Genomic DNA, 144,179 nt, shown 5'->3' with positions numbered 1-144,179 from the left:
CATCCCAAAGATCAAGAAGAGGCCGTAACTCCTCCACACCAAGACGCCTTCCTCTCAATAAGGATTAGAGGACTCCTTCTATAAGACACCATAGAATGTCCATCACATAAGTATTAGTGCACTTCGCACAGATTTCTTCTTTCATTAAGTGATTTTTCTCAGGACTTTCTGTTTTTGTCCCTAAAATATACTCATAAGTGTATTATTATTCTCCCCACCTGTTCCTGTACCTATCAGGATCCAATTTATTGATCCCAATGAGGGTGACACATCACGTCACAATATGTTGTGTTCTCCCCCTCTTCCACCATACCATTTGAGCATTTCTGCTCGAACTCTTAAAGTTAATGATATCAATCATTGTAATGTTTCTTATTTATGTTGTTTGTTCTCTGTTCTGATGACAGGTAATCCCCAGTATATTAGAGGCATTCCATGGAGGGAGGGTGTCTTCTCTGGAACCCAGATGCTCCACCTAGGGAGGCTAAGTACTTACAGTTTCTCTCTGCACAGGTTCTATCAAAGCATTCAGAAGACTGACTTTCATATGGTAGATGGCTGACCTATGTGTAGCTTCCTTTAACGTTAAGGGATTTCATGCCCCAGCTAAGCGTAGCCAGATCTTTTCCCATATGAAAAATGAAAAATGCTCAGTCCTGCTGCTTCAAGAAACTCACTTTAAATTTAATAAATACCCTAATCTCTCCCGATCCCTATTTCCGCAGTGGTTTCACTGTGGTTCGGACTCAGCAGCATCTAGAGGTGTTAGCATCGGGTTTCGGAGGGGACTCCCTATTACATATGTGTCGCACATTCAAGACGCAGATGGTAGATATATCCTACTGAAGGGAACTATTGCTAACCAACTGTACACCTTTGCTAATGTATACGCCCCCAATGCTAATCAGGTTTCATGGCTAGTAGAGATGCTCTCCCTTTTGGAGTCATATATGGAAGGTGTGGTACTGCTGGGAGGTGATCTAAACATAACGTTGGATCCTTTATTAGACTCAACTTCCAAGAAATCTGCAATTTCTTTTAGAGCCCTAAAACACCTTAGAAAAAAATTGCAACATAATGCACTGATTGACGCTTGGCGTCTCTTCAATCCTTCCAGACAGGACTACACCTTCTTCTCTCCACCCCACCAGTCCTATCACAGACTGGATTATATATTTGTATCCAAAGAGCATCTCGGCCTATGTACTCAGACCCACATTGGCAACATGATTCTTTCAGATCATGCGCCGATTTTTCTGACCATACTTGCTCCCTCAATGGAACCTAGGGCATTTAGGTGGAGATTAAATGAACAACTTATATCCACGGAGGAAAATATACAGATCACAAAATCTTCACTAGAAGAATTTTTCTCCTTTAATGCACTCCCTGGAACTTCTCCACATATTTTGTGGGACACCCATAAGGCCTATATAAGAGGCCAAATCATCTGCAGAGGAGCTAAAATTAAAAAAGAGAGAAAAAAACAAATAGATGAACTTCTGGCCAATATTCAGCGCCTAGAATCTCTGCATAAAAAATCCCTACAGCAGTCCCACCTTGATGAACTTTCTGAGGTGAAGGCAAAGTTGAAAAACACCCTCAACACGACCTCAGCAAAGTACTACCTACATACACAGTACAAATACTATGCTCATGGGGATAAGGCATCTAAATTTATGATGCAACGCATAAAACAAAGGAGATCCCATGATTATATCCATAAGATTAGAACCCCAGACAAAAGAGAAGTATTTACTACCCCGGAAATAGCTAGACAGTTCCAAAAATTTTACTACTCCTTATACAACATAAAGGAAACTAAGGAAGGTACTGTTAATTCCCCTCGGCCTCCCCCAGAAAAATCAGTTGAGGCATACCTTTCCTCATTATCGTTACCAAAACTTTCGGACATTCAATCCCAGACCCTTCAAGCACCATTTACATTAGATGAAATCATGACAGCTATTAAACAACTACCAAAAGGGAAAAGTCCAGGCCCAGATGGTTACCCTGCTCTATATTATCGGACATTTAGAAGTATACTAGGCCCCTATTTACTATCTGTTTATAATAGCTCCCTGTCTGGTGTCTCCCCTCTCTTCAGATATGACCAGGGCAAATATCACGATTATTCCAAAGGAAGGGAAAGATAGTTCTCTTTGTTCTAACTATCGCCCCATATCCCTATTAAATTTAGACTTGAAAATACTAGCAAAAATTCTGGCTACACGCCTTTCTAGGTTTCTCCCATCCTTAATTAAGAACGATCAAGTTGGCTTCGTCTGTGGTAGGGAGGGCAGAGATAACACCGCCAAGGTCTTGAATGCAATATATTATGCTAAAAAAAGAGGCCGCCCTCTGGTCCTCCTTAGCACGGACGCAGAAAAAGCCTTCGATAGGGTTAGCTGGGACTACATGATTGAAGTACTTCGGGCCTTTAATATTCCTGATCCGTATATTAAAGCTATATTGTCATTATATACCAATGCGTCAGCTTCTATTATCATAAATGATACGCTGTCCCCACCCTTCACTATCCGCAATGGCACCAGACAGGGATGCCCACTCTCACCACTGATCTTTGTGTTGGTCATGGAAACACTACTACAGTCGCTCAGAAATGAGAAAGGGATAGAAGGCATCAGAATGGACCATCAAGAACATAAAGTGGCTGCGTTCGCAGATGACCTCCTGATACTGAATACCAACCCAACCAAAGCCCTCCCTCTAATATATAATATCCTGGAACAGTTTAGTCTTCATTCCGATTTTAAAATCAATATGAACAAATCACATATTCTAAGTATTCACCTCCCCCTTCTCTTAGGAAAGTCCTAAAAGATAATTCTCCTTTTAATTGGGACACCCCCTACATTACCTACCTGGGAGTTAAGATAGGTCCAGACCCTACCGCTTTATTCCATTTGAACTATTCCTCTCTCATGAAATCGATAAGCGACCAACTGCTGGTATTAAAGAATCCCCCGCTTTCATGGTTTGGTAGGAAAAATATAGTCACTTCACTAGTATTACCTAGACTGACCTACCTACAACAGGTCTTGCCTATTCTAGTTCCCAAAACATACTATATTAGACTTAAAAGGGAAATTAGTAAGTTTGTATGGGATAGGAAGAGGGCCCGGCTAGCTTGCTCTGTTCTCTGTAGACCTAAGGATAAAGGAGGGATTGGACTCCCAGACCCCGAGCTTTATGGGAAGGCTGTATCATTATCACGGGTAGTAGACTGGCTAACAGGCCCTATAGAAAAATCCTGGGTCTCCATGGAACAGTGTGACTTTGGCGCGAGTATCTCTGGCCTTTTGGTGGGAATGGATAAATTCCCTGCCCAAAATAAATCACTTAATCCAATTGTAAGGTCGACATTGTCAACATGGAATTGGCTCCAAAACACACAGCACATGATACCCCTCCCGTCACCTTTACTTCAGATTAAAGATATCATAGCTCATGCTTCGTCTGACTTAAGAAGCTGTCTACCTATTTCAATTAGGAACTCCACTATCAAAGCTCTGTCCTTATTTGGGGATGAGGGCAAGGTATTGAGCAACAAAGAGATCTTACACATCTTTCCAGAATGTGAACCCTTCCCACAACTGCTATCCTTTCTCAGGTCATTCATTACTAAAAATGTACCGATGGAATCTCTTCTACGACCACTAATGTGGTTTGAAAGCTTACTAGTAGACCATTCTAGACATAGTAAACTAATATCTCAACTTTATAAAAAGCTTAGCTCACCCATAAATATGGCTAAGTCTGCTTTTATAGGGCAATGGGAAAAAGACTTAGGTGTTGGTTTCTCTCAAGCTGAGATCTTTCAACTGTTATTAATACCACACAGGTCGTCCAGATGTGTCCGTACCCAAGAAAACAGCTATAAAGTCCTAACTCGTTGGTACAGGACTCCCGATATTACTTGTAGATATAGTTTGTGTGGGTCGGATACATGTTGGCGATGTGTAAAACATAGAGGGTCATTCTACCATATCTGGTGGTCTTGCCCACTTATACAGAATTGGTGGACTGAAATCTTTAATTTGGCCAACAAAATTTGTAACTCAATGGTCCCAATGTCCCCCCAATTGGCACTTCTAGGCTCTTGTCCTTCCTCCCATAGAGGGAAACCCTCTAAACTCTTTTATTGTTTGTTAAGTGCAGCACGCTTAATTATTCCAAAGTTCTGGTTGGCAACTGAGGTCCCTTCCATATCTCAATGGAAAGAAAAAGTAGATCAAATCTACAGATTTGAAGAGCTATCAGATTGGGAAGACCGAAGGTTTTCACCCTTTAAAGCTAGCTGGAGCGTCTGGACCAAATACAGGAACTTCTCCTAGAAAATCAGTGAGGACAGTCCTCTTCCTGACAACCCTTTTGTAACAGATAACCATTTCATCTGCCACTCAGGGTAAATGCTTCTGATTCTGGCTGTCCTAGGTATAGACTGAACCTTTTGTGAACTGATATTTGTCAGTAAGGAAGTAGTTAATGTAGGGTTTAATGCCACCTATTTTCACCCACTGCTCACAAAGCTATTTAAACTGTCATCTAACCTGTCATCACTATAACTTGTTATAACTTGTTATCATGATAGCATGTACTTCATTTGTATGTCCTTATTTTCTCAATAAAAAATAAATAAAAAAACCAGGCCGCAACACAATAATTTTATTAACTTTATAATAACTTTTGAACAGAACATATAAACTTTAAATTTTTGAACTGAAAAAAAAAAAAAAAAAAAATAATTGTGTCAATGTCCCAATATTTATGGACCTGGCTGTATTTTAGCACAAGGCTGCAACATAACTGGTCAATAGGTCAACTGGAGAAGATCCAGTTGACCTGAGATTTTCAATCTTTATTAGTGTTAAGGGCAACATTTCATTTTTAGACGAAAGATAGCCATACACATAAGATAAATGGCAGCTGTACTCATTCCATTCTTCTGTGTTTGGGGTCCTTCTTACTGCCTCCATATGACAACTATCAGGGAAAAGGTCTCAACATCCTGGATCCTATGCTCCTGCTGCCAGGAAGCAACTTATTCGTCTCTCCTCATTGCAAACTCCCACTTACTCCCATTATCAGAAGGTACATCAATAAAGATATTTGCGAGGGGTCTTTCAGATCTCCTTAATTATAGCAAGCATTGTCTGTGTCTTTGTTATTGGCCGACTCATTTATTTAATGAATTACTCTCTGCCTGACAATTGAACTGCTCTAACATTTGGATTAGATAATTTTTTATTTTTTTTAAAGGGAACTACTATATTGATGGCTTAACCACCATTGCTCAGCCTTGTTTAACCTTTGCATAGGCCATCAGTATTATGGTCCCAGAAAGCCCATTTAATCAGTTATGCAAAAGAAATGGTTAGCTTCTAAATTAATATGCTCACCCCCTGCAACCTGTGGCATCCCCATCTCTATGGGTAATAATACCCTATAGATCCCCCAATCAAAGAATCCTGTACTTATTAAAGAAGTTACCAGTATTAGCCTATGGCACACACCATAACAAAAACCTACAAATAATTGCAAGACCGCTTATAAACAAATATTGCTTTATTGCATGATTACATATGACTTACAAACATGATTAAAAGACATAGATGCAGGAAAAAGAAGGCGGCATCAACTGCGGGACAAACACATCGGATGACACGTTCACAAACCGCCCACCAATATGACAATGGTTCCATTAAAGTGCAAGTGCAAAGCCAAATTCATTAACAATCAAAAGAACATAGAACGTTTACCCATGATGTGTCTCCTCCAGGATGGCGCCAACCCCGACGCGCGTTTTGGCGAACCTTTGTCTGAGGGTGGCGTCATCACTGAGGGACACAGATTAAATATACCGATTGACCAATCACGATTCATGACTTGATTTTCTTAATCTGTGACATCTGTGTGGCAATAGAAGTGAGTAGCAGTTACGTCGGGCTATGCTCAAAGATCATATGATCTACGTGATACCATGTGACCGCAAACCGTGGTGACATGACGATGATGTCAGCACAGGATCGCGTCGCATAGTATTACGAGTCCATGCTTCTACCATCATTTTGAACCACTGCGCATGTCAGTCCTGATAGTCGTCGAAAGCGCTACACATTCTATGTAACTGCAATTAGGATCATGGGACAAAGTGGGGGCTAAATATTAAAAACATGCTAATGAAAATTAATTCTTAATAATGAACAACAAAAGAAAAGAAAAATGAAAGAGGGAAAGAAGGACGGCCACCCAAAAGAAAGACATAATTAATAATCAGTGATTAGTGAATACATATATACATATAAAATATAAGGATTAGTTATGATTATGAAATGTGATAATAACGAAAGATGAAAAATTAAAAAGTAAAGGTTAATAATAAAAAAAAGATAGAAATATATAAATTACAGGGTAGGAAAATAAATAATAAATAGTAAATAATAAAAAAAAATAATGCATGGTAAATAATACATTTTAAAAATCATTATGAATAAAAAAAATACAAAAATTACAAAAATACCACAAATTGAAAAAATTGTGCATATGTGACAAATCATATGTGAAATTAATACACACTTAATACAATTAATAAAAAACACATTATTCAGCACAAATATAATAACACATAACACTTCCCTGTCTCCTAGGCGCAGTATGGGCTTTGTCCAGTAGAAGTCACTGTTTCTTCCCGTCTCGCACTATACATGCCTTTCTGCCCGCAGCCCGCTCTCTCTTCTGTTTGTGAGGAGTCGAAGATACTTCCGCAGCCAGCAGTCCGTACCCCATAGAGATGGGGATGCCACAGGTTGCAGAGGGTGAGCGGCGGGCACCATGGCAGGGGAGAGCATCAGAGCGCTGATGTCAGGGTTCGTGTTTGGCTCCCTCGCCTTTCAGCGATCCTTGCACCAGCCCTGCCTAAGCAATTGAAAGCAGGCATATAGACAACACAGATTGGGATCCCATTTCATTCATGGGTTAATTTACTGAAATATTAATCTTCCACTTTTAACGGCTATCTTTTTAAGAAAATTAAAAATGCAAACAATATAAATAGTATAGTATTAGTCTTGAAATATGTATATATTTAACCCCTTCATAACTGGTTTGGGCCTTACTGACCAAGTGTTTTTTTTTTTTTGTTGTTGCCTTCCAAGAGCTATAACTTTTTTATTTTTCCATCTATGTAGCAGTTTGAGGGCTTGTTTTTTTGCTGGAAAAACTAGTTTTAATGGTGCCATTTTGGGGTACAAATGACTTACTTATTAACATTTATTAACTCTTTCTGAGAGGGAAATGGGAAAAAACATCAATACAGCCACTGAGCTTTTATGTTATAAATTTTGCTACATTCATTTTTTGGCATAAATAACAGGATACATACATTCTCTTGTTCAGTGTCATTATAGCAATACCAAATACATACTGTTTCTTTTACATTTTACTACTTTTGCTGAATAAAAGACATTTAAAGAAATATATAAAAATCTTTTTGCATGGGTGCATCCCAAGACCCATAACATTTTTCTTTTTCTTTCTGCGGAGTGGTGTGAGGTTTGATTTTTGTGGAATAACATAGTTTTCATTTGTATACTTTTGGAGTACAAAACATTTTTCCCACAAGGGAATTAGAACAGGTGATTTTGATCGCTTCTAAAATACAATACACTGTATCAAACTTGTGTAACAACTAATCAGATTCAACCTTTTATTTTCCAAAGGAGCTGTGAAAAATGAAAGATGGAATCTGATTGGTTGCTTTGATAAATCTCCCCCACTATTGTGCATTGTATTTTTAATGTCAGTGCTATACTGACATTGACCAGCAAGCTGGTAAAAACTCTAGAGGCAGGCCAGAGACGTATACCAGGTCTTGGCCTGCCTTCACTGGTATCAGCACCCAGTGATCTCATTTGCGGGGTGCCAAAGGGATACAGAAGGAGACCGTTCCTTCTGTAACTGCTTACATACAGGGGGCTCCATTGCCTGTGCCATGTAAGGGATTAAACAGCCCTGATCGGCAAGAGTGCTGATCCGGGCTGTTTAACCCCTTACAGTTAGAGCAGGAGTGCGCCTCTCATATGAAAGCTGACTAAGCCTCCGCTCTCCACTGCACAGGATACCCATGCTGAGACGCCATTAAAAGGCAGCAGCCCAGCCTAAGGCCCCTTAGTGCTTAAAAAGGCATATGGGTGGTCACTAAGGAGTTAATATTGGGTGCACGATTTAGTTCCTAACATTTCACATCTTTCTTTGATGTAAACTAGAGATAAACAAATATTGTGTTTGAGTCACAATTTGATGATTCTGAAAATAGTTCACAATTTGAATTTTCTTTAGTGGACTGTCTCAACAGGACAACTATCTGTCCATATGTGTTATTAAAACTAGCGAAGTTATGAAAAATTAGATTCAACTGCTTTGCTGAATTTCACAAAGAAATGTTATTTGTTAAGCAGCATCTGAAGTTAAAATGGAGGCCTTTCAGAGGTTAATCAGGGTTAAAAAAATACATACGCAACTTATCCATTTGTTCGCAGAGAGGCTGTATCAGCCATCTTAATTGAACAAACCGCTCAAAATCTCACATGGCAACATGATGATGTCATCACTCTGGCCAGCCATGGTGATGTGGTGACCTCACATGTCATCCGTCGCAAGATTTTGCGTGGTTTCTTCAATAAAGATGTAATGGCCTCTCTGCGAGCAAATGAATGAGGTGAGTATTTATTTATTTTTTCTTTGCCGGTAAAATTGATTTGTTAACGCGAAGCTCAAGGAGATTCCTGAAATGCAGTTTTTTCATATGGCTTTGATTCGCTCAACACTAATTAGGACGTATGGGCATCTTAAAGGTGGAATCCTACTTGGGACCGGCCTGTATAAGCCAAAACACAGCATGTAGGCCTGTGGCTTCCCCCAGCAAAAATTACTATTTTCAAGTGGTGCTGGAAAGGGTGTTGCCATTGATGAAACAATCCCTTTAAAATAGCCAAAAAAGGATTTCAAACATGGCAGCTTGATTTACCAAATACATTCTAATGGCCAGCAAATTATGAATTGTACAAAAAAGTATTAGGCAAAAAGTGGTTTCCTTGGTACACAGTAAAAAAAAAAAAAAAAAATCATTTTCATGTTGTCATTTTCTGAGAACCAAAACTTATTTATTTTTCCGCCAAAGGAGCAGTTTGTGGGACAATTTTTCTGGAATCAGTTGAGTCAAGACAAACCAAAAATTGTGACTCTGGTATTTTTTAGCAGTGTTCATCATACAGATTTCCTTATAATAAATACAATTATAAATAACAGTTTGTGAGTAGAAAATGTGTTTTTTGTTTTAAGTTTTAAGTTTTTTTGTCATAATTTTCTTCACAATGTTCTTTTAGTGACTGGGTGGACTTGGCCATAAAATAACTAAAATGTTTGCAATACATACTTCTGTCTTGCAATATATCATACTTTTCAGGTTTACAGACACAAGGAACCTAGTAGGCCATGCCTCTGGCAGGGCTTAATAGTTTTCCAGACCTGATGGCAGACCTTAAAGCCATTGTTAATTGCCATGACATCCAATCAGCACCCTGTAATAACAGTGAGGATAGACTTATATTAGTTGGGCTTCTGCCACTGATCTCACATACAAGGCAGTGCCTTTGAAATTAGTAGGATTTATTATAGATATCCATGATAGCACTAGCCTTCACTCATAAGAGATATACAGTATAGAGGGGTAGGGGTTTAACATTGCATAATGCAACATTTGCTGCAAATACTGTATTACATCTGCCCTGTTCAACTGTAAGTGCTGTTAACTTAAAGTGAAAGCACATTGTAGCAGCAGTTAGTCATCCAGGGAGGCAGGGCTGGACACTGACAGCTTAAAGGAAGTGTGGAAATGTTCTGCCATTTAAAACCAGATAGCAACGCATATTATTCTGTTCTAATTCTTCTAATCTCCTCTTATTTTCTGATTACAGTTTTTTTTTTAAATTCCATTTCCCGAACACAATTGTGAGGGTAGCCATCTTACCTGAGCTGTTCATAACAGCATTTAGAAAGCATTAAGAAAATTGCTTTACTGCAGTCACATGGACCATACAGGGAGTGCAGAATTATTAGGCAAGTTGTATTTTTGAGGATTAATTTTATTATTGAACAACAACCATGTTCTCAATGAACCCAAAAAACTCATTAATATCAAAGCTGAATATTTTTGGAAGTAGTTTTTAGTTTGTTTTTAGTTTTAGCTATTTTAGGGGGATATCTGTGTGTGCAGGTGACTATTACTGTACATAATTATTAGGCAACTTAACAAAAAACAAATATATACCCATTTCAATTATTTATTTTTACCAGTGAAACCAATATAACATCTCAACATTCACAAATATACATTTCTGACATTCAAAACAAACAAAAACAAATCAGTGACCAATATAGCCACCTTTCTTTGCAAGGACACTCAAAAGCCTGCCATCCATGGATTCTGTCAGTGTATTGATCTGTTCACCATCAACATTGCGTGCAGCAGCAACCACAGCCTCCCAGACACTGTTCAGAGAGGTGTACTGTTTTCCCTCCTTGTAAATCTCACATTTGATGATGGACCACAGGTTCTCAATGGGGTTCAGATCAGGTGAACAAGGAGGCCATGTCATTAGATTTTCTTCTTTTATACCCTTTCTTGCCAGCCACGTTGTGGAGTACTTGGACGCGTGTGATGGAGCATTGTCCTGCATGAAAATCATGTTTTTCTTACCTTGCAGACTTCTTCCTGTACCACTGCTTGAAGAAGGTGTCTTCCAGAAACTGGCAGTAGGACTGGGAGTTGAGCTTGACTCCATCCTCAACCCAAAAAGGCCCCACAAGCTCATCTTTGATGATACCAGCCCAAACCAGTACTCCACCTCCACCTTGCTGGCGTCTGAGTCGGACTGGAGCTCTCTGCCCTTTACCAATCCAGCCATCTGGCCCATCAAGACTCACTCTCATTTCATCAGTCCATAAAACCTTAGAAAAATCAGTCTTGAGATATTTCTTGGCCCAGTCTTGACGTTTCAGCTTGTGTGTCTTGTTCAGTGGTGGTCGTCTTTCAGCCTTTCTTACCTTGGTCATGTCCCTGAGTATTGCACACCTTGTGCTTTTGGGCACTCCAGTGATGTTGCAGCTCTGAAATATGGCCAAACTGGTGGCAAGTGGCATCTTGGCAGCTGCATGCTTGACTTTTCTCAGTTCATGGGCAGTTATTTTGCGCCTTGGTTTTTCCACACGCTTCTTGCGACCCTGTTGACTATTTTGAATGAAACGCTTGATTGTTCGATGATCACGCTTCAGAAGCTTTGCAATTTTAAGAGTGCTGCATCCCTCTGCAAGATATCTTACTATTTTTGACTTTTCTGAGCCTGTCAAGTCCTTCTTTTGACCCATTTTGCCAAAGGAAAGGAAGTTGCCTAATAATTATGCACACCTGATATAGGGTGTTGATGTCATTAGACCACACCCCTTCTCATTACAGAGATGCACATCACCTAATATGCTTAATTGGTAGTAGGCTTTCGAGCCTATACAGCTTGGAGTAAAACAACATGCATAAAGAGGATGATGTGGTCAAAATACTCATTTGCCTAATAATTCTGCACGTAGTGTAGACACAATGGTCAGGAGGGGACCCTATTGACTTAAATGGTAGAGTTTTCTGGCATGCTCTGTGACCTGTGAGGAAGTCATTGGACAAAATAAGAATAGATAAGCTTTGACAATGACCTATTGTGAATGCTGGATCCTATCTTATCTATACACAGAGGTGATATCATTACAGGCAGGATTAGAATGGCAGATAAACAGGTAACTGCAGTAAAGTGATCTGTACAGACAAAAAAATTGCACCTATTATTGTTTAATGGGGAAACTGCAGTATTTTATGGTTTTTGTTTAAATATATTGCCATGGGAAAAAAAAAAAAAACTACCAACAATTCTTTAAAAATATGTTAAACACAAAAACATGATTTAAATAATGGGTAATTTTCTGATTACACTATTTAATCCAGTGTGTCTGGGTCCATTGTCTTCAAAGTCAGTGAAGGTATACATAAGTCACATTGGAATATATTGGACAGAAAACAATCATCTGTGCCAGATGTGTCACTCATGCATAAGACAAAGGCCATTGTTACGGATCCACTGATTATGGATCAAGATGGATCAGTAGTAATGTGGAACCACCGTGCCAAGTAACTGGTTTGACGGTGGGCCAAAACAAAATGGCATTATTGTGTCACCTTGCCGGTATTCACCCTTTAACCTATATACAGGGATTTGGCTGCGGGTTAGCGACCAGAGTGCTACATCCTGGGATGATCCAGGTGTACTTGGCAGCTGACCTTAGGACTCAGTAACATAGCTCAGGAACAGGAAACACACAAAACCACAGGCACAGTCTGAAAAGGGACTAAGACTAAAACACAGGTCTCTGGAACACTACAACAAGGAGACTAGAGCAAAAGCAAGAACACCAAACATGAACAGAACTAAACGGAGAACAAACAAGCAGAGTAACAGACAGGCCATGGCAGGAAATCATGCAGGGTAAAGTCAGACATGACAATGGGCACAGATCAGACATACTGACTGGCAAGGACTGCACAGGCAAACAGAACACAAGACTCAGATACAGGAACTATTGCTGTTGCTCAGTCAATGGGTGGAATACACAGACAAAACATATAGCCTCGCTCATTAGCCACAAAACACACATAGGAGCACATGAACAGAAAGAGGCATTAACCTGTAAAGGGAACACAGAACACATAGCAAGAAAGAGGGATTAACCCCTGCCTTTTTGAACAGAACAGAGAGGAGAGACATACACGATGGTCATGTTCACACCACAAAGTATCCCCGGCCACTACATATGCAGGCAAATGTGCACTGCCTTGGACCAAGTGTATGACCTTGCATTTATCCACATTGAATTTTGTCTCCATCATTACCAAATCTCTTCGCAATATTATATTATCCTCCTCTGTGTTGATTACTTTGCAGAGCTTGGTATCATCTACAATTATTGACATTATACTCTGTAAACCTTTTACAAGGTGATTAATAAAAATGTAAAAAGGGGACCCAATAGAGGCACCAGTAATTACCACTGTTACTAGTGATAGACGAACATCTGCTGGGACGGCTCGCGAACGTGATCAGGCAAACGCGATCAAATGTTTGCGAACCGCAAGTTTGCAGCCGGTCCCATTCATTTTAATGGCAGGCGAACCTAAAAAACCTTCAGCTCATATTTGCAGCCAAGAAATAATTACTAGAAGTGCACAAATAGTCAGAAAAAGACATAATGCTGGGCTCTTGCTCCGGCACTGCTCTAATAATCCATTAGTCTTCTCCAAAATAGGGGAAAAGTTATTTCAGCTTTCTGGTATAGGTTCCAAGGGGTCCCTTTGCTTCAGTCATCCATAGCCCCATAGCTATTTTTAAATTGTAAAGCTACTTATTATGATGAAGATTTTTATGGGGTTTTCATCCAAATTCAAATGGGAGAAAAGTTCATGTGTGGATGAAATTTTGAGAATATAGTTCACATGCATTGGGGTATTCTAATATTTGTGAGAACCAAGCTCAAATAAAAAAAATGGGATTCCTACTCATATGTAGATACAGCTTTAGTACTTTACTATTTGTCTATTTTTTATTTTAATTTTTTATTTTTATTTTTACTGTATATCATTTAACCCCTTTTTGCAGAATCCCCGATGTATTTGGAATTTCTCACAATAAAATTAAGAAGCCACAGATTCACAAGTAATTTCCTTTTGCCCACCTTTGATATTCTACTTCAAGAAGTCTTTTAGGCTGCACACTGTCTTTATGCATTTCTCAGTGCATTAAATTATAGTAGTTTTTTTACTTTACACATCAAATTTAGTAATGTCTGTTACGATTAAGCCTCCTCAAGAGAACATATTCTCACAAAAGGTGGATTAATCAGGCACTCAGTCATGTATCCAGGAGCACCTGTGATTTGTCAGGAATTTAATGACAAATTTCATTGTTAAAGTAGGGGGTCTGATGGCTAAAGTTAGAAAACACGGTCATAAGATTTAGCGAGGATATAAAGTTAATGTGGTTTTACTCAATGCTCTGTTTCTACTGCATAATAAACTACTGAATTGTCTGCATTTTGTTTAAATGCCTTTTATTGCCTACCCCCTTTTACCTTCAGTAACCAGAAACTATTATTTTACAACAAACAAGTGTACATTTTTTTTCAGAGTGATATAGAAAATTTTAATGAACCCCTATTTGAACTGCCCCTTCTAATTAGTATACTAATTAACCATCACACTGTTTATGCTATATGGAATCATTTGTATTCCAATGCTGTATTATAATCTGTTCTTACAAGATAAACCACATATTCTTCTAGATAAAGTTAAAATTCATGGAAATAAATTTCATGTTATTTTGTAAGGTAAATCAGCACACAGTTTATACCAAAATCCATTTACAACTTGAAAATCCAAGTATTAGTCAATTAAACACCCCCAAGTCATCCTCTCAGAGGTCAAGAAAGGGTAGTTTTTTGTCACATTGTACCTGTATAGTATTTTATTACTAGTACCAAAGCACAGAGGCAGAGACCCTTAGTCCTTTAGACCTATAAATGATAATACTAATGTGCATCACCAGCTAGACAGATGACTATTGTGTTACTTGATAATATGCTGGGCTTTATACAACTAGGCTGTATATATATATTGGCTTGGTATTTAAGAGGAATGTGTCATCAGTATATCACCTATTATTTAAATCATGTTTTATGTTTAACATATTTGTAAAGAATTGTTGATGATATTTCTTTTCAGATTTCATATTTTATTAGTTTTTTGAAAAAGTCATACATACATTGTTAAACATAAAAAGAGGACAAACGGCTGCACAATCAGCTCTATACACGGTCACGTTGACAACAGTAGCTTAGCCGATATACATAGCACAGTAGAATACAAACAGACCAAACTAGACTAAACAGACAAAAAGCATTAAAAAAAAAAAAATAAAAAAAAAACAGCATAGAGACATACAGTGCAGTTACTAGGCAGTTTTTACGCAGGTATAATTTTATATAGGTATACCTTTATATATCGCAGGGGATCAACCACATATTAAATATACCTAAATATATCAGTCAGGGAATGATAAAGCAAGCGGAGAAACTCTCCATACCCCCCATTCCCTCTCAAACCTCAAGGCCGCTTCTCCAGCTCCCGCCAGCGCACGCTCATATATATAAGTAGAATTTAGCCTACGGATGATCTCTGTTAGACACGGAACATCCCGTGATTTCCAATTTTTAACTATGGCCAGTTTGGTTGAAAGGAAAAGGTGTCCCAGTACGACCCTCCCCTCACATGGTATCCGAACCAAATCAATACATAAAAGAGCCAATGCGGGAGATGGCGGGAGCTGGAAGTTGATGATATTTCTAATTTTCTATGTCAAGATCTATATTTACAAAAAAATATAAAATCCTGCAGTTTTCACACTGCCCACTAAGCCTAATAATAGGCGCCACTTCTTGGTTTGTACAGATGACTTTACTGCAGTTATATATTATTTTAAACCTGCCTGTAATGATGAGGAGATATCACCTCTGTCTACAGATAAGACAGGATCCACCATTCACAATAGGTGATTGTCAGATATTATCTATTCTTTCCTTGTACAATGACCACTGCACAGGTCACAGAGTATGCCTAGAAAACTCTCTCATAGAAATCAATGAGGTCCCCTCCTGACCATTGTGTCTATGGGCCATGGGACTGCCATAAAGCACTTTTTTTTCTAAATGCTGTTAAGATCAGCTAAGACAAGATGACCCCACCATAATCATGTTCATGAAATAAAATTAAAAACGATTAGATAAAAAGAATATGTGTCACTATCAGGTTTTAACTGGAAGTTCACATTTTGGTGACACATTTCCTTTAAGAGGTTAATGATACATTTTAGTCACTATTTAGTCTCAATCAGTTTTACTTTGCTTATTTCTAGCAGATTTAATTTTAGAGTTTTAATTAGGTATCATTAATTTTCCTTTTCAACAAGGTAATTTTCCATAATTAATTTTTATTTTTAAATTTGAAAAAAAAAAAAAAATATGCTCAAATATAAGCCGAGAAATAGATGTGAAGCCCTGACAAATCCATTATGTATTTTTAAGTATAGTGCTCACCCCATGCATATAGCCTTATTTTGCATAACGATAGTTATAGTTTTGTACATTTTATTGAATTTAAAATTAGCTTATAATGCCATAACAAACAATGAGATTGTAAATCTGAGTTCCAAAACATATTATTGGAAAACAAGCAAACCTATGTAAAGAGAGGAAAAAAGTTATATGTAAGTGAAAAGGTGTTTAAACTCCTTCTTTACTTTCAAAGTTGAAAAAACATAATCTATCACCCAACTCTGAAGTATTCAATTACAAGAAATGTTAATTGCATTCATTCATTAACAATTCATTTAGGATCTTCATTAAAACCAGCAGGGCTTTAACTAGCCAGGTGATTTGAGAGGCAGGAATCCATGTTCAAAAGCTGCTTTGATTTTGTTTCTGGGCCATTGGAGTGTGATCATCCTGGAGGTGACACTTCCAATCTCTGCAGGAAAGATACAGTCTAAATATCACTTTTAACTCAAGTGCAAAAACCTTGGTGTCAATTTATAAATTTGCTCATATTTCTTTTTTGCCTCTGTTGGATATATTTGCCTATGAGCTATTGGATTGAGTATTTACTATGTTACTCATTTTTTTCTTGCATTACTTGTAAGCAATGCATCTAGAGAATTCCATGAGGTGAAAAGAATTACTTTTACACTGCTTAATGATATGTTCCTGTTATCAAAGTAAGGGCTGAAATGAATGAAACCAGTGCTATGTCACAACATTAAATGAGAGACCTTATTTAGGTTGTGCATTAAATTATTATTAAAATACCAATTCATCAAAATATTGGGAAAATAATGCAAAAAACATGAATGAACTTTAAGATTAGATTTAGACAAGAGTTTAAATTAGAAATGAGCAACTTGATTCTAATGAATTAATCTATGTCATCAGAAAAAATTCTTCACCTTCACCTGGCCCTGAGAGTCTTTTGCCTACACCATTGCTCTAAGTAGCCGTGCAAGTTCTGAGGCTCTGTTTGTGCTACTGGAGCAGAGACTGTACCCTGGTGTGAGAGTGTAAGGGCTAGGTGACAGTAAAGCACTGTCAATCAAGGTTCATGTGGGTGCTTCTTCAAAATGACAGCTACTCACAGGTAAATAACTTTTGCTGATAAGATGAATCAATTCAGTGGAATCAATCCACTCGTCTCTAGATTATATTAATATAACTTGTATATAGACGTACACAGAAAAAATATTGTTAGGTCAGCACTACTCACTGGGGTCCCAGTATTCCAATTTGTGGTGGTGCCTGCAGCGTTGGATCCCGGTCTGAGGGTTCCCGTAGTAAATAGCAACAGGTGAAGAAGCCGCGGCACTCAAAAGGATAAATTCCAATGTCTTTTATTTCACCTCTTGTGGCAACGTTTCGACCAAACGGTCCTTATCAAGCACATTGTGCTTGATAAAGACCGTTTGGTCGAAACGTTGCCACAAGAGGTGAAATTAAAGAAATTGGAATTTATCCTTTTGAGTGCCGTGTCTTCTTCACCTGTTGTTGTATATAGACATAAACGTCCTTCACCTTAGGAGAAATTTTGTCCTGACACCAAATTAGGCAATTAGAATAATACCCCTTTTAAACTCTTCCAATAAATTATTCACAATAGTTTTTTTCTTGCAGAGATTCATAGTCTCACTGCTCTTACAGTAAAGAATCCAATTCTATGCTGGTGTACAAACATCACTCTTTCTAGAGGCTGTAGATGCCTCCTTGTTATAGTTACATTCTTAATTGTTCTTAAGATCACCATAAATAAATAGTCAAACTAATATCTCTTATTTTTTTCTTTCAAAAATATGATTTGTGATTGTATTACAATTTTTGAATTTTGGTATACATTTTTAAATATGCAGAAATATTTTTTTTCTAATTTTTAAGAATATAACTAGAGATGAGTGAATCAAAGCTGACGAAGTGAAATTCAATCTGAATTTCAGGAAAAATTAGATTTGCAAATTTCCTTGCTCTTCGTGGTAATGAATCGCAATTTTCCTAAAATGGCGGCTACATATCTGAGGACATGGGGCAAGGAACTCTAGAAAGGTGGGATAACCCAGATTGACATGCATGCATGCAGCCAATCAGCAGCCAGCCAGCCCTGTGATGTCACAGCCCTATAAATATGGTAGCCATTTTAGATTCTGCCATTTTCCAGCATTCAGATTGCAGGGACAGACGTGTGAAGGCGCTAGAGACAGCAATTGGAAAAACAATTGAGGAAAAAAAAGACATAAAAAAGGATTTATTAGTGCAGGGAATGATTATTTGGGGATCCAAATAGTCATTAGACAGCTCTGTCATTCCAGCTTTTTGTTATTGGGCTGCAAGTGTTATGTTGAAAAGCCTTTAGTGTATCTTAGTATATTTTTCAATACGACAAGAAAAATACATACGCATTTCACTTCTGCAGTTATTTCTGTTGAAAGCGTATCGGGGCGTATTTCAGTACAACAAGAAAAATATTTACACACTTCACTGTTGCAGTTATTTTAAGTGAAAGCATATAGGGGTGTATTTCAGTATTTCTGGTGGAGCGCATAGGGGCGTATTTCTGAACTACAAGAAAAATATATCCGCATTTCACTCTTTGAATGTTTTCTAGTCAAAGCGTATAGTGGCATATTTCAGTCTAACAAGAAAAATATATACGCACTGCACTGTTGTAGTTATTTCTTTAGAAAGTGTATAGGGACATATTTCAGAACTATAAGAAAAATATATATGCAATTCACTCTTTGTTTTCTGGTCAAAGCGCATAGTGGCCTATTTCAGTCCAACAAGAAAAAATATATATACGCACTGCACTGTTACAGTTATTTCTGTTTAAAGAGTATAGGGGCGTATGTCTTTAAAAAATGAAAAATATATATTGTGACACAGTGAGAGGTATTTTCCTTCCAGCATGTGCTGCTGGGCTAATTTACAGCCAGGTGAGGTCAAATACCGGACCGGATTTAAAATGCTGGTGCGGGTTTTGGCAGCACCGGGCTGTCCTTGAATAGGCAGGTGGGCTCAGAAGCCATGTCTATGTGTTGGGATCTGGGAGCTTTGTGTCTGGATGAAGGCTTGCTACCTGTTTGGCTTGAAAACAGGTTGGTGCTGTTATGAGCAAGGACTCTTTGAGGCAGAATTGCTGCATGGTGTGATTTACCACCAACACCACAAGGTGACTTTTTGTTTGAATATGACTGCTTGTTTTGTCACTTGCCTACTGTTTGTTCCAAAGAACTTCTTGTTGCCTCTATACTGCATCCGCTAATCCTGTCTACCAGAGAGAGTCCCCACAATATGCACTGCGCTTTTGCAGTTATTTTTGGTGAAAGTGTATAGGGGCGTATTTCAGAACAACAAGAAAAAAATATACGCACTTCACTCTTTGATTGTTTTACGGTCAAAGCGTATAGTGGCCTATTTCAGTCCAACAAGAAAACATATCAGCCTATGTTGGGGAACGCCAGTCTGCTGCTGCAGCTCAAAGAGTGTGTGCTTTGCGGTGTACGAGTAGTTGAAGTGCATGCAAAATTTCCTGGCCATTTTTAGGATGTCTTGCAGATTGGTTGAAGACTTCAGGAACTGCTTGACAACCAGATTGAACACATGTGCCATGCAGGACGCATGGCTCAGCCCTCCTTGATGCAGCGCCAACACCATGATCTTCCCATTGTTAGTCACCATGGTTCCGATTTAGAGTTGTCACAGAGAAAGCCAGGATTTGATTTCTTGATGAAGGACATAGAGCAGTTCCTCCCCTGTGTGACTCCATTTGTAAAGGCAAATAAGGTGCAGAACAGCATGATACCGCCATGCCCTGCACATGTGGTATGCTGGAGGGCAACTGTGAATTGTTCCTGCAGTGAAGGCTGAGGACACGGTGGAGGATGAGGAGGCAGAGGCGGACATTGTCTCGGGACCAACGGCGTGGGAACATGGAAGCAGAAGCGGTGTCACCTGGCCAAGTTGCTGGTGTGGCTGTGCAGGAACCATATTTACCCAGTGGTCCATAAAAGACATGTATTTTCCATGACCGTAGCTACAGCTCCACAGACAGGCTCAAGGATTGGCACACCTTTTGTTCATACGTTTGCAGAGCTGGTACTGCCTTTTTGGCAAAGAAATGATGGCTTGGGACTCTCCACGTCGGCTCGGCACAAGCCATCCTTTTCTTGAACAGTGCAGAGTCCACCACTTGGAAAAGGATAGACTGCAGCACTATCATCTTGGCCAGGAGCATGTTCAGTTTCTACGCCATTGGATGAGTGCATGCATACTGTTGTGTCTTAGCAATTTCTTCCATGATCAATTGCTGACAGAATGACTGACGAGGAGTAGGAGGACGAGGAGCAGGAGCATCAGGTCCAGAATATGATGGAAAAGTCAGACAGCTCCCTTCGGCTGAGGCGGTGGAGCATTGACTGTCTGAAATCGGGTGCATGCCACTTGGTGATGAAGTGGTTGCTGCGGCAGGCTGGACCACCACATCAGAGCCACAGTTCTCCCAGGCCACTTTATGGTGATGCTGCATATGTTGACGCAGGGCAGTGGTGCCTCTCACTGCGACTCCTTCCTAGAAAAGGAAATTAAAACACTCCAAAAAAGTCTGTTATTTTCTCACTTCATCACAGAACAGCTAATAAGCCCTTTTTTCCCCACTAATACATGCTAAAGAACCAACCATTACATTTTTTTCCTTGCTACGTCATAACTAATTTTGCTACTGTTATGAATTGTAATGTAAATATCTGATATGCAGGATGTATTTTTATAAACCAAATAAATAACTAATAAACAACAAATACCCCCAAAAAATAAATCAGTGGTGTGCACAGTACCCCTCAAATAAATAAATCAGTGGTGCTTCAAGTCCCCCCCAAATAAATAAATCAGAAGTGCTCAGGGTCCCCCAAATAAATAAATCAGTGGGGCTTCAGGTCTCCCCCAAATAAATAAATCAGTGGTGCTCAGGGTACCCCCAAATAAATAAATCAGTGGTGCATCAGGTTTCCCCCAAATAAATAAATCAATGGTGCTCAGGGTCCCCCAAATAAATAAATCAATGGTGCTCAGGGTCCCCCAAATAAATAAATCAGCGGTGCTTCAGGTCCCCCCCCCCCCCAAATAAATAAATCAATGGTGCTCAGGGTCCCCAAAATAAATAAATAAATCAGAAGTGCTCAGGGTCCCCCAAATAAATAAATCAGCGGGGCTTCAGGTCTCCCCAAATAAATTAATCAGCGGTGCTCAGGGTACCCCCAAATAAATAAATCAGTGGTGCATCAGGTTTCCCCCAAATAAATAAATCAATGGTGCTCAGGGTCCCCCAAATAAATAAATCAGAAGTGCTCAGGGTCCCCCAAATAAATAAAACTGCACTTGCAAATAAGACAGAAAAATCTCTATGTAATAAACCCTGTTAATGGCTGTATCAAACAGCATTTGCACCCCAATAACAAGAACAGTTTGCTGAAATTACAGAGCTGTATAATGGCAATTTGGATCCCCAGTCAGTGTAGCAAAGTGTAATAGGATTGTTCTTATTACCATGGCGGTAAACTAACATACTGAACCATGTTCTGCTTCAATACTGTGGAATGATTCCTCCCTATCCTTTCCCTGAACTTCTATACAAAAAAATGAAAGTTTTGAGGTATTTTCTACTATGTTGTGCATTTTCATAGGTAAATGCATTGATATCCAATTATTTTAGTCAAGATGAATGTGCATTGCCTTTAAGAGCCATGCTCGACTATAGTTACAATTTTGTATTTCTTGAGTAGTCCACAGTAAGGTCGCACAAAGGTTTCTACTCTTCAGTGTTATTCTTCTCATGAATGTACCAGTCTGAGAAGAGGCCTCCTTGTCTACTTTTAAATTTATGACGGGAGATAAAGATAAGCTCTATACAGCTGGTGATAATTGCCTATACAATTAGGTATTTATTAATGAAGTAAAAAATATAATATGTATGTATTCATTTAATGAGCCTTAGTCCTTAGCATAAGACAATCAGTAGAACATGTAATATATATTATATTATACTGTTATATGTTATGAAGACAACATGTATCCAGTATATTATATATATTTCACATTAGGATAATCTTTGTCTCTAAAAGAGTGTCTGTGAAGATGTATGTTTTGTAACAATTATTCACCTCTTTGGTATGACAGGAGGTACTGATATCTCTGTGAGAAAACATGGCCATTCAAGTTATTTATGATAGATAAATAAACAGTGTGAGAAACATTCATAGAGACACCTAGAGGTCTGTCTCTAATTGCTGCAAGTGTCAGAATTAATCCCTATAGCTTTGAATTAAAGCTTCTAAGGTCAAACTGTATAGAATATGTTTTATTCAGACTTACATAAGTTAACCCTTTATACTATGATGCAAATAGCTTACACAGCAGTGCCACCTAGGTATCAGTAGGTGACATTTCAACAGTAGAAAAAGTGCATTCTGGGTAAGGTTATGATGTCATACTTTTTATCAATAGTCACACCCATCCGACAATGATTGGAAAGTTCCAAACTAGGAAGGTGTGTCTAACTGATAAGTTTGTGATAATAAACCATACACAGGGGGGAGACACACACACACACAAGAGAGGGAGGAGAAGGAGACAAGTTGAGCTCTCTAGAGGTGTCTATCAGGATGAAAGCCATGGTTACATGCGCTATGATGGACCACCCAGCTGTCCTAGGAGCAGAAGTGAGATTTCTACTAGGACTTGGTAAGAGACACAGAAAATGATATTTCATTTTATTAAGACCAATTTGATAGTGTGGGTGAAATTATACCATATCCATCATAAATAAATGAATTAATTAATTGATCATCTCCATATTGAGATGTAGTCTTAGGATATTGTGAGACTTCATTTACCTGCAGAAGAATCAAGACTCATAATCTAGCAAAGCATAAAATGATTTGCTTATATATATATATATATATATATATATATATATATTGATAGAACATTCTTCGCCAAGCTAAATGATGGATTCTCACAGGAAAGACTTGTTTCAAGTCCTTCCCATTTAAGATATGGTCTAGGAAAGATCCTAGATCCCTGTTATTTGTCTTAATGGTCTTACCAAAGTTATATGTGTGAAAATAGTCCAGGATGGGGCGGAAGGATACAGTTATCTCTTCTAAGTTATATCCTTGAATGGATTTTCCCATCTTGAAGTCATGTGATGTATAGTTGGTTAGAAGGGGGCAGAATGCATTTAGCATTCCATATTGATGTCTAGGATTAGACATGCCTGTCCTGATATCATGAGGTTTTCTTTAAACAGAAGTAATGTATATAACTTATGTTCCTATTTTGATATCCTAACCTAAAAATGGCTTGGTTATAATGTGACAAGTTATTTCCACTCACATGTATTGTTAAGCTTGTAATGCTTCATATTAACGCTATATATATTCATTTGCATGTATCATTGTATTTATTTACTTATATATGTTTATAACCTTGTAACCAATAAATCTGCATATTTTTATAATACCTGTGTATTATTGTATAATGTAGGGCTACAGTTTTATCATTAACGTCATCTCACGTCAAAAAGAACTTATTTATCTGAGGAAATAGTGGGACTCAGATGTGAATTGTATCAATTAAGTTGTCTACAATTCACCAGGTCATGATTTTAAGAATTTATGACAAATTTTAGAAATTTTATTTTTTTATGGTTAATTATTTTAATTCTTAATTGAATTATTACCCCCCGACAACTACTGTCCTTATCTCTCCCTACACTAAGTACACTGGAAAATGGCTGAATCCAAGATAGATTAGGGTATTCATAGGGCTGTGACATCACAGGGCTGGCTGCCTGCTAATTGGCTGCATGCATGTCAGTATGGGTGATCTCTCATTCCCAGAGTTCCTTGCTCCATGTCCTAAATTGTGCAAAAGCTATTTTAGGAAAAAAAATTGATTTGTTACCACAGATTCAGTGGAATTCAATTTTTTCCCTAAATTCGGATCGAATTCCACTTCAGCTTCAATTTGCACATCCCTAGCTATATAATATGCTTTTGAAGATAATTTCTTTAAACCTTGAAAGCATATCTGAGATACATACGTTCAAATGTGTTAGAAAGAAGAGGTGAAGAGGTGAGATGGGATGAGATTTGTATTTAACAGATTTTCTTCTTTTTTGGTTTGGTTTGGTTGAAGGATGAGGAGTGAATTCGATAAAAGAAGTAAGAAAAGAAAGAGATGTAAGCAGGAGTGAACGTTTATCTAATCCAATGACATGGAAATCTCCCCCGTGGATTATAGAACATTTAAGGCATTAATGAAAATATCTAGACTATGCAAAAACTAAGTATATTTTGATTTGGCGGTTGGTGGCAAGTTATATAAGCAATAATAAAACATAAATAATTACATTAAACAAATAATTTTACCAGGAATCCTTGAGTTTCTAGTGTATGGTTCTAACCTTTTGTGTGAATATTAAACAGAAATTTTCCATCATATAGTACATGCTTGGTAATAAAAATAAACAAAAAGATGTCCTACTGTCTGGCCCACAAAAAGATGGTAGAGAAAAAAAATATATACCGTATACAAAGCTAACAGTTTTAAGCGTATTCAAATATTCATATTAAAATGTGACTGGTCTTGATCAGCTAGCAACAGTTTTGCTATTGTAGATTATAGTTGAGAAGAAAGTGTCTCAGACATACCATTTTAAAAATGAAATGTAGCACAATACAGTCAATGGTACAGGCTTGTAGGTAAATTTGCCAACGATTTTGATCAGAACTTTATAGGCACAGTGAATAATCAGTCAAAAAATATAACTTTTATTTTATATGCACTAAAAGTAAGGAAGCAATTTATAAGCAATTATGTATCATTAGGTTTATTATATCCAGGCAGGCAGTTGACAGCTAAGGTTCCAACCAGTGATATGTTGAAAATCAGCTTTCTTTCTGGGGTCATTCTCACAGATATATTCAGGACACCAAGTTTAAGATCCAAACGCTGTGCTTTACTGCGGCACATCCGCATAAACATAAACAGAACCCTGACTCACCTAAGTCCCTGTTCACACCCTGTGAACACATGCAGCTTTCTGCGCCAATGTCCCACAGCCTCCTGGCTGTACAGAGCACAGTATGCAGACTGTCTCCAGTGCAGTGTCTCTTGGGGAATCGTGGTCTCTCAGCCCTCCTGGCTTAGACCACACTGACAGAGCCTCCAGGCCTCTGTCCACAAGTAACACACTCCCCTCTTTCTGACACCCTGGGAGGTGCTTTATGCCACCCTGATTACTTCCAGCTGGTCTCGCCTGTGGTGGAATAGGGGTGTGGACCGAACTATCCACCTCTTCCTTGCCTCTACCCTGCGTGAGACATGTCACTGTCTCACATACCACCCCCCTTTGTTCAAGCCCGTGAGGGTGAACACCTGCATAACCACGGGAGGCTGGTGAGAGGGCATCCACCTGGCCTGGACATGGGGAACAGACACCCACCCTGCACTTTGGCTGCTCCCAATAAGAACCACCCTTGATTGGCTTTACAGCTACACTAAGTAACACAGTGTCAGTGAGCACTAGCTGCCGCTCACACAAAAAATTACCAATTCTTATTTCGCTGAGGCCAGGAACCTCGGTGACACGTAATTTCCTTTGTTCTGCCAGACCCACGCCAGCAGAGCTTGGTTTGTCACCAAAACAAACATCTTGGCTATCTAAACTGCCTAAAGGCCTCATGTGCCCATCTCATGGCCAGGTACTCTTTTTCTACTCTTTCGCGGGTGATAATGATGCGCTCTCTCACTCTTTGATCTCTCTCTCTTTTTTGATCCTCTGGCTCCCGCACATGCGCCTCATGTCCTTTCATGGACTGCTGCAGCTCTTGACTGAACTGCTTCCAGTCATGGTCCTGTCCCGACACTTTCTCCTTTGCTTTGCAGGGCTCCTTCAGCAGAGCATGCCTGCCCCAGCTCGCTTCTTTTACGTGCATCTGGGTCACTTCTTCCTTCTTTCCAGCAGTAGTTACCCCAGCTATGGTGGCAGTTTCAGAGACCTCTGCTTTTTTTTAATTTTTATTTCTTTATTGAGAAATCTGTAAATCAGGACAATTAGAGGGTGCAACCTCCAGTCTGAGATAACAGGTAGCAGTAACAACGACGTCACAGTGTATACATTTACATGCATGAGCAAAGGTATCATTAAATAATGGCATATCCTAATATATATGGCCGAGTAGCCAAAACAAGATGGTATGATATAAAGAGATGGTTTGGTATGGGTGCAATAGGCGAACAGCTAACGAGGTGTGGAGGTATAGAACCTAGACAGATGAAGGAGACCCATTATAGGGGTGAAAGTTTGGGCCTCAAATCTAAAGATGATCTTTATGGCAAAACATTTAAATTCCTGAACGTTTTCCAGTCTTTCCACGTTCTTATGAAATTTTGGAAATTTCTCAATTCCCCGAGGAAATTTCCTCGAATCTATGGATTTGGTCAATTTTTGAAAGCCATTGTTCAATAGAGGGGGTTTCTATAGAAAGCCAAAGTCTTGGGATGAGAAATCTGGCTGCGGCTATCAAGTGTTTAAAAAGGCGCAGGTTGGAGATTCTATGTTCAGAAGGGAAAACGTTCAGAAGTGCTATCTCCGGAGAGGGAATAAAGTCCGCTCCACAGATATGGTTGGTTATTTGAAATATTTTCTCCCACCACGATAGGAGATTAGGACATTCCCACCATATATGTAGGAAGGAGCCTCTGTCTGATAAGCATCTCCAACATCTGTCACATCCAGATGACGAGTATCTAGAGACAATATCCAGTGTCTTGTACCACCTAGTAATAATCTTGTACCCGTTCTCTTGGATACGTACGCATCTGGACGATTTATGTGGAGACTGTAGAATAGTGTCAATTTCTTTGGCTGTAAAAGTATGTTTTAAGTCTTTCTCCCATAGGCCAATGAAAGAGGGTGAAACAGAGGAAGTATGAGATCTGATTCTACTATAAAGCTGTGATATCACCTTTTTGGGACCTTGTGGGCTATCTATCAAGCTCTCAAACCAGTTTAGAGGTCACCAAGAGAGATGTGTTGAGATAAGTAGGTTTTGATGAAGTATACTGGATTATTAAGTGTAAGAGAAGGGGGAATTGCAAGGCTTTCCCTCAATCTACTTAAAGATAGAGGTGTATTATCATAAACTAAATCCCTCAAGCTAATACCGGATTCTCTAAGGTTCGTGGGTAAACTATCTTGTAGCACTTTGGGGGCGATTTGTAAGATATCGCGAACTTGGAGGAGTGGTGAAGGGAATAGGACTTGGAGGTGAGTGGATTGGAACCATTTCCAGGCATTGTAAGTGGCTTTAATCAGGGGAGTTACATCCGGGAGAATAGGAGGAAAGCATTTGTGGCCTAACAGAAGGGCTTTAAAAGATGAATTAGTTAATGACTGTTCTATCTGGACCCAGGATTTATGAGGAGGAGCCCTCAATCAGTCCACAAGTCTGGAGAGGAGGACAGCTTTCCCATACAGTTCCGGGTCTGGAAGGGCAATTCCTCCTAGAGCCTTAGGTCTGTTTAGGGTTTTATATGAGAGTCAGGCTTTTTTCTTATTCCAAATGAAGGAACCAAATAGTGATCTAAGAGAAGCGTAGTATGAAGAAGGAATGGGGATAGGAAGGACCTGGAGTAGATAAGTCAATTTAGCTCAAACTAAGGACATAAGTAAGTTTTTTCTACCGAACCAGGATAGTATTGGCAGGTCAAGGTTTTTTAGGGTGGTAGAGATGTGGTTCAAGAGGGGTGTATAATTTAAAGCAAAAAGCTGGGAGGGGTCATTGCTAATCTTAATGCCTAAGTATGTTAGGTATGGGTTCGACCAATTAAAGGGGGATTTTTGTTCTAGACGTTTTTTCAAGGAAGTAGAAAGGCCAGTGTGTATAATTAGAGATTTACTATGATTAACCTTAAAGTTAGAGAATTTGCCAAATGTTTCTAAGTGGTGGTAGATCTTGGGGAGAGCAACGCTTGGGTTACTAATTATTATCAGCAGATCATCAGCAAAAGCCGCCGTCTTGTGTTCCGGATCCCCAAGATCTACTCCCTTAATGTCCCTATCAGATCTAATGGTTTGCAAGAGGGGTTCCATGGTTAAAACAAAAAGAAGAGGGGAAAGGGGGCAACCTTGCCGAGTACTGTTGCTTATCAGAAAGGGGGAAGAGATGGTGTTATTGACCGATATTGAGGCGGAGGCCTTAGAGTACATGGCGTCTATAGCTGATAGGAAAGGAACTGGAAATTTTGGTGAGGAAAGGACAGATTTCATAAAGGACCATTTAACTCTGTCAAAAGCCTTCTCAGCATCTGTGCTGAGAAGGACTAATGGCATAGCCTTTTTTTTTGTATGGTAAAGGATATTGAGGACTCTGACGGTATTATCTTTGCCCTCTCTCCCCCTAACAAAGCCAGTTTGATCTCTGTGGATCAGAGAAGGTAGAATAGATGCTAAGCGATTCACCAGCATTTTGGCTAGTAGTTTAAGGTCAATGTTAAGGAGAGAGATAGGCCTGTAGCTGGGGCAGAGTGTAGGGTCCTTGCCTTCTTTAGGAATTAAAACAATATGAGCTTTGGTCATATCATTAGACAAGGGGGTGTTGGACAAGGTTAGGTTATAAAGCGGAAGTAGGTGAGGAATGAGGATATCATGGAATGTGGAGTAGTAGGAGATGGGTAGGCCTGGGCCTGGGCTTTTCTCTTTGGGGGAGTTACGAATAACCTCCAGAAGTTCTGTTGGTGTGAAAGGGGAAGCCAGCAGTATTTTATTCTCCTCAGATAGAGAGGGGAGGTGTAAATTCTCCAGATAAGCGGAGAGGGGTGACGAGAGCTCAGGGGAGGAAAGAGAAGGGGTGGGAGCCAAAAATGTGTAAACCTGACGCATTTGTGAGTTTGTGAACAAAATTATTTGACTTCCTCATTTTGACCCTCGTCATAACGAATCTGGATGCTTTGTTACCATGAGCAAAGATCTTGTGTTGTGAATTAAGATAGTATTTCGCTGATAGGGTGTTTAGTAGGTCTTTAAGGGAGCGCCTATAGCTATTTAACTCGTCTAAGTGGGCCATGAGTAAGGAAACTTTATGGGATTGTTCCAATCGGGTGATTTTCTCATGTAATTCGTTGGTTCCTAGTTTTTTTGAGATGGGCACCAATACTAATGCATTGTCCTCTAATGACAGCCTTATGGGCATCCCATAAGGTCTGAGGAGATATTTCTGAGGAAGCAATTAGATGAAAGTAATCATTTAAAACCGTTCTTATTTTTGTTCTAGACTCTGCATTCCTTAATAGTTGCTCATTCAACCTCCAAGATATAAAGGTTTTGTTCTTTCTTGGTATAGTGAGGGACAAGTATATAGGGGAGTGGTCGGAAAGGAGGATGTTTCCTATGCCTGTTTCTTGGAAGAATCCAATAGGGGATTTAGAACCAAATTAAAGTCTCCTCCCAGCACTAAGGTACCTTCCTTAAAGTTGCTAATTTTGTCCAGAATATTCTTCAACCAGGGACTTTGTTTCCTATTAGGAACATACACGTCTCTTAGGGCTGTCTAGTGTTAATTACCCTGTCACCCACTCACGTGAAGGGGGCATACACACCTATCTCCTTCCAGTGTGGCTATCAAGTACCACGGGTCCGTCTCCATCGCTAACCATCTTCGAGAGAACGCCTGGTCTACAATTGGGTGAGAACGTTCCTGACTCCTTATACCATCCTTGCCACACTATGTATATATGTACAGTCTATGCCCATAGGGCTGTCTTTCACTTAGTTTTTTTGTAGCGGCTCATCCTCTAGTGTCTGTCTATCTTAGAATATATTGTTATTAAATGCTAAGTTTTACCTTTCTGTCCCTTAGGGATCAGTAAATATGCTCATTAACTTTGGGAGTAAATAGGCCTGATCGTCAAATCCGGCCTCCTTGTTTCTTTACTGGGTGAAAAGTGCGCCAAACATCAATAAGTTAGGCCTTCCAAAGTTTAGAAGTCAGGGAGCGAATAGCTGACTGAGAGTGTGCAGATTTCCCAGAGGAAGAATCCAATAGGGGATTTAGAACCAAATTAAAGTCTCCTCCCAGCACTAAGGTACCTTCCTTAAAGTTGCTAATTTTGTCCAGAATATTCTTCAACCAGGGACTTTGTTTCCTATTAGGAACATACACGTGTCACGGCCATGGCCACGACCGTGACTCCTGAACCACATGCGGTTGTCAGCGGTTTGGTTTGGTTGTCAATCACAGGTGAGGGCAGTGGTATTTGACTCACCTGTGGTTGCCGCTGGCAACAGTATGTATGTGGCAGCTTGCTATGCTGTGCATGCGGTTGCACCTAGCAACCTTTCTGTTAGGTCTGTGTGTGTATGTGTGCACTAGGTTTTATGTTGCATGTAGTTCAGGTGGTTCTGCACCGCTTGTAGGCTATTTGAAGCAGCCGAATGAAAATCGAGCGTAGCGTTGTGAGCGGTTTCTAGATCTTCCACCCTCCCTCAAATGTGCTTAATGTCCTGACGCATGGAGGAAACTTCGCTTACTAGCAGCTCCAAGGCTTTGGTAAGGACAGATTTCAGGTATTTTCTGGAAATAGGAAGGTTTTGGCGGCCTCCGGTGTCTTCCGAGTCGCTGTCTTTTCCCTCGGAGTGTTGGTATTCATCCTCAGGAGCAGCCGCCAGCGCCATTTTGGATTCTTTAGCGACGTCTATGGCCGCCGCTTTTTTAATTAATTTTTTCCATATCTCCAGTAGTAACGGATGGCTTCTGGTGATGCAGAGGTTCCCCTTGTCTCGGGTTGCCAATTTTCACCATGTTCTAGTCGGTATAGCAAACATAGGCTGCGGTAAAGCAATGCTTGTCAGACGGAGCTCAGACACACAACACCATCTTCGTCTGGTGCTAGCTCCGCCCCCCCGAGACCTCTGCTTTTTTAATTGCTTTTTCCACTTCGGCTGCAGCTCCCTTTGTCTTAACTTTGGTCTCTGCAGCACCTGATGACTTTATGTCAACCAACACATCGGCCTTAACTTCTTCAGCCTTTGCCTTCTCGGAGGCTCCAGTCTCTTTGAGAGCCTTCTCAGACATGGCACCATACATTGCCCTCTTAACCCCTCCCCCTCTTTCTCATCAAGGCAGGAGGCACCGGGGTCTTCAGCATACTCCTCGTCTTTTGGAGTTTTCTCCAGAGGCTCACCCAGGACACTGGTTTCCTTTTGGGGAAGAGTCAGGAGAGACAGCCCATCGTAATAGCCGGGATCCAAAAACTGATCGTTCACCTCCTCGTACTTCTTCCCCAGGCTGCTGGCTATTTGGAAGGCCTTGTAGGCAGAGGGGACGTCTTCCCGGCCTGGGCTACACTCTACCACGAGTCTGTGGTCTTTGGCATTCACATGAGCCCCATCAACTGGTTCAGCAGAAGCATCTTCCATTTTCTCTGCCACAGCCAGCACAGCAGTGCCACCATCTCCAGACCCATTCTTAATAGGCTCTAACTTAGACTTCTCCAACTCATAGACGTTCTTCCCGACGTCATCCTTTGAGATCACAAGATCATCTATCTCAGCTCTGAGTTGCTTGTTCAGCCTCTCAAATTCAGCATGCTCCTCAAGCGCTTCTTGAAGGGCTCTAGCCAAGGAGAGGGCCTTGGTCTCCTTTTCCCCTAGCATATCGAGCCGAGATGCATTTCTCTTCAGCCAGGAGCCAGTCAAACTTCTTCTGTTTCTTCGTTAGGTTAGACATAATTTGCTTCTGGTGGTCCAGGTCAACCATTAGATCATCCAATTCTTGCTGAAGTTTGGTCTTTGTTTTCTCCAACTTTTCATATGTCACACCCTTTTTCTCCAGGCGCTGAACCATCAACTCCATGTTTTTCAACAGTTTATTTTCAGCTTTTTGCACAAGCTTGTGGGAAGTGCCTCGCTTTTGGGCCTCCGGTTCCAGCTGCTCCTCGCTCGGCTATGCTACAGCAGATGTAGGAGTATCACCATTCTCTTTCTGGCTCTCCTCCTTTGCCCTTTCTGAAGCCTTCTTCAGTTGCTCTTTGAAGACAACTAGTCCCTTCTCTAACGTTTCTAGGGAGCGTGAGAAGAGAGAGAGATCTTCTTCCTGTTTGCAGCTGTACTGTAGTGTCAGGTCATCTACAACTGCCTGGACCTGGGCCTCAGACACTAGGCTGACGTCACCCGACTTAATTCTCATCTCGTCAGATATACCTGTCTGGTCGCTACTAGTAACCACCTTTGTTTTGCAGGACCTAGCCTTACTCTCTGAGTTGCTATCGGTCACAGCACATACAGTGGGATGCGAAAGTTTGGGCAACCTTGTTAATCGTCATGATTTTCCTGTCATTATAAAATGTCAGTTAAATATATCATATAGGAGACACACACAGTGATATTTGAGAAGTGAAATGAAGTTTATTGGATTTACAGAAAGTGTGCTATAATTGTTTAAACAAAATTAGGCGGGTGCATAAATTTGGGCACTGTTGTCATTTTATTGATTCCAAAACCTTTAGAACTAATTATTGGAACTCAGATTGGCTTGGTAAGCTTGGTGACCCCTGACCTACATACACAGGTGAATCCAATTATGAGAAAGAATATTTAAGGGGGTCAATTGTAAGTTTACCTCATCTTTTAATTTTCTCTGAAGAGTAGCAACATGGGGGTCTCAAAACAACTCTCAAATGACCTGAAGACAAAGATTGTTCACCATCATGGTTTAGGGGAAGGATACAGAAAGCTGTCTCAGAGATTTCAGCTGTCTGTTTCCACAGTTAGGAACATACTGAGGAAATGGAAGACCACAGGCTCAGTTCAAGTTAAGGCTCGAAGTGGCAGACCAAGAAAAATCTCAGATAGACAGAAGCGACGAATGGTGAGAACAGTCAGAGTCAACCCACAGACCAGCACCAAAGACCTACAACATCATCTTGCTGCAGATGGAGTCACTGTGCATCGTTTAACCATTCGGCGCACTTTACACAAGGAGATGCTGTATGCGAGAGTGATGCAGAGGAAGCCTTTTCTCCACCCACAGCACAAAAAGTGCCGCTTGAGGTGGGCTAAAGCACTTTTGGACAAGCCAGCTTCATTTTGGAATAAGGTGCTGTGGACTGATGAAACTAAAATTGAGTTATTTGGCCATAACAAGGGGCGTTATGCATGGAGGAAAAAGAACACAGCATTCCAAGAAAAACACCTGCTACCTTCAGTAAAATATGGTGGTGGTTCCATCATGCTGTGGGGCTGTGTGGCCAGTGCAGGGACTGGGAATCTTGTGAAAGTTGAGGGACGCATGGATTCCACTCAGTATCAGCAGATTCTGGAGACCAATGTCCAGGAATCAGTGACAAAGCTGAAGCTGCGTCGGGGCTGGATCCTTCAACAAGACAATGACCCTACACACTGCTCGAAATCCACTAAGGCATTTATGCAGAGGAACAAGTACAACGTTCTGGAATGGCCATCTCAGTCCCCAGACCTGAATATAATTGAAAATCTGTGGTGTGACTTAAAGACAGCTGTCCATGCTCGGAAGCCATCAAACCTGAATGAAATAAAGATGGTTTGTAAAGAGGAATGGTCCAAAATACCTTCAACCAGAATCCAGACTCTCATTGGAACCTACAGGAAGCGTTTAGAGGCTGTAATTTCTGCAAAAGGAGGATCTACTAAATATTGATTTCATTTCTTTTTTGTGGTGCCCAAATTTATGCACCTGCCTAATTTTGTTTAAACAATTATAGCCCACTTTCTGTAAATCCAATAAACTTCATTTCACTTCTCAAATATCACTGTGTGTGTCTCCTATATAATATATTTAACTGACATTTTTTATTGTAACAACCAACGATTTATACAGGAAAATCATGACGATTAACAATGTTGCCCAAACTTTCGCATCCCACTGTATGTCACCTACACTGCTCGTGTCATTATTAACTCTGGCTTCTAGGGGCACCGATGAGCTAATCCCCACCTGGGACACTTCCTTAGTAACCAAATATTGTGGAGACTGCATATCCACTTCTGGTACGTGTGGTACACACTGTAGCCCCGCCATATTCTCTACAATGGGGTCTCCTAGCGGTGTTTCTTCAACATTTATCAACACTTTTATATCAGACACATGTTTACCAACAGGGGAAGCCTTTTCCCCAATCACAGCCTGCAAAGGAAAAGCATGTCATTATTATCACATGTTTCAAATGACATCAGATTTCCATTATGCATTTCGGCAAACATGGTGCCATCACTTTGCACCTTATCTGCACCCTTGTTTTCAATGTGCAGCTCCTTCACATTATCATTTAAAGGGACAGGTACAGGTTCTGCAGGAGTTTTGTCACTCTCTGCAGAAGTGTCTCCATTACTTAAAACCTCCAAGCATAAGGGGAAATTACGGCCCACCATTCACTCATGTATGAGCGTATTTGTAACATCAGGTTCACAAGTCTCAGTTCTCACCGGAGACTCTCCCTCAGCGAGAACCACCTGATAGTCCGTGTTATTCACATAATTGTCCCGAACATGTAACACTCTATCAGTCTCTGGGGCGGCCATCATGCTAACTCTTACCTGGGTTGGCATGGGATCTCTGACTTTCACCCAGTGGCGTGCCCAGGGGGGGCGGTGCACCCCAGATGCCGGCTCTGACAGGGGTGCCAGCAGGCCCAGAAGCAATGAGCGCTTCCATCAATACAGATGGAAGCGCTCATTGCTGAAACGCTGACACCCGTGACCCAGTCCCACATATTGCGGCAGGGCAGGGAGCGGAGCGCATAGTTCCCTGCCCCGCCGTCGACCACCGCAATAGGCTTCAGGCCTAGTAGGCCTGAAGCCTATGCGGTAGTGAAATCCGGGCGCGCATGATGAAAACATTGCGCACCCCTGTGCCGGGACTCAGCAGCACAATGCCGGGACTTTGCAAGCAAGTGCAGGTAAGTATTTAGCTTTTAGAGTTTCTTTCTTTTTTTCTTTTATGTGGCAACTTTGGGGGATATGAGGGGGCTGGGGTGGACAGAGGATGTGTGGGGGCAAACTTTTATTTTATTTTATATTATAATGTGGCAACTTTGGGGGACATGAGGGGGCCGGAGTGGACAGAGGACGTGTGGGGGCAAACTTATTTTATATTATAATGTGGCGACTTTGGGGGACATGAGGGGGCCAGGGTGAACACAGAACAGAGGACGTGTGGAGGCAAACTTTTATTTTATAAAATGGCATTTTTGGGGGACATGAAGGGGGTGCACACAGGAGGACGTGGGGGGAATATGGTGAGATACTGTGTGACACAGTGGGGGGGGGGCAATTTATTATGGGAGGGATGGCAATGTGGGGGACACTACTGTGTGGGGGGCAGTGTGGGGGACACTACTGTGTGAGGCGGCAGTGTGGGGGACACTACTGTGTGGGGGGCAGCGTGGGGGACACTACTGTGTGGGGGAAATTACTGTGTGGGGGACACTACTGTGTGGGGGGCATCGTGGGGGACACTACTGTGTGGGGGGCAGTGTGGGGGGACTACTGTGTGGGGGGCAGTGTGGGGGAAATTACTGTGTGGGGGCAGCGTGGGGGACACTACTGTGTGGGGGGACTACTGTGTGGGGGGCAGTGTGGGGGAAATTACTGTGTGGGGGACACTACTGTGGGGGGCAGAGTGGGGGACACTACTGTGTGGGGGGCAGCGTGGGGGACACTACTGTGTGGAGGGCAGCATGGGGGACACTACTGTGTGGGGGGCAGCGTGGGGGACACTACTGTGGGGGGGCAGTGTGGGGAAAATTACAGTGTGGTGGACACTACTGTGTGGAGGGGCAGTATGGTGGAAATTACTGTGTGGGGGGCAGCATGGGGGCCTTGCTATCAAGGAGGCACTGTAGGGGCCATTCTATTATTTCTGGGGACACTATACAGGGATTATTACCTGGAGCACAATATAAGGTGTTATTATTACTGGGGGCACTCTAGGGGACATTATAGCTGCTGTAGACACTACAGGGACATTTGGGGTAATTTATCAAACTGGTGTAAAGTAGAACTGGATTAAAGGAACAAATGTAAACCAGTGACTCAACCTATAGACCGAATAAATAAGGGTGCTCACCTCTCGGTCCACCCAGACCATACGAATAGACCAGAAAAATAGTAGATAAATGAGGGGCACTCCGTATAAGGGAATACAAACAGCAAATGAATAATGGCTAGATTTTATAAATCCTATAAAAAAGACAATGCATCAAACAATCACAATGTTAAAAACATCCATAAAATGTAATAAAATGCATAAAATAAAATGAATACCCAATGGAAAAGGGCCCTGAGAAAAATTTGTCAAACAATCATGAAAGTCCACAAATTCGTATTCGCGAATAATCAGCAGTCCCCACAATAAGAATAATCGCACCGGGTCTTCATACACTTGGAGAGTTCGTTCTTAACTCAGGCCTGTATCAGGCTCCAAATGAATCGCATACACGATCTGACTATGTCAGAAAAATTGTATTCTGTACTGTCCGATTTAAATCCTCCAGTAAATTCGAATAGTCAGATATATCAATAAACGTGAAGGGATCTCTTTCCCTGTTCCGTCACTGGCTCGATATAATGGATCGCAAATGGATGTTTTTAACATTGTGATTGTTTGATGCATTGGCTTTTTTATAGGATTAATAAAATCTAGCCATTATTCATTTTCTGTTTGCATTCCCTTATACGGAGTGCCCCTCATTTATCTACTATTTTTCTAGAACTGGATTAGTTGCCCATAGCAACCAATCAGATTCCACCTTTCATATTTGACAGCTCTTTTGGAAATCCAGTTCTACTTTACACCAGTTTGATAAAGGACTCCAATTATGTCTATTAGGGTCACAATTTTTTCAGCAGTATAGTACCTGGGGCATTGGGGGGCACAACAGGCACAGTATTGGGGGTGACAGCAGGATGACACTGTGGGGACACCAGGATGGGGAGGTTGATTGAAAAATTGAGAAATCTAACGTGTCTGTGTTACAAACTCTGTAGAGACGAGATGCGGCCAAAAGAATTTCTCATGGCAGTCTAACGGAGGAGAAGAAGAAAGAGAAGGTCTACATGACAGGAGATATCCCTGGATGTAAGAGGTATGTGGTCAAGTATTGGGGGGGGTGCCATAGAAATGACCCGCCCCGGGTGCCAAACACCCTGGGCACGCCACTGCTTTCACCACCCCAAATCTAGCTTTGATCACAGGCTCTTTGGGCGACCCAGAAACCTTCTCCCCTGCAGGTTCCTGTGAGGGAGTATCTGCAACAGGCTTACCCTGTCCACTGCAGCTGGCTCACGGTCACTGGATCTGCCACCCAACTATTAACAGGAACAGTCTTACCGCCTGACGTCATGGATTCGGGAGACAACGATATTCCCAGGACATCTCTACCAAGATCACCAGCCTTCTCTCGGTTCCTGGTATTCTGAACACCAGCACACTCCTTACTGCAAACGTTGTCACCAGAAACAGCATGGCCTGAAGTCCCGACTTTTCCTAGACGGTCACTCCAGCCGCACATGTGCAGGAAACATAGGATCTTCTGAGAGCTGCACCGCTCTCCACCTCCTTTTTTTCCCTGACGGTTGCCCTTGGCAACGGCACACATCTTTTCCTCTGGAACTCCAGCCGCACAACTCAAAGCCTTTTTGTCCGCGCCATAGCTGCCAGAAGAACGGAAAGTCTTTGCCAAGCACAAACTCCACTTCCAGGGTCTCAGATTTTAAGAGCTCCCATTGCACAGGGCCATTGTCCATGATAAAGGTCAGAGACACGATGACATCTGTCTCTGGCCCCTTCTTTAGAAAGTCCAGTACTTCAGGCTTAACCCGGGACACGCGTTGGTGGGCATCTAAAGTGACCCACATTGGAATTCCCCCAATCACCAACTTGCAGGATCTTTTTGTATCAGATCTTCTGACCTCACAATCACCCATTGTGTAGTCCTGCTGCAGGTGGGTCTGCACAGACCTCATAGTGACAACAACAAAAAAATATTAATCTCTTCTCTGGGCTTCTGGACCTTTAAATCTCTGCACCACAGGAAAATTGTCCACAATAGCATGAGCAGCACCTGCTCCACCGAACAAACAGGCTTCCGGCCCTTTAACTCCAGCACAGCAGGATTCAGCAGCACCTGCTTTTTCTTGTCGTTGCCCCTAGCAACCGACCGTTGCCCTTCTCTCATGGACAACTTGCCCGCATTCTCCACCAATTGTAGGGGAATCAGCTCTCTTTCGGGGGTCATTATCACAGATATCTTCAGGAACCAAGTTTAAGATCCAAACACGGTGCATTATTGCGGCACATCTGCATAAACATAAACAATAATACAAAATAATAAACACTCGCCCGGCAGGGCTCTAACTAAACAAACAGATCCCTGACTCACCTAAGTCCCTGTTCACACCCTGTGAACACATGCAGCTTTCTGCGCCAATGTCCCACAGCCTCCTGGTTGTACAGAGCACAGTACGCCCACTGTCTCCAGTCCAGTGTCTCTTGGGGAATCGTGGTCTCTCAGCCTCCAGGCCTCTGTCCACAGGTAACACACTCCCCTTTTTCTGACACCCTGGGAGGTGCTTTATGCCAGCCTGATTACTTCCAGCTGGTCTCGCCTGTGGTGGAATAGGGGTGTGGACCAAACTAGCCACCCCTTCCTTGCCTCTAACCTGCGTGAGACCTGTCACTGTCCCACAACAGTAACAGGACAAGTTTCAACTAAGTATATATTTATGGCTGAAATTCAGGGAAAGGTATATGGGCTTTCCTTTTCTCATCTTTCTCTTTCCTTTTCTCATCTTTCTCTTTCCTTTACTTCTCTCTGGGACACCTGAGAAAGGAAGTCATTGGGGGGATGAGTGTTGGGAGTGTTGGTGGTAGTGGTGGTTATAGGGATATGAAGATCATATAATATATAAAAGTGCTAATTTTTGCTAAATAAATGAAAAACATTTCTACATTTACTCATGAGAAAACAAGTAAAAGGTCTTACTGGATTTATGGCATGATCATGGTTTTTTGAGGGCTGATTTTTATAAACCGGTTTATTTACACCGTGTCCTGTTTCAACCCCCCTGATGCACCCCTGGAGTAGAAAATCCCTAACAGTGACCTCATCTAAGAAACTAAACCCCTCAAGGTATTCAAAACTGATTTTACAAACGTTGTTAACCCTTCAGGTGTTGCACAAGAGGTATTGGCAAATGGGGATGAAATTAGAAAATTTCATTTTTTTGCCAAATTTTGCATTTTAACCCATTTTTCCACTAACAAAACAAGGGTTAACAGCCAAACAAGACTGTATCTTTATTGCCCTGACTCTGCCATTCACAGCAACACCCCATATGTGGCCGTACACTACTGTACGGCCACACAGCGGGGCATAGCGTGAAAGGAGCGCCGTTTGGTTTTTGGTGGGCTGATTTTTATGGACCGGTTTATTTACACCGTGTCCTGTTTGAACCCCCCTGATGCACCCCTGGAGTAGAAACTCCCTAAAAGTGACCCGATCTAAGAAACTACACCCCTCAAGGTATTTAAAACTGATTTTACAAACATTGTTAACCCTTTAGGTGTTGCACAAGAGTTATTGGCAAATGGGGATTAAATTAGAAAATTTCATTTTTTTGCCAAATTTTCCTTTTTAACCTATTTTTTCCACTAACAAAGCAAGGGTTAACAGCCAAACAAGACTGTATCTTTATTGCCCTGACTCTGCCATTTACAGAAACACCCGATATGTGGCCGTACACTACTGTACGGCCACACAGCGTAGAGGGAAAGGAGCGTTGTTTGATTTTTGGATGGCTGATTTTTATGGACCGGTTTATTTACACCGTGTCCTGTTTCAACCCCCCTGATGCACCCCTGGAGTAGAAACTCCCTAAAAGTGACCCCATTTTTGAAAACACTGGATAAGGTGGTGGTTTTGTTTTTTGTTTTTTTAGGGTACATATAATTTTTGGTTGCTCTATATTACATTTTTGTGAGGTAAGGTTCCAAAAATTTAAATTCTGAAATTTCATCTCCATTAACTGTTGAAGAACACCTAAAGGCTAGGTCTACACGACGACATTTTGTTGCACTAATGTCGTGCAACAATTTTTATAATGGCAGTCTATGGTGTCGCACTGCAACATGCAACATGCTGCGACTGCGACGCAACAGTCGCAGAAAATCCATTATTGTCGCGCAGACCTAGCTAAAGGGTTAGTAAAGTTTGTAAAATAAGTTTTGAATACCTTGAGGGGTGTAGTTTTTTAGATGGGGGTCACTTTTAGGGAGATTTTACTCTAGGGGGGCATCAGGGGGGCTTCAAAAGGGACATGGTGTCAATAAAAAAGGTCATCAAAATCGACCTTCCAGAAACCATGTCGGTCCTTTCCTTTTGCGCCCTGCCTTTTAGTGATACAGCAGTTTACGACCACAAATGTGGCGTTTCTGTAAACTGCAGTATCAGGGCAATAAATATTAAGTTTTGTTTGGTTGCTAATAGGGATGAGCGAACTCGAACTGTATAGTTCGGGTTCGTACCGAATTTTGGGGTGTCCGTGACACGGACCCGAACCCGGACATTTTCGTAAAAGTCCGGGTTCGGGTTCGGTGTTCGTCGCTTTCTTGGCGCTTTTGTGACGCTTTCTTGGCGCTTTTTGAAAGGCTGCAAAGCAGCCAATCAACAAGCGTCATACTACTTGCCCCAAGAGGCCGTCACAGCCATGCCTACTATTGGCATGGCTGTGATTGGCCAGAGCACCATGTGACCCAGCCTCTATTTAAGCTGGAGTCACATAGCGCCGCCCGTCACTCTGCTCTGATTAGCGTAGGGAGAGGTTGCGGATGCGACAGTAGGGCGAGATTAGGCAGATTAACTCCTCCAAAGGACTTCACTTGATTAATCGATCGATCTGCAGCTGTGCATCATTGAGCTGCTGAAATTCAAATGCTCACTCACTGTTTTTAGGCTGCCCAGACCGTTTGTCAGTCACTTTTTTCTGGGGTGATCGGCGGCCATTTTGTGTCTTGTGCGGTGCTGCGACCAAGTGCATCCAAGCTGCGACCAAGTGCATTTAACCCTCAATGGTGTGGTTGTTTTTTGGCTAAAGCCTACATCAGGGTGAAGCTGTCACACCAAGTGCATTTAACCAGCAATAGTCTGTTCATTTTTTTGGCCATATACTAAATCAGGGGCAAGCTGCGCCTGTCACCAAGTGCATTTAACCCTCAATGGTGTGGTTGTTTTTTGGCTAAAGCCTACATCAGGGTGAAGCTGTCACACCAAGTGCATTTAACCAGCAATAGTCTGTTCATTTTTTGGCCATATACTACATCAGGGGCAGGCTGCGCCCGTCACCAAGTGCATTTAACCCTCAGTAGTGTGGTGCGTCAAGCTGTGACACCAAGTGCATTTAACCAGCAATAGTCTGTTCATTTTTTGGCCATATACTAAATCAGGGGCAAGCTGCGCCCGTCACCAAGTGCATTTAACCAGCAATAGTGTGGTTATTTTTTGGCCATATCCCAGTCTAATTCTGTCACTAAATCCATACCGGTCACCCAGCGCCTAAATACTAGGCCTCAAATTTATATCCCGCTAAATCTCTCGTTACCGCTGTCCTGTTGTGGCTGGGAAAGTTATTTAGTGTCCGTCAAAGCACATTTTTTGTTCTGGGTTGAAGTACAATTCCCAATTTAGCAATTTCATAATTTAGTGGTTCCTGCTATATCAGAGCTATTTGAAATCTATCCCTAAAAGGGTATATAATATTCAAGGTGCACATTGGGTCATTCAGAATAACTTCACACACACCCGCTACTGTGTATTTCCAAGTCTAATTCTGTCACTAAACCCATACCTGTCACCCAGCGCCTAAATACTAGGCCTCAAATTTATATCCTGCTAAATCTCTCGTTACCGCTGTCCTGTTGTGGCTGGGAAAGTTATTTAGTGTCCGTCAAAGCACATTTTTTGTTCTGGGTTGAAATACAATTCCCAATTTAGCAAATTCATAATTTAGTGGTTCCTGCTATATCAGAGCTATTTGAAATCTATCCCTAAAAGGGTATATAATATTCAAGGTGCACATTGGGTCATTTAGAATAACTTCACACACACCCGCTACTGTGTATTTCCAAGTCTAATTCTGTCACTAAACCCATACCTGTCACCCAGCGCCTAAATACTAGGCCTCAAATTTATATCCTGCTAAATCTCTCGTTACCGCTGTCCTGTTGTGGCTGGGAAAGTTATTTAGTGTCCGTCAAAGCACATTTTTTGTTCTGGGTTGAAATACAATTCCCAATTTAGCAATTTCATAATTTAGTGGTTTCTGCTATATCAGAGCTATTTGAAATCTATACCTAAAAGGGTATATAATATTCAAGGTGCACATTGGGTCATTCAGAATAACTTCACACACACCCGCTACTGTGTATTTCTAAGTCTAATTCTGTCACTAAACCCATACCTGTCACCCAGCGCCTAAATACTAGGCCTCAAATTTATATCCTGCTAAATCTCTCGTTAACGCTGTCCTGTTGTGGCTGGGAAAGTTATTTAGTGTCCGTCAAAGCACATTTTTTGTTCTGGGTTTAAATACAATTCCCAATTTAACAATTTCATAATTTAGTGGTTTCTGCTATATCAGAGCTATTTGAAATCTATCCCTAAAAGGGTATATAATATTCAAGGTGCACATTGGGTCATTCAGAATAACTTCACACACACCCGCTACTGTGTATTTCCAAGTCTAATTCTGTCACTAAACCCATACCTGTCACCCAGCGCCTAAATACTAGGCCTCAAATTTATATCCTGCTAAATCTCTCGTTAACGCTGTCCTGTTGTGGCTGGGAAAGTTATTTAGTGTCCGTCAAAGCACATTTTTTGTTCTGGGTTGAAATACAATTCCCAATTTAGCAATTTCATAATTTAGTGGTTTCTGCTATATCAGAGCTATTTGAAATCTATCCCTAAAAGGGTATATAATATTCAAGGTGCACATTGGGTCATTCAGAATAACTTCACACACACCCGCTACTGTGTATTTCTAAGTCTAATTCTGTCACTAAACCCATACCTGTCACCCAGCGCCTAAATACTAGGCCTCAAATTTATATCCTGCTAAATCTCTCGTTAACGCTGTCCTGTTGTGGCTGGGAAAGTTATTTAGTGTCCGTCAAAGCACATTTTTTGTTCTGGGTTTAAATACAATTCCCAATTTAACAATTTCATAATTTAGTGGTTTCTGCTATATCAGAGCTATTTGAAATCTATCCCTAAAAGGGTATATAATATTCAAGGTGCACATTGGGTCATTCAGAATAACTTCACACACACCCGCTACTGTGTATTTCTAAGTCTAATTCTGTCACTAAACCCATACCTGTCACCCAGCGCCTAAATACTAGGCCTCAAATTTATATCCTGCTAAATCTCTCGTTAACGCTGTCCTGTTGTGGCTGGGAAAGTTATTTAGTGTCCGTCAAAGCACATTTTTTGTTCTGGGTTTAAATACAATTCCCAATTTAACAATTTCATAATTTAGTGGTTTCTGCTATATCAGAGCTATTTGAAATCTATCCCTAAAAGGGTATATAATATTCAAGGTGCACATTGGGTCATTCAGAATAACTTCACACACACCCGCTACTGTGTATTTCCAAGTCTAATTCTGTCACTAAACCCATACCTGTCACCCAGCGCCTAAATACTAGGCCTCAAATTTATATCCTGCTAAATCTCTCGTTAACGCTGTCCTGTTGTGGCTGGGAAAGTTATTTAGTGTCCGTCAAAGCACATTTTTTGTTCTGGGTTTAAATACAATTCCCAATTTAACAATTTCATAATTTAGTGGTTTCTGCTATATCAGAGCTATTTGAAATCTATCCCTAAAAGGGTATATAATATTCAAGGTGCACATTGGGTCATTCAGAATAACTTCACACACACACGCTTCTGTGCATTTCCAAGTCTAATTCTGTCACTAAATCCATACCGGTCACCCAGCGCCTAAATACTAGGCCTCAAATTTATATCCCGCTGAATTTGAATACAATACATTGGGCCAAATAATATATTTGTTGTTGTGGTGAACCATAACAATGAGAAAAACATCTAGTAAGGGACGCGGACGTGGACATGGTCGTGGTGGTGTTAGTGGACCCTCTGGTGCTGGGAGAGGACGTGGCCGTTCTGCCACATCCACACGTCCTAGTGTACCAACTACCTCAGGTCCCAGTAGCCGCCAGAATTTACAGCGATATATGGTGGGGCCCAATGCCGTTCTAAGGATGGTAAGGCCTGAGCAGGTACAGGCATTAGTCAATTGGGTGGCCGACAGTGGATCCAGCACGTTCACATTATCTCCCACCCAGTCTTCTGCAGAAAGCGCACAGATGGCGCCTGAAAACCAACCCCATCAGTCTGTCACATCACCCCCATGCATACCAGGGAAACTGTCTCAGCCTCAAGTTATGCAGCAGTCTCTTATGCTGTTTGAAGACTCCGCTGGCAGGGTTTCCCAAGGGCATCCACCTAGCCCTTCCCCAGCGGTGAAAGACATAGAATGCACTGACGCACAACCACTTATGTTTCCTGATGATGAGGACATGGGAATACCACCTCAGCATGTCTCTGATGATGACGAAACACAGGTGCCAACTGCTGCGTCTTTCTGCAGTGTGCAGACTGAACAGGAGGTCAGGGATCAAGACTGGGTGGAAGACGATGCAGGGGACGATGAGGTCCTAGACCCCACATGGAATGAAGGTCGTGCCACTGACTTTCACAGTTCGGAGGAAGAGGCAGTGGTGAGACCGAGCCAACAGCGTAGCAAAAGAGGGAGCAGTGGGCAAAAGCAGAACACCCGCCGCCAAGAGACTCCGCCTGCTACTGACCGCCGCCATCTGGGACCGAGCACCCCAAAGGCAGCTTCAAGGAGTTCCCTGGCATGGCACTTCTTCAAACAATGTGCTGACGACAAGACCCGAGTGGTTTGCACGCTGTGCCATCAGAGCCTGAAGCGAGGCATTAACGTTCTGAACCTGAGCACAACCTGCATGACCAGGCACCTGCATGCAAAGCATGAACTGCAGTGGAGTAAACACCTTAAAACCAAGGAAGTCACTCAGGCTCCCCCTGCTACCTCTTCTGCTGCTGCCGCCTCGGCCTATTCTGCTGCTGCCGCCTCGGCCTCTTCCTCCGCCTCTGGAGGAACGTTGGCACCTGCCGCCCAGCAAACAGGGGATGTACCACCAACACCACCACCACCACCTCCGTCACCAAGCGTCTCAACCATGTCACACGCCAGCGTTCAGCTCTCCATCTCACAAACATTTGATAGAAAGCGTAAATTCCCACCTAGCCACCCTCGATCCCTGGCCCTGAATGCCAGCATTTCTAAACTACTGGCCTATGAAATGCTGTCATTTAGGCTGGTGGACACAGACAGCTTCAAACAGCTCATGTCGCTTGCTGTCCCACAGTATGTTGTTCCCAGCCGGCACTACTTCTCCAAGAGAGCCGTGCCTTCCCTGCACAACCAAGTATCCGATAAAATCAAGTGTGCACTGCGCAACGCCATCTGTAGCAAGGTCCACCTAACCACAGATACGTGGACCAGTAAGCACGGCCAGGGACGCTATATCTCCCTAACTGCACACTGGGTAAATGTAGTGGCAGCTGGGCCCCAGGCGGAGAGCTGTTTGGCGCACGTCCTTCCGCCGCCAAGGATCGCAGGGCAACATTCTTTGCCTCCTGTTGCCACCTCCTCCTTCTCGGCTTCCTCCTCCTCTTCTTCCACCTGCTCATCCAGTCAGCCACACACCTTCACCACCAACTTCAGCACAGCCCGGGGTAAACGTCAGCAGGCCATTCTGAAACTCATATGTTTGGGGGACAGGCCCCACACCGCACAGGAGTTGTGGCGGGGTATTGAACAACAGACCGACTAGTGGTTGCTGCCGGTGAGCCTCAAGCCCGGCCTGGTGGTGTGTGATAATGGGCGAAATCTCGTTGCAGCTCTGGGACTAGCCAATTTGACGCACATCCCTTGCTTGGCGCATGTGCTGAATTTGGTGGTGCAGAAGTTCATTCACAACTACCCCGACATGTCAGAGCTGCTGCATAAAGTGCGGGCCGTCTGTTCGCGCTTCCGGCGTTCACATCCTGCTGCTGCTCGCCTGTCTGCGCTACAGCGTAACTTCGGCCTTCCCGCTCACCGCCTCATATGCGACGTGCCCACCAGGTGGAACTCCACCTTGCACATGCTGGACAGACTGTGCGAGCAGCAGCAGGCCATAGTGGAGTTTCAGCTGCAGCACGCACGGGTCAGTCGCACTACAGAACAGCACCACTTCACCACCAATGACTGGGCCTCCATGCGAGACCTGTGTGCCCTGTTGCGCTGTTTCGAGTACTCCACCAACATGGCCAGTGGCGATGACACCGTTATCAGCGTTACAATACCACTTCTATGTCTCCTTGAGAAAACACTTAGGGCGATGATGGAAGAGGAGGTGGCCCAGGAGGAGGAGGAGGAGGAGGAGGAAGAGGGGTCATTTTTAGCACTTTCAGGCCAGTCTCTTCGAAGTGACTCAGAGGGAGGTTTTTGGCAACAGCAGAGGCCAGGTACAAATGTGGCCAGCCAGGGCCCACTACTGGAGGACGAGGAGGACGAGGATGAGGAGGAGGTGGAGGAGGATGAGGATGAAGCATGGTCACAGCGGGGTGGCACCCAACGCAGCTCGGGTCCATCACTGGTGCGTGGCTGGGGGGAAAGGCAGGACAATGACGATACGCCTCCCACAGAGGACAGCTTGTCCTTACCCCTGGGCAGCCTGGCACACATGAGCGACTACATGCTGCAGTGCCTGCGCAACGACAGCAGAGTTGCCCACATTTTAACCTGTGCGGACTACTGGGTTGCCACCCTGCTGGATCCACGCTACAAAGACAATGTGCCCACCTTACTTCCTGCACTGGAGCGTGATAGGAAGATGCGCGAGTACAAGCGCACGTTGGTAGACGCGCTACTGAGAGCATTCCCAAATGTCACAGGGGAACAAGTGGAAGCCCAAGGCCAAGGCAGAGGAGGAGCAAGAGGTCGCCAAGGCAGCTGTGTCACGGCCAGCTCCTCTGAGGGCAGGGTTAGCATGGCAGAGATGTGGAAAACTTTTGTCAACACGCCACAGCTAACTGCACCACCACCTGATACGCAACGTGTTAGCAGGAGGCAACATTTCACTAACATGGTGGAACAGTACGTGTGCACACCCCTCCACGTACTGACTGATGGTTTGGCCCCATTCAACTTCTGGGTCTCTAAATTGTCCACGTGGCCAGAGCTAGCCTTTTATGCCTTGGAGGTGCTGGCCTGCCCGGCAGCCAGCGTTTTGTCTGAACGTGTATTCAGCACGGCAGGGGGCGTCATTACAGACAAACGCAGCCGCCTGTCTACAGCCAATGTGGACAAGCTGACGTTCATAAAAATGAACCAGGCATGGATCCCACAGGACCTGTCCGTCCCTTGTCCAGATTAGACATTAACTACCTCCCCATAACCATATATTATTGGACTCCAGGGCACTTCCTCATTCAATCCTATTTTTATTTTCATTTTACCATTATATTGCGAGGCTACCCAAAGTTGAATGAACCTCTCCTCTGCCTGTGTGCTAGGCCTAAATATATGCCAATGGACTGTTGCAGTGGTGGCTGACATGAAGCCTGATTCTCTGCTATGACATGCAGACTAATTCTCTGCTGACATGAAGCCAGATTGTCTGTTACGGGACCTCTCTCCTCTGCCTGGGTGCTGGGCCTAAATTTATGACAATGGACTGTTGCAGTGGTGGCTGACGTGAAGCCTGATTCTCTGCTATGACATGCAGACTGATTCTCTGCTGACATGAAGCCAGATTGTCTGTTACGGGACCTCTCTGCTCTGCCTGTGTGCTAGGCCTAAATATATGCCAATGGACTGTTGCAGTGGTGGGTGACGTGAAGCCTCATTCTCTGCTATGACATGCAGACTGATTCTCTGCTGACATGAAGCCAGATCGTCTGTTACGGGACCTCTCTGCTCTGCCTGTGTGCTAGGCCTAAATATATGCCAATGGACTGTTGCAGTGGTGGGTGACGTGAAGCCTCATTCTCTGCTATGACATGCAGACTGATTCTCTGCTGACATGAAGCCAGATTGTCTGTTACGGGACCTCTCTGCTCTGCCTGTGTGCTAGGCCTAAATATATGCCAATGGACTGTTGCAGTGGTGGGTGACGTGAAGCCTCATTCTCTGCTATGACATGCAGACTGATTCTCTGCTGACATGAAGCCAGATCGTCTGTTACGGGACCTCTCTGCTCTGCCTGTGTGCTAGGCCTAAATATATGCCAATGGACTGTTGCAGTGGTGGGTGACGTGAAGCCTCATTCTCTGCTATGACATGCAGACTGATTCTCTGCTGACATGAAGCCAGATCGTCTGTTACGGGACCTCTCTGCTCTGCCTGTGTGCTAGGCCTAAATATATGCCAATGGACTGTTGCAGTGGTGGGTGACGTGAAGCCTCATTCTCTGCTATGACATGCAGACTGATTCTCTGCTGACATGAAGCCAGATTGTCTGTTACGGGACCTCTCTGCTCTGCCTGTGTGCTAGGCCTAAATATATGCCAATGGACTGTTGCAGTGGTGGGTGACGTGAAGCCTCATTCTCTGCTATGACATGCAGACTGATTCTCTGCTGACATGAAGCCAGATCGTCTGTTACGGGACCTCTCTGCTCTGCCTGTGTGCTAGGCCTAAATATATGCCAATGGACTGTTGCAGTGGTGGGTGACGTGAAGCCTCATTCTCTGCTATGACATGCAGACTGATTCTCTGCTGACATGAAGCCAGATTGTCTGTTACGGGACCTCTCTGCTCTGCCTGTGTGCTAGGCCTAAATATATGCCAATGGACTGTTGCAGTGGTGGGTGACGTGAAGCCTCATTCTCTGCTATGACATGCAGACTGATTCTCTGCTGTCATGAAGCCAGATTGTCTGTTACGGGACCTCTCTGCTCTGCCTGTGTGCTAGGCCTAAATATATGCCAATGGACTGTTGCAGTGGTGGGTGACGTGAAGCCTCATTCTCTGCTATGACATGCAGACTGATTCTCTGCTGACATGAAGCCAGATTGTCTGTTACGGGACCTCTCTGCTCTGCCTGTGTGCTAGGCCTAAATATATGCCAATGGACTGTTGCAGTGGTGGGTGACGTGAAGCCTCATTCTCTGCTATGACATGCAGACTGATTCTCTGCTGTCATGAAGCCAGATTGTATGTTACGGGACCTCTCTGCTCTGCCTGTGTGCTAGGCCTAAATATATGCCAATGGACTGTTGCAGTGGTGGGTGACGTGAAGCCTCATTCTCTGCTATGACATGCAGACTGATTCTCTGCTGACATGAAGCCAGATTGTCTGTTACGGGACCTCTCTCCTCTGCCTGTGTGCTAGGCCTAAATATATGCCAATGGACTGTTGCAGTGGTGGCTGACGTGAAGCCTCATTCTCTGCTATGACATGCAGACTAATTCTCTGCTGACATGAAGCCAGATCCTCTGTTACGGGACCTCTCTCCTCTGCCTGGGTGCTGGGCCTAAATTTATGACAATGGACTGTTGCAGTGGTGGCTGACGTGAAGCCTGATTCTCTGCTATGACATGCAGACTGATTCTCTGCTGACATGAAGCCAGATCCTCTGTTACGGGACCTCTCTCCTCTGCCTGGGTGCTGGGCCTAAATTTATGAAAATGGACTCTTACAGTGGTGGGTGACGTGAAGCCTGATTCTCTGCTATGACATGAAGACTGATTCTCTGCTGACATGAAGCCAGATTGTCTGTTACGGGACCTCTCTCCTCTGCCTGGGTGCCGGGGCCTAAATATCTGAGAATGGACTGTTCCAGTGGTGGGTGACGGGAAGCCAGATTCTCTGCTATGGAACCTCTCTCCAATTGATTTTGGTTAATTTTTATTTATTTAATTTTTATTTTAATTAATTTCCCTATCCACATTTGTTTGCAGGGGATTTACCTACATGTTGCTGCCTTTTGCAGCCCTCTAGCCCTTTCCTGGGCTGTTTTACAGCCGTTTTAGTGCCGAAAAGTTCGGGTCCCCATTGACTTCAATGGGGTTCGGGTTCGGGACGAAGTTCGGATCGGGTTCGGATCCCGAACCCGAACATTTCCGGGATGTTCGGCCGAACTTCTCGAACCCGAACATCCAGGTGTTCGCTCAACTCTAGTTGCTAACCCTTGCTTTGTTACCGGAAAAAACGGATTGAAATGGAAAAGTGCCAAAAATAGCTGGATGGTTTTATTGCACTATTTGGGGGGCTATATGACTTTTTGATTGCTTGCTATTAACATTTTTGTTATGTGAGGTGACCAAAAAGGTTTTTTTTTGGACCGTGTTATTCTGGGGGGTTAGGTCATGGGGTATTTTTATGGAGGAGATTCTTACGGACGCGGCAATACCTAATAAGTCTACTTTTTTACAATTATTTAGGTTTTAGACTATATTATCCTTTTTGATACCAAACAATTTTTTTGTATCTCTAAAGTCTAAGGCAGGCATCCTCAAACTGCGGCCCTCCAGCTGTTGCAAAACTACAACTCCCAGCATGCCCGAACAGTCTACAGGTATCAGCCTACAGCAGGGCATTGTGGGAGTTGAAGTTTTACAACAGCTGGAAGGCCGCAGTTTGAGGATGCCTGGTCTAAGGCCTCTTTCACACGGGTGTCATATTTTTGGCCCGGATAAGAGGCAGGTGCGTTGCGGGAACACGCGCAATTTTTCCGCGCGAGTGCAAAACATTGTAATGCGTTTCGCACGCGCGTGAGAAAAATCGTGCAAGTTTGGTACTCAAACCTGAACTTCTTCACAGAAGTTCAGGCTTGGGATCGATGTTCTGTAGATTGTATTATTTTCCCTTATAACATGGTTATAAGGGAAAATAATAGCATTCTGAATACAGAATGCTTAGTAGGTGATCAATTGAGGGTTAAAAAAATAAAAATATAAATTAACTCACCTTCTCCTCTTGATTGCGTAGTTCCCGGTCTCTCCTTTACTTCTTTAATGATGAGCTGTGGGCTAAAGGACCTGGTGATGGACCATGTGATTGGAGCATGTGATCTGACGTCACCACAGGTCCTTTAGCCCACAGCTCATCATTCAAGAAGTAAATGAGAGACCGGGAACTACGCAATCAAGAGGAGAAGGTGAGTTAATTTATATTTTTATTTTTTTAACCCTCAATTGATCACCTACTAAGCATTCTGTATTCAGAATGCTATTATTTTCCCTTATAACCATGTTATAAGGGAAAATAATACAGTGAATAAACTGTCACCAAGCAACCATGCGTGAAAATCGCACCGCATCTGCACTTGCTTGCGGATGCTTGCGATTTTCACGGAACCCCATTCATTTCTATGGGGCCTGCGTTACGTGAAAAACGCTGAATATAGAACATGCTGTGATTTTCACACAACGCATAAGTGATGCGTGAAAGTCACCGCTCATGTGAACAGCCCCATAGAAATGAATGGGTCCGGATTCAGTGCGGGTGCAATGCGTTCAACTCACGCATCGCACTTGCGCGGAATACTTACCCGTGTGAAAGGGGCCTAAGAGTTTTTTTTTTTTGCCGATTATCTAATGTTGGGGCTCATTTTTTGCGGGATGAGAGGACGGTTTTATTGGCACTAATTTGGGGGCTATATGACGTTTTGATCGCTTGCTATTAAAATTTTTGTTATGTAAGGTGACAAAAAAGTTCTTTTTTTGCACCGTTTATTTATTTATTTTTGGAACGTGTTAATCTGGGGGGTTAGGTCATGGGGTATTTTTATAGAGGAGATTATTACCGACGCAGCGATACCTAATTTGTATAAAATTATTTTAGTTTTTAAAAAATTTTGGGGTGTCTAAAGTCTTAGAAGCATTTTTTTTATCCGATAGTCAGTGCTAAATTGGGATATAAATGTAATACTCCATGGAAGTGTGATACTCCCTGAAGCAACCGTCAATGCAGAGGCACGGATGATCGGGGCACGTGTCGCACTGAGTAGTGGTGTCCTTCCGTATCCCCCTCCTGTGACACACTTTTTGGGGGTTCGTCCCTTCTTACCATTATGGGGACCACACCTGGAAAGTGTTGGCCAGGGACGATCCGGGTGCCTCCGTTTCCCGAGGTACTCCGGCCTGCTCTTTCCCGGTCCGAAAAGATCAGGGCCTTGACGACTGCCTCATAGAACTGTAGGAATGTCCCTGTGTTGCCACCGCTCCGGGACAGCACAAAAGAGTTGTACATGGCAACCTGCACCAAGTAGACTGCAACTTTTTTGTACCATGCCCGGGTTTTGCGCATGGCATTATATGGCTTGAGGACTTGATCAGAAAGATCAACTCCTCCCATATACCGATTGTAGTCGACGATACAATCGGGCTTGAGGACCGTTGCCGCGGTACCTCGCACAGGGACAGGGGTGATGCTGTTACCATGAATTGTGGACAGTACAAGGACATCCCTCTTGTCCTTATATCTGACCAGCAACAGGTTTTCACTGGTAAGGGCACGGGTCGCACCCCTGGGGATAGGTACCTGGAGGGGGTGGGCAGGGAGGCCGCGTTGATTTTTCCGCACGGTCCCACAAGCGGACGAGGATCTGGCGGCGAGGGACTGGAACAATGGGATACTAGTATAAAAGTTATCCACGTAAAGGTGGTAACCCTTATCTAGCAGTGGGTACATAAGGTCCCACACAAGTTTCCCGCTAACACCCAGAGTGGGGGGACATTCTGGGGGTTGAATACGGGAATCTCGCCCCTCATACACACGAAACTTGTAAGTGTACCCTGAGGTACTCTCACAAAGTTTGTACAGCTTCACACCATACCTCGCCCGCTTTGAGGGAACATACTGGTGGAAAATGAGTCTCCCCTTGAACGCAATGAGAGACTCATCAACCGCGACCTCCCTTCCAGGTACATAGGCCTGTACAAATTTGGCCCCAAAATGATTGATGACCGGCCTTATCTTATACAGACGGTCATAAGCAGGATCACCTTGGGGGGAGGGGGGCATGCTGCATTATCTGAATAATGCAGACATTTCCAGATGGCCTCAAACCGAGAGCGTGTCATGGCCAAACTGTAAAGTGGGGTCTGGTAGAAGACGTCCCCACTCCAGTAATGCCTGACACTGGGTTTCTTGACCCAGGCCCATATGCAGCACGAGGCCCCAAAATGTCCTCATCTCAGCTGCACTGACCGGCGTCCAGCCACCGGGCCTAGCCAAAAAGGAGCCCGGGTGTTGAGCAACGAACTGTTGGGCGTACAGGTTCGTCTGCTCCACCATTAGATTTACCAGTTGGTCACTGAAAAAATGACTAAAAAAGTCATATTCAGTATAGCCCACTGTGGAAATCTGGATTCCTGATTGGCCTACAAAATCAGGAATCACTGGCTCATATCGCTCTGGGGTACACCAGACAAGTTCACCGACAGGGTGCTCCGGTGGATTTAACTGGTGGGTCGGAAAACCCCAGAGATGCTCATACTAGGGTGGGCCACAGGGTCCCTAGCATGGCGGTCCCCTTGCTCTGCCTGGCGGCGTCTCCGCCGCCTTGGGGGTTCATCATCATCGCTAGATGATGAGGAGGGCGCGGATGACAACAGGAAAGTGGGGTCATCCTCGTCCTCACTGGGACTCTCGGAGTCGGAGGCAAGCTGGGCATATGCCTCCTCGGCCGAGAACGTCCGGCAGGCCATAGGGGAGTGTGAGTCTGCGTGTGTATGTGCGTGTGTGTAAATCTTTATTTGGTGTGCGTGTGTGGGGGCACGGGTGTTTGCGTACTTTATCCCTAAAACTAACAGAAAAAAAAAAGACTAACAAAAAAAGGGGGAAAATGTGGAAAAAAAGTAAAAAAATCAATTCAAAACCGCTGATCAACCATCCTAAGTTGATCAGCGGTGGGGTGTGCGATGCGCTAACAGTGGCCGGACGCTAAGAGTGCTGGCCACAGTCAGCGTATGCACAAAATGAAAAAAATAAAAATATGCCTGCGCCGCAAAAAGGTTGTGTGTGTGGGGGGGGGGGGGCAGGGGGCAAGCATCAGCACCCCTGGGGGGTCTAGGGTCACACAGCTGTGCCTAGCCCAATCTTTCCCTATACTTTCCCTAATTACCTGCTGATAAAGATGGGGGTGGCACAGGTTCTGGGGGCAAGGCTGGGTGCTGGGGCACAGATGCTGGCTCAGATCGCACATGCAGGCAGCGCTCCTCTCTCCTCGGGCTCCGGACACAAAAGGAGGAGGAGGGGAGTGCTGCTATGATTTGAATCTGTCGCCGGCCCGACCTCCTACCAATCAGAAGTGATCCTGAGAGGTGATGTCACCATCACCACTCAGGATCGCAGGATGGTGATTGGTGGGGTAAAATCACACCACCGATCACCGTCCTGTTCCGGGTTATCGGGTACTCAGAGACCGAATAACCCGAAAACGCAGCAGACCGCAGGTCTGCGATCGAATTTGGATCTATGATACGATGCAAGCTTCGCTCAACACTAATAGTGGTTGCAGTAGGGGATTAGCAGTGAGGAGTAGCAACTACGGCGATAGCAGCAGCACCCATAATGTACATTTTGGTAAGCAAGCAGACAGCAGTAGTAGCATGATGACAGCAGAGGTATGATTGAGGCAGCAGCAGCAGCTGTACAGAACATGAAGGTAGGTAGACAACTTGATGGTAGGCAGAAAGGCAGGCAGCAACAGTGACAACATGGGGCACTGTCAGCAAGGCCAGACATATTCATAGGCCTCAGAGGGAGAATAAGGGTGTATAAATGCTCCTAAATCCAAGTTTGATTCATTTTGCCCCCCCCCCCCCCCAAATTGTTTTTTCAAATTTGTCTGTTTGGGAGTCACTACAACCCCTGCAGCGTTGATTATCTTCTCTGAGAGCATGACAGAGAGCATACTGGGCCAGTTCTGGCCACTGTTCTAGTCTGCCTACCCAGGAGTAAATGAGGTCAGGGAACAGGGTATGCGCTGGAGATAGGCCAGAGTCTAGGTAGGCCTGAATGTGGACATTGAAGCGGGAGGTCTTCTCCTGTCGATTTGCTTCAGTCTGGTGCAGCACGTAAAAAACTGTGGCTTCTGCTGCTTGTGGCGGTGGGTGAGTCTGTGAGGGTAGAGAGAGGCTGCTCCTCATACAGACATTCTAGCATATGCAATGTTGAATTCCAGTGAATTAGAAAGTCACGGATTAAGCGGTGTAACGGCAGACTTTACTGTCATTGTAACTCCAGGAAAGCATTGCTCGCCACATGACAAAGGCTGAAATGGGAGGACAGTCTCTAGGACATTGCCAGCACCTTGAACACATGTAATTTTTAAATGATGTGTGCTATGGGTGCAACAAAGCCACAATGTTGTGGATATTGGCGCTGACCACCTTTCCCAATTGGAAATGGCAGGGTGACAGCCAGCGAGATGTTTGCTGTTTGATGTACTTTAGCAACTGCTCACCTGTGTGGCTATCCTCGCCCAGGCTGATCAGATCCAACAGAGCATGGCAATGCTTTACTTGACACGTGATACGAACTAGCGATGATGTGCTCTGCTGCTGTTATGGACAGTAGGGTGTCCACTGGGGAGGAGGTGTGGGATCCAATTTGACATAGTCATTGGGGGTCAAAAGGACCTGGCTTTGTTGCTGGTTTGCTGCTTTGCCGCTGCCACAGAAAAATTTACCGTGAAAGACATGTACTGTCCATGCTCATGACAGCTGCTCCAGGTGTCCACTGTGGGGTGCACCTTGCCGCACAGAGAGAATCACAAGGATTGGCCTACAAGAAAATACAAGGCTGGGATATAACATCAACAACTTAGCCAGGTGAGAATTAAGCTTGCACACCATCAGATTGCCCTCCTCACGGCCGACCAGTGGAAGTTTTTTAGGATATATTTTGTGCAGCTGGCAGTATTTTATGATAGACTGTGGTCTTTAGCTCTGTTGGGGTGGTATAATGTACCACAATATGGTATTGCTGGCTGTGCCTTCCATCAATTTGGACCTGACTACAAAGCGGGGCCTCTTTTACTATTTTTACAGGGCCATTCATACAGGATGCAAAAAAACTTGAAGACATATGACTTCTAATATTAGAGTTTCACCTTCAGATAAAAGGGGTAGTTATCTCAGTACAATATTTGTGAATTGTGTGAATAGGGAACTATACTCCAATATGAGAACAGGAGCATTGAAGACATCAAATTTTTTAGAAGTTTTGTGTAGGGCACTTTGCAAATTCCACTTGGAATAACCTGCTATCATTTTATCAGCCATTTTGATAAAATTTTAGTGTTGGCTACAATTTATTTTTTCTCAGAGAGGAATAACCTTTATTTTGTGTTGAGGGTGGATTGTACGAGCATGGAGTATAGTATTTCCAGCAGAGCATTTACTATGTGTGGACGTGCTGATAGATTCTCCTACAGTGCTGGACAAATGTAAATCCAAAAGTGTGATCTGGTTTAACTGGAAATTAAATTTGTTACTGTTAACATAATGAATAAATGATGGCATGCCAGAGATATCTCCTTGCCAAATAAACAGCAAGTCATGAATGCATCTGCTGTACCATCACACATACTGCAGGAGTGGATTACTGACAGAATAAATTAAATTGGCTTCCCAATAAGCCATAGTTAAATTTGTCAGAGATGGGGAATACATTGTGCTCACCTTTTTTCTGGAGGTAATTATTGTTGTGAAATGAAAAAGAATTGTGTACCATCAAAGAAGCAGTAACGTATAAATGTAATTATTTAAATCCAAAGACTAAGCACTATATGAATTGAGATGAAAAGTAAGTGCTTCTAGTACTACCTAGTGAGGAATAGAACATAATAAACCGACATCCCACCTAATCCAACCATTGTTTTCCTTCAGCATTTTACCATCAAAATGACATAAGAAATCTTTAGTATCCTGCGCACTAACTTTTGTAACGGGAGCTAACAACTTAGACAATAAGCAGCACATTTATTAAGCATTTTAGACGCTGGTCTTAATAAACCCCTAAGTTGGCGGTTGATCCACTGGAGTTATGAACAGGCGCCGGCCGATCCTCCGTTAGTTCTAAATGTAAGACAGCTTCCTAGCTGTCTTACATTTAGACCTTTTTCTATGCCTGAAACAGCCGTAGAAAATGGTAAGTGAGACGGGCATGTTGGCCCTTCCCCTTCCCTGCCCACACTGCGCCCACATTTTTAGACCTGGTGTGAGCGAGGAGAAATTTGCATATTGTGGCACAACTTGCCATTGCGCTGTAATCTGTGCCTAAAATATGCCTAATACAGGCAAAGTTTAGCTTCATAAATGACCCCCTAAGTCTCATAAGAGGGGAGACAATACTCTTGTGAATCTTAGGTAGTGCATATACAGCTTGTATAACTGGAAATGAGACATGTGATTAAATGTGTAATCCAAGTCTGAAACTCAGGAGTGGGATCTTTGGATAAATGATCATAGGTGTCTGTATCACTAAGTATAGAAAGAACCTGATTACAGATTGACGAACTTGTTGAGATTTGGTTCGGTTACAGTTTGCCAAAATTTTTAAAATGTTTGGTTCAGACCAGAATTGATTTGAGCCTGGGCCAAACCAAAAAGGCTCCAATTGCCTTGGAAATTGGTATATAACACCCTCTAGTCTCCCACAAATTTTTATCTCTTTGTATTTTTTTTTATTTTTATTTTAGATTTTTCTCTTCCCCTTCCCTTAAACTTGGCGTTACTAACAGCATGTTTAAAAACACATTGTGCACTCACATGTGTTATGCTTTTTCATATTAGAAACTATCAAAAAATTGTCCCTTGTTGGGGTAGATGGTATTTAAACACACAAGTTGATATGGGCTAAAAAACTGCGGATTGTTGGGGGACCAAAATAAAATATACATGCCTTGACCGGGTCAGAATGCCTGCCCATATGACATGCACAAGTGGTAATTGTCAGAAGAAACAAGTCTATAAAAGGAGTAGCAGCAGTACAGTGTGGATTTTGTAATGGTAGGGTATTAGAGGTACGTTTTTTTCAATAGTAGCATCAGCAGAAGCAGCATAGCATGGAAAATGCAAGGCAGTAGATAGGCTGTCTATAGTTAGCAGTAATAATAGTAGAAGTGGTAGTAGTGGTAGTAGTGGTGGATACGTAGCATTAACAATGGTTGCAGTAGGGGATTAGAAGCGAAGAGTAGCAGCTGTGCCGGTGGTGGGACAATGGCAAGATGGAGCACTGTTAGCAAAGCCAGATCTATTACTTGGCCTTCGATGGAGGAGTGTGAAAATCCTCCCAAGTTCAGACTTGGTTTATCACAAAAGTGATGTTTTGGACACTGGAGGAGGATAACTTGATCAATTTGGGTGTATCAATCCCCCCTGCAGCACTGAAAACTCCCTCTGACATAACAATGGAGGCTGGGCTATTGTTTTCTGTGTCAGCCTTGTGGAGAATAAAATGGCATAAGGGAAGACAGAGGAAGATGAGCTTGGCATAGGTCTGGCACATTTTGTGCCAGCGCCCACAGTACTAGCGGCATCACCAGTTCCCAATCTGACCACAATATAAGCAGACCTGGCCCTATGGCAATTCTTTGGGACGTTTTGGCCGTACTTTACCTCCACTCTATATTGCCACCGCGGCCACCATCTTTCAGAGATTTCACCTCCTCATCTTCGGCACCCAGATATGGCTCCCAGGTCCTGTCCAACTGTCACGACCATGGTCATGGTCGTGACTCCTGTAACCGCATGCAGTTTCCTGCGGTCTAGGTCTGGTTATCAATCACAGGTGAGGGCTGAAGTATGTTGCCTCAACTGTGGTTGCTGCTGGCAACATTATTTATGTGGCAGCATAGCAGCCTGAGCTGGTGCTAGGCAGCTTGCTGTAAGTGCATGCGGTGGCACCTGGCAACCTGTCTATGTAGGTGTGCCTTGTCTCTGTTTTGCGCACAAGGTTTATTTATGGGTGCATGTCCCCTTTAAGTGTCTGTCTTCCCTTCCCTGGTGTGGGAAGGGTTAATTCCCTTCCTAGTGTGTGTGCACTGGGTGTGTCTGTGTGGGTGTGGCTACATGGGCTATTTAGTCTCAGTTAAGACCTGATGTCTGAGGGGTACTTCAGGCATGTTGCTGGAGTCATCCTCCTGGTCTTTTACCATCTGCTAGTGAGGGCCACCCTTGTGGTCATAAATGTTGTTATGTGATGTTAAGTTATGTTACATGGTGTTCTGAAGGTGTGTGTTTGGTCTCCTTGTTATTGCAGCTTATGGTCCTGGGTTCCTGTGTGATGTGTGCTGTGTCCGCCATTTCTTGTGGACAGCAGCACTTCTGCATAGGTGCCAGGCTTTGTGTCTGTGGCAGGTAGGTGTTACTTGTTGCATTTACCTGCCATTGCCATAAGCTGTTCGTGTCTCCCTTTCTATGTAGCTTGGCCAGTGAGACTCATGTTCATCCGTATCTAGGAGGAACAGGTAGTCTTACCCTGCTCCTAGTCCAGGGCCACCCTGAGGGCTAGTAAGAATATTAGGTGCCGGAGTATGAGCCCTCCTACCATCAGGGTCGGCTCATATGGCTAGGAGACAGGGTCAGAATTAGGGATGTAATAGGAGGTGACCTGCACCCTGATTCGTGTCCTGGCCTTGCATCGACCATTCATCTTCTGGCATCGCACGGGTGAGGGTTTTCCCCATCCTCAACCGTGACACCAACACACAATCTTTATCGGAGACCTCTCCTTTCCTGACACTTTTATCAGACTGTGAAATATCATGATGGGTTCCACCACCAACACAGCTATGCATGGGGTCCCCAGCCTCCACCTAAACCTGCTCCTCGGGGCAGCCCAAATGCTGACTGCTTTCACACATGTCATCAACAGGGATACTCTCTTGACTGTCTGCCATAGGGCAACATTCCATTAGAAGGGGGCAGTGAAAATGAAGATGATGCAACCTAAATCCTTTTCTTGTGCTGCAAGGAGGAGGAGCAGGAGCAATGCTGTGAACCCTGGCTTCAAGGCATGATGTCAGAAGGCACCTCCTCGTCATCTTGCTGTGACAGAGAAGAAGAGTGTACCATTCATTCAACAATCTCATCTTCTTTTTCCTCAATGATAATGTTGAGCCTTCCTGAAGCCAGGGAGAACTGCAGTCTACTACCACTACTAGTAATACTACTACTACCACCACCACCGGCCAGATAGCTGCTGCTGCTACTACCCACATTCTGTCTCTGGGAGGTCAAGGCCTGGCCCTGGGTCTAACATTTGGAACTCGTCTGTAATTCCCAAAATTTTTGGCCTATGTACACAGTCATGCAAAGTATAAAATGGCTTGCAAGTCTGTTTTCTTGAACCTAATGACAGAGAGGTACAATAAAATGTCCTTTCTTTTCCACAAACACACTGAAGACACTGCTTTTATCAACTGACTTTGGAAATAATGGAGTATCTGCACCACCACAAATTTGGGCCTAAAGTCTTATGTGCATTCAAATGCAGATTTTGTGAGTTCAAATACAAATATTCAGAAAAAGCTTTCTCTAGTGTAAAATACAAGTTGTCAACCTACTATGAGATTACCCTCTCCCAATACTTGAACTGTTTGGAGATGGCATGACACAGATTTCAGTCTAGTATTTTAAGTATTTTCTCTCAGAGATTTAAAATGCTACCTTAAACTACCCTAACTATTGTAAAACACATGTTGCACATTTGTATTGCTGTATTTCGCAAAATCTAAAAAAAAATTAAACTGTCTGGATATGGCCTGACACGGATTTCAAACTAGGTTTTAACTCAGAGAATTCAAATGCTACCTTCTTTACTATAAAACACACTTTGTACACTTGTATTGGTATTTTTCACAAAAAATGTAACTGTCTAGAGATGAATTGACAAAAAATTTCAGTCTAGTATTTCAAGGGTTTTCACTCAGAGATGCTACCCTAACGTATTGTAAAACACACGTTGCACACTTGTATTGCTATTTTATCATACAAAAAAAACTTGAACTGTTTCAGTCTAGTATTTCGTGTGTCTTCATTTAGAGATTTAAAGATCTAAATATTGTAAAACATGCATTGCACATTTGTATTGCTATTTTATGAAAAAAATAACATTTAACTGTCTGGAGATGCCCCGACACAGATTTTGGACCTGCATTTCACATGTGTTTACATAGATATTACTAATGATACTGTCTTTATTGTAAGACACACATTGCGCACCTAAATTGCTGTATTTTGCACACAAAAAATAAAACTAAAAACTTTCTGGAGTTGCCCTGACACAAATTTCTATCTATTATTTCACATGTTTTCACTTAGAGATTTTAAACACCACCCTATGTATTGTAAATAAAGTTGAGCGGACACCTGGATGTTCGGGTTTGACGGATTCGGCTGAACTTCGGAAAAAAGCTCGAGTTCAGGACCCGAACGTGACCCAAACTTGACCCCGAACCTGAACCCCATTGAAGTCAATGGGGAGCCGAACTTTTGAGCACTAAAATGGCTGTAAAAATGTCATGGAAAGGGCTAGAGGCCTGCAAACAGCATCAAAATGTGGTTAAGAGCATGGCAAGTGCTCTGCAAACAAATGTGGATAGGAAAAAATTACTTTAAATAACATAAAATAGGTAAAAAATATATTATAAAAATCTTAATCTAGGAGGATGAGGTCCATATGGAGTAGGAGGTTGAGGAGGCCTTGGATATGGCGGTGTAGGTGAAAGCGGCAGTGGAGGAGGAGGAGGTAGCCTACACTGCTTTTTGGTATTCAATTTTATTTTTAAAATTAGGGTACACCCCAAAACATTGTGATAACCCCCTCAAGTCATGCTAAATACACGTTCAGATAATACACTGGCTGCAGGGCAGGCCAGCACCTCCAAGGGGTAAAGGGCAAGCTCAGGCCATGTGCTCAATTTGGAGACCCAGAAGTTGCAGGGGCTGACCCCTGTCAGTCAGTTCGTGTAGGCGTGTACACACTTACTGCCCCACCATGTTGCATACCCCCGTTATTTTCACGATCCAATTTGATATCTGCTCTATCAACTTTCGATGTTCTTTTATACCATGAAGATCACAGGTGGCGGGGAATCAGGGTTCCAGGCCAGAGAGGGAGCGTGAGAAAGAGAGACCACATCCAAGGGAGGATTCATTTTTTCAAATATCAAATTATAGAGTTGAAATATGGGAGAACTTTTGAAAGATTAACCGCCTCAGGACCACCGAACGCAGGATTGCGTCCTGGCGGTGGCCGGTTATTCCTCTTGGACGCGCCGGCACGTCATCTCGCGAGAGGCGAGATTTCCTGTGAACGCGCACACACAGGAGCGCGCGTTCACAGGATCGGACGGTAAACCAGGCAGCTGGCAGGCTGTAGATGCGATTTTTTTTTAACCCTTGAAAGGTATATCAGATGCTGTTTTGTAAAGAGCGTCTGATATACCTGCTAACTGGTCCTCTAGTGGTCCCTTTTGCTTGGATTGACCACCAGAGGACACAGGCAGCTCTGTAATAAGTAGCACCAAGCACCACACTACACTACATCCCCCGCCCGGTCACTTATTAACCCCTTATTAACCGCCTCCGGACTGCCTAACGCACGGATGCGTCCTGGAGGCGGTCGATTCATTCCTCCTGGACGCATCCGTGCTGGATCTACAGCCTGCCAGCGGCGATCGTTTGCTGGCGGGCTGTAGATGCGATTTTTTTAACCCCTAACAGGTATATTAGACGCTGTTTTGATAACAGCGTCTAATATACCTGCTACCTGGTCCTCTGGTGGTCCCTTTTGCTTGGATCGACCACCAGAGGACACAGGTAGCTCTGTAAAGTAGCACCAACCACCACTACACTACACTACACCCCCCTGTCACTTATTAACCCCTTATGAACCCCTGATCACCCCATATAGACTCCCTGATCACCCCCCTGTCATTGATCACCCCCCTGTCAATGATCACCCCTCTGTAAGGCTCCATTCAGACGTCCGTATGTGTTTTACGTATCCACGCATCTATGGATCGGATCCGCAAAACACATACGGGCGTCTGAATAGAGCCTTACAGGGGGGTGATCAATGACAGGGGGGTGATCACCCCATATAAACTCCCTTATCACCCCCTGTCATTGATCACCCCCCTGTCATTGATCACCCTCCTGTAAGGCTCCATTCAGACGCCCACATGTGTTTTACGGATCCACGCATCCATGGATCGTATCCGCAAAACACATACGGACGTCTGAATGGAGCCTTACAGGGGGGTGATCAGGGAGTCTATATGGGATGATCACCCCCTGTAAGGCTCTATTCAGACGTCCGTATGTGTTTTACGGATCCACGCATCTATGGATCGGATCCGCAAAACACATACGGATGTCTGAATGGATCCTTACAGGGGGGTGATCAATGACAGGGGGTGATCACCCCATATACACTCCCTGATCACCCCCTGTCATTGATCACCCCCCTGTCATTGATCACCCCCCTGTAAGGCTCCATTCAGAGGCGCCCGCATGTGTTTTACGGATCCATGCATCCATGGATCGGATCCGAAAATACATACGGATGTCTGAATGGAGCCTTACAGGGGGGTGATCATTGACAGGGGGGTGATCACCCCATATACACTCCCTGATTACCCCCTGTCATTGATCACCCCCCTGTCATTGATCACCCCCCTGTAAGGCTCCATTCAGACATTTTTTTGGCACAAGTTAGCGGAAATTGTTTTTTTTTTTTTTTGTTTGTTTTTTTCTTACAAAGTCTTATATTCCACTAACTTGTGTCAAAAAATAAAATCTCACATGAACTCACCATACCCCTCACGGAATCCAAATGCGTAAAATTTTTTTGACATTTATATTCCAGACTTCTTCTCACGCTTTAGGGCCCCTAAAATGCCAGGGCAGTATAAATACCCAACATGTGACCCCATTTCGGAAAGAAGACACCCCAAGGTATTCCGTGAGGGGCATATTGAGTCCATGAAAGATTGAAATTTTTGTCCCAAGTCAGCGGAAAGGGAGACTTTGTGAGAAAAAACTAAAAAAAATCAATTTCCGCTAACTTGCGCCCCAAAATTGTTTTTTTTTATATGAACTCGCCATGCCCCTCATTGCATTGAATACCTTGGGGTGTCTTCTTTCCAAAATGGGGTCACATGTGGGGTATTTATACTGCCCTGGCATTTTAGGGGCCCGAAAGCGTGAGGAGAAGTCAGGGATCCAAATGTCTAAAAATGCCCTCCTAAAAGGAATTTGGGCCCTTTTGCACATCTAGACTGCAAAATAGTGTCACACATGTGGTATTGCCGTACTCAGGAGAAGTTGGGGAATGTGTTTTGGGGTGTCATTTTACATATACCCATGCTGGGTGAGATAAATATCTTTGTCAAATGCCAACTTTGCATAAAGAAAATGGGAAAAGTTGTCTTTTGCCGAGATATTTATCTCACCCAGCATGGGTATATGTAAAAAGACACCCCAAAACACATTGCCCTACTTCTCCTGAGTACGGCGATACCACATGTGTGACACTTTTTTGCAGCCTAGGTGGGCAAATGGGCCCACATTCCAAAGAGCACCTTTCGGATTTTACAGGGCATTTTTTACAGATTTTGATTTCAAACTAATTCTCACGCATTTGAGCCCTTAAAATGCCAGTGCAGTATAACTACCCCACAAGTGACCCCATTTTGGAAAGAAGACACCCCAAGGTATTCAGTGAGGGGCATGGCGAGTTCCTAGAATTTTAGAAATTAGGGTGTCTACTTTCCGAAATGGGGGTATTTGTGGGGTTTTTCTACTGTCTGGGCATTGTAGAGCCTCAGGAAACATGACAGGTGCTCAGAAAGTCAGAGCTGCTTCAAAAAGGGGAAATTCACATTTTTGTACCATAGTTTGTAAACGCTATAACTTTTACCCAAACCATTTTTTTTACCCAAACATTTTTTTTTATCAAAGACATGTAGAGCAATACATTTTGAGAAAAAAATTATATATAGATGTTGGTTTTTTTAGAAAAATGTTACAACTGAAAGTGAAAAATGTCATTTTTTTGCAAAAATTTCGTTAAATTTCGATTAATAACAAAAAAAAATGTCAGCAGCAATGAAATACCACCAAATGAAAGCTCTATTAGTGAGAAGAAAAGCAGGTAAAATTCATTTGGGTGGTAAGTTGCATGACCGAGCAATAAACGGTGAAAGTAGTGTAGTGCAGAATTGTAAAAAGTGGTCTGGTCATTAAGGGTGTTTAAGCTAGGGGGGCTGAAGTGGTTAACCCCTGATCACCCCCCTGTCATTGATCACCCCCCTGTAAGGCTCCATTCAGACGTCCGTATGTGTTTTGCGGATCCGCAAATGTGCTTTCCGCATTTTGCGGATCCGCACTTTGCCAGAACTATATAGAAAATTCCTTTTCTTGTCCGAAATTGCGGACAGGAATAGGACATGTTCTAGAGGCTCTACAAAAAACCCAGTGTTCGTCCGATCTGGCCTGATCTTGTGCGCACACTTGCGTTCAGTCCGCCCCACCGCAGTGACAGAATTTTTTTTTTCTGATCACTGCAAAAACACCGTAAAATCGCTGTGGCGCTATAAAGATCACTTTTGAGGGGCATGGCGAGTTCATAGAAGATTTTTTTTTTTTTTGTACAAGTTAGCGGATTTTTTTTTTGTTTTTAGTTTTTTCTTACAAAGTCTCATATTCCACTAACTTGTGTCAAAAAATAAAATCTCACATGAACTCTCCATACCCCTCACGGAATCCAAATGCGTAATTTTTTTTTACATTTATATTCCAGACTTCTTCTCACGCTTTAGGGCCCCTAAAATGCCAGGGCAGTATAAATACCCCATAAGTGACCCCATTTTTGAAAGAAGACACCCCAAGATATTCTGTGAGGGGCATGGCAAGTTCCTATAATATATTTTTTTGGGCACAAGTTAGCGGAAAATGTTTTTCCTTTTGTCACAAGTTAGTGGAATATGAGACTTTGTAAGAAAAAAAAAAATATCATATTCCACTAACTTGTGACAAAAAATAAAAACTTCCATGAACTCACTATGCCCATCAGCGAATACCTTAGGGTGTCTACTTTCCGAAATGGGGTCATTTGTGGGGTGTTTCTACTGTCTGGGCATTGTAGAACCTCAGGAAACATGACAGGTGCTCAGAAAGTCAAAGTGCGTAAATTTTCATTTTTGCACCATAGTTTGTAAACGCTATAACTTTTACCCAAACCAATAAATATATACTTATTGCATTTTTTTTTTAATCAAAGACATGTAGAACAATAAATGTAAAAAAAAAATTGCAACAGAAAGTGAAAAATGTTGTTTTTTTGCAAAAATTTCGGTCAAGTTTGATTAATATCAAAAAAATTTAAAATGTCAGCAGCAATGAAATACCACCAAATTAAAGCTCTATTAGTGAGAAGAAAAGAAGGTAAAATTCATTTGGGTGGTAAGTTGTATGACTGAGCAATAAACTGTGAAAGTAGTGTAGTGCAGAATTGTAAAAAGTGGTCTGGTCATTAAGGGGGTTTAAGCTAGGGGAGCTAAAGTGGTTAAGCATTGAATGAAAGGATGAGGCGTGCTTACTAAATAATTTATAAAATGTTATTCCCTGTCACCTATGCATAGCAGGTGTTTATTCACATCTAAAATTGTATAATGTCAACCCAAGAATGTAACAGAAAAATTATTGAAATTTATTAAGCTGTCAACTAGGTTAGAGGAGGGGTATATTACACCCCAAAATTGGTGACTTTCACCCAAAAATGTAACTGACTATTTTTTTTTTTAAAACCTGTTTACTTGGTATAGCAGTGGTACTATACACCCAAAAATTGCTGAATTTTACCAGAAAATGTAACTGACAAAGTAGTGAAATAATAAACTACGTACAAAAATAAAAATAAAAAATTGATTTATAAGGTGTAGTTCCATATGGAGTAGGGGTTTGAGGAGGCGGTGGACGTAGCGGTGTAGGTGGAAGCGGCGGTAGAGGAGGACGAGGTAGCCAACACAGGTTTTTGGTTAAATATATATATTTTTTTAATTAGGGTACACTCTAAAAGAGTGTGAAATATCCAAAATACAAGAATGAGCAATTGCGCTGCAGTATAGCAATGGCTGCTTAGTGGCGGTATACATGTCTATTCTGCACAAGTTACGGACAAGTCCTGAGGGATCCATGCCTGGTTCATTTTAATGAACGTGAGCTTGTCCACATTGGCTGTGGACAGGAGGCTGTGCTTGTCTGTGATGATGCCCCCTGCCGTGCTAAACACATGTTCAGATAATACACTGGCTGAAGGGCATGCCAGCACCTCCAAGGCGTAAAGGGCAAACTCAGGCTATGTGCCCAATTTGGATACTCAGAAGTTGAAGGGGGCAGATGAGTCATTCAGTACGTGTAGGCGTGTGCACACATACTGCTCCACCATGTTGGTGAAAAGTTGCCTCCTGCTAAGACGTTCCATATCAGCTGGTGGTGCTGGTTGTTGTGGCGTGCTGACAAAGCTTTTCCACATTTCGGCCATGCTAACCCTGCCTTCTGAGGTGCTGCGTTGGCGACCTCCTTCTCTGCCTTCGCCTTGTGCTTTCACTGTGCCCCCGCTGTCAGATGGGAATGCCACCAGCAGTTCGTCTACCAGCGTACGCTTGTACTCGCGCATCTTACGATCTCGCTCCAGTGATGGAATTAAGGACGGTACGTTGTCCCTGTAAAGGGGATTCAGCAGCGTGGCCACCCAGTATTCAGCACAATTTAGAATGTGGGCAACTCGGCGGTTGTTGCGGAGACACTGCAGCATGTAATCGCTCATGTGTGCCAGGCTGCCCAGAGGCAACAAAAAGCTGTTCTCTGTGGGAAGTGTATTGTCTGTGTCCTCCGTAACCCCCCAGCCACGCACCAGTGATGGCCATGAGCTGGCCTGGGTGCCACAATGCTGTGAACATGGTTCCTCCTCGTCCATCTCCTCCTCCTCATCCTCCACCTCGTCATCCTCCAGAACTGTGCCCTGGCTGGACAATAGTGTACCTGGCATTTGTGGGTGCAGGAACCCACCCTCGGAGCCACTTGTGAATGACTGTCCGGAAACCCTACAAAATGATCTCCATTCCTCCTCCTCCTGTGCCACATCCTCTTCCATCATTGCCAGGAGCGATTTTTCAAGGAGGCATAGAAGTGGGATAGTAACGCTGAGAACTGCGTTATCGGCACTGGCCATGTTGCTGGGGTACTCGAAACAGCGCAACAAGGAACACAGGTCTCGCATGGAGGACTAGTCATTGGTCGTGAAGTGGTGCTGTTCCACAGAGCAACTCACCCGTGGGCGCTGAAGCTGAAACTCCACTATCGCCTGCTGCTCGTACAGTCTGGCCAGCATGTGCAAGGTGGAGTTAGAACTTGTGGGCACATCGCATATGAGGCGGTTAAGTCGCATAAGTTACTCTGCAGCGCTGACAGGCAAGCAGCAGCAGGGTAAGAACGCCAAAAGAGCGCACAGACAGCCCTCACTTTATGCAGCAGCTCTGAGATATCGGGGTAACTTTTAAGGAATCTCTACAACACCAAATTCAGCACATGCGCCAGGCAAGGAATGTGCGTCAAACAGGCTAATATCAGAGCTCCTACGAGATTTCGCCCATTATTGCACACCACCAGGCCGAGCTTGAGGCTCACTGGCACCACCCACTCATCGGTCTGTTGTTCAAGGCCTGTCCACAGCTCCTGCGCGGTGTGGGGTTTGTCCCCCAAACAGATAAGTTTTAAAACTGCCTGCTGTCGTTTACCCCTGGCTGTGCTGAAGTTGGTGGTGAAGGTGTTACCCTGACCGGATAAGGAGCCGGTAGAGGATGAGGAAGCGGACTAGGAGGAGGAAGCAACAGGAGGGAAACTGAAGCGCCCTGCAATCCTCGGTGGTGGAAGGACATGCGCCAAACTGCTATCTGCCTCAGGCCCAGCCACCACTGCATTTATCCAGTGTGCTGTTATGGAGATATAACGTCCCTGACAGTGCTTCCTGGTCCACGTATCCGTAGTGAGGTGCACCTTGCCACAGATGGCGTTGCGCAGTGCACACCTGAATTTGTCCCCTACTTAGTTGTGCAGGGAAGGGATGGCTCGCCTGGAAAAGTAGTGGCGGCTGTGCACGACATACTGTGGGACAGCCACCGCCATAAGGGCTTTAAAACTATCCATCTCCACCAGACGGAATGACAGTATTTTAAAGGCTAGTAATTTAGAAATGCTGGCATTTAGGGCTAGGGATCACAGGTGGGTAGGGGGGTACTTCCTCTTCCTCTCCAGTGTTTGGGAGATGGAGAGCTGAACGCTTCCGTGGGACATTGTGGAAAAGCTTAGTGACCCAGGTGGTGGTGTTGCTAGCAGATCCTTTGTTTGCAGGGTGGCAGGTGGCACTGTCACTCCAGACGTGGATAAAGAGGCCGAGACTGCAGCAGAAGAGGAAGCAGGAGGAGTCAGAGACCTTTCTTGGTTTTTACTCCACTGCAGCTCGTGCTCACAGGGCCTGAACCAGTGTAGGCCTAAATTAAATATTTCTTTGCACAAAATGGCTGTATTTTAAAGGGCTGTATTTCAAATGCCTGAATCCAACCCCTGTATGTAGAGGGTGTATCTCACACAGCCTAAACCAGTGTAGGCCTGAAGTCAATATTGGTGCACCAAATGGCGGTATTTCAAATGCCTGAATCAAACCCCTGTACGTAAAGGGTTTATCTCACACGGCCTGAACCAGACTAGGCCTCAATTAAATATTTATTTTTCCCCAAATGACTGTATTTCAAATGCCTGAATCAAACCCCTGTATGTAGAGGGGTATCTCACAGGGCCTGAACCAGTTTAGGCATAAATTAAATATTTTTTTGCACAAAATGGATGTATTTCAAATTTCAGTATTTCAAATTCCTGAATCAAATCCCTGTATGTAGAGGGGGTATCTTACAGGGCCTGAAACAGTGTAGGCCTAAATTAAATATTTCTTTGCACAAAATGGCTGTATTTCAAATGGCTGTATTTCAAATGCCTGAATTAAACCCCTGTATGTAGAGGGGGTATCTCACAGGGCCTGAACCAGTGAAGGTCTAAATTAAATATTTCTTTGCACAAAATGGCTGTATTTCAAATGCCTGAATCCAACCTCTGTATGTAGAGGGGGTATCTCACACGGCCTGAACCAGTGTAGGCCTGAATTCAATATTGGTGCACCAAATGGCCGAATTTCAAATGCCTTAATCAAACCCCTGTATGTAGAGGGGGTATCTCACAGGGCCTGAACCAGTGTAGGCCTAAATTAAATATTTATTTGGACAAAAGGGATGTATTTCAAATGGCTGTATTTCAAATTCCTGAATCAAACCTCTGTATGCAGAGGGGGTATAACACAGGGCCTAAACCATTGTAGGCCTAAATTAAATATTTCTTTGCACAAAATGGCTGTATTTCAAATGCCTGTATCCAACCCCTGTATGTAGAGGGTGTATCTCATACGGCCTGAACCAGTGAAGGCCTGAATTCAATATTGGTGCACCAAATGGCAGTATTTCAAATGCCTGAATCAAACCCCTGTATGTAGCGGGTGTATCTCACAGAGCATGAACCAGTGTAGGCCTAAATTAAATATTTCTTTGCACAAAATGGCTGTATTTCAAATGGCTGTATTTCAAATGCCTGAATCAAAACCTTGTATGTAGAGGGTGTATCTCACACGGCCTGAACCAGTGTTGGCCTGAATTCAATATTGGTGCACCAAATAGGGGTATTTAAAATCTCTGAATGTAACCCAAATGTATTAAGGGTGTCTCTCACAATGACATCTGCATCAAAGGCTGCCAACTACATTTTTTGTGCCCAAATGAGTGTTTGTTTAACAACTGAATTTGATAATATTGGTAATAGTAATATGATGGGTGTATTTCTAGCTTAAATTGCACACTGACTAATCAAGATGTTGTAGATTGCCAAAAAAGTGTTTTTTTGGTAACAGAATATGAAAGCTGTATATATTAAACTTGAATTTAACACTTGCAGATTTGGAAAATACAGTTTTTGGGAAAAGAAAGTGTGTTTTTCAAACCCCAGAAAATGATGGGTGTCTTTCTAGCTTAAATTCCACACTGACTAATCAAGATGTTGTAGTTTGCCCCAAAAAATTGTGATTTGCAATGTCCCAAAAGCTCAGATGCAGTGCTGGTGCACTGAGCTTGAATAAAATGGCCACCTCCGCCGCCCACCTAACTAACAGAATTATAAAAGGTTTTTTTTTTTGGTTAATGGGCTCAGGGCAGGGTAAAACGATTGTGCCCTGCACCCACACAACAATTTCTCTGTAGATCGCTGAGTTAGATTCTCTCCTATTTTCTCCCTGAAATCATAAGTCCAGCAGCATCCTCTCCCTACACTTGTAACAGCAGAGTGACGTGCAGCGCTTCGTGACTCAAGCTTATACAGAGCCTGGGTCACATGCTGCTCTGGCCAATCACAGCCATGCCATTAGTAGGTATGGCTGTGATGGCTTCTAAGGTCAGACAGTTAATCGCTTGTTAATTGGCTGCACAGCAGCCTTTCAAAAAGCGCCAGGGAAAGCGCCGAACAACAAACCCGAACCCAAACTTTTACGGAAATGTTCGGGTTCGGGGTCCAAAAATCCTAAAGTTCGGTACGAACCCGAACTTTACAGTTCGGGTTCGCTCAACCCTATTTATAACTAGTGGGGCTACTCTGGTGGAGCATAGTACTACTAGGACCACTATAGGGTCAAACTACTGTGGTCAATATAAGGGGGCACTTTAATTGTCAAGGGTAGTCTGCTTGGCACAGTTATAAGAGGCACTCTTTGCTTGGCACAATAATTTTGAGGGGAATGTATGGCAGGGGGTATTGCAGGGGGTAAATCTGTGCAGTAGTAGTATTTTCAGGGGAACTATCAGTTCTGCAGTATAGTATTTAGGGGCATTAGGAGGCACAGCAAAGTATTGAGAGGGTAGCAGTATGATACTGTTGGGGAACCAGGATGGGAGGTTCATGTTGAGAGGATGAGGATTATGCAGAGGTGAAGATCCTGTGATATCTGAATGTCAAAAATATTTTTGCTAAAAAGGAGCAAATAGCAGAAAGAACTGAAAAAAATACCTCTCCACTTGCTCTTGCAGAGGCAGTCCGTTCCTCTCCTGCGCTGAGCCTGATGATGTCACTGCATGTTCCATCATGATCATGTTGTGATGTCATTATTGCCACGTGATCAAGCTGGGAACGTGCAGGAAGGTCCTCATGCTCAGCACCGATCCTTCAGCAGGTCTTTTCCACTCAAGAGAGTGGACTGCCTCTGTGTGATCAAGTGGATGGGGTGAGTAATTTTTTTTAAACCCAAAAGACCCTATTGCACTAGCGTGTTACCATTTTCTGTCTAAGCACCTGCTAAGGGCTCTTTCACACTTGCGTTGTCCGGATCCGGCGTGTACTCCATTTGCCGGAATTACACGCTGGATCCGGAAAAACGCAAGTGAACTGAAAGCATTTGAAGACGGATCCATCTTCAAAATGAGTTCAGTGTTACTATGGCAGCCAGGAAACTATTAAAGTCCTGGTTGCCATAGTAGTAGTGGGGAGCGGGGGAGCGGTATACTTACAGTCCGTGCGGCTCCCGGGGCGCTCCAGAATGACGTCAGAGCGCCCCATGCGCATGGATGACGTGCCATGCGATCACGTCATCCATGTGTGGTGGGCGCCATGACGTCACTCTGAAGCGCCCCGGGAGCCGCACGGACGGTAAGTATGCTGCTCCCCCGCTCCCCACTACACTTTACCATGGCTGCCAGGACTTTAGCGTCCCGGCAGCCATGGTAACCATTCAGAAAAAGCTAAACGTCGGATCCGGCAATGCCCGGAAACGACGTTTAGCTTAAGGCCGGATCCGGATTAATGCCTTTCAATGGGCATTAATTCCGGATCCGGCCTTGCGGCAAGTCTTCAGGATTTTTGGCCGGAGCAAAAAGCGCAGCATGCTGCGGTATTTTTTCTGGCCAAAAAATTTTCCGGTCCGGAACTGAAGACATCCTGATGCATCCTGAACAGATTTCTCTCCATTCAGAATGCATTAGGGTAAAACTGATCAGGAGTCTTCCGGCATAGAGCCCCGACGACGGAACTCTATGCCGGAAAAAAAAGAAAGCAAGTGTGAAAGAGCCCTAATAATGGTCCAATTAATTGATAGGCAGAATAGGGTTTTAACATAGTGATTCATGACATATTAATTTGTAACAAATCAAATTTCTTGTCAACCTTCGGCGAAGCTGGCAAACAGAATTTTTCAAAACTTCGCTCTAGTCACTGTAAGTAAAAGATATGTAGTGCTGTATTGTTCTGCATGTTTGGTAGCGTTGGAACATTAAACAGTATACTGAAGAGAGGGCTAGCTAGGTGCTGTGGTCCATGTTTCACCTCCTAAGCCCCTTTACGCATATCTTAATTAGAGACAGAACATGGCAGTTGGCATTGACCACAACTATTATGGTGTGAGGGTGTTTAGTCCACAGTTGTGCATACATTAGTTAAGTATCACATTGGCATCTCACAAAGTTATAAAGCACATGGCGTGTCAAACATACCATTTTGTTGTATCTACATAATGTAGCATATCACACGGTCAATATATTACACACAAAATCAGAAAAACTCACAAAATACTTGAACATGGGTCCTATATTGCCACGGTAACAGTGTCACTGGTAACCCATAGTAATTGTACATAATTGTCGAAAGGTTATGAATTTTCTGTGAGATGAGGTAAGAATATTTTAATTCCTTTTATAAATTTATTTAAATTTAATAGTGAGGCACTGATTGTTCATTAGCGGTTTTAGAGTTTAAAAAGTCATTGATCTATGAATATCAGTTTAGCGTGTCTATACGGCTTTACTTAAATGCTACACAAACTCTTAACAGATTAATATTCTTTGCAACAGACACCATAAAATTATTTCAGGTAAAATAATTTTACCACTAAATCAGCAGTAAAAATCCCAAATTTTATTGACTGTGTTTAATATAGAGGTTTAAGTGCAGTATTCATGGACCATTTCAATATCAGATTAAAAATTCTTTGAAAGAATAACAAGTTACGGTATAATTAGCCTTGCAGTTCGTGGCAAAATTTGCTAGTTCGCGGTTTGCAGAACAGGCAAGCATATGGCGATGTCCACCGGCGCTACGTTCTTTTGCATTGTGCCGAACTTTGACCCATGACACATGCATCAAGTGGAATAGGACAGCCAATTGAGACGTTTCCTCTACCCTATAAATAAAACCGATCTAGTGGCCATTTTACTTTCAGTTTTTTGCCAGTGTAGGGAGAGGTTGCTGTGTGGAGCAGGAACAGACTGTTAGAGACAACAAACACTAGCTAATAGGGCCACAAATGTCCTTTTAAGGACTGGTATAGGTGTGCTATCGATAGGTGTGACTTACTGAGGGGTGTGATATACTTATAATATACTTTCTAACATAGAAAGTATATTATAGTGCATTTATATTTTGCAGCAGTTGTGTGCGGTTCTGCTGCTATACTGCAGCTATACAGAGGGACAAACGCTATTGGAACAACTAATTGCAACTGGTGTGATGTACCTGTTGCCCCCCCAAAAAACTGATTGAGGCAGAGGTGTTATATACCGATAATATAATTTCTATATAGTGCATTTGTATTGCGCAGCATTCGTGTGCAGTTCTGCTGAGATACAGCAGCTATACAGAGGGACAAACGCTATTGGAACAACTAATTGCAACTGGTGTGATATACCAGTTACCCCCCCAAAAAAAATTGATTGAGGCAGGGGTGTGATATACCTATAATATACTTCCTATACAGGGAGTGCAGAATTATTAGGCAAATGAGTATTTTGACCACATCATCCTCTTTATGCATGTTGTCTTACTCCAAGCTGTATAGGCTCGAAAGCCTACTACCAATTAAGCATATTAGGTGATGTGCATCTCTGTAATGAGAAGGGGTGTGGTCTAATGACATCAACACCCTATATCAGGTGTGCATAATTATTAGGCAACTTCCTTTCCTTTGGCAAAATGGGTCAAAAGAAGGACTTGACAGGCTCAGAAAAGTCAAAAATAGTGAGATATCTTGCAGAGGGATGCAGCACTCTTAAAATTGCAAAGCTTCTGAAGCGTGATCATCGAACAATCAAGCATTTCATTCAAAATAGTCAACAGGGTCGCAAGAAGCGTGTGGAAAAACCAAGGCGCAAAATAACTGCCCATGAACTGAGAAAAGTCAAGCGTGCAGCTGCCAAGATGCCACTTGCCACCAGTTTGGCCATATTTCAGAGCTGCAACATCACTGGAGTGCCCAAAAGCACAAGGTGTGCAATACTCAGAGACATGGCCAAGGTAAGAAAGGCTGAAAGACGACCACCACTGAACAAGACACACAAGCTGAAATGTCAAGACTGGGCCAAGAAATATCTCAAGACTGATTTTTCTAAGGTTTTATGGACTGATGAAATGAGAGTGAGTCTTGATGGGCCAGATGGATGGGCCCGTGGCTGGATTGGTAAAGGGCAGAGAGCTCCAGTCCGACTCAGACGCTAACAAGGTGGAGGTGGAGTACTGGTTTGGGCTGGTATCATCAAAGATGAGCTTGTGGGGCCTTTTCGGGTTGAGGATGGAGTCAAGCTCAACTCCCAGTCCTACTGCCAGTTTCTGGAAGACACCTTCTTCAAGCAGTGGTATACGAAGAAATCTGCATTCTTCAAGAAAAACATGATTTTCATGCAGGACAATGCTCCATCACACGCGTCCAAGTACTCCACAGCGTGGCTGGCAAGAAAGGGTATAAAAGAAGAAAATCTAATGACATGGCCTCCTTGTTCACCTGATCTGAACCCCATTTAGAACCTGTGGTCCATCATAAAATGTGAGATTTACAAGGAGGGAAAACAGTACACCTCTCTGAACAGTGTCTGGGAGGCTGTGGTTGCTGCTGCACGCAATGTTGATGGTGAACAGATCAAAACACTGACAGAATCCATGGATGGCAGGCTTTTGAGTGTCCTTGCAAAGAAAGGTGGCTATATTGGTCACTGATTTGTTTTTGTTTGTTTTGAATGTCAGAAATGTATATTTGTGAATGTTGAGATGTTATATTGGTTTCACTGGTAAAAATAAATAATTGAAATGGGCATATATTTGTTTTTTGTTAAGTTGCCTAATAATTATGCACAGTAATAGTCACCTGCACACACAGATATCCCCCTAAAATAGCTAAAACTAAAAACAAACTAAAAACTACTTCCAAAAATATTCAGCTTTGATATTAATGAGTTTTTTGGGTTCATTGAGAACATGGTTGTTGTTCAATAATAAAATTAATCCTCAAAAATACAACTTGCCTAATAATTCTGCACTCCCTGTATAGTGCATTTGTATTGTGCAGCATTTGTGTGCAGTTCTGCTGCAATACCGCAGCTATACAGAGGGACAAACGCTATTGGAACAACGAATTGCAACTGGTGTAATATACCAGTTGCCCCCCCAAAAAAAAAACTGTTTGAGGCAGGGGTGTGATATACCTATAATATAATTTCTATATACTGCATTTGTATTGTGCAGCATTTGTGTACGGTTCTGCTGAGATAGTGCAGCTATACAGAGGGACAAACGCTATTGGAACAACTAATTGCAACTGGTGTGATATACCAGTTGCCACCCAAAAAACTGATTAAGACAGGGGTGTGATATACAGTGGATATAAAAAGTCTACACACCTCTGTTAAAATGTCAGGTTTCTGTGATGTAAAAAAATGAGACAAAAATAAATCATTTCAGAACTTGTTCCAACTTTAATGTGAACTATAAACTGTACAGCTCAATTGAAACACAGACTGAAATCTTTTAGGTAGAGGGAAGAAAAAATATAAAAATAAAATAATATGGTTGCATAAGTGTGAACTGACTTATACTAATACTTTGTTGAAGCACCTTTTGATTTTATTACAGCACACATCAGCGTGGCAAACTTTGAATTAGTAAGATTTGCCCACTTTTCTTTGCAAAAACACATATTTTCAATCGGATTCAGGTCTGGGCTCTGGCTGGGCCATTCCAAAACTTACATTTTCTTCTGGTGAAGCCGTTCCTTTGTTGATTTGGATGTATGCTTTGTGTCATTGTCATGCTGAAAGTTGAAGTTCCTCTTCATGTTCAGCTTTCTAGCAGAAGCGTGAAGGTTTTGTGCCAATATTGACTGGTATTTGGAACTGTTCATAATTCCCTCTAGCTTAACTAAGGCCCCAGTTCCAGCTGAAGAAAAACTGTCCCAAAGCATGATGCTGCCACCACCATGCTTCACTGTGGGTATGATGTTCTTTTGGTGATGTGCAGTGTTGTTTTTGCACCAATCATATCTTTTGGAATTATGGCCAAAAAATTAAACCTTGGTTTCATCAGACCATAACACCTTTTCCCACATGCTTTTGGTAGAGTTCAGATGTGTTTTTGAAAAATGTAGCCTGGCTTGGATGTTTTACTTTGTAAGAAAAGGCTTTAGTCTTGCCACTCTACCCCATAGCCCAGACATATAAAGAATACGGGAGATTGTTGTCACATGTACCACACAGTCAGCTTTTGCCAGATATTCCTGCAGCTCCTTTAATGTTGCTGTAGGCCTCTTGGTAGCCTCCCAGAGCAGTTTTTTTCTTGTCTTTTCATCAATTTTGGAGGGACGTCCAGTTCTTGGTAATGTCACAGTTGTGCTATATTTTCTCCACTTGATGATGACTGTCTTCGCTGTGTTCCATGGTATATCTAATGCCTTGGAAATTATTTTGTACCCTTCTACTGACCTGATACCTTTTAAAAATGAGATCCACCTGATGCTTTGGAACCTCTCTGTGGACCATGGCTTTTGCTGTGGGATGTGACTAAGAAAATTTCAGAAAGACCAACTAGAGCAGCTGAACTTTATTTGGGGTTAATCAGAGGCAATTTAAATGATGGCAGGTGTATGCTGAATCCTATTTAACATGATTTTGAATGTGATTGCTTAATTCTGAACACAGCTACATCCCAAGTTATAAGAGGGTGTGCACACTTATGCATCCACATTATTTTAGTTTTTTGTTTGTTTTCTTCCGAACACCTAAAATATTTCAGTTTGTTTTTCAAGTGAGTTGTACAGTTTATAGGTCACAATAAAAGGTGGAAACAGTTCTGAAATGATTTATCTTTATTTCATTTTTACAGCACAGAAACATATACACTCACCTAAAGAATTATTAGGAACACCATACTTTTGCCTTCAGAACTGCCTTAATTCTACGTGGCATTGATTCAACAAGGTGCTGATAGCATTCTTTAGAAATGTTGGCCCATATTGATAGGATAGCATCTTGCAGTTGATGGAGATTTGAGGGATGCACATCCAGGGCACGAAGCTCCCGTTCCACCACATCCCAAAGATGCTCTATTGGGTTGAGATCTGGTGACTGTGGGGCCATTTTAGTACAGTGAACTCATTGTCATGTTCAAGAAACCAATTTGAAATGATTCGAGCTTTGTGGCATGGTGCATTATCCTGCTTGAAGTAGCCATCAGAGGATGGGTACATGGTGGTCATGAAGGGATGGACATGGTCAGAAACAATGCTCAGGTAGCCCGTGGCAATTAAATGATGGCCAATTGGCACTAAGAGGCCTAAAGTGTGCCCAGAAAACATCCCCGACACCATTACACCACCACCACCAGCCTGCACAGTGGTAACAAGGCATGATGGATAAATGTTCTCATTCTGTTTACGCTAAATTCAGACTCTACCATTTGAATGTCTCAACAGAAATCAAGACCCATCAGACCAGGCAACATTTTTCCAGTCTTCAACAGTCCAATTTTGGTGAGCTTGTGCAAATTTTAGCCTCTTTTTCCTATTTGTAGTGGAGATGAGTGGTACCCGGTGGGGTCTTCTGCTGTTGTAGCCCACCTTTCTTTCCCATTCTGACATTCAGTTTGGAGTTCAGGAGATTGTCTTGACCAGGACCACCACCCTACATGCATTGAAGCAACTGCTATGTGATTGGTTGACTAGATAATCTCATTAATGAGAAATAGAACAGGTGTTCCTAATAATTCTTTAGGTGAGTGTATATATCCACTGTGCTTATAATATAATTTCTATATAGTGCATTTGTATTGTGCAGCATTTGTGTGTGGTTCTGCTGAGATACCGCAGCTTTACAGAGGGACAAGTGCTATTGGAACAACAAATTGCAACTGGTGTGATATGCTAGTTGCCCCCAAATAAAACTGATTAAGGGGTTTGATATACCTGATTCCAGCAAATACTTATTAAAGGGTTCTATATACCTGCTTCCACAAATACTGCTTTTCTATAGGGACTTTGTCACAGGGTCATTTTGAAAATGACAGGCAGAGGAAGAGGCAGGCCATTCCACAGCGGTGGTAGGGGTTGGCAGGTGGACCAGGCCGGAGCCTAAGTGGGAAGTTGGAGGAGGTGTGCAAGATTACTTCAAAGGACGCAGAATAGTTGGTTGAGTGGCTCACTCAGCCTTCAGCTTCTGCACCCTCCTCATCCTCTGTATTAGCACCCTCCTCACTCTGCTGTGTGCACCCCCAAAGACACCTCCACTACCACCACCATAGCCCCTCCACGCGAATCAGAGGAATTATTTTCCTATCCATTCCCAGACCTTACCGATGCTCAGCCATTCTTGGCATCGAATGAGGAAGAGGAGGTAGCAATGGCCACCACCCCTCGGTCTGACGATAGTACCCAGATCAGCCTGTAGTTATGTTCCGCATCCGAGCCGCAGTTTTTGCGGCTCGGATGAGGACCCATCCACTTCAATGGGGTCGCAAAAGATGCGGACAGCACTCTGTGTGCTGTCCTCATCCGTTGCTCCATTCCGAGGCCTCGCAAAAAAATATAGCATGTCCTATTCTTGTCCATTTTGTGAAAAAGAATAGGCGTGTGTCACGAGGGTGTCAAGAGCCACGTCTGACTCTGTTATACCCGGGGTCAGGAAGTCGCAGCGGGTGGCTGCGCGCTCTATGTCTAAAGATCACGGTGTTTCTTAGTGTTTGTTTTCTGTGTTTGCCTTGCTATCCTTTTTGTCTCACTCAGGGATCCGTAGCTTCTCCTCCTCAGCTGTTTCTTGTCTGCCACTCCCAAACTCCTTATATTCTCCTCTCACACTTCTCTTGTTGCCAGTTATAGAGCTTCCTGCCTGGACATCTATACTGACCCACTGGAGCTGAGAATCTGGTTGTTGTTCCAGAGTGCTACCCTCCGGATCCCTGTTGGGCTTTTGTTGTCTCCTGTTGTTGCCCACCTGGGATTATATGTTTAGTTTGTATTGTCTGTCCTCCCCTTGGTGTTTTCCTCTAGAGCTAGTGGTGCGGACTAGTGTTCCCACCGCCCTGTTCACTATCTAGGGCTCATCCTAGGGAAAGCCAGGGTTTTAGGCACGTGATCGGCGTACGGGTGAGGAACCCGTCTAGGGACGACAGGGCAGCCAGGTGCCAGACGCAAGGTGAGTCAGGGGTCACCACCTTCCCTCTCACTAGGGCAGGGCCTCCCTCTGTTCCTCCCTCCGTGTCACGTATGTGACAGTTACGCCGATCGTGATATTATAACTGGCCCTTATTTTTTGAGAAAAAAAAATAAAAATAAAAAATTATTTACATTTTTTTTTCTCTACTTAGAATCCAATATGGATCCTATTGCTGCTTTGGCAAAACAGCTTCAAGGCCTGTCTTTGGAGGTGGCAGGATTGAAGGCGTCTGTCCTCCAACAGCAGCAGCAAATGCAGCAGACCGTAAGCCCAGCGGTTGCTATGGGTAACCAGGTTGTTACAGAACCCAAGGTTGTTCTTCCTGACAGATTCTCTGGGGGAAGGGACAAATTTGTGTTGTTCCGTGAGGCCTGCAAATTATATTTTAAGCTGCGCCCTTACTCCTCAGGTAATGAAGAACAGCGGGTGGGGATTGTTATTTCCCTGCTTCAGGGGGACCCGCAATCCTGGGCGTTCTCGTTACCCCCTGGTTCCCAGGCTCTCCGGTCAGTGGAGGGATTTTTTGGGGCTTTGGGTCTCATATATGATGACCCTGACCGTGTCGCCCTGGCTGAGTCGAAGTTACGGAGACTCCTACAGGGAGATCGGCCAGCAGAGGAATATTGCTCAGAGTTCCGCAGGTGGGCTACGGATACTCAGTGGAACGACCCGGCTCTCAGGAGTCAGTTCTGCTCTGGGTTATCTGAAAGGGTTAAGGATGCGCTGGCGCTGTATGAGACCCCCCTTTCCCTTGATGCTGTTATGTCCCTCTCTATCAGGATAGATAGACGTCTTAGGGAGAGATCGAAAATTCCTGAGCAATCGGTAACCTCTCCCAAGCAGCAGTTAGTCTGTACGGACTTGGATGAGCCTATGCAGCTAGGAGGAACTTCTCGTCAGGTCCGTCCTCCTGAGGTTCGCCGTAGGTGGGGGGCTTGTTTTTTCTGTGGGGGGAAGGGTCATTTCATTAATGTCTGTCCCTCCTTTCCCAAAAACAAAAGACCGTCGGAAAACTACTAACCCCAGGCTGTGCGGAGGATGTCAGCCGGGGGGTATACGTTTCCTCCATACGAACATCTCAATTTGTGTTGCCAGCGGTTATTGTTTTTGGTGTTAAGACGGAGTCTATTTCTTTTTTTCTAGACAGTGGTGCAGGGGTAAATTTGATAGATGCCCATTTTGCCCGCACTATGGGTTTGTCTCTCTGTACGCTGCAGAGACCCATTCCCATATTCGCTATTGACTCTGCTCCTCTGTCTCAGAGAAACCTCACTCACGTTGTCCATAACTTACATCTTCGGGTAGGGGACCACCATAAGGAGCGTCTTTCATGTTACGTTCTGGAGGGCCTTCCCTCTCCTGTGGTATTGGGTCTTCCCTGGTTGGTAGCGCACAATCCAGTGGTGGATTGGCAGGCCAGGGAGATATTGGAGTGGAGTGAGCATTGCAGAGAGAATTGCTTAAATAACAATTGCTTAATCGCCTCCATAGCTTCCCTACCTACATTTATTTCGGACTTTGAGGACGTTTTTTCTGAAAAGGGTTGTCAGAAGCTACCACCTCATCGTCCTTATGATTGCCCGGTTAACCTGATTCCCGGTGCAAAATTACCCAAGTCCAGGTTGTATAATCTTTCGGGTCCAGAGAGACAAGCCATGAAAGATTATATCTCCGAGAGTCTGGCCAAGGGACACATCAGACCCTCTTCTTCACCCGTGGCTGCAGGGTTTTTCTTTGTTAAAAAGAAAGATGGGGGCCTGCGTCCTTGCCTAGATTTCCGTGAGCTAAACCGGATAACCGTCCGAGACCCATACCCTCTTCCTCTCATTCCTGACCTTTTTAATCAGATTGCGGGTGCTAGGTGGTTCTCCAAACTTGATCTTAGGGGGGCCTACAATCTGATTCGTATCAAGGAAGGGGATGAGTGGAAGACAGCTTTTAACACCCCTGAGGGGCATTACGAAAATTTAGTCATGCCTTTCGGTCTGACCAATGCCCCTGCTGTCTTCCAACATTTCGTTAATGATATTTTTAGTCATCTCATCGGCAGGTTTGTAGTCATATACCTAGATGATATCTTAATTTATTCGGCTGATCTGAAAACACATGAAGTACATGTCAGGCAAGTACTGCAGGTCCTACGGACGAATAAATTATATGCGAAAATTGAAAAATGTGTCTTCGCCGTTCAGGAAATACAATTCCTGGGATATCTATTATCTGCTTCAGGTTTCCGTATGGATCCTGGGAAGGTCCAGGCAATTTTAGATTGGGATCTTCCTGAGAACCTTAAAGCTCTACAACGGTTTTTGGGTTTCGCAAATTTCTACAGAAAGTTTATTAAAAATTATTCAGTGATCGTTAAACCCCTTACTGACATGACTAGGAAGGGGACTGATTTTTCTAAATGGTCTGACGCCGCTAAAATTGCATTTTCCTCTCTAAAAGAGAGATTTACCTCGGCACCTGTTCTAATTCAACCTGATGTCTCCCAGCCTTTTATTGTTGAAGTTGATGCGTCGGAGGTGGGAGTGGGGGCTGTATTGTCTCAGGGTCCGTCTCCTGGCAAATGGCGTCCTTGCGCTTTCTTTTCCAAAAAATTATCTGCAGCAGAAAAGAACTATGATATTGGAAATAGGGAACTGTTGGCGATTAAACTGGCGTTTGAAGAGTGGCGTCACTTCTTAGAGGGAGCAATCCACCCCGTCACGGTAATTACGGATCACAAAAACCTTCTGTACCTAGAATCGGCTAAGCGTCTCACCCCTAGACAAGCTAGGTGGTCGCTATTCTTTACCAGATTTAACTTTGTAATCACCTATCGTCCTGGGGCAAAAAATACCAAGGCAGACGCATTGTCTCGTAGTTTCCCTGGAGGGGGTAATGTTAGTGATCCGGTACCTATTTTACAAAGAGGAGTGGTTGTCTCGGCTGTACACTCTGTTCTAGAGGGAAAGGTGTTAGAGGCCCAGGGGGACGCCCCGGCCTCTTGCCCCTCAGAGAAATTGTTTGTACCGTTAAACCTGCGTCTTGAGTTATTGAAGGAACATCATAATTCGGCACTTGCTGGGCACCCAGGTAGTAAAGCAACCTTGGAGCTATTGTCTCGTCGTTTTTGGTGGCCAAGGTTGCGTCAGGATGTAATAGATTTCGTGTCTACTTGTTCTACTTGTGCACGCGCGAAAGTCTCTCATACACGTCCAGCAGGGTCTTTATTGCCACTTTTCATCCCCAATAGACCATGGACACATCTATCAATGGATTTCATCACTGACTTACCTTTGTCTGCGGGTAAAACAGTTATCTTGGTAGTAGTAGACAGGTTTAGCAAAATGGTACACTTTATTGCGCTACCCGCACTTCCTAATGCTAAGACTCTTGCTCAGGTGTTTATCAGTGAAATCGTGAAGCTTCACGGGGTCCCTTCCGATGTGGTTTCGGATCGGGGAACCCAGTTTATTTCTAAGTTTTGGAAAGCTTTTTGTACCCGTTTAGGGGTACACTTATCCTTTTCCTCAGCTTTCCATCCTCAGTCGAATGGACAGACTGAGCGTACCAACCAAAACCTAGAAACATATTTAAGGTGTTTTGCGTCTGAAAACCAAGAGGTGTGGTCATCATATTTACCGTTAGCCGAGTTTGCCATAAATAATCGCCGTCAGGAATCCACTGGCAAGTCACCATTTCTTGGTGCATACGGTTTTCATCCCCAATTTTGTACTTTCAAAGAGGGGGGGGTCTTCTGGGGTTCCCGAAGAGGAACGGTTTTCTTCATCTCTTTCATCGGTATGGCAGAAGGTGCAAGCTAACTTGAAAAATATGAGTGGTAAATACAAATGCATGGCCGATAAGAAACGGTCGCCAGGTCCGGACCTAGGAGTGAATGACTATGTGTGGTTGTCTACTAGGAATATTAAGTTGAAGGTTCCCTCTTGGAAACTGGGTCCTAGGTTCATTGGTCCTTATAAAATTGTAGCCGTCATTAACCCTGTGGCTTTTCGCCTGGAGCTACCTCAGACTTTTAAGATCCATAACGTCTTCCATAAGTCGTTGCTCAAGAAGTATGTTCCACCTCTAGAACCATCACCGCTGCCACCTCCTCCTGTTGTTGTGGATGGTAATCTGGAGTTTCAAATATCCAGAATTGTTGATTCTCGTCGGGTCCGCCGCTCTCTTCAGTATCTGGTGCATTGGAGGGGTTACGGTCCCGAGGAAAGAATGTGGGTTCCAGCGTCAGAGGTAAACGCCAACAGGTTGATTCAGGCTTTCCATGTCTCTCATCCGGAGAGACCTGGTCCTGAGTGTCCGGAGGCCCCTCGTGAAAGGGGGGGTACTGTCACGAGGGTGTCAAGAGCCACGTCTGACTCTGTTATACCCGGGGTCAGGAAGTCGCAGCGGGTGGCTGCGCGCTCTATGTCTAAAGATCACGGTGTTTCTTAGTGTTTGTTTTCTGTGTTTGCCTTGCTATCCTTTTTGTCTCACTCAGGGATCCGTAGCTTCTCCTCCTCAGCTGTTTCTTGTCTGCCACTCCCAAACTCCTTATATTCTCCTCTCACACTTCTCTTGTTGCCAGTTATAGAGCTTCCTGCCTGGACATCTATACTGACCCACTGGAGCTGAGAATCTGGTTGTTGTTCCAGAGTGCTACCCTCCGGATCCCTGTTGGGCTTTTGTTGTCTCCTGTTGTTGCCCACCTGGGATTATATGTTTAGTTTGTATTGTCTGTCCTCCCCTTGGTGTTTTCCTCTAGAGCTAGTGGTGCGGACTAGTGTTCCCACCGCCCTGTTCACTATCTAGGGCTCATCCTAGGGAAAGCCAGGGTTTTAGGCACGTGATCGGCGTACGGGTGAGGAACCCGTCTAGGGACGACAGGGCAGCCAGGTGCCAGACGCAAGGTGAGTCAGGGGTCACCACCTTCCCTCTCACTAGGGCAGGGCCTCCCTCTGTTCCTCCCTCCGTGTCACGTATGTGACAGTTACGCCGATCGTGATAGCGTGTCTACAATGGGCCACCAGTTCCGTTCTGCAAATTGCGGAAGGCACACGGGCGGACTCCTTTTTTGCGGATCAGCGGTTTGCGGACCGCAAAAAATGGCACGGTTTTGTGCATTAGGCCTAAGACTTAACTTTAAATCTACATCAGATAAAAGGACACCCTATAATTTTAGACGAACAAAAAATATACAAGGGCAATGATATATCCCAAATACAACTGGGCATGTGGCATCCATTAGAAACACGCAGTAATGGATTGTGTTGATATCAGGATGAAGGTGCAATTGACTAAGGCAGTTACAAACGAAGGAATCAGAGGTCTAGAGAAATGACCAGAAATAGGGGAGAAAAGGAAACTCTTCCTATGCCCGCCTTAACTAAGCCTCTGCCCTGTGACAATCCCTGATGGTGAGATTTCCCTGTCCTCGTACTTGCCCTGTCTGACCCTTAATTAGCCCTAGGAAGAGAAAATTCCACATGGAGGGGAGTAAATGGATAAATTAGTACAGATAGAAAAAGTAACAATGTACCTATCCGTTAGTCATAGTTAATTGAAATAATGACCCCAGCGCATTTCCCCCATTAACGGTTCCACAGGGGGTTGGTAATAGCTAAGTACATATTGAGATAGTAGCTGAATACATAAATAGCTGGGTACATATAGAAAAGCTGAATACATGAAAGTCATAACAATTACATTTTTAGTCCAGGGAAAATGGATAGTAGCTGAGTACACATAACTCATAACAGTCACATACTTAATCCAGGGATAATAGCTGATAACTGCGATAACAGGGCAAAATGACACATGTGCCGCACATGACACATGTCCTGAACTTAGTTGTGCAGCAATTCATTGGCAAATACCCTGGGGTCCAGGTAGAGATGTCACGAACATAACATTTTCAGTTCGCGAACGGGCAAACCGGGTGAGCCGCCATAGACTTCAATAGGCAGGCAAACTCCTCTTTTAATGCACCGCAAACAACCGCAAACAGTCCATTTGCCCAACCGCAAACTCCCCATTTGCACAAGGTTGGATACCAAGCTAGCCATGTCCCATGGATGTCATTGAAGGTTTCTTCCTCCACCTAGCCACGTACAACACCAAGGGTCCCGAAAGGTGAATTTAATAGATTTTTCGATCGGGGAGATGGTTAAAAAAACGCTGGCTCCCTCCCCTTTGTTTGAATCCAAGGTCACTGCGTCTGCGTCGTGCAATTTACTGTCACACCCGATATGAGTGTTATTTTCTGAAGTTCTCTTCTCATCAGTTTAATCCCTGTTACGTGCCCAATCTGGGGTCCATTTATTTAATTGATTTTTCGATCGGGGAGATGGTTAAAAAAACGCTGGCTCCCTCCCCTTTGTTTGAATCCAAGGTCACTGCGTCTGCGCCATGCAATTTACTGTCACACCCGATATGAGTGGTATTTTCTGAAGTTCTCTTCTCATTAGTTTAATCCCTGTTACGTCCCCAATCTGGGGTCCATTTATTGAATTGATTTTTCGAACGGGGAGATGGTTAAAAAAACGCTGGCTTCCTCCCCTTTGTTTTAATCCACGGTCACTGTGTCTGCACCGTGCAATTTACTGTCACACAGACCAAACTCTGATACACCAAACTGAATTGATTTTAGGAACCGGGAGATGGAAAAAGCAGCTTGGTCGGTCCTCTTACTCCCAAGTTGGGGAACTGACCGTGCACGGAGCAATGTGCTGTGACACCCTATATGAGTGGTATGTTAACTAGTACTATTCCTATCAGTTTAATCCCTGTTACGTCGTGTGTCGAATTGATTAACCATTGTCGAATTAACAAACCATTACGACATCCTAAAATATTTTTGTTCTGAGCTCTGTACTTGCTTTATATTGGAATTGATGGGGATTTTTAAAATTGTCTGCATTATTTCTAATAAACTATTAAGAGACTTTATTATGATTCTTTTTTATTTCATGTATTAAAAACCCATACAACTTAAAAAAAATAAAAATATGTTTTTTCTATGAAAAATTATCCAGACGATTGCTTTTGGTCTGATCATAATGAAGCAACAGCCTTATCATCTGGGGTGTGGCAACATTGCCAACACACTCATAGAGGTGATGATCACTTCATTGTGATACGCAAGCCCCTTCACCACAACAAGGTAATGATCACAAAGGGGAATTGACACTTGTATGTGCCTTTTTTTTTTTTTTTTTGCATCCACAGTGCATCACCAAAGGACAGAAAAATTCGGCATGTACACATGCCTGAAAAAAAATGGTATTGTTGCAGCAGCCGGAAAAATTGATGTTTTCCAGGCAGAAAGGTGACTAAAACATTGCGGTGGTGGAGAATTCACGAAAGTCATCCGGTATGCAGACATTAAATACAGCAGTGTGGGGACCATTTTGAGGCCATGGCATGTCATCAGGCCTATTGTTAGTCAAACGTATCCCCCACTGTCAGTCCCTTCGGGATCCATGCCTCATTCATCTTAATGAAGGTGAGGTAATCAACACTTTTTTGACCGAGGCGACTTCTCTTGTCAGTGACAATGCCTCCTGCTGCACTGAAAGTCCTTTCTGACAGGACACTTGAAGCGGGGCAGGCCAGAAGTTCTATCGCAAACTGGGAAAGCTCAGGCCACAGGTCAGGCCTGAACACCCAGTAGTCAAGGGGTTTATCGCTCCTCAGAGTGTCGATATCTGCAGTTAAGGCGAGGTAGTCTGCTACCTGTTGGTCGAGTCGTTCTCTAAGGCTGGATCCCGAAGGGCTGTGGCGATGTGTAGGACTGAAAAAGCTCTGCATGTCCTCCATCAACAACACATCTGTAAAACGTCCTGTCCTTGCCGCCGTGGTCGTGGTAGGAGGAGGATTACTTTCACCTCTTCCCCTGTCAGATTCCCGTTGTGCTGTGAGATCCCCCTTATAAGCTGTGTAAAGCATACTTTTTTGTTTGGTTTTGAACTGCTGCATCCTTTCCGACTTTCGGTAATTTGGTAACATTTCCACCACTTTCTGCTTATACCGGGGGTCTAGTAGCGTGGCCACCCAGTACAGGTCGTTCTCCTTCATCCTTTTTATACGAGGGTCCCTCAACAGACATGACAGCATGAAAGACCCCATTTGCACAAGGTTGGATGCCAAGCTACTCATTTCCCGTTCCTCGTCCTCACTGATGTCATTGACGGTCTGTTCTTCTCCCCAGCCACATACAACACCACAGGTCCCAGATAGGTCACAACAACGAGCACCCTGGGATGCCTGCTGTGGTTGGTCTTCCTCCTCCTCAAAGACACATTCCTCCTCTGACTCCTCTTCCTCATACTCCTCTTCCAACGTTGCCACAGTTCCGGCAAGCGATGATGACAAGGCTGTTTCTGGTGGTGATGGTGACCACAACTCTTCCTTTTCCTCTTCACACTCATCTACAGCCTGATCCAGCACTCTTCGCAGAGCACACTCCAGGAAGAAAACAAATGGTATGAGGTCGCTGATGGTGCCTTCAGTTTGACTGACTAGGGTTGTCACCTCCTCAAAAGGACGCATGAGCCTACAGGCAATGCGTATGAGGGTCCAGTAACGTGGCCAAAAAATTCCCAGCTCCGCAGAGGCTGTCCTAGCACCTCGGTCATATAAATACTCGTTGACGGCTTTTTCTTGTTGGAGCAGGCGGTCGAACATTAGGAGTGTTGAATTCCAACGTGTCGGGCTGTCGCTAATCAAGCGCCTGAATGGCATGTTGTTTCGCCGCTGAATACCGGAAAAGTGTGCCATGGCCGTGTAGCAACGCATTAAATGGCCACACACCTTTCTGGTCTGCTTGAGGACGTCCTGTAAGCCTGGGTACTTAGACACAAAGCGCTGTAAGATGAGATTCAACACATGTGCCATGCACGGCTCGTGTCAACTTGCCCAAATTCAATGTCGCCAACAAATTGCTTCCATTGTCACACACCACTTTGCCGATCTCCAGTTGGTGCGGGGTCAGCCACTGATCCACCTGTGCGTTCAGGGCGGACAGGAGTGCTGGTCTGGTGTGGCTCTCTGCTTTCAGGCAAGTCAACCCCAAGACAGCGTGACACTGTCGTATCCGGGATGTGAAATAGCCCCTGGGGAGCTGGGGGGGATTCATTTGATGTGCAGCCAAATGCCGCTGCAGAAGAGGACTCAGCCGAGGAGGTTATCGAAGAGGATGGAGTAGGAGGAGTAGAGGAGGTGGCAGTAGGCCTGCCTGCAAGTTGTGGTGGTGTCACCAACTCCCCTGCAGAGCCACGCATTCAATGCTTGCCAGCCATCAGCAGGTTGACCCAATGCACAGTGTACGTGATATAACTGCCCTGACCGTGCTTTGCAGACTAGGTATCAGTGGTCAGATGGACCCTTGCCCCAACACTGTATGCCAGAGATACCATGGCTTCTTTTTTAATAACAGAGTAGAGATTTGGGATTGCCTTTTTTGAAAAAATAATTTGTCCGGAAACCTTCCACTGTGGTGTCCCAATAGCGACAATTTTTTTTACCACTAGCTGGTATGGTAAAAGCTGGCGGGCTAAGAGTTCCGTCAAGCCATCTGTCAGACGCCGGGCAAGGGGGTGACATTGGTTTCTTACGCTCACACATTTCCTTGACAGACACCTGACTGTGGGCAGATGAGATGAAACTGCTGAAGGTGAGAGGAGGAGTGGTGGGTGGTTGAGAGGGGGCAAGGAGGATAGCAGTGGTTGACGTGGCTGAAGATGCTGGACCAGGAGGAGGATGGTGGCTTTGAGTTTGTGTGCTGCTTGTACTCATGTGTTGATCCTATTGGCATTTGTGATGTGAGATCATGTGCCTTCGCAAAGTAGTTGTACCGAGGTGGGTGTTGGACTTCCCACGACTCCGTTTCTTTTGGCACAGGTTGCAAATGGTACTGCTGTTATCAGAGGCAGACACACCAAAAAAAGCCACACTGCTGAGCTTTGCAATGACGGCATTCTGGTGGTGGCAACAGCATGCGCTGATTGCTCAGCAGTGTGGCATTTTTTGTGTGTGTCTGCCTCTGACAACAGCAATGCGATTTGCAACCTGTGCCAAAAGAAACTGAGTCGTGGGAAATCCAACACCCACCTAGGTACAACTGCTTTGCGAAGGCACATGATCGCACATCACAAAAGCCTATGGGATCAACACATGATAACGAGTAGAAGCAGCACACAAGCTCAAAGCCACCATCCTCCTCCTGGTCCAGCATCTTAAGCCACGTCAACCACTGCTGTCCTCCTTGCCCCCTCTCAACCACCCGCCACTCCGCCTCTCACCTTCAGCAGTTCCATCTCATCTGCCCACAGTCAGGTGTCTGCAAAGGAAATGTTTGAGCGTAAGAAGCCGATGTCACAGAGTCACCCCCTTGCCCGGCGTCTGACAGCTGGCTTGACGGAACTCTTAGCCCGCCAGCTTTTACCATACCAGCTGGTGAAGTCTGAGACCTTCAAAAAATGTGTCGCTATTGGGACTCCACAGTGGAAGGTACCCGGACAAATTTTTTTTTCAAATAAGGCAATCCCAAACCTCTACTCAGTGATTGAAAAGGAAGTCATGGCATCTCTGGCATACAGTGTTGGGGCAAGGGTCCATCTGACCACTGATACCTGGTCTGCAAAGCACGGTCAGGGCAGGTGTATCACCTACACTGCGCATTGGGTCAACCTGCTGACGGCTGCCAAGCATGGAATGGCTGCCACGACTTGCAGGCAGACCTACTGCCAACTCCTCTACTCCTCCTACTCCATCCTCTTCCATAACCTCCTCGGCTGAGTCCTCTTCTGCTGCGGCATCTGGCTGCACATCAACTGAATCCCCCCAGCTCCCCAGGGGCTATTCCACATCCCGGATACAACAGTGTCACGCTGTCTTGGGGTTGACTTGCCTGAAAGCAGAGAGCCACACCGGACCTGCACTCCTGTCCGCCCTGAACGCACAGGTGGATCAGTGGCTGACCCCGCACCAACTGGAGATCGGCAAAGTGGTATGTGACAATGGAAGCAATTTGTTGGCTGCATTGAATTTGGGCAAGTTGTCACATGTGCTGTGCATGGCACATGTGTTGAATCTCATCGTACAACGCTTTGTGTCTAAGTACCTAGGCTTACAGGGCGTCCTCAAGCAGGCCAGGAAGGTGTGTGGCCATTTCAGGCGTTCCTACACAGCCATGGCGCAGTTTTCAGACATTCAGCGCCGAAACAACATGCCAGTGAGGCGCTTGATTTGCCACAGCCAGACACGTTGGAATTCAACACTCCTAATGTTCGACCGCCTGCTCCAACAAGAAAAAGCCGTCAACGAGTATTTGTATGACCGGGGTGCTAGGACAGTCTCTGCGGAGCTTGGAATTTTTTTGCCACGTTACTGGACGCTCATGCGCAATGCCTGTAGGCTCATGCGTCCTTTTGAGGAGACAAACTTAGTCAGTCGCACCGAGGGCACCATCAGCTACCTCATCCCATTTGTTTTCTTCCTGGAGTGTGCCCTGTGAAGAGTGCTGGATCAGGCTGTAGATGAGCGTGAAGAGGAAGAGGAAGAGTTGTGGTCACCATCACCACCAGAAACAGCCTTGTCATTATCGCTTGCCGGACCTGCGGCAACGCTGCAAGAGGAGTATGAGGAAGAGGAGTCAGAGGAGGAATGTGGCTTTGAGGAGGAGGAAGACCAACCACAGCAGGCATCCCAGGGTGCTCGTTGTTGTCACCTATCTGGGACCTGTGGTGTTGTACGTGGCTGGGGGGAAGAACAGACCATCAATGACATCAGTGAGGAGGAGGAATGGGAAATGAGTAGCTTGGCATCCAACCTTGTGCAAATGGGGTCTTTCATGCTGTCATGTCTGTTGAGGTATATGGGTGGGGGGAGTTAGATTCCCGTTGTGCTGTGACATCCCCCTTATAAGCTGTGTAAAGCATATTTTTTATTTTTTGGGTTAGCAAAGATGACACGTTTCGGGGTACGCAGACCCCTTTATCAAGTGTAAAAGAACAACACAAAATACTGGGTTCTGAGTCTGCGTACCCCGAAACGCCTCGTCTTTGCTAACCAAAATACTTAGTATCCTCAACTGGGTTGTGAATTGTGCCTTGTGTCCATCCGCTCACTGCACGAACCAAGTGCAGACGAGCTTCCCCCCCATATACCACAATACTCACCAAAGTGGCGGCTTGGCTCCCGCCCATGGTCAACTTGGACGATATTCGGTTGCACCGACCCAGATCACCCCTACGATTTTACCTCCACCAGAATTGTACTACATAAAGTACAACCAAACCAAGGTGAGTAGAAACCACTCACCCTAGCTAGGAGCAAATAACATATTTTATCCACCACCACCTATGAGCGCCTTCTCCCCCTTTCTCTTTGGCCATTTAATCAATGTCTGTTGAGGGACCCTCGTATAAAAAGGATGAAGGAGAACGACCTGTACTGGGTGGCCACGCTACTAGACCCCCGGTATAAGCAGAAAGTGGCGGAAATGTTACCAAATTACCGGAAGTCAGAAAGGATGTAGCAGTTCAAAACCAAACTAAAAAATATGCTTAACACAGCTTATAAGGGGGATGTCACAGCACAACGGGAATCTAACTGGGGAAGAGGTGAAAGTGTCACGGCGGACGTACACTTAGTACAAAAGATAACACACCAACCAGGCTCTGGACGAGAGACAGGGGAAGGGTCACCTCCTAGCTTATCCCTGACCTCTTTCCCTGCACTGCTCAGCCCACAGCAGACCTTAAAGATAGGTGTGCTAGTGTCCTCCAGCCTGGGCTGACCAAACCCTAAACTCCCTAAGATGGTGAAGTGGGGAGATAGGAGCAGTCTGCTCGCACAGAACCTGGATGAGATAGAAGACACAAACAACCAAACTAGAAACGACACTTATCTCTGAGAGCAGGAACTGACAGCCAACCTTCTCTCCAAGCTTCCCTGACCAGAATGAACAGTATAATCCGCTCAGGGCACTGGGCAGTGTGCTATTTAAACTAATGACCCCACCCAGTGCACCTGATGAGAGGCGGATCCAACACAGCTCCAAAGCAACCACTAAACTTGTGCTGCAATCCTGGCCGACCTCCGTACAACGTCAGAGTGGGGCATGACAGAAAGTAAACCTCCTCCTACCACGACCACGGCGGCAAGGACAGGACGCTTTACAGATGTGTTGTTGATGGAGGACATGCAGAGCTTTTTCAGTCCTACACATCGCCACAGCACTTTGGGATCCAGCCTTAGATCGACTCGATCGATAGGTGGCAGATTACCTCCCCTTAACTGCAGATATCGACACTCTGAGGAGCGATGAACACCTTGACTACTGGGTGTGCAGGCTTGACCTGTAGCCTGAGCTATCCCAGTTTGCGATAGAACTTCTGGCCTGCCCGGCTTCAAGTGTCCTGTCAGAAAGGACCTTCAATGCAGCAGGAGGCATTGTCATTGACAAAAGAAGTCGCCTCGGTCAAAAAAGTGTTGATTACCTCACCTTCATTAAGATGAATGAGGCATGGATCACGAAGGGACTGACAGTGGGGGATGCGTTTGACTAACAAAAGGCCTGATGACATGCCTTGGCCTCAAAATGGTCCCCACGCTGCTGTATTTAATGTCTGCATACCGGATGACTTTTGTGAATTCTCCGCCACCAACTAGGGTTCAAGCTGCAATGTTTTAGTCACCTTTCTGCCTGGAAAACACCAATTTTTCCGGCCGCTGCTACAGCAGTGGCTGCAACAATACCTAATTTTTCAGGCATGTGTACATGCCTAATTTTTCTGGCCTCTAGTGCGGCACTGTGGCTGCAAAAACAAAACAAAAAAAAGGCACAACGATGTGTCAATTCCCCTTCGTGATCGGTACCTTGTTGTGGTGAAGGGTTTAAGTTGTATGGGTTTTTAATACATAAAATAAACTATTAAGAGACTTTATTATGATTTTTTTTTATTAGAAATACTGCAGACAATTTAAAAAATCCCCATCTATTCCAATACAAAGCAAGTACAGAGCTCAGAACAAAATTATTTCAGGATGTCGTTAATTCGACAATGATTAATCAATTCGACACACGTCCCCGGATAGGGGACGTAACAGGGATTAAACTGATGAGAATAGTAATACAGAAAATACCACTCATATCGGGTGTGACAGTAAATTGCATGGTGCAGACGCAGTGACCGTGGCATGGATTCAAACAAAGGAGAGGGAGCCAGCGTTTTTTAACCATCTTCCCATTCGAAAAATCAATTCAATTCACCTTTCGGGGACCCTTGGTGTTGTACGTGGCTGGGTGGAGGAAGAAACCTTCAATGACATCAATGGGACATGGCTAGCTTGGTATCCAACCTTGTGCAAATGGGAAGTTTGCTGTTGGGCAAATGGACTGTTTGCGGTTGTTTGCGGTGCATTAAAAGGGGAGTTTGGTCTGTCAATGTCTGTGAAGCGGGCGTAACCCTTACACGACCTGTTTGATACAACATCAAACCTGATCGTATACACACACTGGATGTTTTAAACCACGTTGTTCAAAAAAAAATTTGGATTGTTAGGTGATTTATGCCCTTTATGGATTAAAATCCAACTCTGTGTCAACTATGTAATTTTCCATGGGAGTTTTTCCATGGATCCCCCTCCGGCATGCCACAGTCCAGGTGTTAGTCCCCTTGAAACAACTTTTCCATCACTACTGTGGCTAGAAAGAGTTCCTGTGGGTTTTAAAAATTTGCCTGCCTATTGAAGTCAATAGCGGTTCACCCGTTTCGCCCGTTCACCAACATTTGCAGAAATTTGCGTTCGCCGTTCGCTAATGGAAAATTTTATGTTCGCGACATCTCTACCACAGAGTGGCAAGGTGACATAGTGTGGAGGTGGGTGGCAATACTAGTACTCGCTGAAGATTGTGGGTGAAAGAAGGAGCACTTGGCATCAGATGTTAGGCATCAGGCGGGTAACAGCTGAAGTCTGCATGCATCGTGCATAAGCAGCCGCTGGCACGGTGAAAAGAAATCAAGCTCCCAAGAACCTGTCCTGCTGCAGAGTTCTTACAGGTAGTCGTTAATGGCATGTTGCTGCTGGAGCAGCCTATCAAGCATATACAAGGTGGAGTTCCAGCGGGTCGGGCTGTCACAAATCAGACATCTGATGGGCAGGTGGTGTCGCCACTGAACGTCAGTAAGGCGAGCCATGGCCGTGTAAGATCTTCTAAAAGGGCCAGAGATTTTCCTGGCCTGCCGCAAGACGTCTTGGACCCCGGGGTATCTGGCAACGAATTGCTGCACATGTGTCATTTTGCCCTGTTTCAGTGCGCTTAACAGATTGGCACCATTGTCGCACACCACTTTACCAACTGTCAAATTGAGCAGGGTTAGCCACTGATTGGCCTATGACCGCAGAGCTGAAAGCAGTGCAGGACCGGTGTGGCTCTTGGCTTCCAGGCACAACGGCTGCAGCACAGCATGGCAACGTCTCACCTGGCACGTCGAATAGGTTCTGGGAAGCTTGGGGGGTGCAACGGAAGAGGCGGTAGCAGTGCAAAAGGAGAAGTCAGCCGAGGAGAAGTAGAGGCAGGCCTGCATGCAATCCATGGCGGTAACACCAAATCCACACGGGTGCCACATGTTGCATGCTTGACATCTGTCAGAAGGTTCACCCAGTGGGCAGAAAAAGTTATGTACCTTCCCTGCCTGTGTTTGCTAGACCATGTGTCTGTGGTCAGATGTATCTTGGCACTGACACTGTGTGCCTGAGATACATTCACTTGCGACTGAACATGGCCATATAGCTCTGGGATGCCCTTCTAGGAGACCTTCCATTGTGGTGTGCAAATGGCAACAAATTTTCTAAAGGCCTCTGAGTCCACCAGTTTATAAGGCAGTAGTTGGCGGGCAAGTTCCGACAAGCCAGCGGTCAGCAGTTGGGCAAGAGGGTTATCCGGCGTCATCAACTTTTTACGTCTTTTGCCAGATGAACGCAACAACGACATGGTGGAATGTGGAGTTGAGGACAAAAGGGAGGAGAGAAGAAAAGAGGCAGGATGTGGAGCACCAGTAGTGTGGCTTTGTGGGTTGTGACGATGTTGCTCCAACTGGGCTTGGTGATGGGAGGCCAGGTGTCTTCTTAAGGCGGTCGTCCCTAGGTGAATGTTGGGATTACCGTGATTTATGCGTTGACAGCACAGGCTGCAGATGGCAACACTATTGTCAGCAGCTGACAAGTTAAAAAAAGTCCACTTTGTGGAGCCATGTGTCGGTGTCCTGGGAGCGAAACATTTAAATGTGCATGGTGGATTGCTCGCTCCAGATACATTTGCAGTATGATTTTTGCATCCTGTGCACTGCGAGTTCTGCCTGATTTTCCTCCTTATCTGCTGCTACGTCTCTCCCTCTGAACTCCCCTCCTCTTTCTCTCTTGTGGACACCCACGTGACGTCCATCGAAACGTCATCATCAACACCTTCACAACCACTGACATTAGAGATCTTGGAGTAGGCGGAACAGCGGGTACCACCCTCTTCGGGCTTATCTGGGTACAGTTGTCAGATCACTGGGTGGCGGACGTTGCTACCTCATCTTCCTCATCCGATGAAGAATGGATGCGCATCGGTAAGGTCTGGGAGTGGATGAGAAAACTGACTCAAGTTGAGTGGCTATGGTGGTGGTGGTGTCTTTGGGGGTGCACACAACAGAGAGTGAGGAGGGTGCAGATACAGAGGATGATGAGGGTGCTGAAGCAGAAGGCTGTGTGAGCCACTCAACCAAGTCTGGTGCGTCCTTTGACCTAATCGCACACACCTTCTCCAACTTCCCACTTAGGCTCTGACCTGGTGCACCTGCCTGAACCCTGCCACCACTGCAGAATTGTCTGTCTCTTTCTCTGCCTGTCATTTTCAAAATGACCCTATGACAATGTCCCTATATAAGAGCAGTATTTGTGGAAGCAGGTATATTTCAGGCCTCAATCAATATTTGGTGGGAGACGGTATATCTATCCCCTCTTTCAGTATTTTGTGGAAACAGGTATATAGAACCCCTTAATGAGTATTTGCTGGAAGCTGGCATATCAAACCCCATAATCAATATTTGGTGGAAGCTGTTGTATCGCAGGTCTCAATCAATATTTGGTGAAAGCCGGTATATCAATCACCTCTATCAGTATTTTGTGGAAACAGGTATGGTATATAGAACCCCTTAATGAATATTTCCTGGAATCTGGCATATCATACCCTTTAATCAATATTTGGTGGATGCGGGTGTATCGCAGGCCTCAATCAATATTTGGTGGAAGCCGTTATATCAATCCCCTCTATCAGTATTTTTTGCAAACAGGTATATAGAACCCCTTAATGAGTATTTGCTGGAAGCCATTATATCAAACCCCTTAATCAATATTTGGTGAAAGCTGGTGTATCGCAGGCCTCAATCAATATTTGGTGGAAGCTGGTATATCAATCCCCTCTATCAGTATTTTGTGGAAACAGTAATATAAAACCCCTTAATGAGTATTTGCTGGAGGCTGATATATCAAACCCCTTAATCAATTTTTGGTGGAAGCTGGAGTATCGCAGGCCTCAATCAATATTTGGTGGAAGCTGGTATTTCAACCCCATCTATCAGTATTTTGTGGAAGTAGGTATATACAACCCCTAAATGAGTATTTGTTGGAAGCTGGTATATCAAACCCCTTAATCAATCTTTGGTGGAAGCTGGTGTATCTCAGGCCTCAATCAAAATTTGGTGGAAGCTGGTATATCAATTCCCTCTATCAGTATTTAGTGGAAACAGGTATATAGAACCCCTTAATGAGTATTTGGTGGAAGATGGTATTTCAAACCACTTAATGAATATTTGGTGGAAGCCGGTGTATCGCAGGCCTCAATCTATATTTGGTTGAAGCCGTTATATCAATCCCCTCTATCAGTATTTTGTGGGAAACGGTATATATAACCCCTTAATGAGTATTTTCTGGAAGCTGGCATATCAAACCCTTTAATCAATATTTGGTGGAAACCGGTGTATCGCAGGCCTCAATCTGTATTTGGTGGAAGCTGGTATATCAATCCCCTCTATCTTGCTGCAGATGGAGTCACTGTGCATCGTTCAACCATTCGGCACACTTTACACAAGGAGATGCTGTATGCGAGAGTGATGCAAAGGAAGCCTTTTCTCCACCCACAGCACAAAAAGTGCCACTTGAGGTGGGCTAAAGCACATTTGGACAAGCCATCTTCATTTTGGAATAAGGTGCTGTGGACTGATGAAACTAAAATTGAGTTATTTGGCCATAAGAAGGGGCGTTATGCATGGAGGAAAAAGAACACAGCATTCCAAGAAAAACACCTGCTACCTCCAGTAAAATATGGTGGTGGTTCCATCATGCTGTGGGGCTGTGGGGCCAGTGCAGGGACTGGGAATTTTGTCAAAGTTGAGGGACACATGGATTCCACTTTGTATCAGCAGATTCTGGAGACCAATGTCCAGGAATCAGTGACAAAGCTGAAGCTGCGCCGGGGCTGGATCTTTCAACAAGACAACGACCCTAAACACTGCTCCAAATCCACTAAGGCATTTATGCAGAGGAACAAGTACAACGTTCTGGAATGGCCATCTCAGTCCCCAGACCTGAATATCATTGAAAAGCTGTTGTGTGACTTAAAGAGAGCTGTCCATGCTCGAAAGCCATCAAACCAGACATTTTTTATCGTAACAACCAACGATTGAAAAAATCATGACGATTAACAAGGTTGCCCAAACTTTCGCATCCCACTGTATTATATACTTTCTATATTAGAATGCATATCATAGGTATGTCACAGCCATCATTTATTTATTTTTTGGGAGGGGAGGCAACAGATATATCACACCAGTTGCCATTATTTATTCTAATAGCATTTTTCCCTCTATCTAGCTGTGGCATCTCAGCAGAACTGCACATGACTGCTGCACAATACAAATGCACTATAAGATACTTTCTATGTTAGAAGGTACATTAAAGGTATATCACACCCCCAATCACATTTTCTTGGGGGGGCAACAGGTATATCGCGACAGTTGCAATTAGTTATTCCAATAGCATTTGTCCATCTATATAGCTGCAGTATCGTAGCAGAACCGCACACAACTGCTGCACAATACATATGCACTATAATATACTTTCTATGTTAGAAAGTATATTATAAGTATATTCCACCCCTCAATATGTCACACTTATCGATAGCACAACTATACCAGTCCTTAAAAGGACTTTTGTGGCCCTATTAGCTGCTGTTTGGTGTCCCTAACAGTCTGTCCCTGCTCCACTCAGCAACCTCACCCTACACTGGCAAAAAGCAAATGTAAAATGGCTGCCAGATCAGGTTTATTTATAGGGTAGAGGGTGTGTCCATGTGCTGAAACATCTTAATTGGCAGTCCTGTCCCAACGGATGTGTCATTGTGTCAAATGCAAAAGAATATGGCGCCAGCGGACATCATCATCATATGTTCGCATGTTTGGCAAAACGCGAACAAGCAACGTTCGCCGTGGAATGACCGCCTGGCGAACCGCAAGGCCATCTCTAGTCAAGACAAACTTACTACTGACACCCACTTCACTCTGTCAGGGGGCTCTACTTGTATAAGCGTTTAATAAAACAGGTTCTGTAGAAATATATGTGGAATCTGTGAATTTATGTAAAAGGAGTGCACTCTTTCACGCTATAGTAGGATTTTTGGCCTCTGCACAATTCTTTATACTTGGCGCTAACATTGTCCTGTAAGACTGAGTTCACAGTTTAGTTATTTGGTCAGTTTTGGCCCCGTAACTGCCCAAATAAGTGAAGTGTGCACTGATTCTGAGAGTGATGCCTGTCATCTACATGTTATACTGACTAACAGTATTGTTTTACTACCCCAGCAGACTCCCTGTGCATGTTACTGCAAGGCACACTGTTCTAAATCTTAGAAAAGAGAAGTGGCGCACTGGACTGGTACTGACACAGGAGGTGCTCTCAGTAAAAAGGATATCACCCTTCCTTTGAATAGAAAATCAATAATAAAAAGATACTGGGCACTCTCTAACTGATGGAACCTAATAGTTTAATAAAATACACTTCAATACATTAAGCATAAGAATACATACAATAACAATAAAAATAGATTCCTCCACCTATTGGTACCAATTAAAATCTATATATTTAAAATAGAATAAAGTGGCCTCTGGGTGTTCGGGGTATAGATCAATCCTTGAAATATGTCTCCTTAGGGAGAAAGACTTTGTATATAATTCCGCAAGAACAAGTTGTTGCAATCAAATATTGGTGCAGTGATTGTATTGAGCGGCGTCCCGCTTTTACTCACTGTTACTCTACAGCATTAAGCTCCGCTGTTGTGGAAGTCCTTTGGATCAGGGATTTCTCCGGCAGTCCGCGGTTCCCCTGCTGTTTCTCTAGCGTCGCTCCATAGGTGAAAGAGCCGGCGCTTAGATAGTTTTCACAGCCTCCTTTTCTTGCGCTACACTCGTTGTGCTGGTGGGCGTGCTCAGATTTTGAAATCCGCTCCCAGAGAGTGCGCGTCAAGGCTGTTGTTGCGGTAGCAAAGGTTCCGATAGCAGCGGTATAGTAGTCCAAGGCGTCCAAGTGTAACGGGGGTCCTGGCACCAAACGCGTTTCGGGGTCTATTGTTACCCCTTCCTCAGTGGTAATGCCTCCCCCTTCTGAATCTCCTTATAAAGTCTTTACTGATTAGATGACGCTCATCAGCTGGATGGGTTGGTTTCTTTTTTTCAAAACCTGGTATGGCCCCGAAAAACACCTATTTATCAAGAGAATATTTATCTTCGCCGTCAGTCCTTTATTCACATATATACTCTTATATTGAACTTTATGGCACACTTGCTGTGCTACTTGCTGGCTAGAAGATGTTTGATTGGCGTGGGACAGACTCCCAAGTCTGCGCAAGTTTATTACACCCTGTTCGGCTTTGTATGGTATTTTCTTTTTACCGCAATCTCATCTGCGGTATTCATGCGGTTTTGAAGAGGATTGAGGTTATCCCCCCTAACCGTGTATATAGACGACGTGTTTTTTATTTGGAAATCGGGCAAAAGTAGTTTGGAAGATTTTTTAACCAATATTAATGTGAACAATTTTAACCTCAAATTCACCCATACTATTAGTCAAGAAATTTTAGAATTTTTAGATTAAAAAATTTATGTAGAAAACAGTTGTATTAAAAATTGTACATACATTAAACCTGCCACTAGGAACAGTTACATCCTTTATAGCAGCTGTCATCTTCCAAATTGGTTGATGAATATCCCACAAGGACAATTTCAACGAATCAAACGTAATTGCACTATGGAAGAACAATTTGAAAAGGAAGCAGCAGTGATGGTAGAAGCGTTTAAAGAAAAAGAATATCCAGAGACATTAATTAAAAGATCCCTAGACAAAGTAAGAGGAATGCAAAGGAAAGATTTTTTTGAGACTAAAAAAATGGAAAATAAAGAAGAAGCAATTGAACAAATTAGGATTTTATTACCGTTTAACAATGAATATAGAAAAATCCAAGGAATCATAAGCAAACATTGGCATATATTAAAGAAAGAAAAAACTATAGGCGCCTTGATTCCATTAAAACCATGTATTACATTCACTAAAGCCCCCAACTTGGCCAATTTGGTAGCACCAACCATAAAAAAAGTTAAAAGAACTGAACCCTCCATACAAAATTGGATTCATATGGAAGGATTCTATAGGTGTGGGCAATGTAACAACTGCAAATTAACAATATTCCCTCGCAAAACAGGAGAAACAATTTCCTCTGTCAACCAACATAAACATGTCATAAAGGATTTTTTAACCTGCAGCTCCGAAAGTGTAATTTACATTATAGAATGTCCCTGTAGGAAACAATATGTCGGTAGGACAAAAAGGACTTTGAAAAAACGTATATCTGAGCATGTGGCTAACATCAAAAAAGGATTGGAAACACATGTATTGTCCAAACACTTTAAAACGACACACAACCAAGATCCATCAGGGATGAAATATGCTGCAATAGATAAGGTGACTAAAGAATGGAGGGGAGGGGATCATATATGCAGGATGTCAAGGGTGGAGACACAGAGAATATATGAGCTAAACACTCTTGTGCCGGGAGGACTGAACTCAGAATTCGAATTATTCGGATTCTTATGAGATAGGGGGGGGCCCGCGGCAGGGGTCGGGATCCTTCCCAGTGATTTTACTTCTGGGGGGGTCCGGTCCTCCGCGGCGGACCTCCACCGGTCATTCGGTCTCACTATCCGACACATCACATATGCGCTCTGTGGATCCACAATACCATCCTTCTTACATGTAAATTTGACTATATTAATAATAACACATATATGTTTAACATCAGAAATAACAATGTGCCCCTACCTCCATAAAAAACTATACAATACACCAAGTTAACAGATGTAAATAAAAACTTAATTGGCGAATATTTGAGAAAACTCACAACGAAAATAAGCAAAAAATGACATCCCAAGGATGTAATGAAGGTTAACAAAAATATCGTATCTAGAAAGACACTATATATATATTTTTTTGTCTGTTTTATTCTTTTATGAATTTTTAGATATATATTTAAAAAAAAAATTTATTCCTATATAAATATTTTATAATACTTTTGATGTACATTTAAATGGAATTTATTTGGTATAAAGATAGTTCGGGTGGAAATTCACAATTACACGGTTAGGGGGGATAACCTCAATCCTCTTCAAAACCGCATGAATACCGCAGATGAGATTGCGGTAAAAAGAAAATACCATACAAAGCCGAACAGGGTGTAATAAACTTGCGCAGACTTGGGAGTCTGTCCCACGCCAATCAAACATCTTCTAGCCAGCAAGTAGCACAGCAAGTGTGCCATAAAGTTCAATATAAGAGTATATATGTGAATAAAGGACTGACGGCGAAGATAAATATTCTCTTGATAAATAGGTGTTTTTCGGGGCCATACCAGGTTTTGAAAAAAAGAAACCAACCCATCCAGCTGATGAGCGTCATCTAATCAGTAAAGACTTTATAAGGAGATTCGGCATTACCACTGAGGAAGGGGTAACAATAGACCCCGAAACGCGTTTGGTGCCAGGACCCCCGTTACACTTGGACGCCTTGGACTACTATACCGCTGCTATCGGAACCTTTGCTACCGCAACAACAGCCTTGACGCGCACTCTCTGGGAGCGGATTTCTAAATCTGAGCACGCCCACCAGCACAACGAGTGTAGCGCAAGAAAAGGAGGCTGTGAAAACTATCTAAGCGCCGGCTCTTTCACCTACGGAGCGACGCTAGAGAAACAGCAGGGGAACCGCGGACTGCCGGAGAAATCCCTGATCCAAAGGACTTCCACAACAGCGGAGCTTAATGCTGTAGAGTAACAGTGAGTAAAAGCGGGACGCCGCTCAATACAATCACTGCACCAATATTTGATTGCAACAACTTGTTCTTGCGGAATTATATACAAAGTCTTTCTCCCTAAGGACACATATTTCAAGGATTGATCTATACCCCGAACACCCAGAGGCCACTTTATTCTATTTTAACCCCTTAAGGACCGAGGACGTACCGGTACGCCCTATTTCCCGAGTCCTTAAGGACCGAGGACGTACCGGTACGTCCTGACTTAAAATCTGCATTCCGGCGCCGCAGGGGTTAATCGGAACGGGACGCCGGCTGAAATCATTCAGCCGGCATCCCGTAACAACGCAGGGGGGGGTCATTGGACCCCCCCGTATCGGCGATCGCAGAAAACCGCAGGTCAATTCAGACCTGCGGTTTTCTGCGTTTCCGGTCCATTCGGGTGTCCTGTGACCCGATGAACCGGAAAAAGACTGCGATCGGTGGCGTAATTTTACACCACCAATCGCAGTCCGAGGATTTGCAGAGGCGGAGCTGGCCCTGGTGCTGAACGCCGCTGTCCAGGGTGCTGATTGGTGCAGGGGAGAGAGGCGCGAGATTCAAACTTCCTGCGCTCCTCTCTCCCCTCCTCTTCCTGTCCAGCACCCTGACCGTGCAGCATCGTCCAGCACCAGCTCCTGTGTCCCCCTAAATCGGCATCCATCACCCTCCTGCACCCATCGCCACCCAGGTAGGTTAGGGTCAGTGAGGGAGAGGCACCGTTAGGCAGGGAAAGAAGGGAAAAGTTAGAAAAAAAAAAAAAAAAAAAAAGCACATTTATTCCAAACTTTTTTTTTTTACAACTTTCAGACCCCAGACCCCACGCCACTTGCCCCCCCCGCATCCCCCCCACCACCAGCCCCCCCCCCACCACCCCCCCCCCACCCACCAACCCCCTCCCCCCACCACCAGACCCTTCCCCCACCACCACATTTTTTTTTTTCTGCGTGCGCTGACTGGCCGGCACTTTTTAGCGTCCGTCCACTGTTAGCGCATCGCCCGCCCCACCACCCCACCGACCGCTGATCAGCGTTGAACCGCAGATCAGCAAGTTTGAACTTTTTTTTTTTTTTTCCTAACACTTGCCCATTTTTTTTGCCTGGACTTTTTAGTACGTGAACACCCGTGCCCCCACACACACGCACATAGAATAAAGGTTTACACGCACGCACATACACACGCACACACACACACCCATGGCCCGCCGGGTGTTCTCAGCCGAGGAGGCATATGCCCAGATTGCCTCCGACTCTGAGAGCCCCAGTGAGGATGAGGATGACCCCACGTTCCTTTTGTCATCCGCATCCTCCTCATCATCATCGGATGACGATGAGCCACCAAGGCAGCGGAGACGCCGCCAGGCGGAGCCAGGGGCCACACATGCTAGGGATCCTGTGGCCCACCCTAGTACGAGCCGCCCTGGGGTTCGTACTGGTTTCCCGGCCCACCAAATAAGTTCACCGGAGCCCCCTGCCGATGAACTTAGCTGGTGTCCCCCAGTGGACTTTGAGCCTGAGATTCCGGATTTCGCTGGCAATCCTGGAATCCAGATTCCCACAGTGGGGTTTACTGAAATAGACTTTTTTAGTTTTTTTTTCAGTAACCCACTGGTGAATTTGATGGTGGAGCAGACGAATCTGTACGCCCAACAGTTCGTCGCTCAAAACCCAGGCTCAGTTTTGGCTAGACCCGGTGGCTGGACGCTGGTCAGTGCAGCCGAGATGAGGACATTTTGGGGCCTCGTGCTGCATATGGGTCTAGTCCAAAAACCCAGTGTCAGGCAATACTGGAGTGGGGACGTCCTATACCAGACCCCACTGTACAGTATGGTCATGACACGTCACCGGTTTGAGGCCATCCGGAAATGTCTGCATTATTCCGATAATGCAGCATGTCCCCCCCGAGGTGATCCTGCCTATGACCGGCTGTACAAGATACGGCCGGTCATCGATCACTTTGGGGCCACATTTCAGCAGGCCTACGTACCTGGAAGGGAGGTCGCGGTTGATGAGTCTCTCGTTGCGTTCAAGGGGAGACTCAGTTTCCGCCAATACATTCCCACAAAGCGGGCGAGGTATGGCGTGAAGCTATACAAAATTTGTGAGAGTACCTCAGGGTACACTTACAAATTTCGTGTGTACGAGGGGCGAGATTCCCGGATTCAACCACCAGAATGTCCCCCCACTCTGGGTGTTACCGGGAAACTCGTGTGGGACCTTATGTACCCACTGCTGGATAAGGGTTACCACTTGTACGTGGACAACTTTTATACCAGCATTCCCTTGTTCAGGTCCCTTGCCGCCAGATCCACGTTCGCTTGTGGGACCGTGCGGAAAAATCAACGCGGCCTCCCTGCCTACCCCCTCCAGGTACCTATCCCCAGGGGTGAGACCCGTGCACTTACCAGTGGAAACCTGTTGCTGGTCAGGTATAAGGACAAGAGGGATGTCCTTATGCTGTCCACAATCCACGGTAACAGCACCACCCCAGTCCCTGTGCGAGGTACCGCGGCAACGGTCCTCAAGCCCGATTGTATCGTCGACTACAATCGGTATATGGGAGGAGTTGATCTCTCTGATCAAGTCCTCACGCCATATAACGCCATGCGCAAAACCCGGGCATGGTACAAAAAAGTTGCGGTCTACATGGTGCAGGTTGCCATGTACAACTCTTTTGTACTATCCCGAAGCGCTGGCAGCACAGGGACATTCCTCCAATTCTATGAGGCAGTCCTCAAAGACCTGATCTTTTCGGACCGGGAAAGAGCAGGCCGGAGTACCTCGGGAACTGGAGGCGCCCGGATCGTCCCTGGCCAACACTTTCCAGGTGTGGTCCCCCATACTGGAAAGAAGGGACGAACCCAAAAAAAGTGCAGAGTGTGTCACAAGAGGGGGATACGGAAGGACACCACAACTCAATGTGACACGTGCCCCGATCATCCGGGCCTCTGCATTATCGATTGCTTCAGGGAGTATCACACTTCCATGGAGTACTAAATTTTTATAATCCCCAACAGTTCACTAGAGAACATAAAACACTATGGCTCTCAGACTTTGGAGACACGAAAACAATTTTTCTTTCCCCAAAAATATTAGTTTTAGTGCAGGCATCCTCAAACTGCGGCCCTCCAGATGTTGTAAAACTATAACTCCCAGCATGCCCAGACAACCTACAGCCATCATCAGGGCATGGTGGGAATTGTAGTTTTACAACATCTGGAGGGCCGCAGTTTTAGGATGCCTGCTTAGTGTCTCCAAAGTCTGAGAGCCATACATATTGGGCATCGTCGCGTGCGTAAAAGTCGTCGCTATAAAAATAACTTTTTACCAAACGCCTCGGATGAACGGTGTTAAAAATATAAAATAAAAACGGTGCCAAAACACCTATTTTTGGGCAAAATTTAAATTTAAATCCATTTTGCCGGTAATAAAGCAAGGGTTAACAGCCAAACAAACATTTATTGCCCCAATTCTGTAGTTTGCAGAAACACCCCATATGTGGTCGTAAATGGCTATATAGCCGCACGGCAGGGCATAGAACGAAGGGAACTCCATACGGTTTCTGGAAGGCAGATTTTGATGGACAGTTTTTTTTTTTTACACCATGTCCCATTAGAAGCCCCCCCTGATGTAGCCTAGACTAGAAACTCCAAAAAAGTGACCCCATCTAAGAAACTACACCCCTCAAGGTATTCAAAAATTACTTTACAAACTATGTTAACCCTTTAGGTGTTCCACAAAACTAAATAGCGAATGTAGAAACAATTTTAGTATTAAATTTTTTTGTTACATTGCCTCAAAAAAGAGTAATATAGAGCAACCAAAAATCTAATTTACCCCAAAAATTGTCCCAAAACAACAACCACCTTATCCCGTAGTTTCCTAGATGGGGTCACTTTTATGGAGTTTCTACTCTAGGGGTGCATCAGGGGGCTTGAAAGGGTACATGGTGTAAATAAACCAGTCCAGCAAAATCTGCCTTCCAAAAACCGTATGGCGTTCCCCTTCTTCTATGTCCTGCCGTTTAGCCAAACAGTAGTTTACGACCACATATGGGGTGTTTTTGCAAACTACAGAATCAGGGCAACCCATTTTGAGTGTTGTTTGGCAGTTAACCCTTGTTTTACTCCTGGAAAAAATTGATTATATTGGAAAATTTTCCAAAAAATAGAAATTTCAAAATTGTTTCTCCATCTGCCATTAACTCTTGTGGAACACCTAAAGGGTTAACAAAGTTTGTAAACCCAGTTTTGAATACCTTGAGGGGTGTACTTTCTTAGATGGAGTCACTTTTTTGAAATTTCTATTCTAGGGGTGCAACAGGGGGCTTCAAATGGGACATGGTATAAACAAAACCAGTCCTGCAAAATCTGCCTTCCAAAACCCATATGGTGTTCCCCTCCTTCTATGTGCTACCGTTCGGCCAAACAGTAGTTTACGACCACATATGGGGTGTTTTTGCAAACTACAGAATCAGGGCAACCCATTTTGAGTGTTGTTTGGCAGTTAACCCTTGTTTTACTCCTGGAAAAAATTGATTATATTGGAAAATTTTCCAAAAAATAGAAATTTCAAAATTGTTTCTCCATCTGCCATTAACTCTTGTGGAACACCTAAAGGGTTAACAAAGTTTGTAAACCCAGTTTTGAATACCTTGAGGGGTGTACTTTCTTAGATGGAGTCACTTTTTTGAAATTTCTATTCTAGGGGTGCAACAGGGGGCTTCAAATGGGACATGGTATAAACAAAACCAGTCCTGCAAAATCTGCCTTCCAAAACCCATATGGTGTTCCCCTCCTTCTATGTGCTACCGTTCGGCCAAACAGTAGTTTACGACCACATATGGGGTGTTTCTGCAAACTACAGATTCAGGGCAACCCATTTTGAGTGTTGTTTGGCAGTTAACCCTTGTTTTACTCCTGGAAAAAATTGATTATATTGGAAAATTTTCCAAAAAATAGAAATTTCAAAATTGTTTCTCCATCTGCCATTAACTCTTGTGGAACACCTAAAGGGTTAACAAAGTTTGTAAACCCAGTTTTGAATACCTTGAGGGGTGTACTTTCTTAGATGGAGTCACTTTTTTGAAATTTCTATTCTAGGGGTGCAACAGGGGGCTTCAAATGGGACATGGTATAAACAAAACCAGTCCTGCAAAATCTGCCTTCCAAAACCCATATGGTATTCCCCTCCTTCTATGTGCTACCGTTCGGCCAAACAGTAGTTTACGACCACATATGGGGTGTTTCTGCAAACTACAGAATCAGGGCAACCCATTTTGAGTGTTGTTTGGCAGTTAACCCTTGTTTTACTCCTGGAAAAAATTGATTATATTGGAAAATTTTCCAAAAAATAGAAATTTCAAAATTGTTTCTCCATCTGCCATTAACTCTTGTGGAACACCTAAAGGGTTAACAAAGTTTGTAAACCCAGTTTTGAATACCTTGAGGGGTGTACTTTCTTAGATGGAGTCACTTTTTTGAAATTTCTATTCTAGGGGTGCAACAGGGGGCTTCAAATGGGACATGGTATAAACAAAACCAGTCCTGCAAAATCTGCCTTCCAAAACCCATATGGTGTTCCCCTCCTTCTATGTGCTACCGTTCGGCCAAACAGTAGTTTACGACCACATATGGGGTGTTTCTGCAAACTACAGAATCAGGGCAACCCATTTTGAGTGTTGTTTGGCAGTTAACCCTTGTTTTACTCCTGGAAAAAATTGATTATATTGGAAAATTTTCCAAAAAATAGAAATTTCAAAATTGTTTCTCCATCTGCCATCAACTCTTGTGGAAGACCTAAAGGGTTAATAAAGTTTGAAAAAACAGTTTTGAATACCTTGAGGGGTGTAGTTTCTAGAATGGGGTCATTTTTGGGAGGTTTCTATTATCTAAGCCTCACAATATGACTGCAAACCTGAACTGGTCCATAAAAAGTGGGATTTTGAAGATTTCTCAAAAATTTCAAATTTTGCTTCTAAACTTCTAAGCATTGTAACATCCCCAAAAAATAAAATATCATTCCCAAAACAATTCAAACATGAAGTAGACATATGGGGAATGTAAAGTCATCACAATTTTTGGGGGTATTACTATGTATTACAGAAGTAGAGAAACTGAAACTTTGAAATTTGCTAATTTTTCAAAATTTTTGGTAAAAAATGTATTTTTTTATGCAAAAAAATTAACTTTTTTGACCCAATTTTAGCAGTGTCATGAAGTACAATATGTGACGAAAAAACTATCTCAGAACGGCCTGGGTAAGTCGAAGCGTTTTAAAGTTATGAGCACTTAAAGTGACACTGGTCAGATTTGCAAAAAATGGCCTGGTCCTTAAGGTGAAAATGAGCCTGGTCCTTAAGGGGTTAAATATATAGATTTTAATTGGTACCAATAGGTGGAGGAATCAATTTTTATTGTTATTGTATGTATTCTTATGCTTAATGTATTGAAGTGTATTTTATTAAACTATTAGGTTCCATCAGTTAGAGAGTGCCCAGTATCTTTTTATTACTGTTCTAAATCTACACCATTTTAAAGGCTCTCTGGGACCACTATTGTCCCTATTTGACCTATGTGACCATTTGTCTGTTCTTCGGGTCTGTCAGAAGAACAGAAAAAAGGTATCCTATATTCTGACCATCTGTAAGGCCTCTCTCACACGGTTAGTATCTGATATGTATTTGTAAGCCAAAAGCAAGAGTGGATTCAAAACACAGAAGAGATGCAAATATTTTCATGATATTATATCTCTGTTTTGGACCCACTCCTGTTTTTAGCTTATAAATTCTGATCAAGTACTGATACAAAATACTGACCAAATACTGATCGTGTGATAGAAGCCATTCAAGTCCTGCATTCATTACTCTATTTCTGTGTAAAAAGAACCGATTTCAGTCATAAATGGTCAAATTGAGCATAAGGCCTCTATCACATTGTCAGTATTTGGTTAATATTTTACATAAGTAATTGATCAGTATTTTTAAGTGTAGTGCCCTGGAGCAGGGATAGTTTGAAGTCTGGACATTTGTGGATATTTGCCTATTTCTCCTATGCAAAGTTCTAAACATCTTACTTTATTTCACTTGAAATGGTTGACTTGCACATTTAATACTGTGTACCTGCGTTTTATATGCTGTGATATACAGACGTGGACAAAATTGTTGGTACCCTTTGGTCAATGAAAGAAAAAGTCACAATGGTCACAGAAATAACTTTAATCTGACAAAAGTAATAATAAATTAAAATTCTATAAATGTTAACCAATGAAAGTCAGACATTGTTTTTCAACCATGCTTCAACAGAATTATGTAAAAAAATAAACTCATGAAACAGGCATGGACAAAAATGATGGTACCCCTAGAAAACACAGAACATAATGTGACCAAAGGGACATGTTAATTCAAGGTGTGTCCACTAATTAGCATCACAGGTGTCTACAACCTTGTAATCAGCCATTGGGCCTATATATATGGCTCCAGGTAATCACTGTGTTGTTTGGTGATATGGTGTGTACCACACTCGACATGGACCAGAGGAAGCAAAGGAAAGAGCTGTCTCAAGAGATCAGAAAGAAAATTATAGACAAGCATGTTAAAGGTAAAGGCTATAAGACCATCTCCAAGCAACTAGATGTTCCTGTGAGTACAGTTGCACATATTATTCATAAGTTTAAGATCCATGGGACTGTAGCCAACCTCCCTGGACGTGGCCGCAGGAGGAAAATTGATGACAAATCTAAGAGACGGATAATCCGAATGGTAACAAAAGAGCCTAGAAAGACTTCTAAAGAGATTCAAGGTGAACTTCATGCTCAAGGAACATCAGTGTCAGATCGCACCATCCGTCGTTGTTTGAGCCAAAGTGGACTACATGGGAGACGACCAAGGAGGACACCATTGTTGAAAACGAATCATAAAAAAGCAAGACTGGAATATGCCAAACTACATGTTGACAAGCCACAAAGCTTCTGGGAGAATGTCCTGTGGACAGATGAGACAAAAATCGAAGTTTTTGCCAAGGCACATCAGCTGTATGTTCACAGACGAAAAAATGAAGCATATCAAGAAAAGAACACTGTCCCTACTGTGAAACATGGAGGAGGCTCTGTTATGTTCTGGGGCTGCTTTGCTGCGTCTGGCACAGGGTGTCTTGAATCTGTGCAGGGTACAATGAAATCTCAAGACTATCAAGGAATTCTAGAGAGAAATGTACTAGCCAGTGTCAGAAAGCTTGGTCTCAGTCGCAGGTCATGGGTCTTGCAACAGGACAATGACCCAAAACACACCGCTAAAAACACCCAAGAATGGCTAAGAGGAAAAAATTGGACTATTCTAAAGTGGCCTTCTATGAGCCCTGACCTCAATCCTATTGAGCATCTTTGGAAGGAGCTGAAACATGCAGTCTGGAAAAGGCACCCTTCAAACCGGACACAACTGGAGCAGTTTGCTCATGAGGAGTGGGCCAAAATACCTGCTGAGAGGTGCAGATGTCTCATTGACAGTTACAGGAAGCGTTTGATTGCAGTGATTGCCTCAAAAGGTTGCGCAACAAAATATTAAGTTAGGGGTACCATCATTTTTGTCCATGCCTGTTTCATGAGTTTATTTTTTTACATAATTCTGTTGAAGCATGGTTGAAAAACAATGTCTGACTTTCATTGGTTAACATTTATAGAATTTTAATTTATTATTACTTTTGTCAGATTAAAGTTATTTCTGTGACCATTGTGACTTTTTCTTTCATTGACCAAAGGGTACCAACAATTTTGTCCACGTCTGTATATCCTGTTTATTATCACTGTGTTTGTGATGCACTGTGGAAAGGGTTAATGAATACTTAGAGACTTTTGGGACTTTGAATGATAAGCTGGTAATTTTCCACAACTGCCATGGTATAAAGAAGATCATGTTTTGGAGGGAAAAAGACAGACTTGTTTACCACCAACCAGAAAGACTGTCATTTTGAATGTCTGGTTTAGCTTTGTTAATATGTCTGAAAACATGTTTGTGTCTGGAAAAACTGCCGTGTCATTGCCATTGAGTATCATTGAAGTTCTAATGTAAGTCTATGACAGACAGAAGTTGTAACATTGTATCTGTTTGTGCTAAGTTTCTCCACTCCACCACTCCCACTATAAAGTTCTAGATCAGCCATAAACTGTATATAAGGAGAGCATTTAGAGCCCCTGGTGTTCTGCAGTTAGGGAACAGTGTTTAGAAGAGGAGACTCTGCCAGACTGTTGAGTGAACAGAAGAGGACAACACTGAGATGTGGATTCCCTGTCACAGACTGTGGGCCTCCAGCCTTTGGCCACGGTACCAGCCTTCTGAGAGAGGCACAGCTAGCTCAGGCATTTCCTCACCCGTCTTCTGCCAGGGTGGAAATTAGAGAAGCCAGCCCTATTCCTCACCTGTATTGTTTTGCACCTGAACTCCTCCAGTAAAGAAGCACTCTGGTTAACTACAGACCCTGACTTTCTGGACTAATTTCCCATTGGGGTGCACCACGCCCTACCATTCCTCCCGGAGGGCAGCAACACATGGTGATACCTTAATGGTGTCCGGGGGACCCAGCATAGCGTTGGTCCACCCCAAACCCAGACACTATATAAGCCAAAAGTAGAAATATGGCAAAAGAAGAGATTTTAATATTTCCATTACATTTTATCTCTGTTTTGTACTCACTGTTTTTGGCTTACAAATACTGAACAAATACAGTTATTACCATGTGATAGAGGATTGTTTTTCATGTTAAAACATTATTTTTTTATTTTTAACAAAAAGGATTAGCTATGAAGCTTCGGGCACATTATTACTGCCACTGCTGCTGACTATATGAATCTTGGTGCACAGTTAAGTACATGGCGTTATATTAGATCTGACGGTAACATTGACCTGTAATACTGACGTACAGTAAATCTACAGCTAACAGAAGGGATTAGCTATGTACACTGATGTAAATGGAAATATACTGTCCCTGCAATTTAAGTTCCAAGCCTTCACAGTGAGATTAGGCCACTAAGTGGGAAGAATAAGATTAAGCAGATTGAGCTGGGTATACTAGATTTATAGCAATTCATGACAAATTAATTCTGATCAAATCAAATTTCTTGGCAAACTTCCACAAAACTGTTGAATCAAATTTTTTTAAAATGTTGCTCATATTAGACATATATATTCTTATGTCCAACAACACATATACTACTGATCATCATATATACACCTATATTGCATGAAAGTTGTGTTTTGAAAGGGTTCCCAGTATTTTATGATGATCAGTAGAGATGAGACAATTTCTAACAAATAGATCAGAATATTCAATTATGTTATGGATAAATTTAACCAGAATAGAAAGTGGACTTGTTGCCCTGAAAACTTATGTAAGACATTCTAGGGTCCCGTAGGACTGTATGCAACTACTTTCAAGCACTTTATCGCCAAGAAGGCCTAATCATAAAGTAACAGTGAGATATAAAGCTACAGATAAATGCACGTTTACCAGGGGTACCAAACAGTCTGTTTAATAATACATTGCACTGATTTGTTATGCTTTGTAAAATAAAATAAAAAACTGTCCAAAAATACCCAATTGCTTTTGGAGGAACAAGTGGGCCAAATATCCCTTATTAGGGCAGGTACCTGATGTTGTTTACACACAGAGTAGTTTTGGAAGTAGCAATGGCTTATTCTGAACAAGCAGGCCAGAAATTATCCTTTATTGGGGCAGATGCCTGCTGGTGTTTACACACACATGCTACTATCAGAAGTGATAATGTCTTGTTCTGAAGACTTGGTCACAAAAATTAAGGCTTCTTTGGTACAAGCAGTCCAAATATTCTACCATATTTGGGTGCAACAGCAGTACATTGTGTAGCCTGACAGACAAGGCAGAATATATGGGGATGTGTAGGGGTAGTATTAGTAACAGTAGAAGCTGTGGTCGCAATATAGTATGGGACCTTACAAACAAAACAGGAGATGTGCTGCTGTGTAGGGGTAGTACTGGAGGTAGTAGTAGTGGCAGCAGTAGCAGCAGAGTATGGAACCTGGTGGACAAGGCAGGAGATGTGTGGTTGAGTAGCGGTAGTAGTAGTGGCAGTAGGGGGAGCATCATCCTGGTAGCAGTAGTAGCAATGAAGTATGGAACAGTATAGTAGACTGCCCATCAGTGCCGGTGACGTCACCCGCAATGATACTAGTCGGAAGCCTCAGCCTAGCAGTATAAAAATACAAACAAAAAAAGCCCTACCTGGTGCCGCTCTGTGAGAAACTTGGAAGTCGATGGCTAAGTCTCACCAAATGTGCTTCTGCACTACCAGAGGATGCCATGTTGTGACCGGTGTGGTCTGCATCTTATGAGGCATGTGCGCTAATCAGCGGCTGGCACGTGCGCATGCACAGGGGCTTGCATCCCAATGTGCGTGTCAGACCACAGTATGAGTGCTGTAGTATGTAAGACTTCCGGCCGGAGCAATAGTCTCGCGAGACTACGCTCCCATGGTGTGAATTTTAAACGTGTGCATGTTAAACTGTGCTGGACAATCGGGATAATGCAGTACTACAATACTGCATTATCCCGGTGCATGCGCATGTGCCAGCCACTGATTAGCGCACATGCCTTATAAGACGCCGACCACACCGGTAACAGACTTAGCCATCGACTTCCAAGTTCCTCACAGGGCGGCACCAGGTAGGTCAATAATCCAGGTTCCTTTAGTTATACTATTAACCCCACGGGATTAAGATTTGTTCAGTGCCCAGTTAGTGGGCCTGTTGCCTCTGCTCTTCCTCCGCCTCTTAAACAAAGTTTTCTTAACTAGGATGACACAATACTCATTGTGGGACAGCTTTGGATGCACGTCCTGCACACCAGTAATATTATGGTTGGCCTCTACCCTCATACGATTATATGCTTTATGTGTCTTGGATTTCCACCATGTGACAGCAGGTTATCATGCCACAATACTTCTGTTTTATTACGTAGTAGATGACACATTAATTGTGTTCTTTGCATGAAATTGAAATACCGGTACACGGACTTCCGCAGAAATGCCATAGATATGAATGTTATATCTCTTGTCACAGAATCACCTACTGTATACCATATTTGTCATGATGGATCCAACTGTTATTTACTCTATATACTTCTTTTGGCTTGCACTTCAGTTTGAAAAAGGCCGTGTTGGCCGAAACGTCACATCTAAGCCGCATAATAATTAAAAATTACTATTCAAGAAGACTTCCTTATGTCACTGGAGTTATTTTGAGCTACACTTAACAGGGTAGGAACCCTACTTCCAGGGACAAGACTCAGCACCTGCTGACTGCATCCAAGCTACTGTTTATGTAAAATACCTTCAGTCAGGTTTGGTACACTTATTAAATGAGGAAACTTTGCAACAGGTTTATTGTAAAAAGTAACACAAATGGACACAGCCTTCAACAAAAATATACATTGACCATAACATTGCAAAATATTGCTGACTATAATGTTTTAAAATCGAAGAAACATACAGACACTTTGCAACAGGTTTACTAGAAAAAAATTGCAAAACGACACAGTCTGCAGCAAAAATATACACTGACCATAACATTGCGAAATTGAAGAAACTTTGCAAAAGGTCTTTGAAAAAAAATATATGCAGTTGGACAGTAAAGTGCAACTATGATGCTTAATAAATCAGCAACCAGCAAAAAGAATTTTCAATGACTGCAGTAAAGTAACATACAGTAGACTAAATAATTCTGTCCTGTGACCTACTGTATATCCCAAAATATTTCCCTATACGGCCCTGGATTTGCTGTATTGAGTGTCTAAAGGTAACTTTTTTTTGCTTTTTGTGTGGTAAAAAGATCCTGCCTCTTTAATGTCCAAGCTCAGAATTACAAAATGTCTTTGTTTGGGATCATAGTGCCTATGACATATCTACACTACTCACACAAAGTTAGGGATATTTGGCTTGTGGGTCAAACTTCAGGATGAACCTAAAATTTGCTCTAGCCTTTATAGGTGAACTTAATGTGACTTTATCTATACTTTTCAATGCACATGTCGAGCTGTTCAAAGTTTCAGTACTTTTTGCACAACTTGGAACATGGAGCTTAACAGTAAAATTCCCAACAAGCATTGGCTTGCATGGGTCAGGGAGCATCTCCGCTGTACGAGGGACCAGTGGGCCTCAGTGCTGTTCACTAATGAAAGTCGATTCACACCGAGGAGAAATGATGGCCACCACTGATGTTGGAGACATCAAGGAGAGTACTATGCATCAGCCACTGTTTGCCTTTAATGGTGATGGTTCTACAGTATGTGAATAGTACAGTGACAAGCCCATACTACTTGAATAACATCATTAATCCAGTAATTGTGCCTCTGCATGAAAAACACAGACCTAATTTCATCTTCATGGACATTGACATTTTTTTGTGTTGGTATACCCACTACTGTTGATGGATTTTTTTCCAATAAATAGTTTGAGATACGGAAATCACCATTGCATGCTTCTACTTAAATGCCCTGCTTTCATGATATAATATCACTGTAGCGTGAACTTTTTCTGTTTTCCAAAAGTTTCACCCAAAAGCCAAATATCCCTAACTTTTTGAGTAGTGTATATTGGCTGAGGCTCACTACAAGGTACTATGGTTAATCCTGCCATCAAGGGCCCCACCCAGGGTTATTTGGTTCCTCAAATTTATCTTACCTGCACTGCTGTTCTCACTACCCTGATATGTAAAGCGGATGCTATTTTCAGTGATTCATTCAAATTGAAAAAAAATGAGAAATTTTACATAAATTTGGTTCATATAGAATAGTTTCGTTCTTCTTTAGTGATCAGTACATATAAATAAAAATGGCACCATTTTTTTTTTCTTCATTTAACACATAATTAAAATTCATATAAATTAATAGCTTACGTATGTTTGAGGCAAAATAGTGCCTAAAAAACTGCAGAAAGGCTGCAAAAAATGATAAAAAATCTTATAGCTGTTATAGCAATGAATGTAGGAAGGTGGAAGTAAAAATAATTTGGCCATCTCAAGTCCAGCATCCAAATTTGACACCAGTAAAAGGATTAAATTATAAACTTTCTAGCATATGGCGGACCCTCTCGTTTTGATTATGGATTATTATAGCATTCTTTGGTAGAAATTACAGGAAAATATATTTATGTTTTTTATAATAAAATATGTTATCATAACATGCAGCAAAAATGTCGCAAAAATATCATGGGTACCATTATTGGAGTAGAGTATACAGTGTTAATGAAAGAAGTTGAGGCACAAGGTGGGCCACTGTAAGGCCTCTTTAACATGTCAGTGAATCATGGACGTGCACTGTCCGCATTCTCCACGGACAGCACACATACCCATTGATTTTAAAATGTTTATTTATACATCAATGGAGAAACCAGGGAGACGTGCACTACTTTGGTCTGTCATGCAGACCAAACAGGCCCATTGAAATCTACAGATCTGAAAAAACCACTGACACAACACAATTGGCATCCCTGTTCTGCCTGAGATTTACACAGACCATTGGTAGGACATGCTGTGGACATTAATTTTCAGCATAGCAGTATACAAGGAATATGGATAACGCATAGAGGGTAAGAAATGGACACAAGGACCAAACACGTCCACAGCATTGAATATAGATGACACATGGAGGGTAAGGAATGAACACATGGACCAAAGATGGATTTTTCATGATAGCTTCACAGATTAACCACCGACCATCTTGTCATGGATGTCATCACAGACATGGACATGTGAAAGAGGCTTAGCTGTATCGCCCGAGGGCCCACATATACCTAAAGACAGCCATGCCTTCACTGATTAGTAGATTGCTGCCAATTCAGTTACCAGGAGCTACTCTCACATCATACCATAGATGAAAAATTACAAATAGACTATAATGCATTCTTGTCCTTGTCGCCAGTCTTCTCCCATCAGAGAGGCCTACAGGAATTGAGGGTGCACAGTGGTCTGACAAATGCAGCAGATTCATCACACTAATTATTTTTGGTGGATCATGGAGACCCCACAAATAATAACTACTGATATTTCTGCAGACATGTAAGGTGTCAGTGATAACTGGATGAACAATAAATTCAAACTTACAGTGCAGACATGTACTAATTCTCACAAGACAAGTACCTAACAAAAATTACAGAATGATAGATTAGCATAGCATTTTGCTTCATGGTTCGCTGCCTACAGATATGCAGACTCTTTAAATAACATTAAACAACATCATATCTCAAGTGATTATTTTAATTATTAAACTGAGCATGTACAGTACACAAATGCTCTTGGGTAATATATTTTTTCGCAGTGTTAAAAACAATATCTACTTAATAAGTTAAACCAACTCTAAGTTTACAAAGAAACAAAAAAGCTAGAAAGAATTGTCCCTGCCTACATTTGATTTGTGTTTCAAATTTTTTACATTGGCATAGATAAAATATTTTCACCAGTATATAATGATTTTGAGTCATGTGGACGCCTATACTGTATATATTGCATTTTATATTGTCATTTTTGAGAAATTAATAAATATTTGTTTAAATAATGTATACCAGTAAAGCATTTCTTTTAATTAATAGAAGTATGGTGCTTCTACATGCTTGTACTTCAGATGTGCTAAGTTTAAAGAGAATCTGTCACCTATTTTAAGCCTATAATACTGTTAACATAGCAATGTGCAATAAAGTACCTTCATTCCTGCATGTGTCCTCTTTCTTTTATTCAACTTTTCATTCAGATAAAAAAGTGATTTTTTATGATATGCAAATTAAGTCTCAAGGTGCCCAGAGGGGTGTTATTACTCTGCTCTAGTGCCCAGTAACGCTCCCCTGCAGTGTCCAGCCCGCCTTTCTTCCAAGCCCAGCACGCCTCCTAAGAAATAAATGTACTCCTACATCCTTGCCGAACGGCGCCACCCCCTCCACTACGTCATTTCATTTATTCACTGCACCGTCCTTGCTTCCTCCTCTCTTGGCCTCCGAAATCCTGCACAGGCGCAGTATCGCTGAGTGCCTGCGCCTGTACGATACTCCTGCTCCTGAGGGCAACAGCCTCAATAGTGTCACTGGGCAGGCGCCGAGCCCAGTGACGTAATCAGAGCCCCCTGAGAAAGCGGAGGAGCGAAACGTGCGTCGGGGTGTGCTCTCTGCCAGACCTGGGTTTGTTCCATCTGTGCCTCCTATCAACTCTAGGTAATATGTTATAGTATATTTTTTTTCTTATTCAACGTTTATTCCTACTATTGTTGTCCCTCCATACTGCTTATGGGCTAGGTATAGGTGTTGCTATTTCACCCTTTTTTCTGGCTCCTATTTTGCAGTTGTTGTATGTTTATCTGTGGGGGTTGGAGGCTTGTACGTGTATTGGGGGTAGGGTTTATAGTGCCTGCTCAGTGCAGCATACACTGTTTCCCTATTCCTCTTTTGGATTTTTGGATTCATTTACCCAGAGTCAGGCGGCTGAGCTGCTTATCGCAGAGCTTGTCTGCACTGCTGCTACTCATTTTATCATTGTCTATGGTCTGTTGTTTTATTTATTATTTTGTAAAATATTTGTGTTATAATTGTACATGTGTGTCTTTTGTTTCAATGTGTCGGTCACCATTTAGTCAGTAATCCATCAGTATTGCTAATGCACATGAACCGAATATTTGCATGTCTTCTGTGTTTTCTAACCACTCTACTTTTGGCTACCAAATCATAAGCCAATTCTGATATGACCATACAGGCCTTAGAGCTACTTCACAGACAGGATCCGTTGTGCGTCTCATTTTTCCTTGCTTCTGACAGATCATAATAAATTATGATGTCAGACAGGCTGAAAGCCAAAATAGTGGACCAGTCATAAAGTGGGGAGGGTAGGAACAGCATGAGAAGTCCACAGAGTAGAGCTATGACATAGTGAGGTGGAAGCAGCATGAGGAGGCCACAGAGAGGCCCAATGACAGGGTCTGGAGGTGTAAGAATTATGAGGAGGCCACTGGGTGGCACAATGACAGAGTCTGCAGGTGGCAGCAGCAGCATTAGAAGAAGGCCACTGAGTGGCACAATGACAGAGTCTGGAGGTGGCGGCAGTATGAGGAGGCCACTGAGTGGCACAATGACCGTGTGTGGAGGTGGCAGCAGCATGAGTAGGCCACCGAGTGACACAATGACCGAGTGTGGAGGTGGCAGCAGCATGAGTAGTCCACAGAGTGGCGCATTGACAGAGTGTGGAGGTGTCGGCAGCAGCAGCATCAGGAGGATGCCACAGAGTAGCACAATGACAGAGTCTGGAGGTGGTGGCAGAATCAGGAGGCCACATGTCATGAGAATTGGGGAGGGGATGACACTAAATGACATACAAAAGGAATAGACTGAAATCTAGACCTCAAAGCTAAGGGAGAGGGATGGTGACTTCCTAGGAATCCCTAGACCTCTCCCTGACTTCTGCCAGTATGAGTAGACCCTGAAGGTGGAAATACTCATACACCGTAACCTAGGCCCTGAAGACCCTGGAAGGCCCCAGGAATGATGGCAGGGAATGAGACTACTGGTTCCTTCCCAGATGAAAGAACCAGTGTCTCCCTGACGCTGGGTTCACACCTAGGCGTTTCTCAAACGCGCGTTTCTATGCGCGTTTTTGTCGCGCGTTTTATGCGCGTTTTTTTTAATAGTGAACGCGCGTTTGACGCGCGTTTGGGTGATTGACAGCAGTGTTGTCCAAAGAGTCTATGGCCCAAACGCGCGTCAAACGCGCCAAAAAAAGCTCCTGTACTTGTTTGAGCATCGGGCGTTTTACAGCGCGATCGTACGCGCTGTAAAACGCCCAGGTGTGAACCCTTCCCATAGGGAATCATTGGTTCTTGCCTGTTGTGCGTTTTACAGAGCGTAGGAACAGCGCGCTGTAAAACGCTCAGGTGTGAACCCAGCGTGAGGCCTAGACAACAACACACACAAGCGAACAGCAAAATGTAAGACAAAATGCACTTAGCTTAAAGCAGAATGGAGGAGCAGGAGATCCAAAGGAGCAACACACCAGCTCAACCAACTCCAGCAAGAAATATCAACTGCATGGTAAGCAGTGTGAGTCAGAACTAAATAGGGCCTTAGTAATGACTCCAAGAATTGCTCCTTCCAACCAATGACACAATTCCTCAAAAGCCAACTTAATGGCCAGCAACTCTCTATTACCTACATCATCATTTCTTTCAGCAGTAAAGAGTTATTTAGAGAAAAAAAGCACATGGGTGCCATTTGCTAGGAGAAGGACCCTGCCACAAGACTGCTTCAACCCCTACCGCGGATGCGTCAACTTCCACAATGAATGGCTGTGACACATCAGGTTTCACCAGTATAGAAGCAGAAGCAAGAGACTCCTTCACCGCTGAAAAGGCATGTAATGCCTTATCAGACCAGACTGAGAAATCTGCACCTTTTTTAGTTATATCTGTTAATGGTTTAACAACAGTCAAGTAATTCAAGATAAATGTATGGTAGTAGTTGGTGAACCCCAAAAACCGCATGAGTGCTTTCAGATTTTCGGGTCGATCCAAGTCCAACACAGCGCAAACTTTTACCGGATCTATACGAAAACCCGAAGATGAGAGTAGGTAACCCAGCAATTGCACTTCCGGAACCGCAAATACACACTTCTCCATCTTAGCATACAATTTATTCTTCCTTAGGACCTGTAAGATCTGTCTCACATGCTCCTGATCAGTGATGGCGTGTTCGCCGACGAACACATGCGATCTGCCATCTTTATTCCCAAGCCCGGCGATGCAGAGGTAAGTCCTTACGAGCTGCTCTGAAGCACATGCGGTCACCGGGAGCAGGCAGTTCCGAGAACAGCCTTCATCACCGTGCTCAAATCATTGAGCAGGCACCTTGGCTAAATGTGCGGGGGGGTCCCGTGACCCCCCTTGTCGGTGATGGCTGAAAACTGCAGGTTAATTGAGACCTGCAGTTTGTGGCTTTTACCTGGTGTGGCAGCCTTCGGGTACCCATGGGGCTGTAGGGGGGACCCGATGGCATGGAAGGCAGCGCGATGCCTTCCTGAGGCATCGGCGCTGCCTTCCTGTCACAAGCCTGTGAGATCCAGCCCCCTGGATCTCACAGGCTGGAAGCTGTATAAGTAATACACACTGTATTACTCATACAGAAGTATTGGAATGCATTGTAAAGGGTTAGACCCCCAAAAGTTAAAGTCCCAAAGTGGGACAAAAAATAAGTGAAAAATAGTTGAAAAAATAACGTTTTACCCCCAAAATAAAAAGTTTTAAGTTAAAATAAACAAAAATGTCATTTTCGCAAAAAAAAAAAAGTAAAAAAGAAATGGTAAAAAATAGGGGGGAAAATATGAGGTATTGCCGCATCCGTATCGACTGGCTCTATAAACATATCACATGATCTAACCCCTCAGATGAACACCATAAAAAATAAAAACTGTGCTAAATAAACCATTTTTTTTGTCACCTTACATCTCAAAAAGGCGTATGCCCACCAAAATAGTACCAATCTAACCATCACAAAAAATTAACCCCTACGTGAGACAATCGCCCAAAAAATAAAAAAAACTATGGCTCAGAATATGGAGACACTAAAACATCTTTTTTTTTGTTTTAAAAAAGCTGTTATTGTGTAAAACTTAAATAAAAAAAAGTATAAATATTAGGTATCACCGCGTCCGTATCGACCAGCTATATAAAAATATCCCATGAACTAACCCCTCAGATGAACACCGCCAAAAAAAAAACTGTGCTAAATAAACAATTTTTTGTCACCTTACATCATAAAAAGTGTAATAGCAAGCGATCAAAAAATCATATGCACCCCAAAATGCTGCCAATCAAACCGTCATCTCATCCTGCAAAAATTAAACCCTACCTAAGATAATCGCCCAAAAACTGAAAAAACTATGGCTCTCAGAATATGGAGACACTAAAACATGATTTTCTTTTTGTTTCAAAAATGATATTATTGTGTAAAACATACATAAATAAAAAAAAGCATACATATTAGATATCGCCGCATCCGTATCGACCGGCTCTATAAAAATATCACATGACCTAACCCCTCAGATGAAAACCGTAAAATTTTTAAAATAAAAACTGTGCTAAATAAAACAATTTTTTGTCACCTTACATACCAAAAAGTGTAATTGCAAGCGATCAAAAAGTCACACGCACCCCAAAATAGTGCCAATAAAACCGTCATCTCATCCTGCAAAAATCATACCCTACCCAAGTTAATCGCCCTAAAACTGAAAAAAATTATGGCTCTCAGACTATGGAAACACGAAACATGATTTTTTCTTACATCACAAAAAGTACAACAGCAAGCGATCAAAAAGACGTATGCCAACCAAAATAGTATCAATCTAACCTGTCACCTCATCCCACAAAAAAGGAGCCCCTACGTGAGACAATCGCCCAAAAAATAAAAAATAAACTATGGCTCAGAATATGGATACACTAAAACATAATTTTTTTTTTTTTAAAAGCTGTTATTGTGTAAAACTTACATAAATTAAAAAAAGTATACATATTAGGTATCTCCGCGTCCGTAACAACTTTCTCTATAAAAAATATCACATGACCTAACCCCTCAAGTGAATACCGTAAACAAATTTAAATAAAAAGTGTGTAAAAAAAGCATTTTTTGTCACCTTACATCGCAAAAAGTGTAATAGCAAGCGATCAAAAAATCATACGCACCCCAAAATAGTACCAATCAAACCGTCATCTTATCCTGCAAAACTCGTACCCTACCCAAGATAATCGCCCAAAAACTGAAAAAAATATGGCTCTCAGACTATGGAAACACTAAAACATGATTTTCTTTTTTTCAAAAATGAAATCATTGTGTAAAATTTACATAAATAAAAAAAATAAAGTATACATATTAGGTATCTCCGTGTCCATCACAACCTGGACTATAAAAATACCACATGATCTAACCTCTTAGATGAATTTTGTAAGTAACAAAAAATAAAAACGGTGCCAAAACAGCTATTTCTTGTTACCTTGCCTCACATAAAGTGTAATATAGAGCAACCACAAATCATATGTACCCTAAACTAGTACCAACAAAACTGCCACCCTATCCCGTAGTTTCTAAAATAGGGTCACTTTTTGGGAGTTTCTACTCTAGGGGTGCATCAGGGGGGCTTCAAATGGGACATGGTTTCATAAAAACCAGTCCAGCAAAATGTGCCTTCCAAAAACCGTATGGCATTCCTTTCCTTCTGCGCCCTGCCGTGTGCCCGTACAGTGGTTTACGTCCACATATTGAGTGTTTCTGCAAACTACAGAATCAGAGCCATAAATATTGAGTTTGTGTAATGCAAGGCACCAACAAACAGACCAGTGATGAAAGCAAAAAGGTGTTTATTCACCAGAAACATAAACGTCCAGGACACTTGCTGGTAACAAGGAATAATAACAAAAAAACAGGCAAGGAGATTCCAGGAATAGTCCCAACCAGTGCTGAAGGATGCTGTGCACTTGGCAGTCGAGTCACTCCAGATCTTGGGTCCGCTGTAAGGACAAAGTTCCTGGCAGTCTTCAGTCACTAGGAGTTGTGACCTATACCTGGTTGAGGGAAAATAACAGTGGGCACTGATCACCCTGAGAGACCTCCTTTTAAATGCCTGCTGACCAATCCCAGGGTGCCAAGTGTCCACTACCATAGGTGAACAAATTGCCCTGCACCTGAGTACAAGGCCTAAGGCAATCACAAGTTGATTAACCCATGGCTGGCTCCCTAATCCACTTTGCTCTTGTGAGTCAGTATAATATGCGCCACTGGTCGACGAAGTGCATAAGAAGCGCGTACTCGCGACCGTGTATCCCTTTGCGAACCTGCCCTCGTGCGTACGCACGGACGCATGATTGACTCAGCGCGAGTATGCGAGCGCGTGGACCCAGATGCGGAAACGGAAGTCGCAGGAGACACCGGAGACAACCCTGGCCGCGGCGTCTTGTCACTCGCCTGGCCACTCTGTCCCCGGGACTCCGACGGTCCTCCCCTCCGATGTCCACGCGAACGCATCTCCGCACTGGCTCGCAAAGGGGTCAGCGCTGGTGCATCAGAGACACGCATAACCTGTCCCGCAACTCCACGAGGACCCCTCTTGGTTCCCCTGGAGTGCAAAGCAGGTGAGGATCTTACATTACCCCCCCCCCCTCGAGGAGGCGGCTCTGAAGACTCCAAGCAAGCTTTCCCCGGATTATCCCGGTGAAAGGCTGCCACCAACTCATCCGCATGCACCTGGCGAGCAGGTATCCAACATCTCTCCTCTGGACCAAAACCCTTCCAGTCCACCAAGTATTGAAGAGACCTTTGGACAAAACGAGAGTCCAAAATTCTGTTCACTTCGAACTCCGGTACCCCTTGGACCTCCAGCGGGGATGGGGTCTGAATGAAGGGAGCGGAGTCGGCTGCCGATTTGAGAAGTGAAACATGAAAGGTGTTCACTCCTCGGATCGACGGTGGAAGAGCAACCTTGTACGTAACTCGGTTGATCTTTTGTGTCACTGGGTATGGGCCAATGAATCGAGGACCCAACTTGGAAGATGGCTGACGCAGCGGAATGTTCCGGGTGGAGACCCACACCTGATCTCCCACCTTAAACTTTTGCTCTACGCTGCGATGACGATCAGCAAATTTCTTCTGTTGCGCCACCGCACTGCGGAGATTCTGCTGGGCCGACGACCAAATGGGACGCCTATCCTTGAACCACTGATCCACCACCGGTGAGTCAGTGGAGGGTCCGGCCAAAGAAGAGAGTCTTGGATCCCTGCCCCCCACGCACCTGAACGGAGACATCTTAGTGGAAGCATGCTCAGAGTTATTATAAGCCACCTCCGCAAAGGGTAGATACGCTGCCCATTCCTCCTGGCAGTCTGACACGAAGCACCGGAGATATTGCTCCAGGGTCTGGTTAGTCCTTTCTGTCTGACCGTTGGTCTCTGGGTGAAAACCAGAAGAAAAAGACAAATTAATACCCAATCGGGAGCAGAAAGAACGCCAGAAGCGGGAGATGAATTGCACTCCTCTGTCTGAAACAATGTCATCCGGCGCTCCGTGTAATCGAAAGACATGATTCAAGAACAGATCTGCCAATTCTCTGGCCGAGGGCAATCCAGGGAGTGGGATAAAATGGGCCATTTTACTAAAACGGTCCACCACTCTACCCAGATTACCGTACTTCCAGAGGACCTTGGCAAATCTGTGATGAAATCCATGGAAATGTGAGTCCATGGAGCCTGGGGAATAGGCAGTGGGAGTAAAGTCCCAGAAGGGGCAGACCGGGACGGTTTACATCTGGCGCAAACAGTACATGCCTTGATATAGGCCTTAACATCCACGGACATGTTGGGCCACCACATGTGACGTTTAACAAGGGCAAGTGTTTTTTTAACACCCAAATGCCCGGCAGACTTTGAGTCATGAAGCTGTCGGATGACCTCCAATCGAAGGTTAATGGGTACGAACCATCGACCCTCGGGTTTGTCAGGTGGACTCTCTGCCTGTGAGGGCTCAAGAAGAGAGGACAAGTCCTCCATTACTTCTGCGGCCCCCAGGGCAGCAAGAAAACATTTAGTTGGGAGAATGATTTCTGGCTTAGAGTCCAGGACGGAAGCAGCCTCAGGGAAGCAGCGGGACAGGGCATCTGCCTTCACGTTTTTGGAACCTGGTTTATAAGTGAGGCGGAAATTGAAGCGGGTGAAAAACAATGCCCACCTGGCTTGTCGGGAGTTGAGTCTTTTGGCACTCTCTAGATACTCCAAATTTTTGTGGTCAGTGTAAACCGTGATGGGATGTTCTGCACCCTCTAGCCAATGTCTCCACTCTTGAAAAGCCAATCTTACTCCCAGAAGCTCTCTATTGCCGATATCATAATTACACTCGGCTGGAGAGAGCTTCCGAGAGAAGAAGGCACAGGGATGTAACCTCTCGGGGTCCCCAGAATACTGTGAGAGAACTGCCTACACCGACCTCTGAGGCATCGACCTCGAGAACAAAAGGTCTGGAGGTGTCTGGATGAGTAAGAATTGGTGCCGTGCAAAAGGCCTGTTTCAGCGTCTCAAAGGCTCTGACTGCCTCTCTCGTCCACTTAGAAGGATTATCTCCCTTCTTAGTGAGGTTGGTGAGAGGTACTACTATCGCAGAAAAATTCTTAATAAACTTGCGGTAGAAGTTTGCAAAGCCTAAGAAACGCTGCAACCCCTTAAGATCCTTAGGTTGAGGCCAATCCAAGACAGCAGAAAGTTTGGATGGGTCCATAGCCAATCCCTTTTCTGAGATAATGTACCCCAGGAAAGGCAACTCCTTCACCTCAAACAGACACTTCTCAAGTTTGGCATAGAGGCGGTTCTCCCTCAGCTTCTGGAAAACCTGACACACGTGTCTCCGATGAGAGACCAGATCCGAGGAGTAGATTAGTATGTCATCTAGATAGACAACAACACATCTATCCAAGAAATCTCTGAGAACATCGTTGATAAACTCCTGGAAGACCGCGGAAGCATTACAGAGACTGAAAGGCATCACGAGATACTCGTAATGCCCATCTCTGGTATTAAATGCGGTCTTCCATTCGTCACCCTCTCTAATGCGAACTAAATTATAAGCACCCCTTAAATCGAGTTTGGTGAAGACTCGGGCCCCTGCCACCTGAGAAAACAGATCATCAATCAGAGGCAGTGGATACCGATTCTTCACCGTAATCCGATTAAGGGCACGATAATCGATGCAAGGTCTCAAGCCTCCATCCTTCTTCTCCACAAAGAAGAATCCAGCTCCAGCAGGGGAAGTGGATGGACGAATGAAATTCTTCTCAAGGTTCTCTTTAATATACTCCCGCTGAGCCTGAACCTCAGGCCCAGTGAGATTATAAAGATGCCCTAGTGGTGGCATGGTGCCTGGCAACAGGTCTATAGGACAATCATATGACCTGTGGGGAGGTAATACATCAGCCCCCTGAGGACTGAACACATCTCGGAAATTATGATACTGCTGTGGTAAAGTACTTAATACTTCCATGGAGGCTAGTGACAGGTCGGGACGAATGCACTTAGTAAGGCATTCCGTACTCCACTGACAGATAAGACCCGAGCGCCAGTCCACTACTGGATTATGGAGCCTTAACCAAGGGAGACCCAAATTCACGGGAGTGGATGGCATGTCAAGGACAAAAAGGCTTAAGGTCTCCCGATGATCAGCCCCCACCGTTACCTGTATTCCCGGAGTCATCCACACTGCACGACCATCTTGAAGAGGGGAACCATCAATCGCGGTCACTGACATGGTGGTTTTCGGCTGGATCAACGGGATGCCAAGTCGACGAACCAAGGTTGAGTCCACAAAATTCCCAGCGGCCCCAGAATCGATTAGTGCTGACAACTCATGGACCTTGTCTTGCCACCGTAAGGATATGGATACCATCACCCGGCTTGGAGGAGGGATAATAGCACCTAGGGGGTTCTCCTCTATGCCCCCTAGGTTCATTCGTTTCCCGCCGGCAGGAGGGGACAGGTTTTAACGAGGTGTCCAGACTTCCCGCAAAATAGGCACAGGCCTTTCTGTTGGCGACGAGCTCGTTCTGCCTGTGTGAGATGGGAGGATCCAACCTCCATTGGCTCTTCGGCCGATTTTAGAGGCCCTGGATGTGGTCGAGAGGATGAAAACCGAGACGACCGTTCCACTCGCCTCTCACGGATTCGCCTGTCGGCATCGATTGCCTGAGAGATAGCCATTTCCAACGAGAAGGGGGTAGGCAAGGCCAAAAGAAGATCCCGGACCGCATCCGAAAGTCCCAAACGGAAGCGATGGCGTAGGGCTGCGTCGCCCCAGGTGGTGAAAGCTGCCCATCGCCTGAATTCTGCAGCGTATTCTTCAGCTGGGCGGCGGCCTTGTTGAATATGCTCAAGATTGGTCTCTGCGGTGCGAGTACGATCCGGGTCATCGTAAATCACAGCCATAGCCTCGAAGAAGGCATCCACTGACGAAAAAGCTGTATGGTTTTGAGGCAAGTTAAATGCCCAACGTTGGGGGTCTCCACGTAGCAGTGACATTACAATCCCAATTCTCTGCCTGAGAGTGCCAGAAGCCATCGGTCGTAACTGGAAATAAAGGAGACAGGAGTCCCTGAAGTTTAAGAACTCCTGTCGCTCTCCTGTGAAGGGGTCAGGCAGAGGGATCTTAGGTTCTGTTTGATGCCTTGCGATAGTGACGGGTAGTGCTGAGGCTCCCTGGATAAGCTGCTGAACCTCCTCCATCACAGTTGTCAGTTGCTCTTGGATTTGCGCTGCAGCGGCTGCTGGTATATTTGGGCGTCGTTGGAACAGCAGGTTAACGGCTCCCGTTAATTCATTCAGCTGCTGCTGGATCTTGTCCATGGCAACTGTTAGTTGGGCCCACTGTTCTGTAATGCAAGGCACCAACAAACAGACCAGTGATGAAAGCAAAAAGGTGTTTATTCACCAGAAACATAAACGTCCAGGACACTTGCTGGTAACAAGGAATAATAACAAAAAACCAGGCAAGGAGATTCCAGGAATAGTCCCAACCAGTGCTGAAGGATGCTGTGCACTTGGCAGTCGAGTCACTCCAGATCTTGGGTCCGCTGTAAGGACAAAGTTCCTGGCAGTCTTCAGTCACTAGGAGTTGTGACCTATACCTGGTTGAGGGAAAATAACAGTGGGCACTGATCACCCTCAGAGACCTCCTTTTAAATGCCTGCTGACCAATCCCAGGGTGCCAAGTGTCCACTACCATAGGTGAACAAATTGCCCTGCACCTGAGTACAAGGCCTAAGGCAATCACAAGTTGATTAACCCATGGCTGGCTCCCTAATCCACTTTGCTCTTGTGAGTCAGTATAATATGCGCCACTGGTCGACGAAGTGCATAAGAAGCGCGTACTCGCGACCGTGTATCCCTTTGCGAACCTGCCCTCGTGCGTACGCACGGACGCATGATTGACTCAGCGCGAGTATGCGAGCGCGTGGACCCAGATGCGGAAACGGAAGTCGCAGGAGACACCGGAGACAACCCTGGCCGCGGCGTCTTGTCACTCGCCTGGCCACTCTGTCCCCGGGACTCCGACGGTCCTCCCCTCCGATGTCCACGCGAACGCATCTCCGCACTGGCTCGCAAAGGGGTCAGCGCTGGTGCATCAGAGACACGCATAACCTGTCCCGCAACTCCACGAGGACCCCTCTTGGTTCCCCTGGAGTGCAAAGCAGGTGAGGATCTTACAGTTTGGTTTTGAAATTGTATCTCTATTTTCCATTAATTCATGTGGAACACCTAAAGGGTTAACACAGTTTGATAAATCTGTTTTGAATACCTTGAGGGGTGTAGTTTCTAGAATAGGGTCATTTATGTGTTGTTTCTATTATGTAAGCCTCACAAAGTGACTTCAGATCTGAACTTGTCCTTGAAAAGTGGGTTTTTGAAAATTTCTGAAACATTTCAAGATTTGCTTCTAAACTTCTAAGCCTTGTGACATCCCCAAAAAATAAAATGTCATTCCCAAAATGATCCAAACATGAAGTAGACATATGGGGAATATAAAGTAATAGCTATTTTTGTAGTTATTACTATGTATTATAGAAGTAGAGAAATTGAAACTTGGAGATTTGCAAAAAAAAATTTAAACTCCATTTTACCAGTGTCATGAAGTACAATATGTGACTAAAAACCATCTCAGAATGGCCTGGATAAGTCAAAGCGTTTTAAAGTTATCACCACATAAAGTGACACTGGTCAGATTTGCAAAAAATGGCCTAGTCCTTAAGGAGAAATATGGCTGTGTCCTAAAGGGGTTAAGGGTATGTATAATATACGGTGCCAACCTACAGACAATAATATCAACTCCTTAATATACGGGTAGGTGAATACAGATTGTTGAATGTCACAATTATATATCTTGTGTCGATATTGCTAATTGATGTTCATTTAACTTTCAGAAAAAACACTATTCTGCTCTGCACCAGCTGTCCTCACTGCACCTCAGAACATGTAATTATACAAAAAAGTATCTTTAGAGGGTTTTCACTGGATCCCGTATATATTGTGATGTTATTTCAGATGACATCAATCCATGTATTGTTATACTAATCCTGCTGATTGTTGATGTTGTTTGGGTGAGTTATCGTATATTGCGCAATGAGATTCACTTATTCTCAATATACTGTACTGGAAATGGTGATTCCAAGAATATTACTTATGAAGATGTTGTTGTTAATAAATCAAGTCTTATAGTTATACTTGCATATATATACTTGGGTTATTTTGAATTCCCAATTACTCACTGTTCGCTGGGTTGGGTCTCGTACCTGCCGTGGCGCCCCACGTGTTACGGTCTGGGAAACCCTTACCTCCACCTTCTTTCTCTCGTGAGTATTGCTGCGCTAAGCTTCCTGGTTGTATGGCCGCAGGATCGGGCCGGCAACTCTCTATGCGGAGTGTTGGTAACTTCGTCATCCCACGTGTTTTAGGCTGTTGTGGCAAAACTTAATCTGCTAATGAAACTTCTGTAATTCTTCAGGAGCACTCCAAATTCTGTAAGTGTAACAAGCACACTTCCAATATGTTGTCAGGGGGGCTTATTCATACCAAATGTGTTTTGGAGTTAATGACGTTTGGTATGAATGCAGTTTTTTTGGGGCGATTGATAATGTCACGAGTAATGGGGAGGGGATGACACCAAATGACACACAGAAGGAATAGACTGGAGTCTAGGCCTCAAAGCTAAGAGATAGGGATGGTGAACTCCTAGGAATTCCTAGACCTCTCCCTGACTCCTGCCAGTATGAGTAGACCCTGAAGGTGGAAATACTAATACACCGTAACCTAGGCCCTGAAGACCCTGGAAGACCCTAGGAATGATGCCAGGGAGTGACTTCCCAGATGAAGGAACCAGCGTCTTCCTGAGGCCTAGACAACAACAAGCGAACAAAAAAGCGAACACACAAGCGAACAAAAAAATGCAATAAAAAATGCTCTTAGCTTAAAGCAGAATGGAGGAGCAGGAGATCCAAAGGAACAACACACCAGCTTAACCAACTCCAGCAAGAAATATCAACTGCATGGTAAACCGTGTGGTCAGAACTAAATAGGACCTCAGTAATGACTCCAAGCTGCACCTGATAAAGGGTGTGATCATTACCAAACCCAACACTGAAAGGAAAAAACATAGAGACTGTCAAATACCCTCACGTGCCACCAGTCTCTCCAATATTTTCACCTCAGTCATGGGAGGGACCGTGATATCACAGAGTGGCACAATGACCGTGTGTGGAGACGGCAGCAGCATGAGTAGGCCACAGAGTGGCACAATGACAGAGTCTGGAGGTAGCAGCAGCATGAGGAAGCTACAGATTGGTCGATCGACCCAAAAACTTCTGGGGGAACCTGCCTGGCATGAACAGGTCTCTAGTACAACACAAATAACCACCAAAGTGAACTGAGAATATATTTTTCTTTTTGTACTGAAATATAAAACAACACATATATCCGCTGCACTGACTGACTACTACCACCGCTACTTCCGTGAACCCCTGCACCACTACTTCCCGGGCAGGTAGGCTGCTGCAAAGCAGGTGGTCTACCCCAGGCATGTTTGGCTCCCGACCTTATATATATATATATGTAAACAAAGGGAAAAAAATTTGCAGCACCGACTATAAACAAGGAAAGATGGTCGGGTGCAAAGTCCTAGGGTGTTGGCTAGTAACCCAGAAAAAAATATAAAAGAAAAATGGACAGAACTCCAAAAGCTATAAAAGTATATAAAGTTTATTTACCCATGTGGAACATATATACAGTTGCAAGAAAAAGTATGTGAACCCTTTGGAATTATATGGATTTCTGCACAAATTGGTCGTAAAATGTAATCTGATCTTCATCTAAGTCACAACAATAGACAATCACAGTCTGCTTAAAATAATAACACACAAATAATTAAATGTTACCATGTTTTTATTGAACACACCATGCAAAAAAATCACAGTGCAGGTGGAAAAAGTATGTGAACCCTTGGATTTAATAACTGGTTAAACCTCCTGTGGCAGCAATAACTTCAACCAAACGTTTCCTATAGTTGCAGATCAGACGTGCACAATGGTCAGGAGTAATTCTTGACTAGGGATGAGCGAACTCGAACTGTATAGTTCGGGTTCGTACCGAATTTTGGGGTGTCCGTGACACGGACCCGAACCCGGACATTTTCGTAAAAGTCCGGGTTCGGGTTCGGTGTTCGTCGCTTTCTTCGCGCTTTTGTGACGCTTTCTTGGCGCTTTTTGAAAGGCTGCAAAGCAGCCAATCAACAAGCGTCATACTACTTGCCCCAAGAGGCCATCACAGCCATGCCTACTATTGGCATGGCTGTGATTGGCCAGAGCACCATGTGACCCAGCCTCTATTTAAGCTGGAGTCACATAGCGCCGCCCGTCACTCTGCTCTGATTAGCGTAGGGAGAGGTTGCGGCTGCGACAGTAGGGCGAGATTAGGCAGATTAACTCCTCCAAAGGACTTGATTAACTGATCGATCTGCAGCTGTGGATCATTGAGCTGCTGATCCTCAATTGCTCACTGTTTTTAGGCTGCCCAGACCGTTTGTCAGTCACATTTTTCTGGGGTGATCGGCGGCCATTTTGTGTCTTGTGGTGCGCCAGCACAAGCTGCGACCAAGTGCATTTAACCCTCAATGGTGTGGTTGTTTTTTGGCTAAAGCCTACATCAGGGTGAAGCTGTCACACCAAGTGCATTTAACCAGCAATAGTCTGTTTATTTTTTGGCCATATACTACATCAGGGGCAAGCTGCGCCCGTCACCAAGTGCATTTAACCCTCAGTAGTGTGGTTGGTCAAGCTATCACACCAAGTGCATTTAACCAGCAATAGTCTGTTCATTTTTTGGCCATATACTAAATCAGGGGCAAGCTGCGCCCGTCACCAAGTGCATTTAACCAGCAATAGTCTGTTCATTTTTTGGCCATATACTACATCAGGGGCAAGCTGCGCCCGTCACCAAGTGCATTTAACCCTCAGTAGTGTGGTTGGTCAAGCTGTGACACCAAGTGCATTTAACCAGCAATAGTCTAATCATTTTTTGGCCATATACTACATCAGGGGCAAGCTGCGCCCATCACCAAGTGCATTTAACCAGCAATAGTGTGGTTATTTTTTGGCCATATCCCAGTCTAATTCTGTCACTAAATCCATACCGGTCACCCAGCGCCTAAATACTAGGCCTCAAATTTATATCCCGCTAAATCTCTCGTTACCGCTGTCCTGTTGTGGCTGGGAAAGTTATTTAGTGTCCGTCAAAGCACATTTTTTGTTCTGGGTTGAAATACAATTCCCAATTTAGCAATTTAAAAATTTAGTGGTTTCTGCTGTATCAGAGCTATTTGAAATCTATCCCTAAAAGGGTATATAATATTCAAGGTGCACATAGGGTCATTCAGAATAACTTCACACACCCGCTACTGTGCATTTCCAAGTCTAATTCTGTCACTAAACCCATACCTGTCACCCAGCGCCTAAATACTAGGCCTCAAATTCATATCCAGCTAAATCTGTCGTTAGTGCTGTAGCTGGGCGAGTTATTTAGTGTCCGTTCAAGCACATTTCTTGTTCTGGGTTGAAATACAATTCCCAATTTAGCAATTTCATAATTTAGTGGTTTCTGCTATATCAGAGCTATTTGAAATCTATCCCTAAAAGGGTAGATCATATTGAAGGTGCACATAGGGACATTCAGAATAACTTCACACACCCGCTACTGTGCATTTCCAAGTCTAATTCTGTCACTAAACCCATACCTGTCACCCAGCGCCTAAATACTAGGCCTCAAATTTATATCCAGCTAAATCTGTCCTTAGTGCTGTAGCTGGGCGAGTTATTTAGTGTCCGTTCAAGCACATTTCTTGTTCTGGGTTGAAATACAATTCCCAATTTAGCAATTTCATAATTTAGTGGTTTCTGCTATATCAGAGCTATTTGAAATCTATCCCTAAAAGGGTAGATCATATTGAAGGTGCACATAGGGACATTCAGAATAACTTCACACACCCGCTACTGTGCATTTCCAAGTCTAATTCTGTCACTAAACCCATACCTGTCACCCAGCGCCTAAATACTAGGCCTCAAATTTATATCCAGCTAAATCTGTCCTTAGTGCTGTAGCTGGGCGAGTTATTTAGTGTCCGTTCAAGCACATTTCTTGTTCTGGGTTGAAATACAATTCCCAATTTAGCAATTTCATAATTTAGTGGTTTCTGCTATATCAGAGCTATTTGAAATCTATCCCTAAAAGGGTATATAATATTCAAGGTGCACATTGGGTCATTCAGAATAACTTCACACACACCCGCTACTGTGTATTTCCAAGTCTAATTCTGTCACTAAACCCATACCTGTCACCCAGCGCCTAAATACTAGGCCTCAAATTCATATCCAGCTAAATCTGTCGTTAGTGCTGTAGCTGGGCGAGTTATTTAGTGTCCGTTCAAGCACATTTCTTGTTCTGGGTTGAAATACAATTCCCAATTTAGCAATTTCATAATTTAGTGGTTTCTGCTATATCAGAGCTATTTGAAATCTATCCCTAAAAGGGTAGATCATATTGAAGGTGCACATAGGGACATTCAGAATAACTTCACACACCCGCTACTGTGCATTTCCAAGTCTAATTCTGTCACTAAACCCATACCTGTCACCCAGCGCCTAAATACTAGGCCTCAAATTTATATCCAGCTAAATCTGTCCTTAGTGCTGTAGCTGGGCGAGTTATTTAGTGTCCGTTCAAGCACATTTCTTGTTCTGGGTTGAAATACAATTCCCAATTTAGCAATTTCATAATTTAGTGGTTTCTGCTATATCAGAGCTATTTGAAATCTATCCCTAAAAGGGTATATAATATTCAAGGTGCACATTGGGTCATTCAGAATAACTTCACACACACCCGCTACTGTGTATTTCCAAGTCTAATTCTGTCACTAAACCCATACCTGTCACCCAGCGCCTAAATACTAGGCCTCAAATTCATATCCAGCTAAATCTGTCGTTAGTGCTGTAGCGAACACACAAGCGAACAAAAAAATGCAATAAAAAATGCTCTTAGCTTAAAGCAGAATGGAGGAGCAGGAGATCCAAAGGAACAACACACCAGCTTAACCAACTCCAGCAAGAAATATCAACTGCATGGTAAACCGTGTGGTCAGAACTAAATAGGACCTCAGTAATGACTCCAAGCTGCACCTGATAAAGGGTGTGATCATTACCAAACCCAACACTGAAAGGAAAAAACATAGAGACTGTCAAATACCCTCACGTGCCACCAGTCTCTCCAATATTTTCACCTCAGTCATGGGAGGGACCGTGATATCACAGAGTGGCACAATGACCGTGTGTGGAGACGGCAGCAGCATGAGTAGGCCACAGAGTGGCACAATGACAGAGTCTGGAGGTAGCAGCAGCATGAGGAAGCTACAGATTGGTCGATCGACCCAAAAACTTCTGGGGGAACCTGCCTGGCATGAACAGGTCTCTAGTACAACACAAATAACCACCAAAGTGAACTGAGAATATATTTTTCTTTTTGTACTGAAATATAAAACAACACATATATCCGCTGCACTGACTGACTACTACCACCGCTACTTCCGTGAACCCCTGCACCACTACTTCCCGGGCAGGTAGGCTGCTGCAAAGCAGGTGGTCTACCCCAGGCATGTTTGGCTCCCGACCTTATATATATATATATATGTAAACAAAGGGAAAAAAATTTGCAGCACCGACTATAAACAAGGAAAGATGGTCGGGTGCAAAGTCCTAGGGTGTTGGCTAGTAACCCAGAAAAAAATATAAAAGAAAAATGGACAGAACTCCAAAAGCTATAAAAGTATATAAAGTTTATTTACCCATGTGGAACATATATACAGTTGCAAGAAAAAGTATGTGAACCCTTTGGAATTATATGGATTTCTGCACAAATTGGTCGTAAAATGTAATCTGATCTTCATCTAAGTCACAACAATAGACAATCACAGTCTGCTTAAAATAATAACACACAAATAATTAAATGTTACCATGTTTTTATTGAACACACCATGCAAAAAAATCACAGTGCAGGTGGAAAAAGTATGTGAACCCTTGGATTTAATAACTGGTTAAACCTCCTGTGGCAGCAATAACTTCAACCAAACGTTTCCTATAGTTGCAGATCAGACGTGCACAATGGTCAGGAGTAATTCTTGACTAGGGATGAGCGAACTCGAACTGTATAGTTCGGGTTCGTACCGAATTTTGGGGTGTCCGTGACACGGACCCGAACCCGGACATTTTCGTAAAAGTCCGGGTTCGGGTTCGGTGTTCGTCGCTTTCTTCGCGCTTTTGTGACGCTTTCTTGGCGCTTTTTGAAAGGCTGCAAAGCAGCCAATCAACAAGCGTCATACTACTTGCCCCAAGAGGCCATCACAGCCATGCCTACTATTGGCATGGCTGTGATTGGCCAGAGCACCATGTGACCCAGCCTCTATTTAAGCTGGAGTCACATAGCGCCGCCCGTCACTCTGCTCTGATTAGCGTAGGGAGAGGTTGCGGCTGCGACAGTAGGGCGAGATTAGGCAGATTAACTCCTCCAAAGGACTTGATTAACTGATCGATCTGCAGCTGTGGATCATTGAGCTGCTGATCCTCAATTGCTCACTGTTTTTAGGCTGCCCAGACCGTTTGTCAGTCACATTTTTCTGGGGTGATCGGCGGCCATTTTGTGTCTTGTGGTGCGCCAGCACAAGCTGCGACCAAGTGCATTTAACCCTCAATGGTGTGGTTGTTTTTTGGCTAAAGCCTACATCAGGGTGAAGCTGTCACACCAAGTGCATTTAACCAGCAATAGTCTGTTGTGGCTGGGAAAGTTATTTAGTGTCCGTCAAAGCACATTTTTTGTTCTGGGTTGAAATACAATTCCCAATTTAGCAATTTCATAATTTAGTGGTTTCTGCTATATCAGAGCTATTTGAAATCTATCCCTAAAAGGGTATATAATATTCAAGGTGCACATTGGGTCATTCAGAATAACTTCACACACACCCGCTACTGTGTATTTCTAAGTCTAATTCTGTCACTAAACCCATACCTGTCACCCAGCGCCTAAATACTAGGCCTCAAATTTATATCCTGCTAAATCTCTCGTTACCGCTGTCCTGTTGTGGCTGGGAAAGTTATTTAGTGTCCGTCAAAGCACATTTTTTGTTCTGGGTTGAAATACAATTCCCAATTTAGCAATTTCATAATTTAGTGGTTTCTGCTATATCAGAGCTATTTGAAATCTATCCCTAAAAGGGTATATAATATTCAAGGTGCACATTGGGTCATTCAGAATAACTTCACACACACACGCTTCTGTGCATTTCCAAGTCTAATTCTGTCACTAAATCCATACCGGTCACCCAGCGCCTAAATACTAGGCCTCAAATTTATATCCCGCTGAATTTGAATACAATACATTGGGCCAAATAATATATTTGTTGTTGTGGTGAACCATAACAATGAGAAAAACATCTAGTAAGGGACGCGGACGTGGACATGGTCGTGGTGGTGTTAGTGGACCCTCTGGTGCTGGGAGAGGACGTGGCCGTTCTGCCACATCCACACGTCCTAGTGTACCAACTACCTCAGGTCCCAGTAGCCGCCAGAATTTACAGCGATATATGGTGGGGCCCAATGCCGTTCTAAGGATGGTAAGGCCTGAGCAGGTACAGGCATTAGTCAATTGGGTGGCCGACAGTGGATCCAGCACGTTCACATTATCTCCCACCCAGTCTTCTGCAGAAAGCGCACAGATGGCGCCTGAAAACCAACCCCATCAGTCTGTCACATCACCCCCATGCATACCAGGGAAACTGTCTCAGCCTCAAGTTATGCAGCAGTCTCTTATGCTGTTTGAAGACTCCGCTGGCAGGGTTTCCCAAGGGCATCCACCTAGCCCTTCCCCAGCGGTGAAAGACATAGAATGCACTGACGCACAACCACTTATGTTTCCTGATGATGAGGACATGGGAATACCACCTCAGCATGTCTCTGATGATGACGAAACACAGGTGCCAACTGCTGCGTCTTTCTGCAGTGTGCAGACTGAACAGGAGGTCAGGGATCAAGACTGGGTGGAAGACGATGCAGGGGACGATGAGGTCCTAGACCCCACATGGAATGAAGGTCGTGCCACTGACTTTCACAGTTCGGAGGAAGAGGCAGTGGTGAGACCGAGCCAACAGCGTAGCAAAAGAGGGAGCAGTGGGCAAAAGCAGAACACCCGCCGCCAAGAGACTCCGCCTGCTACTGACCGCCGCCATCTGGGACCGAGCACCCCAAAGGCAGCTTCAAGGAGTTCCCTGGCATGGCACTTCTTCAAACAATGTGCTGACGACAAGACCCGAGTGGTTTGCACGCTGTGCCATCAGAGCCTGAAGCGAGGCATTAACGTTCTGAACCTGAGCACAACCTGCATGACCAGGCACCTGCATGCAAAGCATGAACTGCAGTGGAGTAAACACCTTAAAACCAAGGAAGTCACTCAGGCTCCCCCTGCTACCTCTTCTGCTGCTGCCGCCTCGGCCTATTCTGCTGCTGCCGCCTCGGCCTCTTCCTCCGCCTCTGGAGGAACGTTGGCACCTGCCGCCCAGCAAACAGGGGATGTACCACCAACACCACCACCACCACCTCCGTCACCAAGCGTCTCAACCATGTCACACGCCAGCGTTCAGCTCTCCATCTCACAAACATTTGATAGAAAGCGTAAATTCCCACCTAGCCACCCTCGATCCCTGGCCCTGAATGCCAGCATTTCTAAACTACTGGCCTATGAAATGCTGTCATTTAGGCTGGTGGACACAGACAGCTTCAAACAGCTCATGTCGCTTGCTGTCCCACAGTATGTTGTTCCCAGCCGGCACTACTTCTCCAAGAGAGCCGTGCCTTCCCTGCACAACCAAGTATCCGATAAAATCAAGTGTGCACTGCGCAACGCCATCTGTAGCAAGGTCCACCTAACCACAGATACGTGGACCAGTAAGCACGGCCAGGGACGCTGTTTGGCGCACGTCCTTCCGCCACCAAGGATCGCAGGGCAACATTCTTTGCCTCCTGTTGCCACCTCCTCCTTCTCGGCTTCCTCCTCCTCTTCTTCCACCTGCTCATCCAGTCAGCCACACACCTTCACCACCAACTTCAGCACAGCCCGGGGTAAACGTCAGCAGGCCATTCTGAAACTCATATGTTTGGGGGACAGGCCCCACACCGCACAGGAGTTGTGGCGGGGTATTGAACAACAGACCGACTAGTGGTTGCTGCCGGTGAGCCTCAAGCCCGGCCTGGTGGTGTGTGATAATGGGCGAAATCTCGTTGCAGCTCTGGGACTAGCCAATTTGACGCACATCCCTTGCTTGGCGCATGTGCTGAATTTGGTGGTGCAGAAGTTCATTCACAACTACCCCGACATGTCAGAGCTGCTGCATAAAGTGCGGGCCGTCTGTTCGCGCTTCCGGCGTTCACATCCTGCTGCTGCTCGCCTGTCTGCGCTACAGCGTAACTTCGGCCTTCCCGCTCACCGCCTCATATGCGACGTGCCCACCAGGTGGAACTCCACCTTGCACATGCTGGACAGACTGTGCGAGCAGCAGCAGGCCATAGTGGAGTTTCAGCTGCAGCACGCACGGGTCAGTCGCACTACAGAACAGCACCACTTCACCACCAATGACTGGGCCTCCATGCGAGACCTGTGTGCCCTGTTGCGCTGTTTCGAGTACTCCACCAACATGGCCAGTGGCGATGACACCGTTATCAGCGTTACAATACCACTTCTATGTCTCCTTGAGAAAACACTTAGGGCGATGATGGAAGAGGAGGTGGCCCAGGAGGAGGAGGAGGAGGAGGAGGAAGAGGGGTCATTTTTAGCACTTTCAGGCCAGTCTCTTCGAAGTGACTCAGAGGGAGGTTTTTGGCAACAGCAGAGGCCAGGTACAAATGTGGCCAGCCAGGGCCCACTACTGGAGGACGAGGAGGACGAGGATGAGGAGGAGGTGGAGGAGGATGAGGATGAAGCATGGTCACAGCGGGGTGGCACCCAACGCAGCTCGGGTCCATCACTGGTGCGTGGCTGGGGGGAAAGGCAGGACGATGACGATACGCCTCCCACAGAGGACAGCTTGTCCTTACCCCTGGGCAGCCTGGCACACATGAGCGACTACATGCTGCAGTGCCTGCGCAACGACAGCAGAGTTGCCCACATTTTAACCTGTGCGGACTACTGGGTTGCCACCCTGCTGGATCCACGCTACAAAGACAATGTGCCCACCTTACTTCCTGCACTGGAGCGTGATAGGAAGATGCGCAAGTACAAGCGCACGTTGGTAGACGCGCTACTGAGAGCATTCCCAAATGTCACAGGGGAACAAGTGGAAGCCCAAGGCCAAGGCAGAGGAGGAGCAAGAGGTCGCCAAGGCAGCTGTGTCACGGCCAGCTCCTCTGAGGGCAGGGTTAGCATGGCAGAGATGTGGAAAACTTTTGTCAACACGCCACAGCTAACTGCACCACCACCTGATACGCAACGTGTTAGCAGGAGGCAACATTTCACTAACATGGTGGAACAGTACGTGTGCACACCCCTCCACGTACTGACTGATGGTTCGGCCCCATTCAACTTCTGGGTCTCTAAATTGTCCACGTGGCCAGAGCTAGCCTTTTATGCCTTGGAGGTGCTGGCCTGCCCGGCAGCCAGCGTTTTGTCTGAACGTGTATTCAGCACGGCAGGGGGCGTCATTACAGACAAACGCAGCCGCCTGTCTACAGCCAATGTGGACAAGCTGACGTTCATAAAAATGAACCAGGCATGGATCCCACAGGACCTGTCCATCCCTTGTCCAGATTAGACATTAACTACCTCCCCATAACCATATATTATTGGACTCCAGGGCACTTCCTCATTCAATCCTATTTTTATTTTCATTTTACCATTATATTGCGAGGCTACCCAAAGTTGAATGAACCTCTCCTCTGCCTGTGTGCTAGGCCTAAATATATGCCAATGGACTGTTGCAGTGGTGGCTGACATGAAGCCTGATTCTCTGCTATGACATGCAGACTAATTCTCTGCTGACATGAAGCCAGATTGTCTGTTACGGGACCTCTCTCCTCTGCCTGGGTGCTGGGCCTAAATTTATGACAATGGACTGTTGCAGTGGTGGCTGACGTGAAGCCTGATTCTCTGCTATGACATGCAGACTGATTCTCTGCTGACATGAAGCCAGATTGTCTGTTACGGGACCTCTCTGCTCTGCCTGTGTGCTAGGCCTAAATATATGCCAATGGACTGTTGCAGTGGTGGGTGACGTGAAGCCTCATTCTCTGCTATGACATGCAGACTGAATCTCTGCTGACATGAAGCCAGATCGTCTGTTACGGGACCTCTCTGCTCTGCCTGTGTGCTAGGCCTAAATATATGCCAATGGACTGTTGCAGTGGTGGGTGACGTGCAGCCTCATTCTCTGCTATGACATGCAGACTGATTCTCTGCTGACATGAAGCCAGATCGTCTGTTACGGGACCTCTCTGCTCTGCCTGTGTGCTAGGCCTAAATATATGC

Source organism: Bufo gargarizans, chromosome 1 (assembly GCF_014858855.1).
Source record: "Bufo gargarizans isolate SCDJY-AF-19 chromosome 1, ASM1485885v1, whole genome shotgun sequence".
Classification (NCBI taxonomy): Eukaryota; Metazoa; Chordata; class Amphibia; order Anura; family Bufonidae; genus Bufo; species Bufo gargarizans.
Note: the sequence above shows the minus strand (reverse complement) of the source record.